Consider the following 144,179-nt stretch of genomic DNA (forward strand, 5'->3'; position numbering starts at 1 on the left):
TCATTAGTTCTTTTGTTATAAAATTGACTTCATTATTTTCTGTAAACCAACAAACTCATGAATTTTGCGAGTAATTTTTTTTAACCTGTTTTTTTTTGTAATTTCAAACTTCAAATATAGATCATTGTATTTTATTTTCAACAAGCAGCTTTATTCCTAAAGATACCTCAACCTATTTGTACATCTTTCTCAGTTTAGGTTAAAAAATTGAGTGGCGCCCCATTGAGAAATTGAAAGCATACAAAATTTTTATACCTCTTAAAGACAACAAAATCTTGCAACAAACCTCGACAACACGCATTAACACAATGAGCTTAGTCAGAGCCCAAAATGTGACCTTTTAGGATACAGTTTATTTTGAAGATACTGAATTTACGAAAAATTCATTGATGTTCTTCAAAATCACTTTAAAAATTCTCAAATTGACTTTGTGAAATGTATCTAATAAGAAACTGATATACGTTCTTTCAAATGAAGTTAAGGAAGTACAGTGGAACCTCTCTATATTGTACACCTTTGGTTTCAAACATTTGTGTACAACTTGGAGAGGTGTACAACTTAGAGGGATAAGAGTGGTGAGAGCCGATGCAATCTTTAAAATTCTTTAAAACATGTTTTTATTTTCAATAGTTATTTATTGAATATTTATTGAATTGCTCATATTTATAAAAATAATTAAAATGTAAACGCTTCAAAAGACAAATTTATAGTTACAAAAAAATTAATCCTCCAACAAATAAATAATTAATTGACAATTTTAAGAAAATCACTAACATTTGATTATATCATATTCTTTCTCATCCTCACAGTCACTGTTCATTTTATAAATATACGGCATCAAGAAGGCTGTATATCAGAAGCAAGTTTTTCAAGTTCTCTGATGAGAGAAAGTGCCTTTTCGAATTTTTCAGAGGCAGGCACTTCTGATATCTTATTGTCACCTATCTGCTCAATCTCACCTTCGCTTCCGCTGTCAGTAATATCATCCTCATGTCTGATGTCATAATATCGTCAATAGACGCATATTGATTTTCATGCATAGCAAAGTTCATCTCAGCTTTCACAACTTCGTCGAGGGAAAATAAATCTTGTCGAACATCAACCGGTAAAGACTGTTCAATGTCATTGAAGTTTTCGTGCAAACCGAGGCGCAGACTTTGCATATATGAAACATTTTACAATCGTTATTGTGCTAACTTGTTCCTAAGCAACGTAAACCCATCGAATTGCATGGAGACTTGTTATTGATTTGACAAAAGCCTGCCGGGTGGACTTGGTTTCTGTGTGAAAAATCATATGCTGTAACATTTTATGAGATGAAGCATTGTCAACAATGAGTATTATCTTGCGGTTAGCATATCATTATTGAACGAGGTAAGCCATTCATCGAAGATCTGAGAAGTCACCTAAGTCTTCTTATTGGATTTCTAATGATCTGGAAGGTTCTTCAAGTTTGTGATACCTTCTTTTTTAAATACCATTGGTTTGTTGTAATTTTCAGTCACAAATTGTTTCAACTTTTCGCCTGTCGAACTGCAGCAAAACAGGATACTCAATCGTTCTTTCAATAACTTGCTTCCTTTGCATGAGTCTTTCTTCTTCACGTAAGACTTCTGCAGAAACTGCCGATATATTAAAGCTTTCTCATCAGCATTGAATCTGTCTTTTGGATGATAGTCTTTCGACAAATCAAGAATTTTGTTTTCCAATCACTTGCTGCAATACCTGCAGCCTCTCCACAAAGAACTCGAAATGTATTATTCAATCTAGCAGCAATTTCTTTTTCTTTGCCTTGTAACATGGGTCCGGTTACAATAAAATCAGCTGCCCGGCATTTCGTGAAAAATTCCAAAACTTTTTGATTTATCTGGTCTTTTTTTTACGATCATCCGAGCAATTATCTTGTCATAACTTTATAACGCTGCTCGATTTCTTCAATATTGGTTATAGTAGCAGTTGCAATTCCAACATTCTCAGAAATTTTCCTGTAAGTCATACCCCGGTTAATAAAGTTGATAATCTGTTTTTTCTTATCGATGGTTAATTCATTCGGAGTCTTTCATTTAATGTACTTGCTCAAATCGCTTTGCACTCATATTGCAGTTGCTGTATAGTTGACGCGGAATAACAGAATAATTGCTAAATTAATCGACTTACCTGTAGGATGATTAATTTCAATTATGTGAGCAATCTCCTCCTAAAAGATTACATAACACATGTAGTTTCCATTTCTCTGCAGGACGACCACAAGTTTAAAGTGATAAAATTCCCCATCGCTGACTCACGCACCATATCCCAGCCTATACTACGCTAGCGGACCGTTATCAGTTCATTTCGGCACTAAATTGTTGCTAAACTGGGTAAGACAATAATAAGAGGGTGGGTATGGGTATGTAATATTTTCGGATGAGATTGTTTACATAATTGTAATGAATCATCCCTCAGGTAAGTCGATTAATTTAGCAATTATATTTCACAATCTCCTCAAGATTACATAATACGTAGATATTTAAAGAAAGCAACAATTTTGTATGCAAATATGTATTCAGGTAAACAAATACTAGGTTGTACCTTACAAAATAACAAGGTACATATATAAGCTGTAGGTAAATAACAATAAGGAAAATAGCATATAACCTTGCTACCAATAAAAATACACAACCATAATAAATACTTTATATTTATACATACTATGATTAAATTTTAAATAAACGTATTATATTATTTATTTGGATTGATGTGAACATTAGACCCTTTAAATACGCCCTTAATGAAAGTAATTTTTGGCATAGTAGGTCGTTTATAAAAACGATTGAAAGTGTCAGATTGTTCTGACCATCCTGCTGCTTATCGGATTACCTCTATATTCGCCCCGCCTCGCAGTGTTGACGAGGTCGTGGCGTGCCTAAAACTATATCCCATAAATAACTCTGTGTCTACTCCACTTTCTTTTAATACGTACTTCAACCATCTACTTAACGTTTGGGCAGTTGCAGGAGTATGCAGTTTCATATGTGTCAGGATTCATTTAGTTTCCTTGTGTGGACGCAGTGTTTTGGTTGTTTCCAAGTAAAAAATAATAGTGCTGGCAATACATAACTCCGGTTTTGATTTAAAAACGGAAATTCTAATACTGGTTGGAGTTTGCCGATTTTGGACGTTTTTATTTTGTCCGAAATCCTAATCTTTACGACATCTTTGGAAACAAATATATCATTAATATTTATTTTTGAAAATGTCTGAATCCTATCGCCTGTTATTACAGCTAATAGCGATATAAGTTTTAAGGATAAGTGAAATAGACTCAGAGATTCCAAGGGATACATTTTTTCCAAGTAGCAAAGAACCGGGAAGGTATCCCACGTGGTATCATACATGGATTTGCTCGGCCTTATGTTAAATAAACCTTTCATGAATCTTTTAATTGAGTGCTGATCTGATTCAGGTATATCAGGTTATACACGTACGGTCTGTGGTTATTGGTAATGGAAAAATACCACCAGTTTTCCAAGTATGTAGAATACTCACGTAACGTCTTCTCTGTTATTGAAGCTAGGATAGCCTCGATCCCTGATTGTGGAAGGTTCCTTGATAGAAAAGATTGACTGATACACACCCTGCCACCAGGAAAAGATCTTTCCATAGAAGGTGATGATCTCTAAAAGGGGAAGAAATTAAGTCTGAGTTAAGGTTGAAAACAATGGGATCCTTGCATAAAATTTTGGTAAAGTACGGATACTAAGGCTGAACAGTCCACTTTGGGACAACCAAAATACCATTTGCACCGTCAGTAATTATTTATCTATTATCTTTATTATCTATTGAATCAGGGTCCTTGTGCCAAAACACATATCATAAACATTTTGCGTTTAGCTGTGTCGCGAAAAGGTCTATGGTGGGTTGACCAAATTTGTTTCGTATCATGTCAAAATATTTTTTATTTAAGGAGTATTCTGTTTCAACTGACAAGGATCTCGATTCATAATCAGCAATCTGGTTATCTTTGGTATTTATATAAGAAGCAAATATGAAGATTTCCTTCTCCTGGCATCATTCCCAGAAAAGTCTGGCTATTTTATTAAGCTTCCTGGATTTAGTGCCCCCCATTTTGTTAATATAGGTTAACGCAGTGGTATTATCCAATCGAATAAGAATATTGCAATGAGAAAGGTTTTTTTCCGAAGGACTTTAACACATTGAAGTCTGCTAAGAGTTCTAGATAGTGTATATTATGGTGACTTTCGCTTTTATTCCAAAAACCGTGAATTTTTTCATAATTACATTTATCTATTGGTCTGACCGCTGTTTGGATATTATTAATCCACCATAAAAAATCGTTATGTAACCATTTCGACAGGACAATCTTGGCATCAAAATTTTGTTTATTAAGAGTTAATGCTTGAATTTTGACCATTTCAAATTGTTTTGTATACAGCCATCCATATCGTAAGGCCGAACATGCTGCGACCAGTTTACCAATGAACGCAGCAAAGTTTCGGATCTTACACGTATGCTTGTTTTTTAAATGCAGACATAGTTTTAATATTTGGAGCCTTTTATCATCAGTCAAGGCCATTGACATGGTCTGGGAGTTGAAGATAAACCCTAAATATGTGCAGTTTTCAACAGGTATTAGACTACTTTTGGTATTGTTTACAATAAAGCCTAAAAATTCCAAAGTTGTTATTATTTTCCGCGTATAAAAAGGACATTCCTCATACGAGCGTCCTATACAAATAATATCGTCTAAAAATGATAATAAAGTAATTCCTTGTTCTCTTAAATGTTTTAATACTGGCTTTAAAATTTTGCTAAATGTGGGAGTTGCTGATGACAATCCAAATGGGAGGCAGTTAAATTGGTAAACTTTAAGTATTTTCGATATTGCTTATTAACAGGAATTAAATAGTATGCATCTTTTAGATCGATTGTTGTGAAAAAACACTTATATATTAATTTAATACGAGTTCTATAGTCATCCATTTTGAAGTGTGATGGTGATAAGAAATTATTAAGTTTTTTCAAGTTTAGGATAAAACGATAAGAACCGTCTCTTTTGGCGTTAAAAAATATGTAGAATAAAAATAGCCTCCTTTTCTTGCTTAGAGATATCGCTCCAATATTTTCTAGATTTTTTTATACTTAATTTTAATTGAATTATTTCAGGGTTTGACCATTTTGGAACTGAAGAATGCTTTTGAATAGGCTTTTTCCGAAAAGGAATTTTGTATGCTGATATACACAGAATCACATTTCTATCAGATGTAATAGTTTCCCATTCGGTAACAAAGTATGCTAAATCTACCTCCTATAAAACTAAGTACCTCTAATGTCGACTGTTGGGTCTTGGTCCGGTAACCCTTGAGGCTGATGTTCCTCCTGTTCTTGGATGTTCCCTGGCAAGGTCTGGACTGGCCATAAAACGTACTCCCCCGGGCCGCTTTTTGACGAGCTGGGTTTTAATGGGGGCGCTTGGAGTTTAAATTAACCGTCTTCGGTTTTGGATCTGGTCTCATTAATTCTGAGCCTGTTTTCTTTACCGACTGAAGTGTTTTAATTCTCTCCCCTAAGTTTGTCCCATATAAAAACCTATCTAATTCAGCCTTTTCAACGGCTTTTTTCATATTTACATTAAGGGAGGACCCAATTAGGTATCTTCGATGGGCGGACATTGAGTGGTGTAGGTCCGACAACATTTTACCGACATCGATTAAGATAGGCAAGGCTGCATTGTCTTTCTCATCTTTTATGATCAGATTAGTCATAGTAATACCTATGTTGTTATTACGTGAAAATCAAACTATTCTTGTCTTGATGATATATTTATAATATATATTTTACATCGTAGCTCATACAATACATTCTACTACATACACGTGCATTTTTCTTTCAACTTAACCTCTTACAATCTTCTTCTTCTTTTTCTTAAGTATAAGGGAAGCATTACATTTAAGTATCACAACACCCTCTCTTAATGCTGACCTTATTCTTAAACATTTATAAACATGTATATATACTGAAAGCAAGAATATTAAATGGTTGGAAATCGGCAAACTATCAGAAATGAAAACTAAATCAATACCCTCTCTTTTCTAAAAGATTATACAAATAAAAATTTTATCCCACATTTACCAACAAAATAATCATCCTAAATCTACATACAAAACTTTGCAATTCCTATCTTAATTAACCAATCCTAATCTTAATTTATTCAAACAAAATTGGTCCTTGTTTTGGGCGTTTGTTAAAATATCTGCCAATTGGTTTTTGCTATTAATATACTCCAATGTCATATGCCTTTTATTAACAACATCACATACAAAATTGTATTTGAGATCTATATGTTTCAATCGCTTGTTGTTCTCAGGATTTTTTATTAATGATGTACAACCCAAGTTATCCTCGTATACCTTGAAACTGTCAGTAACTACATTAAAATCTATTAATAGTCTTTTAAAATATAAGCAATCCCGAACTGCATCACATAAAGCAATTAATTCTGCCTCAGAGCTGGAAAGTGAAACGCAGTTCTGTTTTCTAGTTACCCATGCAACTATATTCCCGAATACTTTAATAACAAACCCTGTGATTGACTTCCTATCCAAAATATCTCCTCCCCAATCTGAATCTACAAAACAAACCAATGGTGTTTGACTACATGTTCGTTCATATTTTAAATAAACACTCACAGTACCCTTTAGGTATCTCAACAATCTCTTCAGTCCAATCCAAGTTTCATTAATATTTTTATCTTGATATCTGCTAAAATAGTTGATTGAGAAACATATATCAGGGCGTGTGCCCAACATTAAGTACATTAGACATCCAATTAAAGGTTTTACAGGTTTAGTATCTAATTGATCATTTTCACATGTGCTAATTTTAAATTTTGCTTCCATTGGAGTTCCGCATGGTTTACAATTGTCAAAATTAAAACGCTTCAGAATTCCCTTCACATATTTTTCTTGACTCAACTTTAAAATGCCCTTTTCCATGTTGTAGTCAATTTCAAGCCCTAAAAAATATTTCAAGTCTCCTTTGTCTTTCATGTCAAATTCTTTCATAAACATATTTTTATATATTTCCAAGGTCTGCAAGTCCGGTCCTGCGAACATAATATCATCTACATATATTAATAGATATAATAAATTGTTACCATCCTCTTTTGTATAAAGGCAATAGTCAACTTCTGATCTTTTGAATCCCAAATTTATTAAATAATTATTGATTTTTTGATTCCAGCACTTGCTTGCCTGCCTTAAACCATAAAGTGCCTTGTTCAACTTGAAAACATTATTCTTCTCGCATTTTACGCCCTCGGGTGGTGTAATATAAATGTCTTCTTTTAACTCACCATTCAGAAATGCTGTTTTAACATCAAATTGCTTAATAAAGTAATGGTTTTGATTAGTAATGGATAATAGGGTTCTAATAGTAAACATCTTAGCAACTGGTGAATATATTTCATCATAAATAAATGTGTTCTTTTGTGCAAACCCACGCACAACTAACCTTGCCTTATATTTGTCTTGCATTTTCTCTTCTAGTGGCTTTTTTGTAAATACCCATTTTGTGTTCAATATTTCTGCATCTACTGGTGCTTTGACCATTTTCCATGTTTCATTCTTATTTATTGAGTCCAGTTCTCTCTGCATTGCCTCTATCCACATTTGTTTGTCATGTCTTTCGTTTATTTCTTCAACACTCTGCGGAGCGTTTTCTATGTACGATATAGCATCAAATGCCATGAACATTTCAAAGTCTGAATACTTCTCTGGCAATTTTATTCTCCTTTTTTCCTTTACATTACTATTATTTCCATCTACATCCAGATCTAGTTCTGCTTCTTCATTTTTCTTCATATTATATTCCTCATCGAAGTCTTCAACATCTTTTCTATTTTCTTCATCATCAATGCAGATACTTATATGTTTGGTTTTAAAATAGAACTCATTTTCATTAAACTCTACATTTCTTTATACAATGATTTTCTCTTTTTCTATGTTCCACAAACGATATCCAGTGTTGGTATATCCCATCATTATACACTTTTCTGCTTTACCATCAAATTTATCTCTAAACTGTTCCGGAATATGGGAGAATGCTGTGCATCCAAATACTCTCATATTTTTAATGTTCGGTTTTATACCGTTCCAAACCTCAGCTGGAGTTTTATTGTTTAAATTACTGTGTGGACTCCGATTTAATACATAGGCTGCTACTCTGACTGCCTCATTCCAAAATCGTTTTGATAAACCAGCTTCTTCTAATAAAGCTCTAGCTTTTTCTACTAGACTTCTATTATATCTTTCACTTTTCCCGTTCTGTTGAGGAGAATATGGCGTAGAATAATCTATCACTGTTCCATTTTCATGACAAAAATCATTAAATTCACCTGAAATATACTCACGACCATTATTGCATCTTAACACTGACAATTTTAAGTCAAACTTAGCCTGTACAGCATTAACAAATTCCTTAAAACATTTAAAAACTTCATGTTTACCTTTAATCATAAAAACTTGAACAAAATTAGAATAGTCATCTATAAATGTTCCAAAATACTTTTCTCCCTCATGACTAATGGGTGTTATTGGACCTACCACATCTGAATGTACTATGCCTAATATCCTAGTTGCTCTGATCCTGGTGTTATAAGTTAACCTCGTCATCTTACCCTATATACAAGATTCACATAAATTGATTTTATTGATTTTCAAATGTTCTAAGCCATTGACCATATTTCCTTTAATTAGTTTTTCCAAATTTCCATTACAGATATGTGCTAATCTCTTGTGCCATAGTTTTAATTCGTTATTTTCTATTTCAGTGTTTAAGCATTCATTAAAATTTACCTCAAAACTAATTTCATATAATTTGTTTCGTTTTCCAATCCCTACTAATTCTTCATTGCTATATAAAAATACTTTACCCCTTTCAAAAACTACTTTGATGTCGCCAAGTTCCAACTGTTTTACGGACATCAAATTTTGTCTAAGATTTGGTACATAAAATACATTTTTAATAGTACATTCAATTCTTTTATCATATACATTACTAAATACTTTAATATTTCCTACGCCTATTGCTTCAATAAAATTATTACTTTTGGCAACCGCTATCTTAATAGGGTTATTCAAAATCATATAATCAGAAAAATAGTCCTTACTGTTCACTAAGTGATTTGTACAACTGCTATCGATATAAAATAAAATGTTTCTGTTACTTACAGATTTGTCTTCTTCAGTATTATTTTGAGTCATGAAACATATACCTGTGTCAGTGTGTTTTTCATGTTCAGCTAAATTACCTGTAGGCTCTTCTGTTTCTCTTATATTGCCATATCCTGTTCTGTTACCTCTAGTACTTCTTGATCCATTTCCATAGTTGTTAAAATTTCCTCTTTGGTTATTAAAGCTTCCTCTATAATGTCCCCTTTTATTGATCGAAAACCCTCTGTATCTACCTTTTCCTCTGTATACATTACTTCCATTATTATTTCTTCCACAATCTCTTTTATAATGCCCTTTTTCTCCGCAGGTGTAACATACTCCTGTGTTTGCCATAAATGCTGCTGGCTTTACATATTCTTTTCCATTTTTGTTCAATTTTGTATCACTACTTGCTTTTCTTCTTTCTATTTCAGCACGTAATTTTGTTTTTACTAAATCTAATGTTAAGTCTTCAGGTGGTATATTTTCTAAAATGGTGATTACTGTTTCCAATGTATGGGGCATTGCCATTAATAGGGTACAAACTAAATCTTCTTCCTTCAAATCTGCTCCTGTAACTTTCAACTGACGCACTGTTTCATCAAATTCCGTTAGAAATATTTCTAGATTACTTGGTTCTTTTAATTTCATACCCATGAGTTTCTTTCTTAATACCATTTGGCCTGGTATATCTTTTTTCTCATATCTCATTTCTAAAGTGGCCCACATCTTATAAGCAGTATTCTGTTCTCGAATCAATTCAATTTGTGCATCGTTCATGCATTGTTCAATATAAGATTTACATCTATTGTCTCGTTTTCTGGCTTCTTCCTTTTGTTGAACATCTATGTAATTATTAGGGTTATATTCTGTAGTTATACAATCTAAAACTTCTTTTTCCATAAATAATGTCTGCATCCTAAATTTCCACGTGTGAAAGTTATTGCTGTTCAGTGGTTCAATATTAAAACTATTCTTGAATGTTCCATTGTCTGACATTTTTTACCCTTCTTTTTCTTTCTTACAAAATTTAGTATTAACTTACGGGATGCCTGGGCCCATAACCTGTTGTTATTACGTGAAAATCAAACTATTCTTGTCTTGATGATATATTTATAATATATATTTTACATCGTAGCTCATACAATACATTCTACTACATACACGTGCATTTTTCTTTCAACTTAACCTCTTACAATCTTCTTCTTCTTTTTCTTAAGTATAAGGGAAGCATTACATTTAAGTATCACAACACTATTGCACTTAAAATGCTTCCTATATGTTCTTGGACTCGTGCCAAAAAGGTGTCCCGTTTACTCACTATTTCTGCCAAGGATTCGGCAATTTCTTCATTTAAAAAGGGAGCCTTAAGTAGTGGACAATTTACGCTAACTGGGTACTTTTCTAGAAGAGTCTTTCGGGAGTCTTTGTCTAGGCCATTAATTAGAATTGCAGACCATCGGTTGACCAATTCTTCTTTAATGGCAGGCCCAGAAACATCAGTCAACGGGGGGTCTTTTCCTAAGAGATTCATCATTTCTTCGCCCATCTGAGCTGCTTGAGGGACAGTCTCCCCTACTGGGTCTTCGCCACTTTTTTTTGTGTTTTATAATATATAATATATACTTATACATATATGTAATAAAACTATTATCGAAAAAGTTTTAAAAACAATATCCAGGAATTATGATGATGTTTTTCATATTACATATATTTTAATATTTATACATAATAATATATAATCATCTATATTCGTGTATGAACATTGTTATTTACTTTTTCGTTTGCGTGTTTGCTGCGCTTATTATTGAAAATATATCATTTTCAGCGCCACGCCCCATTATAACTATAATCGGTCTCAGAAGATGATGATTCTTCAGAATCTTAAAAAAGAAACCAGAAGAAAATAAAAATTTTGCTGTGTTAAAATCATTACGAGTACCTATTTGTAGACAAAATGTTTTGCTACTACCCTCGTATATTCATTTACTAGTTTGAATATCAATAAGCGATATCAGCATCGAATTATTTCTTTTTTCACAGACGGAAATTTCCGCTGTGTATTTATTTATTTATTTTTTAACAAAATATTTTGCTATGGCCACAATACTACAATGTGTTAATTAGAGGGGATAATTGCTACATGTGATAGAGCTTATTTGACTTCCAATCATGTAATTGGCCCATCGATTAGTGGCATTAGTATAGCTAGTACATTGATCTAGCACTTGTATTTCCGATATAATCTCAACCTCCGATAAAAACCTGTAAAATTAGAGACTTACCTGAAGATAAAAGTCGTAAAAGTTTTTTAATTTTCCTTTTAGCATGTTCACGAATTATAATTTTCGGTTTTCGAAAATTATTTTTAAAAATTTATTTTACACAGTAAGTTGAATGAATACAATTAATCTCACAAGCGAACTAACTAATATTCATTGAATGAACTATATATTCAAGAGCGATACATATATTCATTGCTAAGTTGTTTACAATCATTTGTATTTATAATAAAATAATTGCTGATAAAGTGTTTATGATATTTAATACAATTGCGTTTTATATAAATGTCCTTCTAGAATTTTCTCCATGTAATTCCTCCATCCCTAAGAATGAAAAATGACGGAGGTATTTTTCATATCTTGTTGTCTTCCTTCTTCTAATTCGATGTTTTCTTTCTTCTTTTCTTCAAATTTCTGTTTTCTTAGAAATTGATTTTATATTTTCGAATTAACCATAATGTTATAAATTTCATATTTCTAGCAATTTTATTTATTTCATATAATTTGTCAAAATCTTTGTTGATTAAATTTGGAAATTTATAAATTTGATTATTTAAAAATTTGAAATTTAATTTCGGTAATATTATCGATTTTCCTTTTTTAATTTGTATGTTAGTTGAGAAAATTTCACTTTCTATTTGAAACTACAGTTCTTTGGAATTTTTATAATTGATGGATAACTTATTTTAAAATAAGGTCCGAAACACATTTAGAAATCACTTCAGTTTCTGAATTTGGAATTACTAAAAGTTCGTTATTTGTCACTTGTTCCAGTATAGTTTCTTGGAGGTTAATTTCACTAACAACACAATGTTCAGCAGAGCGTTCGTTTAACAATTCAATAGTTCAATTGTCTTTTAACTTAAATGTTTCTTTACAATAATATTTCTCTTCTAATGCCGGACATTCTTCTTTAATGAAATTAACTTCCTCTTGACTTCTGGCCAAGTAAGGTTGAGGAGGGATAAATATTGTTTGATTTTGGATTATAGGACATAAATGGAAAAATTCATAGGTTTTAGGTTTTAGGATTGGAACATGGGTAGCATAAATTATTTTAGATTTGGAAAAGGTTACTTGTGAGCTCAGAAAGAGATAATACGTTAAAATATTATTGAATTTTGGGATTTCTTCTTCTTTATAAATAGTACTTAAATATTTCATCATTTCTAAAATTTCTTGACTAGATATTACTGAACTATGAATCGTATTTAATTTAGAAAATGTTATTGCATTTTCAATATTATCAATCAATGTAATCAAACTTTGACAGTCCAGATTAATCTGTGAAATTGTACTGTGAAATGTTATAAAATTATTATTTTATTTTCTATCGAAATGTGAAATTTCTCTAAATTGTCAGAAAGTTTCTTTTGATTATTCCATAGAGTCGTAATCGATTTATTAAAATGATCAATTAATTTTTTATGTAGTGATATTTGTAAATTTACTTCATGAATTATGTGTTTTTGATTTTGTTGTAAAACATTTATAGCATTATTATATCTTTCTTCATCATCTGAATCTAGAGTTCCAAAAAGCCATTTATCTTTTTTTCCTACTGCATTTATTAATCCTCTTTTTAATCTTAAATGTGGATGAATATTTTCTGATTTTTTATCTAAAGTATTAATCACAATTTCCGTTCTACTTAGTGATTGTTCAGCTAAATTATGATATGAAATAGGATTTGTAGCGTTCGCTTGAGATAAATTATTTTTTATACTATAATAATATTGTTTCAAGTTATTAATTTGTTGATGAATAAATTCTAAATCTATATAATATGTAAAAGTGTGTTTAGTATATATAAGATTACTGGTTCCTAAATTAATGGGTAATAATAAGTTATTTACTTTTGTAATTGTTATGTCTTCTGTCTTAGATGTCTTGTAAAGTAGTAGTAATATTAATACTGTCGTCAGCTTCATTATTCTGTAACAATTTTTCTGTTTTAGTTTTTGGTTTTCTGATTATGTTTTTGTGATAGGTTCCTCTATCTGTTTCTAAAAATATACCAGAGTCTTTTATGATTTCTGCCTTTTTAAATTTAAGTGATTTTTTATCTCGGAATTTTGTTTTTATATAAGTTGTATTTTGCTTTTCATAGGAAGGGGGATCATTTCTATTTTCATTTCTCTTATTAATTATTTTTTCTTTAATATTAGCATTTCTATCTTTAATTTTTTCAAATAATAATTTAGAGGTTTCTTTGTGATTTTGTATATAATTGGATATTATTAGATGATCGTCTAAATCAAACGGATCGAGGTAATTTATATGACCTTTAATAATTTCAAATGGTGTAAATTGTGTTACAAAGTGAATCGAATTATTATATGCCAATATTGAATATTTTATTAATTGATTAGGTGTTAAATCTTTGTTATTTTCTCTTATACATCTGAAATATTCAATTAGACTATTGTGAAAACGTTCTACAGGTGAATTGGAGTTACTGTTTTTTGATGTTGTATAATGTAATTCTGTGCAATTTGTAAAAATCTTGCAAGTTGTTATTCTTGAACTCTGAACCACAATCAGCTGTAATTTTGTAAGGTAAACCGTGATGAGTAACATAATTTAATATATTATCAACAACTGAGGTTCCATTCACACTTTTATAGTTAAATATGACTGATTTGCTATTTTATAAGTGTCTATATGTATGTGTTCGCATGGTTTACTGGCTGTTAGGGTTAAAGTGAATTTAATTACTGGGGGATTTCTATCATATTTCGCCAATCATAATTTTCGCTAATTATTTTTTCGTCCTCTTTCAAATAATTAAAATTATGAATTTCATATTGGTTTGTTTCAAAGGATGGATTTTAAGAGGTTCATTCAAAATTATCTAAATTGTCTTAAACGTTTAATTTGTTTTACATTTTCATTATTTATTTCTCTTTTATTAATGATATTACTTTGATTTTGTATATCCAATATATTTGTATTTAATTCAGGTTTTATAACATAACATTCTTCTTCTAATATATCATTCTCTATTTTTATAACATCATTTATTATATCTTTTTCTTCCATTGTCTCATCATTATTTATTTCATTTATTTTTCTATTTAATTCTATTACATTTTCTTTAATTTCATTATCATTTTCATTCATTTTTAATCTAATCTGTATATTTTAATTCTACGTTTAATTCCACTTTATCAAATAATTCTACTTCTAATTCTCCTTTTGTATCATTATTCATTTCTCCTATCATTATAATATTTTCTTCTGAATTATTTTCTGTTACATTTAATTTATCTTTTTCTTCTTCATCAAATAATTTACTGAGATCTAGTTCTACTTGTTCATTTATTTCTTTACAATGATTTAATTCCGATTCTTTCATTTTTATGAATTTTTGGTGATGAATTATTAGATGTGAAATTTATTTCAATTACGTGTTCACTGGATTCTGGTTCGTTAGTTTCTATGAAATTTTCAAAGTATGCTAAAGGATCATTACGAGTAAAATTTATTTCTTCTGTTTTTGATTCTTTTTTCCGAGGCTCTTTTCGAAAATTTACGGTTTGATCATTATTTTCTTCTAGCTCTAATAAATGTTGGAAATCAATTACTTCTTCTTCTTCGTTATCGTTACAGTTATTATTATATAATTCCTCATATGTAAAATTTGGTTTTTGATTTCTTGATTGGAAATGTCTATAATAATAATTATTATTATTGCGATTAATATTTACATTTCTACTGGGTTTGTCTGAAAAATTTCTCGATGTCGTAGACATCGGTTCTGGTTTTGATAGTCGATTTACAGGTATTTGATTTAGCCGGAAAACATTTTTCCTGGTGCCAAATACTTGTGCATTTGTGCATAATTTTGCCTTCTTTGTGGCATGGAATTTATATTGATAGGTTGACTAGGAAAGTTGTAATTATTATTATTACTATTATATCTTTTATTATTATAAAATTGGTTTTTATTATAATTATTATCATATTGCTGATATTGTTGATAGTAGGGATTATTATTATTATATTGATTATTTCTATTATTTTTCATTGAATTAGTCTTAAAATTAATATTATTATTATTGTACTTAACTCTGGTCTCATAAAATTGGCCATAGAGTTTCTCGAAGTTTTCGAATTCGTCGACATAAGCCATAGTATCTTCTAGCGATACAGGCTTTTTCAAATACATATTATTGCGTATGGTGCCTGAACATCCTGCTATAAAGGTGTTCAAAGCTGTTTTTTCGCAATGGTTTATTTGACATTTTTTGTCAATTTCCCCTAAATTCAAATTATTACTAATTCTTTGGATTGTTTGACTTTTTAGTAATTGTAATCTATTTCCAAATGCTATCAGACTCTCATTTTTAAATGGTCGTGTTCTTGTTAGTTCCTGTAATATGCAATCTAAATCACGTCTGTCTGCAAAGCATTGTATCAAAGCTTCTTTTAGTTGAACCAGCTATTTAGTTCAATCCTATTTCCTACCATCATTTCTGCTTTATCAATTAATTTTTCTTGGATACATTCCAAGACATGATTATTGATATCTTGATCATTATAGACCTAATACGTCTCTATTAAATTTTCACATCTATTTATGAATTTATTTAAAGTATTTATATTTCCGTCGTACGGTTTGATATTTTCTAGTTTTAATTTAAACAATTCCCGATTTAGGGTTTTTGGACTTGAAGTTGCCATTTTTTCAAAATCTGAAAAATATACAAAAATACAAAAATATACAACTAAAAACAGCTAAAATACTACAGAAAATATTCATCTGTCAAACATAAAATGTCCTAAAAAGACTCCTTATAAATTCATTTCAGGTTCGTCATCGTCGGAGATGCAACAGTCGAAATAAAAGATGTTACAACTTGGGAATATAAATATGAATCTTGTATTTGCCAAATTACAGAAATCCAGTTATACTTTTATTCATTATTATAATTTAAATCCACCACGAGTAGATTATAATAAGTTAAGTATACAGTATAATCATCTAAAAAACAATATATCAAACACTACATTTTATTCAACAGAAACAAAAAATATTGCAAATATAATCGAATATACACAAAATAGTGTAGAAGAAAAATTTTATTTTCCATCTTGGATAGACCAAAAAGAGGAATAATTAACGGTCTTGGATCAGTTATAAAAGCCATCACGGGAAATTTAGACCCTACGATGAAGTAAGAATAAATAAAATTTTGAAATATTTAGAACAAAACCAAGAAAACTTACAAAATCAAATGAAAATGCAATATTCTGTGGGCAACCAAATTTATCATAGTTTTAATAAAACAATCCAGGGCATAAAGTGTAATGAAAAGATTCTTAGAACATAGAAGATAATTGAGATAAGAGATATTCTAGATTTTTAAGCAAACGCTGCGAATATTGTTTATTTAAAATTCGTTAACTTTTTGCAAACTTAAAACTCTACATCCGAGTATAATAAAATCTCGCTACCTATTTACGGAACTTCAAAAAGTGCATTTCTTTTATCAAGCCAAATTGCCATTCAAATTAAAAGATAAAAATATATTAGATTTTGAAGCTATCATAGACGTAGTTGGTATGGTTGAAAATAATCAAATACAATATTTAATTTAATATGTTTTATATGTTATCCATCCCTTCAAATCGAATCGGACCTGACGCGTAATATTTATGAAAATCAAACAACTTTTAGAAATAATATATATACAGGGTGATTCATTAAGAATGTCCAATCTCTGAACTGTAGATTCTATACCTCAAAATATGATGATTCTGCTCAACATGCCTTATGCAAATATTGCTAGTTTCCGAGATTTCAAGGTTTAAATTTAAATTTTGATTTTCGCAATAATTTGTTATGTTTTCACAATTTCTCTTCGAAAATTGGCAATTTTACGTTTTTTGGCATGAGGAATCATAATTTGCACTCTAATTTAACATTGCTAATAGATGGCGCTAGTTACACTTGTTTGTGTTAATTAAATCAAAGTAAACTTTTTTGGGCTAAACTTACAACTGAAATAATAAAAAAATATTAAAAAGCGTTAAATTCTACAAAAAAAAGTTACTCTTCTTTGATTCGTGTAACTCAATCGGTTATCAAGTTATTTGCTTCTAAAAAAGTCAATAAATTTTAATTTTTTCATAAAAAAAATGTATAAATATATAGCAATAACAAATTTGTAAACAAAAATAAAAAACTTCAAAGCAAATGCTCAAAATGCCCACCATTTACTTCAATACAATTTATGATCCGCTTTCGTAAAGATCTCTTAATATCAAAATCTCATTCGTGAATTAAGCCGTGGTTTAATTTTTCGTTCTCTTTTCAAGAAGTTTTGTGTCGCTATTAGACAGTTTGTGTAGAGTAGAGTTTAATTTTTCGTTTTTTTTTTAAGTAGGCTTGTGTCACTTTTAGACAGTTTGTGTAGAAGCAGCAATTGGATAATAATAAGAATAAGTAATACATTAGTATACCATTTATTAACAATTTAGTAATTAACAAGTGTAATAGTTATTTATCAAATAATGCCTAGGTATAACGATTTTTCCAATAATGAGATGCGCGATATGATTTGTGTGTTTGATCAGTCAAATTATAGTGGTCCAGCTGCGGCTCGAAGATATTCACAATTATATCCAACTGAAGGCAACCCAATTACAAACTGTACCGAAATCTTTACAACCGCTTAGGTGAAACGGGGTCTTTAGGCTCTAAAACTGAGCACGGTGCTACAAAAAAAAATCACTGCCGATAAAGAAGAGGAAATTTTAATTTTTGTTACGGAGAATACAGATATCAGTACTCGCCGATTAAGTATGCAAACAGGTATAAGCCAATCGTCTATTTTTAGAATACTGAAGAGGGAAAAATTGCATCCATATCATTACACTTCTGTTCAGAATTTATTACCTCAAGATTTACCTAAGCGTCTACAATTTGCCCATTTTTTGCAAGAACAAAATGTTAACCCAGATTTTCTGGATACAATTCTTTTTACTGATGAGGCAACATTTACCAGACGAGGAATATTTAATTATAAAAATAATCATTTGTGGGATTCTGAAAATCCACATGCTATGATGGAAACACATTTTCAGAACGAGTTTAAGGTTAACATTTGGTGTGGAGTAATATGTGGGTATTTAAGAGGTCCTTTTAAACTTGAACTTCAAGAACATTTACACGAATTACTAGAAGATATACCTCTCGCTTTAAGACAAAATATGTGGTTTTTCCACGACAGAGCACCACCACATTATTCTTTACAAGTTTAATCAGAAAAGCTTAAATATTAAACATACTTTTAAAAGTTCGCTGGATTTGCACGCCACTGCTTTTTCATTTCATGCCAAAGTGTTTCTATTGGTGATAAATCTGGACTACTTGAAACCCACTCTAAAAGTGGAATATTGTCTAAGAACCATTTTAAGGCCTTTTTTGACTTATGACATGCTGCTCCGTCTTGTTGAAAAATAAAGGCTTTCCCAGCGGTTAAAGTTACTTCTCTTGTTGGCAACAATGATTCTTCTAAAATATCCAGGTACTGTTCACAATTGACAATTCCGTTTATGAAATGCAGTTTTCCCACTCCTCTTGTAGATATCGAGCCCCACACCATTACAGATGCCGGAAATTTTACTTTCCGCTTCAAACAATCTGGATGAAAAGCTTCATTTTTTTGTCGATCGTCACCCACGCAAACTTCAAAACGAGATTCATCACTCCAATTTATACAGCTCCACTGTTCAAAATTCCAATTTTTATACTCTTTGTTCCATTTAAGTCATTTTTCTTTTGGATTTGAGTCAATAATGGCTTTTCCTTGGCCTATGTAACGAAAATTTAAATTTAGAAAAATATGCATTAAACTAAGGTGTTACAAAATTCACCTTGTATGTCCGAAATCCTAATTTTTGAGCCTCTCTGTAACATGTGGATCTTGAAACCCACCTACCCACTGCATTACTCCAAAATACACTTAGTTGACCATAGTTAGCACGTATGTTTTGTTGAATTATTCTTTTTATGCTCGTTTATCTTTGTCTGACAATTTCGATTTTCTTACGTACCGGCGTTTAGGGACAATCGAACCATTTGCTTTATACAAGCGAACTATATTTCGAACACTGTATTTTGACATGTTTACAGCTTTCGCGATTTCTGAGTTCTTTTTCCCATTTTTGAATAAGTTTATTGTGATTAATCGAATCGAAGGCTAATAACATAAAATAAAATTCAATTAGAGTAGGTGTTGGAAATGTCCTACGTATTCACGAATACACAGGTCTACCCTTTTTTCTCAAGAATCCATTAATCTTCTAAACTATTAGGATTCAGATATGAGGCCATTAAAGTAAAATTGAATTCTGTCTTTCAATTCTTGAGGTTAATTTACTTCTGTAGCATACACTTTTTTTCCAGATACGACCAAATTGTGTAATCCAAGGGATTAAAATCGCATGATATATATATATATATATATATATATATATATATATATATATATATATATATATATATATATATATATATATATATATATATATATATATTATTGATAGGTATAAATTTCTTCAATTTCTTATTTCTCAGACCTTTTGATATATTGATGCATCTAAATGTTCTTGATATTAAGTCTCTTCTGTTTTAAAAGTAGGTTTTTTATAGATTAAAAAAAAAGATAAATTTTGATGTTTGACTTTTCTTTAAGTTGAAACATCAAAATTAGTTTTCTTAATAATGTTTGAAAGATAGAAAATTAAATTAAACAAAATATCAAAATATGATATTGATACGGATAATTTGCGTATTTATATTGATCAATTACTACTTATTATCTTCATCATGACTATCAAAATAAGAATAAAATCAAACTAGAACTTTGCTCTAATAATAATAATAAATTTTTCCTAGTCTTTACATACATCTCAAATATATAGCAGTAGTCAATTAAATTATTTGTAGTTTTATTAGAATTTACAAAATAGAGCTATAAATTTTACTTAAATTATTTAGGTCTTTTTTATCATTTATAGTTTTTTCTTTCTTAGGAATGTGAACAATTTCCAAAAATTCTCTTTTTCGTGTATTAGATTCCGTTTCAAGGATTTTTGAATCTTTATAATTGAATTTATGTTTTTTTGATATTTCATGGTTCGTTAATGCAGTTTTATTCTAATCTATCTTTCAAAAATTATTAAAAAAATTAATTTTGAAACAGAAGAGACCTAAAATCAAGAAGATTTAGAAACAAACATATCAACAGGTCTAAGAAATAAGAAACTATATATAGGATTTTTTATTAATTTTTTATTGGTCAGATTAAGAATGACGTTCAATTTTTATAGGTTTTATAGATAAGTTGTAGTAAATGATGTTCAATATTGATTGCTTAATTTATAGATAATACTAAATTTTAATAGGCTACGTCGTTACGAATATAGCTGAATATTTATTGGTTCGAATATAAATGACAATAAATTTTATAGGTTAGGTTAGGTGAGTTTAGTTGTTTGTTTTTGGCGTTGAACTTTTATAGAATTTTGAATCTTACGAATTTAAAATTTTTACTAGAATTTATACACCTTAAAGCCTCACAAATCTCAATTAACTATTGTAAGTAGAATTTTATTATTTTTATACACATTTCTTGTATTGTACTTGACCATCAATTTCACTTCCAGATGATGAATACATAAGTATTGAAAAGGTGGGAAAATATATTAAAATTAGTCTACTTTGTTGTATAAAATTCAAATTGACGTTATTCTAATTGGAAATTTAAATTATTCGAGATATTAGATCTAACGCTAAACGAGCGAAGATCTCTATTTTTTATGCTCGATGGAGTTCAACCGCATTTTGATAGAAGGTGTCGTAATTGGTTGAGTAACCATTTACCGAATCGATGGATTGGTAGAAGGTGCAGAAGCTACGATTCATTGGCCTCCTAGGCCTATATACATATATATATATATATATATATATATATATATATATATATATATATATATATATATATATACCATTTACCGAATTTACCGTTCGATGCAAAAAAATTGAAAATTCACAATGTCTGACCCATTAAAGTATATGGATTACCTGACATTCCCCTTCGACCAATTGTTTCAAATATTCAAACTCCTCTCACCCCATTATCTAATTATTTGAAAAATATTTTATACCAAAACAAATACTGTATCAAAAACACATGGGATTTTAAAGAAAAAATTAACAAGTAAAAAAATTTCCTAACGAATATGTAGGGGAGAGTAGGGCAAGTTAACGGACGGGGTAAGATGACGAATTCCGTTTATCTCCCAAGAAAAAATATTTTAAATTTTAACCATGGGTGCAGAAGGTCTATAACCCGGCGACCTTTATTATATTTTCAAGCTGAATCTATCAGTATAGTTCGTTGGCGCTTAAGAGCATATTGACAAATTACGCTATTGTGGTTCTAATATTTTCGTAGTTTAAATAAGGTTTAGCAACAAAAAGAAAGGTAAGTTCATTTAGATACATACTTATATCGTATTTATAGGCACTAAGGTGTAAACCTTTCAATAAATAAAACATAATATGTGTTTTGTTTTGTTTCCTAAAATAACTTTTAGGTTATAAAGGGGCAAGTTGGCGCGGGCAAGATGACGAATTCGTCAACTTGCCCCCTAATATGTACATAATATATAATATTGTAATATTTAAAATGTTTTGCTCTTTTCAGATAGTGAGAACCTACATTAGAAAAACTGAGCGGCGCAGTTGGTCAGAAGACAGCCTAATCGCAGCATTACATGCTGTCCAACATGACAATCAATCCGTCAATTCTGCAAGTATCCAATATGGTATTCCAGAAGCAACTTTAAGAAGATTTGTTAAGAAACAAAATAATGTGGAAGATCTTCCAACCTCTGGTGGTCGGTTTAAAAGAACATTTAGTAATGAACAAGAACGCGAATTGGCTAACTATTTAAAGGAATTTAATGTGATGGCATTTGGTCTCACATTAAAAGAATGTCGAAAACTAGCTTACGAATTTGCGGAAGTAAATAATATCAAGCACCAGTTTAACAATGATCTTAAATTAGCCGGTAAAGATTAGCTAATTTCATTTATGAAAAGACACAATTTAAGTCTTAGAAGTCCCGAGTCAACATCTTTACGCCGACTAATGAGCTTCAATAGAGTGGAAGTAACCAGGTTTTTCGACTTACTGAGAGAAGTTAGACTTAAATACAATTTTTCCCCGGACAAAATTTACAACGCTGATGAAAGCGGATTTTCAACGGTTCCAACCAAACAACCAAAAATTTTGTCTCCTACCGGCAGCCGAAGAGTAGCAAAAGTTGCTAGCGCCGAACGTGGTAAAAATATAACATGTTATAATATGTTGCTTAAATGCTCAAGGATCATATCTTCCACCTTGGTTTATCTTCCCAAGAGTGAGAATGGGGCCGGAATTGCTGAACGGTAGTCCTCCTAACAGCAACGGAATTGCCCAACAAAGCGGGTGGATGACAAATGAAACTTTTATTTTATATCTTCACCATTTTATTAAGTATGCAAACCCTTCACCAACAAGTCCAGTTTTACTGTTACTTGACAATCATGCCTCTCATCGATCACTTCAAGCGGTAAATTTGTGCAAGGAGAACGGCATTATAATGGTGAGCTTTCCACCCCACTCAACTCACCGATTCCAACCATTTGATGTGAGTTTTTTTGGCCCTATGAAAACCTATTATAGTCAAGCGTTGTGAGAATTTTATGGTCAACAATCCAGGAAAAGCAATAACAGATAAAGAGGTAGCTAAATTGTTTGGTGTGGCCTATTTAAAAGCAGCCACAGTTGGGACAGCAGTAAACAGTTTTGAAAAGTGTGGAATAGAGCCATTCAACCCTCAAGTCTTTACTGATGTTGATTTTGCAACTTCCAAATTCAGTGAACGCCAAATTCCTGAAAATCATGCCGATGTCTCAAGCGATAATGAGCCCTTATTAACAAAAAAAATTAGACTGAGTATTATAGGATTTGAGGATAGAAGCAGTGAATCACAGAAAGAAAACACATCAACAATGGTAAAAGAAACTATCGTAGAAGAAGCCATAGCTGGTCCATCTGGAGTGCCCAGAGAAAGAAAAAGTGGTATTTTGACACAAAAGATACAAGACAACATAACTTCTGAGCCAGAATGTTCTAATACTAATAAGTCTCTGACTGATATTAGGCCACCTCCAGTCTACCAGCGCCCAATCAACCATAGCCAAAGACGTCGTCAGAAGGCGACAATTTTAACGTCCACTCCCAATAAAGAGGAGCTCGAAGAAAACTACAGACAACAATTGGTCAAAAATATTAAAGGAAAGAAACAAGTTAAGCGTTCGGTTTTTATGGATAGTGCGAAAACATCAAAAACGGTAGAACCATAGTCTGAGATTTTCTGCCCTGGATGTATGGAACAATATAAAGATCCCCCTATTGACGACTGGATAATGTGCAGTAAATGTAAAAAGTGGTGGCATGAGTTATGTAGTCAATTTGATGGGGAAATTGAATTTATTTGTGACTTCTGCAATAATTAGTTGTCTTGCCTCTATATGTTCGTCAGGTTACCCCACTATGGGGCAAGTTTTTTGTTATGTTCTACAATTTTATATGCGCATTTTGATTTAATTTTTGAAATATATGTTTGATTCTTAACACATTAAGGTGTTTAAATTCCCCTAATTAAAATAAATAGTATAATTTTACCAATTATTTATACGTCATTTCCCTTAAGGTCGTCAACTTGCCCCACCCTCCCCTACTTATTTAGTTATAGTCTATATCAGAAAGGTATAATGTAATAAAATGGGGAATTCCGTCCAGTTACGTTTTGCGTTTAACAGGTACCGTTTAACCTTCTATTAGTGCAATTCCAACCCTATTTCAGATTCGGCTTAACCATGCGCCGTAAGGGCAATGGTGCCTTACCCAAAATTTTTAGACCTTTATAAGTATATTTGTTTAGTTTAACGCATCAGTATTTGCTGTTAAGGCGTAAATAGTGGTCACAGTATTATAAGATTAGTAATAAAATGACGACATTTACACCAACTAAAAGATGTTCCAATAATTCACCACTATCAGTAATGATAATATTTTAAATGTACACGATTGCATAAAATAAGATTACCCGAAATTTACTGTACAAGAAATTGTCGACCGATGTTCCCGAATGACTGGAGTTGGAAAGTCCACCGTTTTTAAATTATTGCAGGGGAGAAAGATAGCAGGCCAAGTGGAACCTCCTAAGAAAAGTGCAGACAAACCAGTAAAAGTCCTTGATGAAGACACCAAAAGTGTAATTCAAAGAAAAGTTCACTCTTTTTTTGATTTAAAAAAATAAATATCAGATAAGATTTCAATAGAGCTTGGCCAGGTTGACAGTATTGCGTTGATAACTGAAAAACTTTTATGGACCACTTTGAGAAATATGGATTTTGTCTGGGAAAAGCATAACCGTAAAGCACTTTACTGGAAAGCGATGAAATTGTTTGCTGGTGACGAAAATACTTAAGAAATATAAAGTAGTACAGAACAGAGTAGAAGGAAATCTTTTATCTTGATAAGACGTGTATGAAGGTTATACAGTACCAAAAATGTGGCAAGACAAAAATATAACCAGTGCTCGCCAAGCTTTCATGAAAGGCCTGTCAATGGGTATTAAGGTACCTTCAGGTAAAGGGAAAAGACTAATAATCGTCCATATTGGAAGAGAAGCGGGATTTTTAAAAGAAGATTTGCTAACCTTTCAGTCGTGCCATACGGGAGATTACCACGAGAACATGGATTCGGATGTTTTTGAAGATTATTTTGGTGAAATGATAAAATATCTTCCGGCTGATTCAGTAGTAATGTATAATTCTAATATAATTCTCGACGCATAGAGAAGACTCCAACTTCATCTTGGGATAAACAAGAAATTATTGGCTGGTTAACCACCAAAGGTATTGAATTTGAAGATCATTTGATAAAAAATGAACTATTAGCTATAGCAAATTTACACAAACATCGTTTTATGAACTACGCCGTGGAAGATATAGCAGAAAAACACATTGTAACTGTGCTGCGCACCGTCTTATCATTGCGAACTAAATCCTATAGAACTTATATGGGCGCAAGTGAAAGGATTTGTAGCAAGACACAAAACGACATTCAAAATGAAAGACGTTAAGCTACTGTTTGATAAAGCAATTAAGGCATCAGAGAACTGGCGAAAAGCAGTCCAGCATGTCATTAAAGAGGAGAAAATGTGGGATCTTGACTACTTGATTGAGCGGACCGTCGACCCGTTAATTATAACGTCAAGAGGAGATGACAGTTCCTTAGATGACGAAGAGTATTATGATTTTTTATAATTTAATTTCTGTATAATGTTCAATAACAAATAAGTGTACCTAATGTCTAATTTTTATTCTGTTAAAATAAAATTCTTTCCTTTTTACGAGTATCCCACCGGCACGCCTTGGGCACACTATTTTCAGTGTTTGGGAATGCATAATAAAAGGCTAAACCCATATATTGATCCCAACTCGGGTGGTACTACCTGCACTTGATAAAAAGAAAAAATTTTAAAATGAAATCAATGCCAAACTATGAAAGTGGCTTAAATATTCGTTGGGTCACTCTGTGGTCCTTTTGCATACCTATTGAGATTTTATTACTCTATACCTTTCTGAAATAAACCATAGTAATATTTAGTACAAAAATGAGAATTTCAGTTTTCTTGATTGACTTTGATATTATTTCATGTGCATTTTCAATAATACCTAGATTTTTGTTCCAATATTAAGTTAATAATTTTCAATATTTTTTCTCCTCAGTTTTTAAAAAGTGATTACATATTTTTTTAATTGGCTTACTGTGCCAGAACAAAACTTTAACTGTTGTAAAATTTTGATTTAAATGAATAATAATAAAAATTAATTTATTCTCTATGCTATAAGAGGTTAATGATTGATTGAAAATAAATTAAAATTGTATATTACACTAAAAATAATTAATTTTCCTTGACACTTTATTAGGCTAAGAACTGACAAAAAAATAAATATTCTTAACAGGCTTGCTTAAAAATCTAATTAATCTAATAAATTTGATAAAATGATTAAAGTTCTTCGCTTTCACATTTCTAACTTTGTAATTCCAAACTCCAATTTCTACAAATCACAAAATATACTAAATTATTGAAACCATTTTTTTGTGATTGCTTCTCATTTCTTTTCTTGAAACTTTTAACATCATCTTGGTAGCAAATTAAAGTTTTCAAAGACTCATATATTCTTAAATCTTCTTTGTCCGTACATTATTATACCATATCCGACACTGTAAATCACAAATTTTGTTGCAAAAAACCTTACTATAAGATTTGCCACTTACCCAATTCAGTTTTACCTTAAATGCCCTGATCTCAATTATTTCTATGCTATCCTAAACATCTGCTTTGTTCTGAATTTTCAATTCTTAGTATCATCAGTAACGTTTCTGTGGTAATTTTTGGTATTTGGTTTTTCATTATTAATAATCTTCCACATCTTTCCATCTATAGTATGTTTAACAACCAAAACAAAACAAAATAAAATAAGTTTTTGGTTTGTAACTGATATAAGCTAAATACCTAAAATTAGGTTTTCCACCTAATCATACTTTAAAAACTTATTCTAATGCTTATAATATTTTGTGTGATCACGTACTTGCTCTGTATGTTCCAATTCTTAATAATATGCCTTATACAAAGTAATCTTCTGGATTTTTCTTCTTTACACATAATCTTGGTTCATGGATTTTAGAAGTATCTATCATCAAAATTTGTCCCTTGATTGATCTTCGGTAGTAATGACTTTTTGTTGAATGTACAATTTTTGGCAGATCTTAGTGAACTCCTCCAATTTCTTGATGTGGCATTGATGGGATTTTCCATGAGACAATATCTCTGCAAAGAAATAAAGGAACAAATGTAAAGTACCGATTACTGTTATATTGAAATTACCTGAAATATCTATAATATTGAACCACAGCTTCTCTTCTAATTGATGATACTTTGTTAGCATCTAGAGAGGATACATGAAAAACCCAAAACCATAGACTAATAATTATATCTTCAAATGACAAATGGGTGCCTTCAAAGAATGAGCCATTAGTAATGCGGCTGTAGTGTTTACATTTTCTACAATATACTGTATAATTCCCGTTATATTTTATATTTCACAATAGCACTTGTTGATTCCTGCAATTTTTCTTGGGGCATCTTTTTAGTTGTTTTAGAAAGTGATCTTGTTGGAATGCCAAGATTACATCTTTCTCATCTTGTTGGAAATTAAAAACAAATTGTTTGTTAAATGCTTATTGACGGAACCATTGTTGAGATTTTAAGATGAGCTTATTTCGAGCACAAATATTCAAAAATTCTTTGTAGAATATTCACATGTTTTTCATTTTACTAAAAATCAACTTAAATAAATAAATCTTACATTAGTAGTATGCACATTTATATAGTTAAGTAATTAAGTAATAGCAATTGTGTAATTGTGCATTTTGTTTACAAGTTTTGAAGCAAGTTGTATTTATCAAAAATTTACACAAGAAAATAGACAACACTACCGCTTCATTATTTTTTTACAATAATTAAACGTTCTCGCCACCCCTAGAATAATGTGTCCACTACATATCTTTATAGATCCATGATTTTGCTTTATTAAGATAGGATAAACAATAATACCATACACTACTAAAATGAAAGCTTGAAAAAGTTATTGAAACATAAAATAAATCACATAAATGTTTTAAGCGGCTAAAATAAGCCAAAAATCGCAAACGCAAGAAAAGCCGAAATCTAGAAACAGTCAGAGACAGTTGAAAAAATTAGATTATCTTTAAATTTCTTCACCATCGTTGGCTTTCAAAGTATTCGGGTAAAGTCGAATTTAGCTCGGTAAGATCTCTTTCCGATTGGTCTGGAATGTGTGCTATCTAATGTCGTCTTTCGTGGGAACAATGCTTCGTTGCAAAATCCATGAAATAAATGTTTTTTTTTTCAATGTAACATATAAAATCATCAATTTTATGCAAAATAGTTAATTACGATTGCTATTTTCAACTATTCATTTTGTGTAAGTTTGGTAACTAAAGATAAATGTTTTTTAAAAAATTAAAAGTGACTAAGACCTTTTGATATGTTTATGCTTCTAAATGTTCTTGATTTAAGGTCTCTTCTGTTCTAAAATTAGTTTTTCTTAATAATTTTTGAAAGAAAGATGAAAATTGATGTTTACTACTTTTATTGTAGAGTTAACAAATTTATTTTGTTTTATCTCGATTGAATTGAAGTTTTTATGATATGACTTGAATTTTCTATTGACGTTTTCAATTTTATTTTTTAGTACGGCAGTATGCAATCATCTACATAACGGAAAGAGAATGAAATAATTATATTTAGTTTTCTTAAAAAGCCCCTACATTCTGTTCATCTGTTTAAATTTGGAAGGCTCCGCCAACTATTGGTTCGACTATTTGATTGGCCTGGAATGTTTGCCATTTAGCGAATGCTATTATCATTTTGAAACTTGGACATGAGGGTTTTTTTCTATATAACAACTACCCCTTAATTAAAATTGTTTAATAAACAACAATTTTGAAATTATAATAAAAATTAATAAAACCGAAAAATAAACAATAGCATACAGAGCATTCAGGGGTCTCGATGTCAATTTTGTGTCTTCTTTTTGAAAGGATATTATGGAGTGTAATAAATCAAAGTTGTTGAATTTTTCTGGAGAGCACTTTCCTTGATTTCCATATTTCCACACTTATAACATGACACGATGAGTGTAATTGGAGTATATGTAATCCAGGAAACATTTTTCTCGACAAAAGGCTTGTATATATAAATTTTTGGGGTTTGGGGGTTCAGTTCTTGTTTCGTTGTTTGTAGATAGTTCACGTTGATATAATTAAAGTCTTGCTGTTCTATTTTAGTTACGTTTTGTTTGTTTGGTAAAAAGCCAACAAAACCAGAACATCCTGAGTATAATTAAAATTGAATTTTCATTCACAGTTGATGTTTTTCTGTCTGGAAAACTTATACTAACGTGTTTCAGTTCAGCGATAGACACTAACAAAATCTTTTCTTCGCGTTTTCACACATTATAACCTTGTCCGTTAACTACCATACTTTTACAAGAAATGTCTTATAATGTTTTGTAAATAATATACTGGAATAAAAGATCAAGAATCATCATCTCGCGCTAAAATTTTATGAAAGAATATGGTGAAATCCAGTTCTACGAGGATATATTGAAAAATTCTTAGCCTACCATAGAACCAAACAAAATTTCAATGTCAAAATATTTTATTACTCAACATATTCTGCTCTTAATTGGATACATTTATTACAGAGAACCTGCCACGTCTCTAGACCTTCTTAGGGCTTGGAGAACCAGAGTGTCGCCATTCCATCGATTGTTGCTTTGTTTCTGGATCGTAGAAATGTAGTCAAGTCTCATCCATAGTAACAATTCGGTTTAAGAATTCTACATCGTTTTCAAATCGAACGCGATGCTTCTACCCTTGCACGCTTTTGTTCAACATTCAAACATCTGAGAATCCATTTTGCAAAAATTTTTCTCGTGTCCAAATTGACGTGAACTATATGATGAACGCGTTCGTATGAAATAGTCAGATATCCGTTTTAGCCCAATTCGACGGTCTGATAAAATCATTTTTCGATTTTCACACTTTCGGTGGACATCTTTTTTCTTTTAATTTATTGTGTAACTCTGGTTTACTTTTTTGACGTCAAACTGACACTTCTAATAGGTTATTATTCGTTGCTATGGTAACGGAATATTTTGTTTATGCATGGTCTAAGCTAACTAAATATCAACACATCCTCGTATTATCATAAATTGGTATTGAATACAATTGAAACGAAGTAAAGTACGAATCAACTAAGAAAAGGCCAGACGCGTCATACCTGACAAAGGCCGCAATAATTTCCTTCTCTCTTAGGCCCATTAATATAGAAATGCAAGTGCTAAATAGACTGGCAACGCTGCATGACTGTCGCATGTTCTAAATCAGAATTCGAAGGGAATCGTCGCGTAACCATGGATCTCTTACCATTGCGAGTCCCTCTTCGATGTTGCCAAGCATTTACTTAGGAAGGAAAGTACGGTAATATTATAAATAATTTGCGCTTATGGATGCGCAGAAGCATAACCGACCGAACATCGGACATTCAGCATTTAGTATTGTTCGTTGTTCAGTATTTAGATAGTGTGATTTATTGTGTTCGGTGTTATTTTTAGTTTGTGCCACAGTTTATTCTACAGATAGCACTGTTTTTGAACATTAGGGGCAAAATCGTTTTAAATAATGTCCAAAAAAGTTGGAAAGCAAGGTCTTATTATACGCAGCCAAGGACGAGAAATCATAAGCAATATTATTAATTTCATGAAAAAAGAGGCAGATGAAGGAGTTACTATTCCTTTGAAAAATTACAGGTAAGTAGCAAGATTTAATTCGAGAAGTAAGTTGAAGAAACGCGGAGTTTACACATTTTTATACAGGCACCTACTTATTGAGTGTCATATTTTAAATTAGAATATTAACATATTTTGATATTTCAGGGAAAGAGAACTAGCTGCTACTGGGGTGTCAAAGTCTACTTATCAGAAGATATCAAAAGAAGCTCAAAAAGTTGAGTGGGGAGAGCCAAGTACATCTTTTCAATCGCCGAACAAAATACGTAACACTAAAAAAAGAAAGCTGGATCGTACCTCGCCAGATCAGATAAAATCTATAAGAGAAATTATCTACGATTTTTATGTACTGGAGAAGAGACTTCCTACGTTAAAGTGTAAGAAATTGTTTTTATTAGTATTATAAAGTCATGTACCTACTTAGTTTAAGGTTTACTGTTGTTACTATTCAATTTAAAAGAGCAAACGTGCAATGCTAAATTATGATGAAATTACAGGTGTTTTGCAGAAAATTAATGACCGGCAAATCTTGACAGAAGCAATAAGTATAAGCAGATTGAATCGGCTCCTTAAAAAAATTGGTTTCAGGTAATAATGGCTAACAGAAAATGGATTACCAGCAGACCCCAAACTAACAAAACCAGAACTATACCGCATTTTTGAAGAAAATAAATTTCGCTTCCCCATAAAGTACAAACTAGACGAACTGTTACAACAACATGGGCACCGTGTACTACGTTTACCTCCTTATCATCCAGAATTAAACCCGATCGAAAAAATCTGGGCATTAGTAAAAAATTGGGTAGCTGCGCACAATACAACATTTAAACTGTCCGATACGGAGGCACTCGCTAGGCAAAAATTTGAGGAAGTATCGGAACAAGAGTGGTATAATATTTGCCAACATGTTAAAACATATGAGAATGACCTTATACAAAAAGAGCACATTTTAGACCACACTCTAGATCACTTAATATTTACAGTAAATACGGTTTCATCGGAAGAAAGTGAGGACAAAAACAGCGAGGATACTGATAGTTCATTAGAGGATGAACTAGGATGTTCGTCTCTAGTTTCGGATAGCGAATAATGTTTTTTTTTTTTTTAATTAACGACATAGATAAAATATTACACTCAACATGTGCAAAAACTGCGTTTATTATAAACATACCATGCACACCAAACCCCTATGCAATAAACAGTTGCTATTTCTATAAGATATTGTATATACATATATATATATATATATATATATATATATATATATATATATATAATTAACTAAGTAATATCCTACTGTAATATATGTTTAAATCATTAAAATATATTTTTTTTGTATTTTTTAATCTAATAAATGTTTTATTGCGAACTGCATTAATTTTTATTTATATAAGAACCTACGCCACTGGTATATCAGTCTGAAGCGACGGAGAGGGAATATTTGAAAGTGAGGCAGACGATTACTAATTGATGACGCCTGTGGCATTTTCTTTGTTGATTCGTACTCTATATATTTGTGCTTTGATTAGAGAAACTTTAAGAACGAACCACTGGCATAGCCAGGATTTAGTTTTGGGGGAAGTTTGTTTTGAAGTAGATAAAACAACAAAAATATACTTACATAAAATTTAATACTTATATATCCATTGGAAAAATTACGACATAGGTATTTATAGAGTACTTGACTTTAAATGAAATGGTTAAATTAATTTCGTTACTCAGCGCTAAATATAAAACCATTAAAGAAGAAATCTTCGGCTTTTTTTTAAATATATCCACTACTTCATCTGCATGAATTTTTGTTCCATAGTGAATGTTCATGAGAGCCAAACCATTAGTCTGTTTTCACTTGTAGTTTTTCGAAAATAGTTTTTCAGTCTCCTTAGGTTCGAGAAAGATCTTTCTGTTGATACAGGAATGGTAGCAAAGATTTGTAGTATTTGTGTAAATATTAGGATAAAGGTTTTTATCGGACATATCTAGGCATTCTAAACTAGATTTAGGGGTAGGCGAGATACCTGTCATCACTGTTTTCCATACTTCAAGTTCTGTTTTAACCACTGATATGTTGCTTTCGGGAAGTAGTGACGAGTATATGGAATACTTTAGAATGTTTGGTAAACCTTTCAACCAATTGTTGAATTGTATGATCATGTAATGGAATGAACAAATTAATTTTGTTATACGTGCATACAACGCGTGGTATTCGCAATATACCACCATTTTTTCCAGTAAATCCTTTGCGTCTTCATATAGATGAAGATATTCAACGTCAGTTTTGTTTCTCAGGAGTTGTGACATTAATAACATCATCTACATGTTTGAATGCCGTGATGAGATCGATATCAATTGTTTGTAAAGCAGAGCATACACGGTCAATAAAACTGACAGTAGGTATTGATAAAAGTACTGAAGGTGCCCTTCTTCAGTATTTTCTGTGATTACACGATCATTATTACTGAAAGTATTACTGATGTTCGTTTAATTCACACGGTCATTATTACTGTCAATATTATTCGTCAGTTCCCGCTTTCCATCCTTTAGTAGATAACTTAACATGGATAGAGCCTGTTTGGCAATAGTTATAGCTTCTGCTGTTGTAAAAAAAAGAAAAAAAAGAAGAATATGGGTTAAGGATTGGCTGTTGGAAAGAGACAGGTACACCCATTTAAACCTATTGAATGAAATAGTAGTTAAAAATCCTGCAGATTTCAAAAATTATTTTCGAATGAGTGAAACAACGTTTTTAACTTTATTGGACATGGTTTCACCTCATATTAAAAAGCAAGACACTAATATGAGACAAAGTATCAGTCCAAAAGAGCGACTCGCTGTTACTTTGCGATACCTGGCGACAGGAAGAAATTTTGCTGACCTCAAGTTCTCAGCATTGATTTCCCCAGCAGCAATTAGTTCAATGATAATTGAAACATGTGAAACTCTCATCTATGTGCTTCGAGATTATATCAAGGTAAGTTGAACAAAAAAATTCAATTAGTAAAATATTTTATTAGTATGTATAGGCATTTATACACTTTACAAAATTTTATTTTATTCAGAAAATGTATGATAGTAGTCCTTCAAGTTATTTTTTGATGAAATGCCGTTATCATCGATTGGATCATAATTGTTATTATTGTTTAAAATCATAATTTTTTGGGGGGAAGTGGTGGTGGTAGAAGGGACATGGACTGGACTAGGAAGGGTTCCGTTCAGTATTTGGGAAGGATTTGATGAATGGAGGCAGGAAGATTGCGGCTCGTTGATTTTAACGGAGTTGTGATGCAGATTCCCCATTGTAGCCTCAAATAAAATGTCGTTTATGGCCTTTTCGGCAAGTATTTTTTGGGACGCATCCAAATTTTGCAATTTTGTAGCCCAAACTTTCGCTAAGTTAAGATTGTAATCTCCTTCTTTTTCCTTGGTCAGGTACTCACACGCTAAATTCAGCAAATCTGATTGTTTATTACATTTTTTTTGTTTTTTGGATTTTCTGTTGTAATTTATTGAAGTCGAAGGCTGAGTGATAACATCGTCCTCTGGAATTATGTTTGTAGTTTCTTGAGCCTAAAAAATAAAACAAGAGTTAAAAAATTCCTCGATGTTCATATTTCATGCTTTAAAAATGATTGACATTCTTTGTAACTAATTACAGCAAATTTTTATTACTACTAATAATAACAATCTTATTATTATTTAAAAAATATTTTTTTTTTTACAGCTTCCCTTAACAGAAGAGGAATGGTTATTAACTGCAGCAGAATTCAGCAAGAACTGCCACTTTCCTACTTGTCTCGGAGCTCTTGATGGAAAGCATATCGCCATAAAAAAACCGGCTAATACCTCCTCTCTGTATTATAATTATAAAGGACACTTTAGCATTGTTTTAATGGCATTGGTCAATGCAAATAAGGAATTTATAATGGTGGATGTAGGAGCTAATGGTAGGATCTCCGACGGTGGGGTCCTCTTTTATACAAAATTTTGGGATTTGTTTCTAAAAAAGCAATTGCATATTCCACCTCCCACAAAGTTACCAGGTTCAGAGGATTATTTTCCTTACGTTTTTGTGGCAGATGAGGCCTTTGCTTTGCACTGCAACCTTATGAAACCATACCCTCAAAAAAAATGTACAAAGGAGCAAGATACTTTCAATAAACGACTGTCCACAGCTCGATGTGTAGTCGAAAATGCCTTTGGCATTCTCGCATCAAGATTTGGTGTGTTTCAAAAGCCAATAAATCTTGGTCCTGACAAAGCAACAAAAATTACACTAGCATGCTGCTATCTGCATAATTACTTAAAAAAGGAATCTCTAAACTTTAGTGCACAAAACGAAATTGAAAGCATAGATGTAGGGGCTAGTCTTCGTGAAGAACATAGTAGGAATGCAAGCGACGCAAAATCCACAAGGGATAAATATTGTACATATTTTAATCTTACATAATAATTTGTCATAATACTTTTGCAAATGTTAATTTTTTATTTCAAAAAATTTAATACTGAAATTTATGGTAAAAACCAAACAATCAAAATCATACCTGTTCCTCTTCCTCGTTTTCCACATCAATCGACGAGTGGGTTTCGAATGGCTGCTCGATTTTATCAAGAAATTGAAGAGCATAAAATACCCATGACGACGGAGTGTAAATGTCTTCGGTACCACATCCAGACCTTTAATAACATAATAAATTCATTTCATATTTTCTTTTTTATATAATTATTATAAAAACAACTATACCTAATGCCTAAATAAAATTTTACTAAGAAAATCAAAATGTTGGTATATATTCTCACCTTTTCGAAGATTCAATTTTCTTAAGTTCTTTTCGAAAATTTGATCTTAATGTATTTATTTTTTTCCTGACATCGGAAATTTCCGCGTTAGGTTTTATTTTTTTGTACAAAGGCAATAATTTATTTAAGGCTTCCATCCTTTTATTTTTTTTCATGTAATTTGGATCTGTGGAGCTCCACAATTCGGGCATGGATTCAAAAGTATGAATAAATAATTTAAGATCTTCGTCCATATTATCCTCCATCTGCAAATTATTTAACAAAATGTAAATGAAGTTATGATTAATATTTTCGTTATTAACCCTCCGAGTACCATGGGGTCCTTTTGGGACCCAACACTTTTACGAGAATTTAACTTTCTCTGCTGTATGACCTTTGTAAACTCCGTTTTAAAATATTGTTTCTTCAGAAAATACAAGAAAAAACAAGTTGCACCTTTTATTTATTTTTGGGCATAAGTTAAAAGATGAGTAAACTTGAAGGTAAAATTCATTATTAGCATTCAAAAACATGTGAAAGTACCAAGTTTCAACTTCCTATTCAATAACCCAAGATTTAAAATGGAAAAAAATATTTGGGGTCCAAAAAGGACCCCTGTGGTACTTGACTTTCATGAGGACCGTGGTACCCAGAGGGTTAAATTCACAGTATTTTAAAAATAATCTTGTACTTACTTTGGATGCACGAGTTTTTGCACAATTTAATAACTGAGGAAGATAAATTTATCGTAATTAAACTTAATTTAACTTAATTTAAATAACGTAATTTAACTTAAATTCGTAAGAAAATAAGCAGGCTTCACGTTTTCAGAGAAAATAAACGGCAACTCTACAAAAAGCAAACCAACGTCGAACTCCAAGATTTCATCAATTAGATGGCACGTGTTTTCACAACCTAAACCCGCCTCATTACTGAAGAATGAAGCAAACCCGGCCACACGGTCATTATTACTGTCAGTATCCCCACTACTCGGCGACCAGAACTGAGGAATGAATGGATTGAAGCATCAATCTTCAGTACCCTCTTCAGTACTTCAATACCTCGGATTACACGATCAGTATTACTGACAATATTTTTCGATACTGTCAGTATTATTGACCGTGTATGCTCTGCTTAATTGTTTTGATAACGACAATATATAGCTCATAACTTTTTGAAGAATCACTAAACACATCACAAAATCCAAAAATCGAAGCGTACTTAGTAATTTGACGGCTTGTTGCGATGTTTCCTTATTGTGATTTAGTTCTTCGAAAGCATTCACAATTGCTGAATAAATTTCCTTGAATCTTATAATAGCTTCATGTGGATCCACCGCGTTTCACACATTGAGATCTAGCTTTTTTGATTACCAACGGGTAGTAGCTCTTCAAGCTCTAGAATTTTTTCCTTTAACAGTGCAATGAGCAAAATTTCGAAAGTAGGAACCAACATATTGCACAATCCCAATGCAATTTCGGACATTTGCTAATGAACATGAATCAGCAATCGCAAGGTTGCCCTACAGTATACGTAAAGAGCAAAAGAACATAAGCTTGGGCACCGGCTAGGGCATTTTTCCATTTACTAAAAGGTTCGCTTACCAGGTAGCCAATCTTTTGATGACCGCCTTTACCTTCATCAAGCGAACGTCCCATTACCACGCAAACTTTGCAGTATGCTCCACTTTTATATTCCAAATATGACAACCAGCGAAAACTCTCAATCCTTTTCAATCGAAACCGCAAGTTTCGTTTTGTGAAAATAGGAAACTCATAATAATAAAATTGGACTTTAAAATATTCATCCAAGATTTTTTCTTGATTCGCGTAAAAACCAACATCCAACTTAGCTATTGTTGTAAAAGATAAGGAACAGGCAAGCTGGCCTGTTGCAGACTAGATGTAGATTCGGCAGTTGAAGGTATCGAACAGGGCACCAGTAACATGGCATCGATTTCGATATTGTGATTGAGGGCCCGCTTGCCATCGCAGTCTTCTTATCAGTATGCAAGGTATCTGAAGCTTCGATAGTTAAATCTAAATTTGTTTTTTTATTAGAAACCCCTTGACTACACCACTCTTTCCAGTAGTCCATACCTTTAATTTATCACCCTTCCTTTTTTCCCTCCATTTTTCGACAGTAATAATGATTCACGTATCTACCTTAACAGGGTCATCGAATAACACTGCTTTACAATTACTCACTTACATGGTACAATACTGCCGTAAGCGCGGTCACGCGCCGCTTATATAGCAGCCCAGAAACTTCCACAAAGCACCGCTCTTTCCGACCTAGGTGCGTGGTGAATAATCGAGAAACAATGCAATGTTTCCATCCAACACAAAATAGTTCGGCTACTCGACTAGAGATGGCTTTACTGTGCGCAACGTCCACTAGTTCAGCTGCAACTGCGTCTGCCTCTCGTCAAAAGATGACGCGAGGCGCTACTATATGTATTCAAATGTAATAATTTAACTCTCTGCACTTCTCGTATTTTTTCGGTATAATATTAGGTGATATTTTGTTTATTTTTTTGGGCTAAACTTACAATTAAAATACAGTAAGACCCCGCTTAACGCTGTTTCGGTTTAGCGCTCTTTTATTTCAACCCGGGGATTCCTCGAAATCACTCACAGCATACGGGGATTCACCGAAATATTATGCAGCGATAAGTTTCAAATACATATCCGAAAGAGTTTACTTGTATTTCTTGTTTGGTGCCGTATTGTACACACATATTTTTATTATTGGAAACATTTGTTGACATTATGGTAAATAGGTATTAATTTACATATTTAATACTATATTACAGTGTCAAATATTTTGATCTTTAGTTTTTTACTATGGGTGATAATGAAAAAGAAAAGAAAGCAACCAGAAAAAGCATTTAACTCAAAACTAAAATGGAAATGATTAGAAGAATAAAGAAAAAATTCGGCAACTGCAACTACATCAACCTCTGCAACTAGAATTACCCGTTCTAGAAATAATATTATAGAGGAAATGGAAAAACGACTGTCTATATAGATTAACGACGAAATTGACCGCAATATGCCATTAAGCCAATCTATCATAATGGAAAAAGCTAGAAGAATTTTTAATTACCGTTTCAAAAACTCAAGAGCGATGAAAGGCATATCTAAATCAACTTTAACTGTAATTTAGTCTAATAAAAAATCATGGATAACTGCGAAAATTTTCCAGGATTGGTTCACTGAACATTTCTGCCCGTCTGTTAAACGTTATTGCGAAATTAAAAAACTTGAACAAAAAGCACTTCTGTTAATTGATAATGCTCCAAACCACCCAACAAATTTACTATTCAGACTTAACAACATGCATTCCAGTCGAAGTGGTTTTCTTGTCGCCTAACACAACTGCCTTAATTCAACCAATTTACCAAGGCGTTATATTAAATTTTAAGGCTTATTACTTGCGGCGAACCTTTAAGCAAATGTTTGAAAAAACAGACGGAGAAGAGAACAAGTCCATAAGAGAATTTTGGAAAAACTAGGCCTTTCTTGGAATGGGGTAACAGAAAGATCTTTGAAAGGAGTATGGAAGAATATTTGGCCGGATTTAAGTAAGAGCGATGACGTTGGACACTCTGTCGATGCGGATGAAATAGTGGAAGAGATAGTGAAATTAACGAAACAAACCGGTTTTGAAGGGGTAAATGTGGAAGATGTCGAAGAAATAATTCAAGAAGCAGCGGCTAGTCTTTCTAATGATGAGCTCAAGGAATTAACTGAACAAGAAGAAAAAAAATGTTGACAGCAGTGATTCAGAAGAGCAAAAAGAATTTTCGATGGCGTTTGTAAAAAGGAGTTTGTCTACCATAACTGAAATAATGTATAAGTTAATTGAAAATGATCCTAATTTTGACAGGAGCTCAAAAGTAAGGCGTGGTGTTGATGTTCTATCCGTTTATGAAGAACTTTTAAGAGAACGACGCAAAAGAAAGAGGCAAACATTATTAGATGCTTTTGTCACAAAAAGGCAGAACACTGAAAACGCGGAAGGCTAACTAAATATGACTGACTTGGAATTTTATTTGCTTTTTTTAAAGAATATTCGTTTTGTTATTTATATTTTGTATTTATTTTTGCAAGAAATAATATGGTATTAATTTGGGTTTTAAGAAATAAATGTTTGGTTTTATTTTTATTAAAAAACATACTTTTAAATTTAATACCTAACCAATTTCCTAGCCATCTTCCCCTAACCGCAATATTTACATGTAAAGATAGCCTCGTTTAGCGCTGTTTCGCATTACGCTCTACTTTGATGGAACGTATCCCTCGCGTTAAGCGGGGTCTTACTGTATTAAGAAAATATTAAAAAAAGTTAAATTCTACAAAAAAAGTTACTCTTCTTTGATTCGTGTAACTCAATCGGTTATCGAGTTATTTGCTTCTAAAAAGTTCAAGAAATTTTAATTTTTTTCCGAAAAATTTTTATTATTCCTTAAAAAATATGTAACAATAACAAATTTTTAAACAAAAATAAAAAACTTCAAAGCAAATGCTCAAAATGCCCACCATTTAATTCAATACACTTTATGATCCGCTTTCGTAAAGATCTCTTAATATCAAAATCACATTCGTGAATTAAGCCGTGGTTTAATTTTTCGTTTCCTTTTCAAGTAGGCTTGTGTCGTTATTAGACAGTTTGTGTAGAGTTTAATTTTTCGTTTTTTTAAGTTGGCTTGTGTCACAGTTTGTGTAGAAACAAAAATATAAACTGTACAAACTGTACCGAAATCTTGTGTCACTTTTAGACAGTTTGTGTAGAAGCAGCAATTGGATAATAATAAGAATAAGTAATACATTAGTATACCATTTATTAACAATTTAGTAATTAACAAGTGTAATAGTTATTTATCAAATAATGCCTAGGTATAACGATTTTTCCAATAATGAGATGCGCGATATGATTTGTGTGTTTGATCAGTCAAATTATAGTGGTCCAGCTGCGGCTCGAAGATATTCACAATTATATCCAACTGAAGGCAACCCAATTACAAACTGTACCGAAATCTTTACAACCGCTTAGGTGAAACGGGGTCTTTACGCTCTAAAACTGAGCACGGTGCTACAAAAAAATCACTGCCAATGAAGAAGATGAAATTTTAATTTGTGTTACGGAGAATCCAGATATCAGTACTCGCCGATTAAATCTGCAAACAGGTATAAGCCAATCATCTATTTTTAGAATACTGAAGAGGGAAAAATTGCCCATTTTTTGCAAGATAAACAAAATGTTAACCCAGATTTTCTGGATACAATTCTTTTTACTGATGAGGGAACATTTACCAGACGAGGAATATTATATTATAAAAATAATCATTTGTGGGAGTCTGAAAATCCACATGCTATGAGGAAAATACATTTTCAGCACGAGTTTAAGGTTAACATTTGGTGTGGTGTAATATATGGGTATTTAAGAGGTCCTTTTGAACTGCCAACCAATTTAAATGGACCTCTTTATTTAGATTTTCTTCAAGAACATTTACACGAATCACTAGAGGATATACCTCTCGCTTTAAGACAAAATATGTGGTTTTTCCACGACAGAGCACCACCACATTATACTTTACAAGTTCGTCAATACTAAAACGAACAGTTTCCCATCGATGGATTGGTCTTGGAAGTGAGTTTGCTTGGCCACCAAGAGGCCCTGATTTAAATCCTTTGGATTTTTCAATTTGGTCGCAAATGAAGGCATTAGTTTATAAAGAAAAAAATACTTCTCTTCCACAACTCCGGCGGAAAATAGAAGAATCCGCGGATGTAATTAAAAATAATAGACGAGGATTATTTATTATTAAGAGATCTTTACGAAAACGGATCAATAAGTATTTTGAAGTAAATTTTGAGCATTTGTTTTGAAGTTTTTTATTTTTGTTTAAAAATTTTTTATTGTTACATATTTAAGGAGTAATAAATTTTTTAATATTTTTTTATTATTTCAGTTGTAAGTGTAGCCCAAAAAAGTTTACTTTGATTTAATTAACACAAACAAATGTAACTAGCGCCCTCTATTAGCAATGTTAAATTAGAGTGCAAATTATGATTCCTTATGACAAAAAACGTAAAATTGCCAATTTTCAAAGAGAAATTGTGAAAACATAAAAAATTATTGCGAAAATCAAAATTTAAATTTTGATTCTCGGAAACTAGCAATATTTGCATAAGGTATGTTGAACAGAATCATCATATTTCATCATCATATAAAATTCACTGTCGATATAATTGCCAAAAAATTATATAGTATGTTGTTCCAATTTCACCATCTATATCTTGAGTTACGAGTGGATGAAAGTGCTTTTCGCTAGTATACGAGAATGGCAATAAAAACATTTGATTATAATGATGAAAAAATACGCAGTGTCTGTTATCATTGCACAACGAATTTTCAAAGACCGATTTCTGTTGAAGAAAGGCTTTTGTTAACCTTAGGTAAGTAATGTACATGTAATGTAGGATATTTATTTTTTAGTGTTTTTATTATAATTTACCGATTAACAGTTTAGTTTAACTAAAGAGGGTACATATTCTGAAAATGAGTTGCCAAATAGGCTGAGTCTGCAGATGACGGAGGTGAAGAAACATTCGAATAGGTCGACGAGGCCACTGATGATACAGCAGTTGAGTGGTGCTGACGAAAATGAATATTTTTGGAGTGAGAACTGGTAGACGGAGGTGACATTTCTTGGATTAATATGTCTTGGAATTTGTTTCTTACACGTAGTTGCTGCAGCGGATCCATTTTTTGGAAATATGGCAGGAGGGACCTCAGGAATAGAGAATTTTCGTCTTCCGGTGTTTCAAGTAGAGCAAGTTTTTTTGCCTCTATATTTAATAATTGTTGTTCTACATTGTCTTTCTTTTCACGTGATGCCTTTCTTTTAAAACGAGGTGTTGCCCTGTCTACTGGACTCGCTTTTAGGCAAATTGTCTTTACATTTCGCATATCAAAGTCATCAGTTGGGTCTATAGTCATAGAAATTTGCAAGGCTCTTTGGAACGCACTTCAGAGAATACATATGCCTGTGCCTACCGTTAGAGATTTTGAAAATGTTGCAGCACAGTATTTCAAAAAGTGGAACTTTCCAAACTGTTTAGGCAGTATCGATGGAAGAGCACATAAGAGTTAAATGTCCTTCAAAATCGGGCAGCATGTTTTATAATTACAAGATTTTTTTTCTATAGTACTAATGGCAGTTGTGGATGCAAATTATCGTTTTTAAATGATTGATGTGGGTGCCTATGGAAAAGGTACCGATATCAATATATCCAAACACAAATGACGATTGAAGTACAAATTGATGATGATCTCCATGCCCATTTTTTTTGGCAAAATTCTACAACGAATGAAGCTGCAACTCAAGTATGTATTCCATTAAGAAAGACAAAAATAGTTTGTAAAGTAAAAGCACCACTACCAAAAAAACTGTATCAGTTCGTGTGGTTTCTGACGATCCACCAAGAATAGGATTTTTGGGTTACGAAGATTTACAAAACGATAGAAGTATGAAAAAGTTGGAACTACATTGAGTTTCTTTAAAACTTTATTAAATTTCTTTCAACCAAAAAGCAAAGGTCAACCTGCTTTTTATAAAACTCTGGATACACCTAATAGATTACTATTGTTTTTAATAAAAATGAAGTTGGGCATAACCTTCGATGCAGTTGATCGTCTTTTCAAAGTTTCAAACAGCACTGAATCCAATACTTTCAATGAGGTATTTATGAAAACACCAAAACTTGGATTTTTTGGCCTTCTAGAGAAGCAATAAAGGAAACAATGCCTTCATCATTCAGAAATTAACCAGGGTGCAGAGCTATCATTGACTGCAGAGAGCTTTATTTTGAAACTCCAAAAAGTGTTGAGATGCACGTACAAATGTATTCATCTTATAAATCTAATTATACAATCAAATACCTCATTGCTATTAATCCTTCAGGAATGATCACTTTCATCTCAAAAGGTTATGGTGGTAAATCCACCGATGGATTCATCGTCAATGATTCCAGATTTTTGAAGTAGTAGAACCAGATCAAATTCTGGCAGATAAAGTATTTTCACAAATAAGAACAGCTCTTGTACATAAATTAATATAGTTTTCATTAGTTATTCCAAAGATAGAAAAAAATTTTTCTATCTTTGGAATAACTTCATTAAAAAACTCTTCATCACGTTGAATTTTGAAGTGAACATGTTGCTGCATGGAGTACATGAAAAAATGGTAACTTCTCACACTTACTACGTACATTGAAAGCTGAATTTGAGTGTAGTCTTTGTGTTTCTTTTTTAATGTAATCTCATTATCATCATTAACATCAAATAATCAACAAAACTTTGTTTATTTTGGTAATCAACAATGAATGAATTGACCCACGAAAATAAATATTTTATTTCGAGTAGTTCGAATTTTTCTGCATTAAAGACTAACCCATCAGGACTGCATGCTAGTTGTAAAAAATTACTAGCCCTGTGTTATAAATTTCTTGTTCGCAGCCAATTTGTCGAAAATTTCGCGTCCAGTTTTGATTCGATGAGCTTTTTCACTACAAGTGATCCTGTTCACTCGTCCCTTAATCCAAACAGAAGATACTTGGAAGAAATTCTTACGTTGTAGTGGTAATATGTGATTGAAGAGTTCCCTGTTAGCTCTTTCTTGTTACTTTTTCATTTGTTCTCTCGTTTCTTTTTCATCGATACATTGTTTTTCAGCCTTAATTATATTAATGAGATAGCACGTTTCTTCCACATGAATCTCTGTGATGTTCTGCACATCCTTGAAGGTATAAACTTTCCTGTCTTAAATATTTCCTATATCAGAAGGAAACAATGATTTAATTGTGCAGCCCTTCCGATATTTCTCGTGTTGGCGTTCATGCGGACGATTCCAAATCATTGGAGGGGAAGTTTTTGATAAGGTGCTTTCTTCGTTGGCAAAAATGCAAATTGCAGCAGCATTCTTGCAAAATAGCATTCCTGCATTACAGGTGTATTGTACAGCACAAACGACTTGCCCATTTACATTATCTATCTGAAAAATAATCATAAATTATTGAAAACTCATTTATAACGATTCAAACTAACTAATAAGATACAAAACATACATAAGAATTTATCAAATACTTACTATAAAAACGGGTAAATAAACATTTTCATTCTTTTTGTGCTGTAACACCAGTAGTTTCTCTAAACACGGATCCATCGATTTTACGATCATTGCCAACAACGATTTCACGTACGTTGCTTACATGAAAACTTTTCAGTAATTTGCTACCTTTCGCAATGCTCTTTTTACGAAAATTTCGTGAATCAAGTGCTTGAAATCCTCATTATAAAGTTGTATTATGCTTTTCAATGTAAAACATCCCTCCAAATCAACGGTTCCGTTTTACCCGAGAATTTAATAAAACATCCACGAATAGCGAGCACATCGCCGACTCGAGTGACTTGCCAAGCGTATATACCAAGAAAACTTTAATTCAAAAATTAGAAAATGAATCGAGAGATAATAATTAAAGTAAGCCAATTAAAAGAATATGTAATCACTTTTTAAAAACTGAGGAGAAAAAATATTGAAAATTATTAACTTAATATTGGAACAAAAATCTAGGTATTATTGAAAATGCACATGAAATAATATCAAAGTCAATTAAGAAAACTGAAATCCCCATTTTTGTACAAAATATTACTTGGTTTGTTTCAGAAACGTATAGAGTAATAAAATCTCAATAGGTATGCAAAAGGACCACAGAGTGACCCAACGAATATTTAAGCCACTTTCATAGTTTGGCATTGATTTCATTGTAAATTTTTTTTTATCAAGTGCAGGTAGTACCGCCCAGGTTGAGGTCAATATATGGGTTTAGCCTATTGTTGTAAGAAGGAAAGAATTTTATTTTAACAGATTAGCAAACCTTCTTTTAAAAATCCCTCTTTTCTTCCAATGTGGACGATTATTAGTCTTTTCTCTTTACCTGAAGGCACCTTAATACCTGTTGACAGGCCTTCCATGAAAGCTTGGCGAGCACCAGTTATATTTTTGTCTTGCCACATTTTTGGTACTGTATAACCTTCATTAATCCACGTCTCATCAAGATAAAAGATTTCTTCTGCTCTATTATGTACTGCTTTATACTTCTTAAGTATTTTCGACGCCAGCAAGCAATTTCATAGCTTTCCAGTAAAAGTGCTTTATGATTATGCTTTTCCCAGGCAAAATCCATATTTCTGAAGCGTATTACAACAATGGCGTAGCTTGGTAAGAAGTTACAAAAGTACCAAAGATAAAAACAACAAAACGGGTAGAGGTGCAAGTAGATTTATGTTTTATGAACAAATTGATAATTTAGTAGGAGATAAACCACCCATTAGCTTCCAATATATAATGAAATCATGACAGACAGAATAAATATTGGAAGAGAGAAATAAAAGTGGAGACACAAAAAGTAGAAATATTTGAACAAATACATCAGAAGCTAACTGAAAATAACATCAATTTCCTTTCATTATAATTTTGACACAAAATTTAATATCAGTGTTTAAATAAATTCTCCTATATCTATTCTTTAACAAACCAAATGCATTTTCTGTAACAATTCTAGTAGATGAATGTCTACAGGGTGATTCATTAACAATTGACTATAGTCATGAGAAAATCAAACAACCAAACAAAGATCAAGATTCCTATTGCAACAGAAAAGGTTCTCATAACTTGATTATATAAGCAGTTTGTGATCTTGATAAAAAAATTTTAGATTTATACTGTGGGAAACCAGGAACTCTTCACAAAAGGGTATTAAGAAAATCAGCAATTTATCAGAAAGCGGAGAATCCACAATTTTTACCACTTAGGTGATGCAACTTATCCAAGTTTGTCTCGGCTAATACCTCCTTTATAAGACATTCAGAATAACAAAAGCATTTGAATTATACAGGGTGACTCATTAAGAATGTCCAATCTCTGAACTGAGTATTCTAGACCTCAAAATATGATGATTCTGCTCAACATGTCTTATACGAATATTGCTAGTTTACGGGATACTGGGTGTTCAAAGTTTAAATTTTGGTTTTCGCAATAATTTTTTATGCTTTCACAATTTCTCTTTGAAAATTGGCAATTTTACGTTTTTTGGCATGAGGAATCATAATTTGCACTCTAATTTAACATTGCTAATAGAGGGCGCTAGTTACACTTGTTTGTGTTAATTAAATCAAAGTAAACTTTTTTTAGGCTAAACTTACAACTAAAATAATAAAAAGATATTAAAAAGTGTTATATTCTACAAAAAAATAATAAAATAAATTTTATTATTCCTTAAAAAATATGTAACAATAACAAATTTGTAAACAAAAATGAAACACTTCAAAGCAAATGCTCAAAATGCCCACCATTTACTTCAATACACTTATGATCCGCTTTCGTAAAGATCTCTTAATATCAAATAATCCTTGTTTATTATTTTTAATTACATCCGCGGCTGAGTTAATCTGGGTTAACATTTTGTTTATCTTGCAAAAAATGGGCAAATTGTAGACGCTTAGGTAAATCTTGAGGTAATAAATTCTGAACAGGAGTGTAATGATATGGATGCAATTTTTCCCTCTTCAGTATTCTAAAAATAGATGATTGGCTTATACCTGTTTGCAGACTTAATCGGCAAGTACTGATATCTGTATTCTCCGTAACACAAATTAAAATTTCATCTTCTTCATCGGCAGTGATTTTTTTTTGTAGCACAGTGCTCAGTTTTAGAGCGTAAATACCCCGTTTCACCTAAGCGGCTGTAAAGATTTCGGTACAGTTTGTAATTGGGTTGCCTTCGATTTAGGTATAATTGTGAATATCTTCGAGCCGCAGCTGGACCACTATAATTTGACTGAGCAAACACACAAATCATATCACGAAAAATTCGTTTTGCCTAGGCATTATTTGATAAATAACTATTACACTTGTTAATTACTAAATTGTTAATAAATGGTATACTAATGTATTACTTATTCTAATTATTATGCAATTTTTGCTTCTACACAAATTATCTAAAAGTGACATAAGCCTACTTAAATAAAAACGAAAAATTAACCATTTTCATATTAAGAGATCTTTACGAAAGCGGATCATAAAGTGTATTGAAGTAAATGGTGGGCATTTTGAGCATTTGCTTTGAAGTGTTTCATTTTTGTTTACAAATTTGTTATTGTTACATATTTTTTAAGGAATATTAAAATTTATTTATGAAAAAATTGAAATGTATTGAACTTTTTAGAAGCAAATATCTCGATAACCATTGAGTTACACGAATCAAAGAAGAGTAACTTTTTTTGTAGAATATAACACTTTTTAATATCTTTTTATTATTTTAGTTGTAAGTTTAGCCTAAAAAAGTTTACTTTGATTTAATTAACACAACCAAATGTAACTAGCGCCCTCTATTAGCAATGTTAAATTAGAGTGCAAATTATGATTCCTCATGCCAAAAAACGTAAAATTGCCAATTTTCAAAGAGAAATTGTGAAAGCATAAAAAATTATTGGGAAAACCAAAATTTAAATTTAAACCTTGAAATCTCGGAAACTAGCAATATTTGCATAAGGCATGTTGAGCAGAATCATCATATTTTGAGGTCTAGAATCTACAGTTCAGAGATTGGACATTCTTAATGAATCACCCTGTATAATTGAATTGCTTTTGTTCTTCTGAAAGAGCACCCATGTCTTATAAAGGAGGTATTAGCCGAGACAAACTTGGATAAGTTGCATCACCTAAAGTGGTAAAAAGTGTAGATTCTCCGCTTTCTGCTAAATTGCTGATGTTCTTAATACCCTTTTGTGAAGAGATCCTAGTTTCCCACAGTATAAATCAAAAATTTTTATCAAGATCACAAACTGCTTATATAATCAAGCTATGAGAATCTTTTCTATTGCAATAGGAATCTTGATCTTTGTTGTTGATTTTCTCATGACTATAGTCAATTGCACCTATAACTCCATTAAACTGTTGTTTCTGTTTAAATTTACCAGCAATTGTCTCTTTTTCTTCACTGGGCAATTTTATGTATATATTTTTTATAGATATTGAAAAGACAATCACTCTAAGTAGTGACCTATGTGCTGAGCTTAAGCTGACATTGAACTGTACAGAAATTTGCCTTAAACTCTGTACCACACACACTCTGTACCCAGATACTACATTGTTAGAAGCATAAAAGCAAACTGGTACTATATTCACTTGTTTAGGATATCTGTAAAAGTTTTTTCATTGGTATTAAATGATATTTTGAAATAGTCTCCTGCACAATAATTTAAAATATCTAACGTTCAAATGGAAACACAATTTTTTGTTTTGAAGAACAAGTTTGTTTCACTACAATTTTTAACAACCACCCAAATTAGAAGAATGCTCAAATTTTTCATTCACAAATGTATAAGGTTAATAAGCACATACCAATAAGCTCGCCGATTGTTTATATTGTCATTTGGAAATGGCGTTCATAAGTGTCTGAATAGTATTGCTGGACTGTGTGTTCTATTTTTTTTTCATTTTTGTAAGTGTACGAAGTTCCTCTTCGTCTGAAGGTGAAGAAGTGAACCAGCCAGCCTTGGTATCTAATGTACAATCTACAAATTGTACATTACATTAAATTGGTTAATATTTCTCATTTTCAATAAAGTATAAATAATGAGGTATACCAGTATACTAAGAAGTGCTATATATAGTCATCAACCTATAGTCATTTTAGTATTCTATTAATTGAGTAGCTTTTGTGGTTATGTACATAGATAAAAGATATAGGATGGTTATGTTTTAAAATTTGTCATTTGACATAAAACTCACGGGAAGTTTGCTCCAATTTATTCTTGTGTACCAAGATCATGAGCGTCGAGCTCATAGGTTTCGTGCACAAAGTGCTTGATTAATTGGATAGCAACAATAGAAACGCGCGTCTTGATATTTTGCAAAATATAATGTTCATATAATTCATTCAAATTGTTAGCTGCTCCTTTTTTATCTACCTATTCACATTTTAACCATCAAGGAGAAAAAATCTTTGTAGCATGAAATAATCAAAAATTCAAGATGGTAACATTGCTTACACAGACTGGGTACATTCGGGATGGTCACAAAAACCGAGACAGGGATTCGATCTAATACCAATCGTAGTTGTAAACCAATTAATTTCTTTTAGTATGAAAGGTGGGAACAATTTTAGATATTTAGTTAAATTCTTCTAATAGAAATAGGAGTACATTCATTGCAAGAAGTTTGGCAAAAAGTTTCTTCAAGTGGTTGTTTTAAATAGCTTAGTTCATTTGAAAATATATTTGATATTGTGGCTTCATTTCGAACTAATGATTGATTAAACTTACGAATACGTTTCACAAATAGTTTTTAATGCTGACAAACAAAATTTGATAAAAATTAACTTTAGCGCCAAAACCATAAAGACCAAAAGATGGCGCCTCCCATTGTTAGTGAAAATTGTAAAATGGCGGATCAAAGTTTGGTGAGCTAGTGCATATAAAATTATTGGATAGAAACATGTTTATTAACAGATTTTTGGTGAAAATTTTTTTCATTTAGTTAGCCGGTAGTATAGATTTTTAGTATCGTGGCATTTGTGATCCAAACAAATATAAGATTTCGTGTGGTTTCTACTTATGAATAGACCTTGTCCACATCTTATGTAGCCATATTTATGAAGTTTATATTGAAAATATATCCGATTGCTGCAGTTTCCAATGAGAAGTAAGTACTATCTTAAAATAAAGTCTAATTTTCCAATGTTATAGAATCATTTCTATACTTTCTTGGAAGCTCATTCGTTTTAATCATCCAAGAAGCTAGGGCATAGCGTTGATTTTGTTGATTTCATGTCAGAGGTCAAGATTGATTGGATTTATTTAAGCCGTACACTTCCTTACTTCTGAATATTTGGTACTGAATTCATTAAATTTCGAAATGATTAGTGAATATCTTCAAACCAGCAGTAATATTCAAATTTTCTTACACATATATGAGCTTCACATTTTCAAGGTTACTTAGCTCTTCTTTTAAAAGAAAACATTCATATGGCAATATAATGGTTGTTAAATGTTCTGCACTTTTAACTGATTGATTGAATATACCTTTATTTTATAAGTCGAATAAAAACTTACCCTTTAAACTAACAATCAATATCAAAAATATCACTTCACAATTTTTTTATCATTTCTGTAATTAAATTTCTCACTTTCATTTTTGAGCTTTTAACTTCAATATAAAATGCTTCATATACTTGCAACTTTATTAAGTACCTATGTATGAGTATTAATATCTATTTTCATTTTTTTAAGGACCATTATTAAAATATTTTACAGCCAACTCTGTTTTAAAATGGAACAACTAACTATAAGATGATAGTACATTATAGACACTTATTACATGTTTTATTACATTATTACATTTAGACGTCTATGGCAGACACATTGCATTCTGAACGATACAATTTTGCTATTAGTATAATAGTAATATATACTATTTTTCGTCAGACTTAAACATAATCTAAATTATTCTAACAAAAAATAAGAAATACATGGCATTGTTTATAGCTCAACTATTTATTAATATATTCTTGGAATAAGTGATTTAATACTGCAATAAACTATTCCAACTAATTATAGATGCATTCATTACAAGATTTAATATATCGATCCATCTTTTTGTTGATAAATTCCTTTAATTTTTTACTTCTTAGACCTTTTGTTTTTGTTGATAAATCATATTAATTTTATGTATTTTCTGATTGAAAATTAGCTTTTCTAAAAGGAAAAATTATTAACATTTTAATCTATATCTGAGTTTATCAAAATATCAGAATGATACAAATTTTAAATTGTTTTTTTTATTAAGTTTATACCTATCTGGTTTTTATGGAATTTTATTTATCTTAAGTATTCTCAACTCCTGTTTAATACAGATAAATTTTGGCCAAAACTGTACTCCCCAGAGTGGCAAGAGTCAAGTGTCGACCCTCGAGAACCCAGAGACATTAACATATAACATTCTAATATGTGAACATGTATCACAATTTGTTGTATGTTTCTATTATTTGTCATTTTATTATAATTAAAATTTAAAATGTGAGTAATCAGTATCATTACAGTCTACTTACACGACAATAACTCCTGCATATTTATTGTTATAAAGGTTATCTCATTTTCTTTGATTGTGGATTTTCTCTGGCTTTCTGCATGATAAAAGCAAAGGTGCCGGAGTAAATACATAGTTATGACAAGAATAATATAATGTTGGAAGTTTAAAACTTTAAAAACTTCTTCAATTTTGTTTTTGTCCCTAATATAATGGCTATAAAATATGGCTCTGCTAATACTTTCTTTTCCAAAGAAAATCGTTTATAGAGCAGATTTCTGATAAACACCTGACTAGGTAAATGGACAAAAGAAATTTTGGTGACTATGGCAAAATGTAGTCTTTTTTGGAATGTAACAGTTTTTGTTTCTAGATTTCTTGAAAAAATTTCTTAACATCTGAATATCTTTTTGCCGATAATTACCAGGATTTTCAACTAGATTATATTTCAAAGTATGTTAAATATATTTTCTAAAACTCAATTTAAATCATTTATGATATACTTGCTAACAGCTCATTAATTTGTTTTAGATGGGATGGCTAAGCAACATGAGCTAACCAGTATTAATTATGGATCCAGTGGGGCCATGGTATGCAACTCCCTATAACCGCCTTGCTAGTGTGCAAGCGGGATCAGGAAGTGGAGAATTACATCACCATTTAGCAACAACAACTGCAGGTGCTCCCCCGACGACAACCACTCAACTTCTACCAGGTGGATTTCTCTCCCCACCTCCTGTAGGATATGAATCAGTATTTACTCCTCTTTTCCACCATGCAGCAGCAGGAGCGAAACCTGCAGCACATTATGTGTCTCAGGTCACACAACAAAGAGCACAAGCCTTGGCACAAGCTGCTGCTACTAAACAATCTGGGGATGGAGAGTTCCATCCCCAAACTCAAGCTTTTTTTGAACAAGGTGCTGCAAGTGCCTGGCAGCAGAGTAGCCCTTTTGGGATATTACCCCATGAAAGTGTCGTAGCCACTACAACTAGTAAAACTTACGAAAATTTTAATGCTCACTTTGCAGCTGCGCAAAACCTTAACAACCATTTAAATTCTCAAATTGCCAAAACTGGTGCTAATAGGGCTCAAAGTCCACAAGTATCAACTGCATCAACAAAAAATAATGCATCACAAGGCAATTCAAGTAGTTTCTTTCAAGTCCCATCCAGTATATCTGACAATGCTTCAAGTACTAGTAAAACTTTCTCTTCATCCAACACATCTAATATACAACAATCATGTATTGTATCCTCTCCTCCCACCACGGTCTCTAAGGATTATAGAGTTCCGCATCCTTCTCCTCGTACCACATTTTTAAGTTCTCCAAATACTTCTCGTACTACCATTGAAAAAACTTTTACATCTCCATCTAGTAAACAACAGGCATCACCTGTTCAACCCCAAATTCAAACCAAAGCCCAGACGAAAATATATTCTGAGCTAGGAAATCAACAAGAAAGACAGAGGTTAGTTTTTATATATCTTGATTTAAGGTCTTAAAATTAGTTTTTTTATAATTCTACTCTAATAACAAAATTAGAAAATAATTTGAAATACATAACTATTAAAATAAGTAAAGTAATTCCTATTAAAAATTTGGAGAAAAATGTTTAGAAACAAATGAATCACTTAATAAATGTGGAGAAAAAATATCGAAACAACTATCTATCAAATTGGATCGGAAATTTAACTGACACTGACATACCAGATGAAGTGAATGAAGTTTTATCTTTAGGTCCCAATTGTACACAAAATATTTCAAGGAAAAAAATTACCTGTGACAAATATTTTATATAATATAGTATCGTAATATTGAATGCAACATAAATCATCTAAATAATGAAAATCAAAATGAAATAAGATCTGTACTTGTAATATTATCACTAATTGTAAAAATGAATAGAAAAACTAAAAACACTAGAATCTTATCAAATTTCAAAATGTAACTGAAACTAAAGAGTTTATCAATAAAAACAGAAATCTCAATGTTTTGAGAGCAGGTAAATCTAATAAAATGGTAAATAAAATTATTAAATGATGATACAACACGACCCTACGAATTCTTATTAAAAACAAAATAATGATCTAATTAGATCTTGGGAAGAACTTTTTATTTTGCCGTCAGAGGCAAAAAATTGACAATTCACATTGCCTTACCTAGAATATATGGTGAGCCAAAACTGCACAAATGTAGCATACCTCTTTGACCGATTTTTTCAAGTATTCACACTCCTCTTACCCCGCCAAAACAAATACTCTAACAATAACACATGGAATTTCAAAGAAAAAATTAAAAATATAAAAATTCCTCATTGATTTCGTTAGATTAGTTTCTTTATAGACAAATATTTCTATTACAATTGTGAAAAATATATTGATAAAAAATGGGACAAAATTAAAGATTATATAGAAATACCTCAAAATGAATTTATAAAATCTATAGAACTTATACTTGCAACAACGTACTTTAAATAAGAAAATGAAATATACAAACAAATTGATGGTTGTGCTATGGGAACTTCCATTTCAAGTGATATAGCACAATTAGTACTGCCCTAAGCAAACTTGATGTAAATATACTATTCTTCTTCTGATTTGTAGATGATTGCATTACTACCGTACCAAAGGATCAAATTGAAAACATAAATAAAAAAATTCGATTCTTATCATAAAAAACTGACATAATTGAAATTGAACAAAATAATTAAATCAATTTCAGTGATAATAAGTTTGGCTGATAGATCTATCCAACTATTATATCCTGAATTTAGATGCTTAGCTATTCAAAAAGCGAAATATTGCATTGAAAGAAAATAATTATCCGGAAAAAATGATAAATAACATAATCAAGAAAAGGATAAACAGATACTACAATCAATTAAAAAACAAGAGAGAAGGGTGGAAGACGTCGGTTTGTCTGGCCAATATACAAACGTGGGCAATTTGAGCAGGGGATACACTCCATAGTGTTTATTGGATATTTTATCTTTGACGGATCTGATTACGTAGAGGAGTTTCTGATTTGGTTTCAAGATTGTATTGATGTAATGAAGAAACACCCTCAGTTGATCCTTCAATCCAGTGGAGGAGGCTGAAGGAGTTGAAGATGAAAATTTGTGAATGCTCCTAGAGATTTGAGATAACCATTCTGAATCAATGTTTCGTTTAAAAAAATTGATTTCAGGTGGTCGACTGGAGTCGACAGTCAACGAGATGGATAGTGATACGAGTGTATCAATGAGTTAAGTTTGGCTGGATGATGATGGGATTGAGCTTTGAGGAAACGATTAGTGTGAGTGGGTTTTATGACTCCTCCACATCCATCGTCAACTGTATACAGAAATGTACGCCATTCAGATGGAGTAAGAAGTAATCTAGAGTATCTCTTCCATGGGGCCAAATGACAGAAATATCATCAACATAACGTAGCCAACTACTTGGTTGGAGGGGGGAGAAGGTTAGTGCTTTATTTTCAAAATGGTCCATGAAAATATTGGCATGACAAGAGAGAGGAGGGATCACATGGGGGCATCTTTGAGTTACCGATAGAAATTTCCTTGGAATATGAAGAAGGTGTTGGGCAAACAATGTTTGATGAGCGAAAGGTAATATGGGGCGATGTAGTGACTAGTGCTTAAGATAAAGTTTCATCGATGGGAGTGTTGGTAAATAAGGAGATAATATCAAAGCTGACAAGAATATCTGAGGGGGAAATATCGAAACCTTTAAGTAGGTCGATGAAATGACGAGAGTTTTTGACATAGGATTGGGATTTTTCAGCAAATGGCAGGAGAATTCCAGCAAGATATTTGACCAAGAGTTGGGTGGGACAATTAAATGCACTAACAATGGGACGTCTTTGGCAAGCGCCTGTTTGGCATATTGGGGGATAGGGGTTTCGGAATAGTTGTTAGTTTGTCCATATCAATAGTTTTTGGAGCGAAATAAGTTTGGATAGTTTTCTCTTTCGATATATGCTGGCCTATCTCGTTAGATAAATGATCGAAAGTGTCAATCAATGGGTCTATATGGAAGGAATGGATTTGATGAGAAAATATTGAGAAGTCGGAGATTCCAACGCTGTTCTTACGCGTACAAATCTGAACATATTTCTTTATCCTGACCGCGGAAATTATTATATATATATATATATATATATATATATATATATATATATATATATATATATATTCAGTAAAATCAATTTTTGGAACCATTGGTCATTTATAATGAGCACACTATTTTTTATCCACCAATACTCACAATTACACTGTCTGAGGCGCGTTTTATTGTCTTTAGAGACTGAATATGTTTTGACAACCATGTTTTTATCTTCATTAACTGAACGCGCGTCAGACAGTGTAATTTTGAGTGTTGGTGTAGTGGTAGTAAATAGTGGGATCAGAAAGAACAGCAATTGACAAATTTTTTAAATGATCTACTGAAATATTGATAGAGAAATGTGTAAAATTAGTATATATGTATATACTTAAGTTCGTAGGTTATATAGCTTTTTTATTTTAATAGATCTAGCAATGAAGATAATCAAAGTCAGTCTTCTCCTATAAGTTTTTCCATAATGGACGCCCCAGGCCGTTTGAACTACTCTGGTAGTAATTCATCTGGAAAAAGACCGCCACAATTTCAGCATAATTACAGACATTACCAACAAGGCAGTTCAAATTCTGAAGAATTTCAGAGACCTAAAAGTGGATCTGATTACAATAATTCGAATGGACCTGATTGTAATGTTGTTGTACCGAGAAGACCAAGTCCACTTCAAGCACATTCCCAGGCATCACCTTTAGGTAATTATTGAGTTTTATTTAATTTGTTGTTTGAACCAAGAAACAAACTTTTTTTTCTATTAAAAAATAAAAGAAGGAATTACTTAAGTATAATTTTGAGTAATTTGTTACAAACATATATTGTTGATTCAACTAATTAACATTCATTCAGTTTTTACTACTTACTGTATTGTACTTGAATTTTAGTTTGATACAGATCTAAATTGATGGAAACAAGAAACATCTCATTGTAATTTTTATTCTATAAAACTGTTTTGTTTTTAATGTTTGTAATTTTATATTTAGGTCATGCTCAAAGTCCAGCTTATCCTATGTACAATAGTCCTATGAACTCAATATCGTCTCCTCAGCAAAGTTCTAGCAATCAAGTAGCTCCACCTTCACCATTGGATGTTTCTGTACCAAGGCCAAGTTCTCAGACTAGCTCTGTAGCTTATCCTTCTGTTATAACTAGAGCATTGAACCATGAGAAAAATTTTCCTGATCGATATGAACGCCAGAATCATAACAATCAGCAGAACCAGAACTGTTGGGATGAGAGACAGGTAACTTAAGTTAAAATTAAAATTGGATAATTTAGTTAAATAAAAATTTTGATTGTTAATTATATTTATTAGGATCTTAAAATTTAATTGAAACATAATAATTATTATGTATTTCAAGATATTGAAAGAACTACGTACTTTATCTATGTATTGGTTAAGATAACTTTTAAAACGGATTTAAACTTATTTAATGATAAAAAACACACTGCCACAAATACCATGAATAAACAAGTGGAACTCATTCCAAAAGTAGCAGAGAAAGAAATGGAAGTAGACAATAGACAGCAAAATAAAATAGAAGAAGAAAGAAATTGCGAACAACTTGTAGATCTATGGAATTGATCAAAAAGAGTCACGTTACTATCAAAAACTTATGAATGACAAGTGTAACTATTAATTAAATCTTAAAAACATCATGAATCAAAACTAGCAGCATTTTATTCAAATATCAAACAATCCAGAATACAATTTGCTAATTTCTGAAATACAAGACATCAAAACTCCTCTAATATGTAAATAAAAACCAAAAAGTAAAAAATAGTATATTGTTTAACGAGCAAGAAATGATAGTCGTTTCCAACTCTTATGAAGTTTGTGGGAAATGGCCATTTATACACTATACTTTTTCTACGGCTTTAAAGGATAATATCAAAATAATGTAACAAATAACATGAACTTCAAATTTAAAGTCATTTAAAATTTCCATTTACAATAAAAATATCAATTACTCATTGAATAAAGAAGAGGAGGTATTTTCATCCTTTTTGGAAGGTTGAAACAAATATTTAATTATTATTACTATATTATTAGGATTTTACAAAATCCCAATAATTTTGTAACAAGTTTCACAACTATACAATTATAAGTAAATAGAGCTGTAATTGCTTGAAATTTGACATTCCATAGGAGACCTGATTTATTGTATAATAATTTGTGTAATAGTCGTTGAAAAAAAGAATTACACAAAAACACAACTGAAATTATCAGTCCAGTCAAAAATGGTCAATTAATATAAAGAAACAAAGTTTCACTAACATGGAACACCATCATATACCTCTAGTAACAGGACTCTCCCCTTTAATGCATCATCTGTAGAATTGGATATTGAAGTCACACCTATAAAAGATCATTTTATAAATAATAGAATAATTAGTGAGATTATTTATCATTGCAAAAACTACTGATTGGAGTAAGGTTCCTGAAAAATTATCATTATATTTACCGTAGCCAACCACCCTAAGCCTCTTGAATCTCATGTTTTAATTATTTATTATGCACCCACACTACAGAAAACTGTACCAACTTACTAAATTGCAGGAAAAGGCATTGAATAGTACTCATAGTTTCCTGTTAATTAATTTTTATTAAATCAATTAAAAATATAAATTTTTTATTCTAATGAAAATTCCTATAGTAACCAGAATCAATATTTCTATCAACATCAATTTAAATATTGAATTTTGAATTCTATGAGTTTAAAAATTTTTACAAACTTTAATAATATCAAAAATCACCAGATATCTTAATTATTTTAAAATTAGTTTTTTTTAATAATTTTTGAAAGTCTGATAAAAATTCGATTCGACTTTAGTTTTTATCAAAATATGATTAAAAATAAATTTAAAATAGAAATTGGTTCCAATAAGAAAAAATAATTTTCCTTAGTCCTTACATCTCAAATATGATTAAATTATTTTTAATTAATTTACAAAATAAAGCTATAAATTTTACTTAAATTATTTAGGTCTTTTTTATCATTTATGGCTTTTTTGTTCTTATGACTATGATCTATTTCTAAAAATTCTCTTTTTTGTATATTAGATTAGATATATTCCATGGTTCGTTAATTCAGTTTTATTTTTTTTTTATCATTTGATGACCTTTTAGAATATTTCGAGTATTGAGAGGTCTGCCTTATGTAGACAGCGTCACAGTACAAGGCACTTGATATATATTATTTCTTTTGTTTTTTGGTGGTTTAGTTTTTAATTTAGTGAAATATTTGGATAATGTATTATGTCCTTTATGACTTATACAAATATCATATTTATAATTTGATAGTTGTTAGGAAAGTCCTTGTACATAAGTTAAGGAGAAATGTTTTATGTTTTGATGTTTTGATTCTGTTTTGTTTCTTAATTGATTATAGTAACTGTTCACCCTTTTCTTGATTATATTTATCATTTTTTCCAGATAATTATTTTCTTTCAATGCAGTTTTTGCTTTTTGAATAGTTAAGTATCTAAATTCATGATCTGATAGGTGGATAGATCTATTAGTCAAACTTATTAACACTGATCTTTTTTGTGGCATAGGATGACACAAATAACTTGAGGACCAAATTGGTTTTGTATACCATTCTGTTCTTATGTTATTATTAAATTTATATAATGTGACATCAAGAAAATTAATTTATCAGTTTTTCATATACTTTAACTTTGCCTTCTTCTTTTGCGTCTTCTGTTATATTTGCTATACTATTTTTTATTCTTAAATTTGATATTCTTTCACTTCACTTCATATTCTAGCACATTTCTTATCATCCTTTTGCTGATCATAAAACTGGTACCACTCTTTCCTTGTTTATCTTCCTCGCCATAAAATAGAGTAAAGTTTCTCTTATTTATTTGTCTTTCACTCTTCTATCGTATTTCTTAAAGTGCCAATATGTCTATTTTGTATTCCAACATTTCTTTTGCAATTTCCTTCATTTTCCCATTGCCAGCATTGTCCTGATATTCTATGATGCCTTACCACTATATCCTTCCATTTGTTTTTGTTGTTTTTACCCTAAGGCATTATTCATTTCATTTCTTTATCGACTTTCATCATATCTATGTTCTTTTCTTTAATTACTAGTTTTTTGACTTCTCTTTATTTCCCCCTTCATTTTCTGGGTAAAAATCGCCTGCTGCATGTTTCTTGTCGTCATTTTCTCTCGACTTTTCCTCTATGTAATGCCTCTGCTTCATAAAGTTTGATATTTATAATTAATTTGTTATATTTGAGTGTTGCGTTGTATCTTTGTTCTCAGGCTAATTTCATCTGAGGTAACAACTTTTCTTTCTATTAATTTTTTTCAGAAGTCTTCATTAATCCAACCTATCAGTTTTTTTAGCTTGTTTCACACTTTCTAATTTTTTGTTACATTTTTTAATTTTAACTATAATTGTTCTCTTTTTGTTTGTTTTAAATGCTGCTATTCTGTTGCATTCTACTAAATAAAATTATGATTTGGACTTTTTCCTTTATGATTTGTTGACTTTCATTTTCCGCATCTTCTTTAAATTATTATATTATAGCGCCTCATTTCTCTTTCTACATTTTCCAATCTTTCTTCTTATTCAGTTATTATTTGATTAAGCTTTTGATTTTATTGTTTTAATTAATCTATAATATATGCACTCCAGTCTATTTTTAATTCCATGCGTTTGAGACTTTCTTTTATATGTAAGAACATTCCATTTATTGTTTCCATATCGTATTTTTCTTTTTGATCATTCATTACTTTGCTTAACGCACCTTAACGAGTTCTACGTCTCGTTCAGTTTTGCAGACCCCAACAGTTACGCCGGCTGGCAAAACTCGTCTAGCTACGTATTGTGCTCTAATTTTTCTATTCTAATTGGATTTAGTCTGGGTCTATATTTTGATCACTTTGGGTTTCTATTTTTATTAGTTTCTTTTGTCTTGTCAAACGATATTTGTTTATCGTTTTTTTTTGTTGATATTCATATGTATGTATGGATAATGGGGTATCATATATACTGCGACCCAAAGGATATATTGTGTCCCCCTTTTTTGATGCGATACTTCGAGAGAATTTGGATAGAGGTTTCGTCAACTGTGCACTAAAATCTTATAAGTCTAGCGTCTTTACGTGTTGTTGAGGCGACAGTGCCCCGATAGGACTCCTGTTAGTTTTCATAAATTGTTCTGACTTAGGTTGATACATTCCGTAGATCCATGTTTATCAGCTATTTCATTCCGTTCATTCCCAGTGTGTCCTGAAATTCATTGTAGGGTAATTTTATATTTCTTTCCTAACTCGTTTAACTTTTGTAGGCAATTCCAAACAAGTTTGGATTTTATGATCTTCTGTTTCCGATAGTTTCTCTCTACATTCAACTAGACACATTTTTCAATGGCATAGATTTCTGATTGGAAAATGACGCTTGGTGTATTGCCCAGGCTTTCACAATGTTTGGTACTGGGTCCGTACACTCCTATTTCAGTTCTGTCTGCTGTTTTAGATCCGTCCATAAACCATTTAATGGCATTTCTGTTCATTTCTTGTTTGTTGTTATGATCTCACTTATTGCTCAAAGCTAATCTTTTTCGAAGCCACAACCTGAGGCATGTTCCCGGTTTGGTCATTATTTAAGGACGTTTTTTTTGTGATTGCGTCTCTGATCATTCTAAGTGATATTTAACACGCTTTCCTGTACTATGTGGAGAGGTGGGAGGTTTAGAATCGCTTCCAGTCTTGCTGTTGGGCATGATCTCATGGCCCCGGTTGCACATAAAAGCCAACCTTCAAGAGCTGGTTCTTCGAGGTATTCAGACTTTTACTAGTACCTTAAACCACTGGATTTTTTCTCCGTTTTCACTAATTTGATGGGCTTGAGGTTGAGTTTTTTCATCCTAGTAAAGGGAAGGAAAATATTATATTTTGATAAAGACTTAAAGAAAAGTCAAACGTCAAAATTTATCTTTCTTTTAAAAAATTATCAAAAAAAAGTGTATATATATATATATATATATATATATACGTTTAAAAATTTCAAATTTCAAAATGCTCTAATATATTTAACGGATTCCAGGGCCAAAGAAAGTTTCAAAACAACCAAACAGGGTCACAGTCCAGCAGCAGCTACAGTTCAAATAACAATATTGAATTGAGTAGAAATGAGTCCAGTCAACAGAGAGTGATACTTGGTGGTGGCGAGAGGCAGCAAACATATTTTGATTCAAACAGTGGTCATCAAGTAACCCTACAAGATCTTTCTAGCTGTAGGGGCGATCCTATGAGTATAGTCAAGAATTTACAACAGCAGCAACAGCAGCAGAGCTGTCAGGTACAACAAACTGAGATTAAAACAGAACCTAAGCCTCCTAAAAGAAGGAAGAGCAGTGATAAACCAATTACTGAAATGCATCAGTTACCAAGTAAGTTATTTTATTAGTAAATTACAATAATGTAAGTAACACATTTTTAATTAATTAACACATATTTAATACAGACAAATAATCTTTTCAGTTCCAAAAATAATAAATTTCATCATTATTTTAAATCATGAATATTAAGTATTCTACAGCTAACACTCTCACACAAAACCGTACTTTGAAATCTGTACTTTGAATGGTAAATAATTACATATCTACTTAATTAGTTCCAAAACCTAAATCTCGCGGAACTACCGCGGGTTTTGTTACCGCGTGCTATGAGAATTATTTTGCTTTTGAGTTATTTCAATACTGTGATTCATCCTAAGATATTTGTTGAAATGAAATCATTTGTTTTCATAATGATCACGATTTTATCAAAAAGAATTCGCATTCTTTCTAATAAAAATTATATTGGTAGCTATAGTGTATGTCCACTTAAGGACTCAAAATTTATTATCATTGTTTTATAAATTAACATTAAAGTAATTATTCCGTTTGAGCAATATTTTCATCTATATACTATTACTACAGAAATTAAAATTTTTTTTATGTAAAATTTAGCTACAATGCTGTGGTTTTAGGTCGAATTCCTCCACCAGCACATAGCTCCGGTGCCAATCAACCACAACAGAATGGCGCTTATTTTGACTTTGATAGATGGAATCTTCCCCCACCTACTTCCAAATTCCTCACACCTCAATCATTACATCCACAACATCAAAGTCTTATGGTACCACATCCGCATGGTCCTCATCACCCACCTCCACCTTTACCATATTTTGCTCCATTCCATTTACCGCCCCACCCCACCGATTATCAGTCTTCTGTAGAATTGACCCCCTTAACAAATTACAATGAACAATCACCACAAGCTTCCAGTCAGTATCAACCACAACCTGAGGAACACCCAAAAGTGGTGGTGCCAAACATTGAGGAGGAACTGAATTTTTTGTCCCAAGGTAAGATCTCTAAATGTTTTTCATGAATGGACGTGAAAAAAGTAAGGTTAACTAGGCAATAAAGTCTGTAATGTATTAAATTCTGTATTAAGTGAGAAATGAGAATTATAATCTATTTGGCTCGTTTACTCTTTCGATCTTTTGAATACTTATGTATTCATCACTGGGTACTGAAACTATGTTCAAAGTACAATTTAAAATTCACAATTCTCAACTAACTAATGTAAGTAATTTTAATTGTTGTTATACTTTTATTGATATTTTTAAATTGTATTTGACAATAATTTCAGTTCCTTATGATGAATACCTATGTCGAAAGATGGAAATTACAATAATGTAAGTACACTTTGGCATTGAATTTTGCCACAATCCCACAACGAAAACGTAACAAAGTTAGAATATTTGAAACGTAACTACTAAATATTGATACATCAAAATAATGTATTAACAAAAAATCCGGTTTGAATAACTTTTGTATGAAGAACAAATTTTATAATTATCCAAAAACAAATATAAATATAAATTTCAAAAACAAAATAAATCAATAAATTTGGAAATTGTCTTTTGAAATGGAACTATCCAATTTTTTATTATAATTTTTACATTTTTCCTCGATTCTGGGTTAATTGATGTTATTAATTTCTAAATTTCAATTTTTTCTTTTATGTTCTAAATAGTTTTAAATAGTAATTCGTGTCGACTTCAGTTAGATATCATTTATTATTAACGGGTATTTGTAATTGTTAAAAAAAATTACAGATGTGTTTTCTCAGATTTGCTGGAATGGTATTTTTCCTTTGACTTTTCAAGGGATTTTATGCTTCATATAAATGTTTGTATCAATTTTTGTTTGATGCATTTTTTGCAGGTCATTAGTGAAAATTGAAAACACTTTGGTTGGTATTGTGCAATAGTTCTGTTTTCTATCAACTGGTCATGGGCTATGAAGGAAAAAGTAGTGCTGTGGGAATATATATTTATAATTATAATCTCCATAAAGATATATATTACTTAAAACCCACAGAATAATAGTTTTAAAAATATCCATAATGTATTCCTTACTATTGTAGATTCAACAAGAGTTTCAAACAACCAACATCAACACCAGGCTATTCCAAAACCATCAGTTTCCATTAATTCTGGTACTAATAAATCTGCAGAAAAGTCTGCTGGTACTGGCCCTAGTTTCATGAGTAGCTATTTAAAATTTCTGCAGGGAGAACGGGATACCTCCCCACCTCCTGCAATGCGAGGAGGTAACAGAAAACAAACTTGGCCCAGGACTCCTATGAAAGGTATGGAAGACAAATCTCCAGAAAGCAATGGTGTCCCATCAGGCCACTCTAATTTAAATCCGTCAGTGCCTATAGTTCCTCTCATACCTACACCAGCTGCTAGACTTTCATCTCATGGTGATCCTCAAGATGATCCAAGGTATTTCCCATTACCTAAAGAGAGAAAACGTAACAGTTTCGATAGCTCTGACGATGGATTTAGTTCAGATGATGATTTCTTTGGAAAGAAGAATAAACAAAAACCTCCACCTATTTCAACCACAGAGGTAATTCAAATGATTTTTGGCGCGTTTATATTTGTAAAAATTAAAATTAATCTGATATATTAAAATAGTTTTATGTAAAATGGTGAATTTTACTCAAAATCGAAATTAAAGAATAATGTGAGAAAAATCAATGATAAATTAACACAAAATATCTTGAAAGGTCTGGGACAATTAAATTCACAGAATCAATAATTGCTTATTTTAAATACTTGAATATATTTTTTACACTATTTGTCTAGGTAATCTCAAACAAAAACTTTTAATTTGGATGACATAGATGGAAAAAATATATACATTTGGTATGAAAATTCGGTCATATCGAGCTTGACTAATATTAAAATGAATATTACTTTGAGGTTTTTTTGCATAGCTAAAGATTTATAACCGTAGATCAATATAAACATTTACTAGATTACTACTATTTAGAAAATACAGGGTGGCCAGATAAGAATGAAAAGTGGTGTACCAAAAATATATGCTCTTTAAAATTAAGCTTGACTTCTCTCGTCATATGTTATTTTTCCATTAAATCCGTCTTTGTGATATGCTAAAGCACATATTTGATATTACAGAAAAATGAAAAAATCCTCTAAATAACTGAACGAAAAATGACTTTTCTACAACCTAGTGAAAACTGTATCTCGATATGAAAAATACATAATTTGATAAATAATATATATGTTAAATAAGTTTTCTAATTTACAATACTTTATTCTTATCTGACCACTCTGAAGAAAACTCCTAAAATTGACTATAGAATGGAGCAGGTAAGGTTAAATTTTTCATTTCAGTTTTATTTTATTCTTTGCGATTTTCATGAAACCAAAATAATGATGATGAGATATTTCTCTTGAACAGAACATTTATGGATACAGTGTATATGGTTGTTACCTAATGAATATGTTGAATTTCCAGTTTTAGTGTCTTCACTAAAAATGTAAATTGAATCAATGTACCCAATAGGTTGAAATACAACTTTTTCCGTATTTTTTTTGATTAATTTAATTGTTAATGTGTTTTACAGCAGATTAAAGATAAAGAAAGAGAAAAGGATAAAGAGAAAAAGAAAGATAAAGACAAAATCAAGATGATTAAATCTCCTCCTGATAAATCGAAGAAATCCAAAACAGACAAATTTCCAAAACCGGAAAAAGAAAAAAAGTTCAAGGAAAAAAAAGATAAATCAAAGAAAGAGAAGGATTTAGAAAATGTTCCTAGACGAGAATCGACAAAAAGGGCAGCAAAAAAGAAGAACAGTCTATCAGAGATTGGTAAAGATGATGAACCAGAGGAGCCACTTGAGTTTCAGGATTCAGATTCAGATCCAGCTTGGACACCTGCTGCTAATAATGATGAAGAGGACGGTGCGTTAGTTATTAAAAAAAATAGAAGAGGCAGACCACGTAAGTATGTTCTTTATAGTGGAAAATTTAATCGTATATTCATATCAGTAGATCAATACTACACTGCCGTACAGAGTTTGGAAGTAGTTCAATTTCACGATGTTCTTAAAAAATTTTGAGGATTATCATTCCACATCCGTCACCTCACAAAAATTCTTAGATTGTAATAACTATGTATGATATCCTTTTTTATGTAATTTTGAATAGTTTTATTGAACATTTTTGGTAGTTTAGCAGTTTCGTCTCTATGTGTTTTCCTTTTTTGGCATTCCGCTTTTGCCTGTTTTCTTGCTTCATTATATCTTCTTTTATTGTTATTTTTATTGTTATCTGTATTTTGGTTCATTAGTCTGAGTCTGGCTTGGTTTCTCTTCTCTAGCATCAATCTACAATGTTCGTCAAACCAATCTTTTCCAGTGCTTATTTTTGAATGTCTCAAAAATTTTTGCATCGTTTCTTTCAGTGATGATTTTATTTGTTTCCATTTCTCATTAATGTCCATCATTTCGGGCTGCTCCATTCAGCTTTGCTATTTTTCATTTCTCTATATTTCTTAGTATTTCTTCACTCTTCAATCTGTTCATATTAAACTCAATCATCGCCTTACCTTTTGTTTTTATAGATGTTTGCACCTCCGGCTTCATTTTAGTTATGTTCAGAACATGATTTAAGTCTGCATCTGCTCTCTTAAAAATTTTGACATCTTTTATTGTTTTTTCGTGAAGTCTCTTTGTGCACTTGGTCTATTTGCTTTTTGGTTCTCTCTAATAGTATTTACTTTTTTGCAACTTTTTCTTGTCTGAGCCTTTTGCCAAATCATTTGAATCCTTACTCCATTTCCAAACTTCCCCATTTATAATTAGTTTTGTGTAGCCTATTCTCATCCCTCATACTTCTCTCTTTCCTCTCCCACTCCTTAAATCTTCTCTTGCATTTCTTTCTCTTTTGTAGTGAGATCATCATTATGGGAGACTATCCCATCTTTCATGTGCCGTAATTTGTTTTGGTTTTTCAATATCTTCATTTTGTCTTCAATTGTTACACACATTTCAATTCCAATTTTTTTCACTCCAAATTTCGAATTTATTGTTGGTGAAAAATCAAATTTGATATTGTTATTTTATTCTACTAGTTGGCAGTAAATCGAAAAAAAATTTAAAGAATCTAATATCGGTTGCTGCCCAAGGAGCGGGTATCAGCGATGGCGATGGTTACGGTAGCGATAATTCTCACAAAAAGAAATCTTCACACAAACATAAACAACCTCAACAGCCTCAGCAGAATATTGCACCTACATTGGAGGATAATATTGCAGCATCAATTCAAAGTAGTATTCCATCTGTCATTGACGAAGGACCTTTCAAAGTGAGTAATATATCAATAGATGTTAATTTTTTTAATATATCATAAAGGTACCCTGAAGTTGTTTGGCTTAAACTGTGAAATGTTATAAGTCGGTTTTCAATTCTATTTATATATATATATATATATATATATATATATATATATATATATATATATATATATATATATCTATATATATATATATATATATATATATATATATATATATATTGTTTGTGAGATAGCTGAGACCCTAAAAATATCAAAGAAAAGTGTCTACTTGTCAATAAATATTTGAGTATGTCCAATCGACTGTCAGCCGAGTAGACTGCACATGATGAACCGACTTCAAAGCGTGGCAAAACCCAAAAGTTGGCCGAAAATAGTATTTTGGTATAAGCATGGTATAATATTCATCGATGGAACACTATAAAAGGTGACTTATTACGTAGCGTTATTACGAACTATTTGAATAATACAGAATATCGTACAATTGTGCATATTATGACATCCACCACTCTTGATACTATTAAACAAAAATGATGTAGACTTTTCCAACCACTAAACTGAATATTTGAACTGAGCTATCTTGATGCGATGCGCCAGAGTTGACTCCACTGGATCTTCTTTTACAATTTTTTGTAGCATGGACACTGGGTGGATGATTTCAGACTAGTATTCAGACTTTAAGTTTCCAGGCTATTCCAGGAGCTGGTGGCAACTGTTCTTGTAGCTCTTCCCTCAAAAAAGCTATTCCCAAATTCAGTGAACAGTTTTTTGAAAGCAGATCTTATTGTCTATCAATATGCATCAATAAATTCATTAAAAGTAAGGTCAGGTGTTTTCTGCCTATGTACTTCCTTGTTATAGTCACCTTTAAATGGCCAGCCTTGATCATTACCTTAGGCTCAAAATATTACACTTTAAATACTTAGATAAATTATAGTTGCTTATTGAGTTACAGGGAATCAATATAAGCTTTAAAAAAGATTTGATTGTTACAAAGAAAGAGTAGATTATTAAAATAATAGTGTTAAGGAATCTGTAAAATTTATTCAAATTCTCATTTCTCCAGTGGCGAAGAATTTTTACCCTGTCGTACGGCGTGACACCCAGTTACTCACTAAGAAACCACACTTCAGCTAATTGTTTTAGATTAAATTCAATATTTCAATTCATGGGTTAATATCTCAAAGATTTCTAAGAGCAACAACTAAAGTGGAATCTTTGGTGGTCTCAATAAAAGTCTAATAAATCATTTTTTTGTTCATCCCGAAGTCACTGTGGGTTGCATATGAAACGTTGTGTTTCCTAGGAATCAGTCTACAATTGAAAATATTACTAAAACCGGTCAAAGGGTTCAAGAAGAAATGAGCTGCAAACTTCGTTGAGATTTAGTCATAATATGCAGAACATTAAGTCATGAGAATTAAATATTTGCTTAAAAAAATCATTTAGTATGAAACCAATACCTATGTATGCAATTCTAAGATCCGAAATATTGAATAGTTAATATAAACCCAATTATCATTCCAATAAATATGTATATAAAATATTTATAATGATTAGATATTCCATATGATTAAATTTAGGGGTTTCTTTAATTTATTTTATTCATATAATAAACTAGATTTATTTTTCTTTTATGCAGTCGAATAGACTAAAGGAGAAACAAGATCAGGTAACAATTTATTAAGTATATTTCTCTACTTCTAAGAATTTATATGTTTAATTTTTTTAGGCTGGAGAATTTGTAGTAATTAAGTCTGAACTAAAAGAAGAATGGCCTGCAATCTGGAGGGTCGATGGTAAAACACTACTTCAAAAATATGAACCTTTTGAACAAAACGGCATAACATTATATCGGAATATATCAACGGTAAGAAAAATTGTATCAGATCAACGAAATTTTACAGTAAAATAGGACAACACAAAATGTTTATGTGCAGTATTTGAGTCGGTCAATATTCGTAAATTAATGTTGCATATTGATGAGCATTGTCACACACTGCACAACAGACAGTTGCATTTTTTAGTGAAACTATACTCGCCTGTTTTGACCACGTTTGATATCTGATTATTTTTTAGCCTAAAGAAACATTTACGTGGTAGACGTTTAACAACAGAATTTTAAAGATATTCGACGTCATGTTGAAAATATTTTTGATGTTTCAAAATAGCTTAGCTGTTTATCAAAATTTAATTATATACGAATGTAAATATTAATGAATTCAATTCCTTGAAAGGAAACCAATTAGATGTATATTCTAATTTATCTGAATTTGATATTCAACATATCAAACTAAATTATGCACAGAGGTGTTCCCAGCATTTTATCTAGTATCATCACAATTAATTGCTATATTTCACTTACGAAGTGTTTGCTTGATTCAGATTTTGTAGCTCTTTTATCTACATTTGTGTATGTAAAATGCAGTTCGCATTACGTCATGCTGGAATTAGAATTTTACTGGGATTTGTTATTTGTTTGAGTGATATTTTTTGTGCTTAGCGGCTATTATAGAGTTGACCTGTCTTTATTTTCTTTCCAACTATTGTACTTTCTATTATCAGATCATAATACCGTCGCTACATGCAAAAACATTAATTGAAATACCAAAGAAAGAGGTATTGAATACTTTGGTTTCCAAAAAAAATGGATAGGACCCTGTGGTTGAGAGGATGAAATTAATTTAAAATATGGTAAATGAATGTCGTAAATCACAAAATAACGCACACAATTTTTTCCAATAATTATACTTATTTTATGTTGTTATCGATTCACTTGTAGAATTATTAACAAAAACGATTTCATACTGAATACATTGGTTACACCAACACTCACAATTACACTGTATGACGCACGTTTCGATAACCAAGTTATCGTCTTCAGATACTGAAGGTAAACTAGTTTACCTTTTTGGTTATCGAACCGCGTGTCAGGCAATGTAATTATGAGTGTTGGCGAAGTGGTGGTGTAAAAAGTGTATGTTTGGTTGGAAATATAATCTTTTGTCTATAGGAAGGTTCATTTGTGTTCATTGTAATTGACGTTCTTGTATATGTTTTGCCACTCTGATAATTTCATATTTTTCATACGTTTGATTAAATTAATCATTTAATTTGATGCTTTCCAAATTCTGTGCTATGATTTTATTTGTTACCAGTGAGATAATAAAATGTCACTTTTGAATTTTTTTATTTGAAGAATTGAGGAACCTTTACCATTTAATTTATTCAGTATCCAACTTTATGGTTAGTTTGTCAATCAATTTATATGTATGTCTTTCTTTGGAAATTAATATGATTTGATTGAATTCTATATAACGCTGATTCAATAAATAAACTTTCTTTCAGTATACTTCCTGGACTCCCGAAAGTAAAAAGGAATATATGGCTGTACCGGTGAAATACAGGTCACAGAGTCAGTTAGAAACTATAGTAGAGTTTTTAAAACATGAAATAACAATTGTAGACTTTGATTATCAGGAACAGTGTATGAAACAGTTTGAACTCTATCAAGATAATTTTGAGGTGTATATCCAAACGCTGATATCCCAAGCTCTAGATAGTAATTTTCTCATGGAAATATTCCATGAAAAAGGTAATTTATATTTAGGATTTAGATTAAAATTTGCATAATTGGTTAATAAATTTTAATTCATATTTTGGAAAAAAATTAAGTAAAATTGCCAATTGAACTTCCAAAACATATTTTAAGTCCATAAAAATTTATTAGATGAAACAATCTATGTATTAAAATATATGTAACCAATTTCACACGGTAACTTGAAAGAACATTTGTACATAAATTAATACATTCTAATACCTATTTAATTTCTTCCATTTATTTGTTATTCTTTAACAAAAATTATGTTGGCAAATTACAAAACAAATAAATACAATCAAACTTTCTCAAGAGGACTTAATGAATGATATTCTCTTACATCTATGATTAACAACTAGTTTAATTAGTCAAAAGGGAATATGTCCAGTTTTATTGTTTATTATGATTTCTGGGCAGTGTCATCTGCAAATGTAGCTAAAGCAAAAGGTATTAAAGAATTAAAGTGAATAGAGGTTTTCTCGTATCATGGGACTACTTTCTTCAAGAATAATTTTTTCTGAAACGCTCGCAAAATCAGTTCATTTCTTACCAACTTTATATCCCTTCTCAGTTTCATCTGAATTTATTATTGCATCAATGTAACCACTTGCACAAATTAATTTTAGATCCTGTTTCATATTCATGATAGTTTTTTAAAATCCTCAAAAACCGGACAAAAATAGTAATGGTATACAGACATTGAAATTGCCATTTACATCACCCAACACCTTTTCACCCTTCATTGTTGGGACCATCATGCATTTTCATTCAGATACAGATAATTTCTTATTGTCGAAACAAGACCTATATACATCACGTACAGAATCCACTTAAGTCAGCTCATATCTAAGCTCACGAAATAAGAATGCAATAGCGTTGTTTATGAACTTTATTGGGTTTTCTTCAATGTATAAATAACTGTTTGAGGGTAGTGTATATGTATCCAGACATGAAGGGCTGATATGTGTGAATCTGATATTGCTCAATAGTGGTGTCATTGAAGAGTTCACATGTAAGATGTCCATTATATCAGTAGTTTGAATACAAGAGATTTCAAAAATTGTTTATTTTTGGTTGTGAGTGCCTCTTTGCTCTCATCAGACTAATGGGTGGTCTTTTATAGTTTTTAGTGGAATGTGAATAATTAAATTTTAAGACCATACTTTTCCTATGTTTAAAGTAACAGCAATTTCTTCACATTGAAAATTGACGAGGTTTCCCAATTGATCAATGATTTTTATTTTGACGTTGTTCATCGTTTCAACACTGACTGGGAAATAAAAGATATTTTGCGTGACTACTATTTTATAACCAGGCACCATTGGAAAAAATTGGTGAATGATATGCACAGGTTTTCTGTTAAATTAGAATTCGGTTGCTATGCTGCAATCAATGCCTGTCGTGTTCACTTTAAAAATATTCACCAGTCAGTCTGAAACATATCTCAAGTTTGGTTGAAGAGTATCTTTGAGGAAACTATGCAAGGAACCTAGGGTGGTGTCTGATTGAAATGAGATGAAGTAATTGCTGTGCCCAGACAATTTCGAAGTATTTATATCCTGTGTTATTACAATACATGTATCTTTCTTTATGCTTTTCATTTGACTGTTCAAAACTTAAGCTATACCAATCAATTCATATGCACTTTTCACTTGAAGAAATTGTTCATATAGACGCGGTGCTTGTTCCTGTCCCTAAAGTTGCAAGTAGTGGTAGCAAAAGCGGTAGAAACCCACCATTACATTACGAATTACACAATTTTTTTTGATACCATCTTTTTTCCACCTTAGGCCAATCCTCAGTTTAAGTTCCCATTTCATAATATTGACAAGCATCCCTACGCTACAGTGCCGACAATATTCATTTTCTCTCTCGTTCGAGACACTTCATCTATACTGCGCATGCTTGAAAATGCCGATCTGGAACCTCAGAGGATAGTGAAATCGTTGCCATTCTGTCTTAGTAGGAACAGCTTCCACTTTTAGAAACTGTCTATATAGAAGTATTACGTATATGGTGAATCGGTTGGCAATCAACCAACAATGACTTTCATTGAATAAGTGTTATGATATCTGAACGGTCATGTGACTCATATAATCAACGAACAATACCCTTATATATCGAACTGTTACGTGATACACTTCGTATATGCCTTTTTGATATTGAACCCTTATGTACCACCTAGTATATAACTCTTTCAATGTACCCCGCCTTTTTAACATACCTCTTATTTCAATTTTTCTTGTTGATGTTGAATATCTGTTATCGCAAGATGCGATAATGATCCAATAATTTATTGTTACTAATTGAATTTTTCTGTTGTTAATTTATTCTAATCTTGAATAAAATTCTCATAATATTTAAATACATAATATATCCTATAAGGAATCCATAAACGCGTTATAGTCTCTTCTAACGAAATATTAAACTTACTTAACGCACTAGTGCGTGAGAAAATCACAATTCAACTTATGTATTTCAATAAAAATTTTGCTGGTATTGTATGTAATTCATGTGTAAAGGCATTTTTTATTGTCGCATTCGCTTGCAGCTCATTCACATTCGTCGAAAAAGGCTACTACATTAATAACTATTTTAACACGCTTATATATGTATACTTGTATGCTTGTATGTAACGGTATTCCTTGAAAGTAACAAGATTAATGATGCTACACTATTTATTTCCAAATTCCTCAACTAACGGTTTTAATACTTGGAAATCTATTTATACAGATGACTACTTTCTCTCGAACGTGCAAACCATTGATGACATAACAGATAGTAAGAAACAAAAATTCTTCAATCTCTTGAGGTGGCCCGCGAACGTTCAAGCAGCAATATGCACCTGGCCATGCTTCAATGTTCTTAGAGAAGTTAGCGTTTCAGATGCTGAGACAAAAAATTGTGTAGCGTGCGGTAGAATCGGCGTAACTGCCCGGGTACTCATGTATGGCCAGCCTTATAATTCTACAACATTGGAAGGCTGCCAGCCTGATCCTAATGCCATAAATGAAAAGGTGAGTTTAATGAGATTAATATGAACCATATATATATATATATATATATATATATATATATATATATATATATATATATATATATGGTATATTTATATATATATATATATATATATATATATATATATATATATATATTTATATATATATATATATATATATATATATATATATATATATATATATATATATATATATAAATGTTCTTGATATTTGGTTTCTTCTGTTTTAAAATTAGTTTTATCAAATAATTTTTAGAAGAAAGACAAATATTGACTTTTCGACTAATTTTAAGTCTTTATCAAAATATGATATTGACACTGGCAATTTGCGTATTTATACTAATCACCTACATCATGGACAACAAAATAAGAATAAAATCAAATTATAAATTTGTTCTAATAAGAAAAATAAATTTTTGCTCAGTCCTCAAATATATAGAGGTACTTAATCAATCAAATTATTTGTAGTTTTATTAGAATTTACAAAATAGAGCTATAAATTTTACTTAAATTATTTAGGTATTTTTTATCATTGATAGATTAGATTCCGTCTAAAGAATTTTTGAATCTTCATGATTGAATTTGTTTTTTTGATATTTTATGGTTCGTCAATGCAGTTTTTTTGTTTTATCGTTTTGATGACCTCTTAGTCTATTTTCTAAATACTGAGATGTCTGCCCTATGTAGACAGCGTCACAATTAATACAATGAATATTCAAGAAAAAGGATGAACAGGTACTACAATCATTTAAAAAAACAAAACAGAAACGAAACATCAAAACAAAACATTTTTCCTTGCCGATGTACCAGGACTTTCCCAACAATTATCTAATTATTTAATAAAAATGATATTAGTATATTAGTATATTAGTATAATTCATAAAGGAATATGTTATCCAAATATTTTACTAAATTAAAATCTACTATACTAAAAAACAAAAGAAGTTATATTATTTATCAAGTGCCTGGTATTAATTGTGACGCTGTCTACATAGGGCAGACACCTCAATATTTAGAAAATAGACTAAGAGGTCATCAATATGATAAAACATATAGAACTGTATTAACGAACCATGAAATATCAAAACACCATAAATTCAATTTTAAAGATTCAAAAATTCTTGAAACGGAATCTAAACGAAAAAGAGAATTTTTATAAATGGTTCTTATTCATAAGAACGAAAAAGCTATAAATGATAGAAAAGCCCCTAATAATTTAAGTAAAATTTATAGCTTTATTCTGTACATTCTAATAAAACTACAAATAATTTGACTAAGGAAAAATTAATTTTTCTTATTAGAGCATTTTCTATTTTGATATTCATGATGAAGGTGATCTATTGATCAATATAAATACGCAAATTCTCAGTGTCAATATCATATTTTGATAAAGACTTAAAATTAGTAGAAACGTCAATATTTGTCTTTCTTTTAAAAAATTAAAAAAAATATTTTGATAAAGACTGAAGTAAAGTTGAAACGTCAATTTTTTATTAATCTTCAAAAAATTTTTAAACTTATTTTACACGTTTCAACTTTACTTCAGTCTTTATCAAAATATTTTTTTTTAATTTTTTATTTAAAAGAAAGACAAATATCGACGTTTCTACTAATTTTAAGTCTTTATCAATATATATATATATATATATATATATATATATATATATATATATATATATATATATATATATATATATATTTTAATTCGAAGTGTTATTCCGCTTGGTAGTAATAATGCAGTTTTTGCAACTCTACAAATAAATCGTGAGATTTTATAATACTTGGATGTAATGTTCTAAGTTTACAGAAGGTCAAGGAATTTTCAACTGTTTCTAAAATGTCTTGAAGTTCGTTGAATAACTTTCAAATAAATGATATTTTCCGCATTTGCTTGAAAATCTAAAATATCTCTTATCTCAAATATTTTCGTTTTCAATATTTTTTCATTAAATTTAATGTCCTGAATTGTCTTATTAAAATTATTTGGTGACTAACAGAATATTGCATTCTAATTTGATTATGCAAGTTTTCTTGGTTTTGTTTTAAATGTTTCATAATTGAGTTAATTCTTTCTCCATCTTCAGAGTCCAAGTTTCCTGTAATTGTTTTTACTATTGATCCAAGACCATTAATTAACCCTCTCTTTGGTCTATCTAAGGTAGAATGAATATTAATGTTTCAAATTTTTCTTCTATACTATTCCTAGTGTACTCCATTATATTTATAATATTTTCTGTTTCAGATAGAAAAAATGTATTATTAGACATATTATATTTAACGTAATTATATTGTATACTTAACTTATTATATTCTACGAGTAGTGGACTTAAATTATAAAAATAAACAAAAGTATGACTGGATTTCTGCAGCTTGGCATATCCAAGATTTTGGGAAGTATTCCCAAGTTATGGGTAACATCTTGATGATGAACTTAAAATAAATTTATAGAGAGTCTTTTTAGGACGTTTTATGTTTGAAAGATGAATATTTTTGTGTCTAGTAGTGATTTTAGCTGTTTTTAGTCGGATATTTTTGCTTTTAATTTATTCACTTTATTTTATTTATTTTTGGTTTTACCTTGTGTCAGTTTATTATGTATGTGCACTTGTAGTGTATCTGGTAATTCTTTACGGCTTTTATTTGCTTTAGAGATTACTTTTGATTTGTTTTCCTGTAATTTTTTATTTAAATTCGAGTATAAAATTTTCATTTTATCTTTATGATATATATAATTATTAACTAATTGTTGATCAATTTCTATATCGAAAGGTGCGTTACTGTTTATGTTTCCGGTAATTATTTCGTTTGGTTTTAATTTTGAATTGTAAAGAAGTCTTTGCCAGCTATATTATAAGCTGTTTCTTATTGGGAACGTGGCAATGAAACTACCAAAGTGGACTAACTTTAATATATTTTCCGAGCTTTCTTATACTCATGTATTCATCGTCTGGGTAATAATTAATTAAAATTTTTGGTGGTTTTGAATCGTATTAATTCTTGAAAAAATTTCAAATTCATAGGTGTCAAAATTTTAATATTAAATTGAAAGAGTCTTATTAATATTTGTTATATAGCTTCTTCCATTTTGACTTTCGTGTCTTCTATATTGTCTACTGGTGACCTAATCGGTTCAGAATACTATTCTATATAAAAGCTGACAAAATTTGTGTCTCGAGAAAATATTTTCTGTGATTTTTTGTTTTATGAAATTGTAAGGTTTGGTAAGTTTGATAATATTTATTAGTCAGTAATGAACGTTAGCTACTGTTAAGAAAACTGGTTTTCTTATCTTTTGTCTCTCCCACCTAGGAGAATAATTCAAATTGTTTAATTTTAAAATTATAAACATCAATATAATTGTACTTGTTTATAATTTTTTCTTGTTGGCGGTTAATACTTTCTATCATAAAAAAATGAAACTACATTTATAAAAATCATGAAATATACATTCAATTATAAAAATACAAAAATTTTTTAGAAATACAAATATTTGGAAATGGTTGACACACATAGAAGGGGAAAGCTGTCAATGTTAGAAAAGACCTAAATAATTTGAGTAAAATTTATAGTTTTATTGAGCGCTATTCTGATTTCACTATAACGACTCATTTCGGTTTTCACTGATATAATTTCAAGATCTAGTTCGATAGTAGGTTTGGAATGTATCATGCAGTACTGGTGTGATACATAGTATCTTGTTCTGGAACCCTGATATTTCAAGGTTTGAATTACTGGCTGTACCCTGTAGCTATATTCTGCAAACCCATATTAGCTTTGTAAATCAGCAGTTTATTTTCTAGATTTAGTATCTTTCTCATAAATATATGGTTCTCCAGAGTTAACCTTGATCCAAGTGAATTCCAAGATATTTGATTTTTATGTACAAGAGATTGATTGCTAAACAAGACCTTTGGACACTTTAGGGTGAAAGTTACATGCACAATTCTAATTTGATTCGTTTTGATTTACCATGTTTTGAACCAATTTGTTGATTTATTTAGATGCAATTGAAGATGTTTAGTTGCTGTGTTTGGATTTTGATGGGATATAAGCAAAGATGTGATATATGCAAATGTTGCGATGAATCAAGAATGCTACCTTGTAAACCCATGATTTGATTGGGTATTGTAGATTGTTAGGGGAGTCGTTTCGTTAGGGTTTCTGTGTCCAACATCTCAATGTGTTAGTACTGCTCTTTCAAGGTACTTAAGCCTTTTAATGAAATGGACAAGATATTCGCATAATAGAGGCTGTGCTGTTTCCATGGCTTGCTCACGGAATCTGCAATTGTCGTCATCTGATATGCCTATTGTCTTAAGGTGGTATTTAACGGGGAAGTCACCTGTCAGAAGCGACAATCAGTTTAATGCGGTTTCTTATTATCACAAGAGTTCCTCAGACTTCTTAGCTGGTATGGTTATAATACGCATTGTTAGGCCTGGAGTGTTTCTCCTGTAAGACTCTGCTCAGTTCGTTATTGATGTGGCACCTCTTGAAGCCACAGTAAGGCTCGGTCATATATGGAGTCATTGCTCCTTTTTTAAAAGCTGCTCCTCATTGCCTGACGGCCTGATAGCTACATTAAGATTACTTTACTGTTAGCTAGTGCTTTTAGAGTTTGTTTGCACTCTCACTCTAGTTTGGACATGCACTCAATAGCTTTCAGGACCTTTAAGGCCGTTTGGCTAACTGAAAGAATGTGAATGTGCTTTCTAGAGAGGTTTGTATCCAAATACTCTTAAATACTTTTATTTATTGCTAACAAATCTACCTGAAAATTGATGAGTGATTTTTCGTTTTGCGCTAGTTTTGAACTATTTTTGTACCAAAGAGATACATTTGAAGCTTCGCGGAATATTTTTATTAACCTATGATTGGTGGTCATTAATTACCACTTCAAATGGGATATCTGTGTTCTTCATGATGTGCATTTGGTCTATTAATTTGTCACTGCTTTCTAGCTTTATCAATTCTAGAATTCTTGGGTGCCTGTCAGATTTTCTATCTGGCCCTTCATCATAGATTTGATGATTGATCTCATTCATTAATTGATTCTTTATGTATGGTCTTGTATTATTTTCAATATTTAATTGTTGATTTCCTTGTCTAGTTACTTGTGCATATGTTATATCTGGTTAGGTTGTTATTTGGGAGGTGCTTTCAATGTATCTAATTTTTGGATAAAGTTTTTCCTGTAACTTTTTGTGAATAACACATCCTCTATTGCTGGCTGTTTTCCTTTACAGTTAATCATTTCACATTATCTGGGAGTTCTTTGACAAAAGTTTTTTGTGTGGCCATAAGTGTTCATATTTTGTATAATGCAGAATTATTCTGTTTGTGTGGGGTGCTTCAAATGTTACTTCAACTAATAGCAGTTTGATGTTATGAATTTTTTCATTATTTTTATTTAGTTTCATATTCCCGATACTTGTAACTTCTTTAGTTTCTATTTCAATACTTTGCTTGATCTCATTTAGTTATGTGGAATGATGAATGTCCTACACAAAAGCTTTTCTCTTGTTTCGGTTGGTATGTATGGAATTCCGTGTTTTTATTACGGCTTTTATTATTTTTGTATATCATTACATGATTGCTTTTTATTCTATGTGTCTAATGTAGTTTATGTTTTAGAATATTTTACATCACACACATTTAGTTACATTTTTGTATAAAAGAGACCATTGCTTTCTTGGAAGCATCTTTCTTTTGGTTGTTATCAGTGTATCGAAAAATAATCTATATGGGTTTTTAAAGACAGGTATCTTAGTTCTTCTGTCTACTCTTCTTCAGTTTTCATATCTTCCAAACAGATTTCATTACCTGAAAATAACGACATTAGCTTTATCTGAGTATTGAGGAATTCTCTGGGAGTTTAAATGCTTCATTCATATTCTTGTTTTTGTACTATACTACTTATTCTGTTTTAATTTTATTCTCATAATTTTTCCATCAAATTTATGTGTTTTATTTTGCAATAATTCGCCAAGGACAGCGCTTTCTTCTATTGCGAGATAAGTCCCACTAAGTATTTTGTTACATTTTCTTTATATACTTTTCTGTACGACGCGACGCGATCGGCAATTTGTGCATTTTGCCCGGCGGCGACTCCGAATGATCGAAAATAGTACCATCCAATATTTTAGTTGGATATAACAAGGGAATGAGCCTAAAGTGACTCTTTTTGTCTTGTTAATATTTGGTAGTATTAGTATTATCAAATAAATGCTAAATAACATTTTTTTGTATAATATATATCAAAACATGCACATATCTTGTTGTCGATCGCTCTCGATATGGGATTTTTATAATTAACTCAGTAAGCTAATGTGATGGTTTCGTTTATCTGAAAGAATAATAAATATACACCAACTATAATCACCAAATACGTAAAACTTGACTCTAGATGAGTATTTAGATGCTACTTCACAAGCGTCATTACTACAGTTACAGAAAACCCATTGAATGGACTTTTCGATTTAATCTGCGTATTCTCACCGGTATAAATGAGAAAATCTAAAATATATCCAGCTTTGCAATCGGCTAGCACAAACCATTTAATTCCAAATCTGTGCCTTTTACTGGGAATATATTACTTAAATCCTATCCTAACCTAACCAAACAGAACTTTAAATAGTAATAAACTTTCATTTATGCACAGATTTTTTATATGTTCCTTGAATTTTTTTGTGTTATGAAACATAGGATGTATCTTGAAAAGTGTAGTACCCGACGCATCCAGATATCTCTGTCTTGATAATTTATAATATGCTTGTATACATTTTCAAACTCATAAAATTCAAAATTCAATATTCTATGAGTTTGAAAATTTATACAAGCATTAATACTATCCAAAATCACAATAATCTTAATTAATTATTTTTTACAGACGATGAATACATAAGTATTCGAAAGCTCGGAAAATATATTAAAGTTAGTCCACTTTGGAGTTTCGTTTGCAATAAGAAACAGCTCATAATATAGCTAGCAAAGGCTTCTTTACAATTCACATATATATACATATATTGATATATTAATACATCTTGATTTTAGGTCTCGTCTGATTTAAAATTAGCTTTTGGAAGAAAGATAAAATTTGACGTTTCGACTTTTCTTCAAGTCTTTATCAAAATATGATATTGACACTGACAATTTGCGTATTCATATTAATCAATAGATCACCTACATCATGAACATCAAAATAAGAATAAAATCAAAATAGAAAATGTTCTAATAAGAAAAATTAATTTTTCCTTAGTCCTTACATTTCAAATATGTAGCAATAATTAAATTATTTGTAGTTTCATTGGAATTTACAAAATAGAGCTATAAATTTTACTTAAATTATTTAGGTATTTTTTATCATTTATAGCTTTTTCGTTCTTATGAATGTGAACCATTTCTAAAAATTCTCTTTTTCGGGTATTGGATTCAGTTTCAAGACTTTTCCAATCGTTATATTTGAATTTATGGTTTTTTGATATTTCATGGTTGTTTAATGTAGCTCTGTTTTTTTATGATATTGATGACCTTTTAGTCTTTTCTAAATATTGAGAGGTATGTAGACAGCGTCACAATTAGTACAAAGCACTTGATATATAATATTATTTCTTTTTGTTTTGTTTTAGATTTTAATTCAATGAAATATTTGGATACCTAAAGTATTATGTCATTTATAACTTTTACTCGTTTCTGTTTTGTTTTTTAATTAATTGTAGTATCATTTTTTCTGGATGCTTATTTTCTTTCAATACAGTTTTTGCTTTTTGAATAGCTAAGCATCTAAATTCCGAATCTAATAGTTGGATAGATCTATCAGTCAAACTTTACACTGATTTTTTTTGTGGCATAGGATGACACAAATAACTTGAGGACCAAATTGGTTTGGTATACTATTCTATTCTTATGTTATTATTAAGTTTATCTTATCACTGATCTTTTCTGTTTTAAAACAGAAGAGACCTAAAATTAAGAACATTGAAAAGCATTAATATATCAAAAGGTCTAAGAAATAAGAAATTAAAGAAATTTATACTAACATGGATAAAATAATGCCTACCTACCATAATATTGAACTTACATATGGAACTGGAGCCAAACAGAATCTGAAAAATTACGAAAGGCATTGTGAATTTTCAATTTTTTTGCATCTGTTGGCGAGGTATAGTTTTTCTTCCCAAGGTCGAATTAGATAATTATTTTGTGTTTGATAAGAATTCATAGGATCTTGTTTAATTTTCCTGTAAGTTATCTCATCGTTTAATAATTTCATCATTTTATTATTATAATCTTGTGATTTCATAATAACAGTTTTATTAGATTTATCTGCTTTCAACATTTTGAGATATCTGTTTTGATTGATAAATTCTTTGGTTTTAGTTATATTTTGGGGTTTGATAATGCTCTGGTTTTAGTTATATTTTGGGGTTTGATAATGCTTTGTTGTTGTTTGTTTTTCAATTTATTTTCACAAATAGTGATAATATTACAAGTATCAGATCTTATTTTATTTAGAAATATTTTGTGCAAAATTGGGACCTAAAGATAAAACTTCTTTCACTTCATCTAATATGAGAGTATCAGTTAAATTTTCGATCCATTTTGATTTTATTTCATTTGAATTTTTAGCAGTAGGTTGTTGTTTCAATATTAGATTATAAATTTGCTTAATATTTTACTCTTTTTGCATTTACTAAAAAGTAATTCAGTTGTTTCTCAACATTTTTCTTCAAATTTTTGTAAAATATTAATAGGAATTACTTAACTTATTTTAATTGTTATGTTTTTCAAGTCATTTTCTAATTTTCTTATTAGAGTAGTTGATTAGGTAAAAGATACTTGAATGATTTGGAAAATAAACTTAGATAAAACGTGATTTTGATATTCATGCTTCAGGCGACTATTTGTAAATTCTATTTAGGATAATTTTAAATTTTGAAATTCAACTTATCTTCTTTGCATTTGAGTAGAAAAATTCGGTTTTGTGGATGATATTTTCGTAATTTTTCAGATTCTATTTGGCTTATTTTATCCATGTTGGTATAAATTACTTTATTTTCTTATTTCTTAGACCTTTTGATATACTAATGATTCTAAATGCTTTTGATTTCAGGTGTTAAAACAGAAAAGATGAGTGATAATTAGTTTGGCTGATAGAACTATCAGATCCTTATCATATTTTGATAAAGACTTAAAATTAGTCGAAACGTCAAAATTTGTCTTTGTTTTAAAAAATTATTTAAAATTCTCGATAAATTAATGTAAAGTAATTTGAATATTGCTATACTTTTATACATATTTTTACATTGTATTTTGACCATCATTTCAATTCTCAATGCATAGGTATTCGAAAGCTCGGAACGGAACTAGTTGGCAAAGACTTTGTTCCAATTGATAAATTATGTTGCTTTAGGGCTCCTTTTATTTAACTTTCGTTTAAAAATAGATAAATTCTTGACGTTTCGACCAATTGCGGTCTTATCAAAATATAATTTCCCATTGACAATTTACATAATTGTTCAATCAATATAGATGTTCCATTTTTTTTTTCGTTATGTAGATGACTGCATTAGCGCTGTACCGAAAAATGAAATTGGAAATAAAAAATTCAAACCTTATCATAATAAACAGAATGGTACATAGGGCCAAGTTCGTTATCAAGATATTTAAACTTTAATTCATGTCATCTTATTTCACAAAAGAGATCAGTAATTGTTAGTTTGGCTGATAGAGCTATCCAACGATCAGATCCTGAATTTAGATGTAAACAATAAAAAGATGCTTTAATAGAAAATAATTATCCTGAGAAAATGATAAAAAACATATTCAATAATAACTTTCTTTAATTTCTCATTTCTTAGACCTTTTGATTTGTTTGTTTCTAAATCGCCTTGATTTTAGATCTCTTATTATTTAAAATTATTTTTTTTATTTTTAAAGACAGGTAAAAAGTTGACTATTCGACCTGTTGCGCTCTTTATCAAAATATTTTTAAAATAAATAAAAAACTAATTCTAAATCAGAAGAGATCTAAATTCCAGACTATTTAGGAACATATTCAATAATATATAATCAATTGAGAAAGAAAGATAAACAAATACTATAATCAATTAAGGAACAAAACAGAACCTACACATTAAAATATAGAACACACCTTCTTACTATATGTACAAGGGCTTTCACCATAACTTATTTTTATAAATATAATATATTAGATCAAGTTATAAAGGATATAATACATTATGAAATATTTCACTTAACTAAAATCTAAAACACCCAAAACAAAAGAATATTGTATATCCAGTATCTTGTAATGACTGTGACGCTGTACATAGGACAGATATCTCAATATTTGAAAAATAGAAGAAAATAGTGATCACTGTGCAAAAATAAGTGAAAATGTATTATCAAAACATCATACATTCAATCATAAAGATTAAAATTAATCTTTCTTGTTAAAAAAATTCTATTTTGATTTTATTCTTATTTTGATAATCATGTAGATAATCTAACGATTAATATAAATACGCAAATTGTATGTGTCAAAATTTTGATAAAGACTAAAAGAAGTCGAAACGTCAAATTTTCATTTATCTTCAAAAAATTATAAAAGAATTTAATTTTAAATCACCAAAACCTAGAATCAAGAACATTTAGAAGCATAAACATATTAAAAGATTTAAGAAATAATATGTTTATGTTTCTAAATCGTCTTGATCTTGGGTCTTTTCTGATTTAAAATTAGTTTTTACTTACAATTTTTTAAAGGCATAAAAAACCTTCCAATCATATTCGAAATCGAAAACAATAATTAAATTTTAAGATAATTGAACTGCAATTCATGACATCCTATGCTCCAAAAAAGATCAGTGATAATAAGTTTGGCTGATAGATCTAACATCAGATCCTGATTTAGATGCTTAGCTATTCAAAAAGCAAAAACTGCATTGAAAAAACTTATCCGGAAAAAATTATAAAAAACATATTTGGGGCGTTGTATTTTTCTACGGACAATCTCAGTGATAAATTTTTTTATTTAAAAAAAATTTATTTCTTTTATAAATTTTATTTTAAAATCATTGTCCAATTATCGAAGATTTCAGAAACGTATAATCCATCGAAGTTTTATTTCATGCCTTTTATTTATTTTAATTTTTTTCGGAATAGTAAGAAAAAATGAACACCTCAGTCACAAAAAAAATATATTTATTAGGTATTATATAAAATCAAATTTTCATTTTTTCTTTAACTATGCTCAATTAGAATACAAGAATTTATTATTAACTAACTATATTTATAAGAATTTTTATTACAAATATATAAAAAATGACATTTAATACCACTCTGTCACATTTTTGCTGGTTAAGGTAACAAACTTTGGAATATTTTGCAAATAAATGAAATAAACATAGTGGATATTCTGTTAATACCTTGTATGGTCAATATGTAATAATATGTTGAGTTATTTTAGTTTATATTTTTTCAATAAACTGATCATATGCTACATTGACGTCTAATCACAAGAGGCAGAAAATTGTGACAGAATGTGATAGAGTGGTAGATATTAATAAGCCAGCATTTGAACTTATTTTTTTAACATTTTTAAAGTTTTTGAAACGAAAACAAAACATAATGGTTCTCTTGGTAGAACCATTCTTTGGTACACATAAAATCAGACTAATATTCTCTTTTCCCTTATTCTACTTTTCAAATACTTCTATTGGTTTATCAAATACGTAATAAACACGCCTTCCTCTTTTGACTTCTCTAGTACTAGGAAGTATTTTTATCAAGTTTTCAAACATCACATCTGATACATCTGATTTTACTAATTTAAATATTTTTCTAGTGTCATCAACAGTTTTATCTTCATCCACACAACTTTTTGCAACTCCAAAGTAGGTGTACTCAATTTTGTTTTTACTGGGTACTTTTACTAACATATTTTACTACCATTTTTTATTAATAATGGGTAGATGTTGTCAACAGACAGGTCATCTGAAGTACCCGATTTTATATGCACAGTTTTTTTCTGATTAAAAAGAGGTTGATCATTTTCATCCTCTGAACTAGAAATATAAATAGTCTCATAAAATCTCTTTGTAGGAGTTATAATTATGTTGGTTATATCAGCCAGTGGTTCTTGCAAATCTGAGGTTGGGCTGACTTTCATCTCATGTTCAGGCAATTTGCGATAAGTCTTCAAATTGTAACAATCACAAAATTTGTGGCAAAAACAACTCAATGTTCGGTAACTCAGCACTCTAGGTTGCTGAGCAAGTAGTTGGTGGACGTTCATAGTACCTTTCAGCGGAATAATTTTATTTGGAATTTCCATTAAAATTTGGGCAACATCATCTTTATCAGCAAGAAATAGCTTTACCTTACTGAGGTCTTTAAGTGCTTCATAAAATTGTAAAGCGTTGATAATGTCGTGTCCACTGGCGACGAAATTGTAAGCTAAATTTTTTATAAACCTTCCATACCGTCAACTGCTCCCTTGCCGTGACCGGACTCAAAAAAATTCCAGGTGGAAGGTGAAATCTGTATTGTTTAAAAAATCTTGTTGCAAACAGATAAAAATTATTTTTTTACTTGTACTGTCTTGCTGGTCCATCAGAAAAAAAATGAACTGTCTTAATGTGGGGTAATTCTTTTTGAACCCAATCAAGTACCGGATGTAGGTGGGCCTAAATAGCTGCAGGGCCAGAAGACAGAATACAAAAAGAAGTGATATGTTTTTCCTTTGGAAAAGTCCAGTAATACACTACTGCGGTATGCAAAGTCACTTGATTTCGTGATCCACCGAAAGGCACTGATTGAATTTCTTCGTGGTACTTACTCGTACAGGCGTAGTTTTCACTATAGTCAATATGTAAGCAATTTCGGTTACAGTCAACTCATTTATACATTGGCGATATGATTTATATTGATTTCTAATATTAAATATATGTGATTTAAAAACTTTTAATTCTTCTTCAAATTTACTAATTAAAATTTCAATTGTAACTTGGTCGGTTTTATGTTTTTACTGATTTTAACTTTTTTCGTTCTTCCCAATAATATCCGTTTCTCTAACTCATTGTACCAATTCAACTAGTTTCTCTTAGTCGATCATATTACTATATTTGAGTTTCTTTGCTTCACATTCAGTGCATTTTCCTTTCATCCATGTTAATGAATTTACATCGCATACAATGTGTGAGATTAACAGATTCATGTAATTCGTTTTGATAACTTTGTTTTTATAGAGAGCAACTTTCATAAATGTAATATTTGCGTGCAGCTTACACATGCAGGTTTCGAGGACATCAGTACGAGGTGATACGACATAAAATGGTTTATGTCCTGCAAAATAACTTTAGTGACATTTAACGTCCGGATTTTCTTTTCGTTCTTCCCAATAATATCCGTTTCTCTAACTCATTGTACCAATTCAACTAGTTTCTCTTAGTCGATCATATTACTATATTTGAGTTTCTTTGCTTCACATTCAGTGCATTTTCCTTTCATCCATGTTAATGAATTTACATCGCATACAATGTGTGAGATTAACAGATTCATGTAATTCGTTTTGATAACTTTGTTTTTATAGAGAGCAACTTTCATAAATGTAATATTTGCGTGCAGCTTACACATGCAGGTTTCGAGGACATCAGTACGAGGTGATACGACATAAAATGGTTTATGTCCTGCAAAATAACTTTAGTGACATTTAACGTCCGGATTTTCTTTTCAAAATGATAAGTCTAGAAACAAAATTCGTTTCTGCATCTTTTCTTTTATGAAAACTTACAGTCTCGTTTTTCCCAGCAGTAGCTCGTGATACATCATCCCTGAGATAACATGTATGAATTTTCTCTCTCAATGAAATACTTATTGGTCTTAATGTCTTAATATATAGTTTTTTTATTTTCTTTTTATTCCCAAAGTCTATTGAAACAGTTTAAGTTTTAGTCCCGAACGGTTAATTGTTGTGTCTTCAAGAATTTTTCTCAAGCAGCGTTTTGTTTTATAGTCTTTAATTTTTTTTGTAATGTTCCTTAATGGTATTTGTCAAGATAGTATTTTTTTTTCTTCTTCGGTGTCTTTAATTTATTTTTCATTTTTTTAATAGTTTTGGTTATATTATGTAATAATATCTTTTTTATTTTTTTGACATTGTCTTTTTGTATTTTCGTAATTTCTTCCGTAATTATTTTACATTGTCTTGAAGTTTCACATTTGGCCTATAAATTTTCGATCTGTCTCATCTAACCTTTTTTCTACCCCTTGCTCTAGCAGTGGATGAAATTGGGGTTAGTGAACGAGATCTAGTGCTTGAAGGAACAGGTGTAGAAGCCGGAGCATTCATTAGAACATTCTGCAAAGCTTTCTGTTGTTCTCTACTCTTCTTGTTTCTAATTTGCCATTTTCTTTTCATTTGTCTGTGTTCTCATGGTGTCAAATCTTTGACAAGCTTTTTGCGAGTATGGTATCTTTCTAAGTCTTTTCGTTTCATTTCTGCAATTTTTTCGGTGTCTTGCTTCCTTTTTTCACGACAACGTCGCTGCCTTTCTGCCACAGATAACGCCATTTTTCAATTACTCCGATGATAATACCTTAAATGAATGAAATAATTGATAATGTAATATATAGATCACAAAAAATAATAATTTACTATTGTAAGAATCAATTAATACAAAGTTTCAGACAAAATCACCACTTCGTCACGAGTTATGCCACTTCGTCACAGTTTATTTGTGACAGAAGTTTAAAATAACAGTGTTCGAGGATTTTAACATTCATAAAATTACAAATTGTTCGTAAAAGTGGGCGAATATGACAAATTTACTGGGAAATAATAATATTACATATATAAATAGTAATTAAATAAAATTTAAAAGTAGAAACTTACATCACAGAGCGGTCGCCGAATAAACAAACGCACCTCCGTTTACTTCTTGCAGGCGACTAACTCGACTCGCTCCCGGGTATGCCTCCAAGGCATGACGCCAAGGGGAAGAGAACGCCTACTGTTGCTTAGTATTGAAGATCAAACAGCTAGGAGCGTTTCTTGTTTTGCGAAATGCGTGACGGAAGAAAGTAATAAAAAACATTCAAAGCCGAACCTAACGATAAAATATTTTTTTGTTTAATAGTATGAACCTTTACGTTTATTATATTCTAATTAATTTAATAACAATATTTCAGAAGTTCAATAAATAATTTTATATTAAAGGATTCTATATTTTTTAAGCGACATCATTTCGTAACATTAGGCAGCGCAAAGAGACACATTTTAACACATTTTATTTGTATGTAAAACACCTCTGTCACATATTTCGACTACTATGTCACAATGATTTTGTAAAAAGCAAAAAAAAAATAAAAACGGAATTTTATTATTAATATAATATCTGCATGGTCCAAAAAAATCTTTTGTGAATAAAATTTGAGAAACTGCAATTTTGGACAAATAACAATTTTTTTTTCAAGAGGAGACACGCCATTGTCGGTAGAAAAGTAGAACCCCCCATTTAAGAAAAGCATGAACAAATACTATAATCAATTAAGAACCAAAACAGAAACTGAACAACAGTTATAAAACATTTTTCGTTACCGTATCTACAAGGACTTTCCAACAATTATCGAATTATTTTAATAAATATGATATTAGTACAAGTCATAAAGGACATAATATTATTATCATTATCCTAATATTCCACCAAGTTAAAATCGAAAACACCTGAAACATCTTTATCAAAATATTTTGATAAGTCGAAATATCAATTTTTGTCTGTCAAAAATTATTAAAGAAATTAATTTTAAAATAGGAGAGACCTAAAATCAAGAAGATTTAGAAGCATAAATATACAGGGTGTTTGGAGGGTGAGTAGCCATAGGAAAATGGTCGATAGGTGATGGTGTTGGCTACGTGTTGCTACTACTTAAACAACATTTTGCCTTAAGTTTAATGAGTAATAATTTTTTTTCTATTTTTCTAGAAAATCTCCATTTTTTTGTATAAAAACTTTAATTATTTTTTTAATAACCGCTGAAATGTTAAAAAAATGATGTCATTTGTTAGTGTAGTCTTACCTTAATCAGATTTAATCATAATTTCATCCAAACTATTCAAAAAGAAATAATAGATAATGCATTTGTGATAATGAAACATGAAATCAGGTTAAGCCATACCACAACGGAAATTAGAAAGAGATGTTACGCATCATGTATCAGAAATAATGGACATCAATTTGAACAAGATTTGTAATAAATGATTACAACACCACGCAACACGTAGCCAACACCATCACCTATCGACCATTTTCCTATGGCTACTCACCCTCCAAACACCCTATATATGCTTCTCTCTCTCTCTCTTAGAGATATTAGAACGGATTTTTCAAAAACAACTGGTAATCTTTTTTTAATTATAATTTATTGGAAGAATGATATTAAGAGATGACTAGGAAATATTAAAATTATTCTTATATGTTTTCTGTATCTTATCCATGTTAGTACAGTCTGGTATTCATTTGGGGTTTTCTCAATCATGCCTACTTTGTCTCTTTATTGTTCCATAACTACTTTCAATTAGGTGTTTAGTTGTATGCTTTTTGTAACCAAAATTTTTTCTTTTTATTCTGTTTTATTTCTCACTTTACAAGGTGAAAAAACATTTTTCATTATGAGAATTGTACGATATTGATATTTTTCTTAATTTTTTATATATGGTATTCACCATTAGCTTACATATTGAAAAATGGGTATAAGTCTCTGCTTCTCTTTTTAAAATAATAATAATTTGTTTCAGGACTTTTTAATGTGTAGATTATGTGTAACCCAAGTAGAACTTTTGAATAAAGTGACTCACCAAAAGTATCTAATGTATATAGAATGTGCAAAACGTGTTAGTGAAAAACGGACTAATGATGCAACAAAAGATACAACGTGTATATTAAATGAGTTATTGGCAGATGAAAATTGGCTAAATCAGGTATGTTTGATTTATTTTTATGTTCAACAGACTCTAAAAATATGGGTGCGCTACAACTCGTGGCGATTTTTAATCCGTTGAGATAAGGATGCGCCATCTCGGGACAGAGATATTTCAGGTAAACGAAAAGTCTATAATATAACTCGTTACAGATTCATTAAGAGTATTACCAGTACCTAATCCACGTAAAGTTAGAAAATCCAAAAATTAAAACCTAGAATTTCTAAATCCCTTTAATTGTATTTTAATTTAGGTAGGTACTAATTAATATACACTAGAGAAATGAACTTTTAAAATTGCAATTGGTTAAAATTCTATACCCAATGTTGCTAGTACCCTTTGTCATTTTAAAATAAAAAAATCAATACTCCGTTCTCTATTCTTCAAACAGATAACTTGGTGTAACAATCTAAAAATGGAATTAGTAGTTGATTTTATGCAAAGTCAGCAGGGAATCAATTGTAATTAATGATTTTAAATTTAAAAAATAGAAATTACAAAAATGTAAAGTATTTTCATGTTTTTTGTATGAAAAATTGGATCAGAAATGATGAATATTCATCTACATTCAAAACGACTTAACCAATTGAAATTTAATGTTATCCATAAATTTACAATATTAAACATCATCCACTGAAACTATTCTTATCTAACCTATAAAAATTCAACGTCATTCATAATCTAACCAATCAAAATTTAATGAAAATTCCTATAGTAACCAGAATCAATATTTCAATGAATCAATATTACTATCAACGTCAATTTGAATATTGAATTTTGAATTCTTGAATTCTATGAGTTTAAAAATTTTTAAAAGCTTCAATAATATCGAAAATCACCGGAAATTATTATAAGTAAAATTTTATTATTGTTATACAATAATACATATTTCTTATATTGTATTTGACTATAATTTCAGTCCCAGACAATGAATACATAAGTATTCGAGTCCACTTTGGTATATATATATATATATATATATATATATATATATATATATATATATATATATATATATATATATATATATATATATATATATATATATATATATATATATATATATCACACTATCAATAGTGACTACAAATTCTAGTTGACAATGTCAAACTTTAATAAAAAGTAGAGTTTTTTGTTGTTTGGATTTTTTAAGTAGAATAAATAGCACAGTTAAAAAGATTAAAGAGTTTGAACTGTTGTACAACCCATTTTAGTACAGGCAAATAAGGTGAAAGTAAATAATAAGTAAAATTTGTGCTCTTAAAAGAAAAATTGTTTATCTCATAAACTAACCACTTTAACCTACAAGTATTATACATTTTTGAAATCAGCTCAAAGAGGAGTATCCAAATTTTACATAAAAAATATGAAAAGTAATTTAAAAAAATAAAGGAGATGCTGCTAGGGGTGAGGGGGTGGCTTTTCCAGTAAGTTTAAATAAGCCATAATGCTTGCCCCTTCCAACATAAATTGACGTGTTTTTGGATTTTTTCTAAATACCAGTATTACAAAAGTTATTAAAGGTGGATACTTTTATCTGAAAAGCACTGTATATATATATATATATATATATATATATATATATATATATATATATATATATGCATCTAAATGTTCTTGATTTTAGGTCTCTTCTGTTTTAAAATTAGTTTTTTTTTGATAATTTTAAAAAAAAGATAAATTTTGACGTTTCGACTTTTCTTTAAGCCTTTATCAAAATATGATATTAATACTGACAATTTGCTTATTTATATTGATCTTTAGATCATGAATAATATGCAAGAATTAATACAATTCAAAACTACCAAATATGTTAATTACTTATTGTAAATATGAATATATATATATATATATATATATATATATATATATATATTTCTTTAATTTCTTATTTCTTGGACTTTTGATATATTAATGCATGTGAATTTTTGTTTTTCATAATTAAAATCTTGAGCTGTATAATATCTTCCGCCACTATTTGTCTAATATTTATCACGAGTAGGCACATTGTAACAGAAGTTAAAATTTTATAGCGGATGTTAAAATCACGAGTTGTCGCACGCCTAAAAATGTTTATATAGTAAATGACACAAGTTTTTATATATGAATTCTGCCCTATTGTCCAGTTTTTAAATAAGTATGTTTATTGTATTCTATTGTTTGTATAGTACTGAGATGTTATCCTTACTCTAGAAATCTTCTTTGGATGAATGTTATTATAATACAATTTACTCTTATCACTTCCAATTTTATCATTCAAAATAATTTTCTTCCAAGCAACAAGTATATTTATTTTATAGTTTCATGTTTTTTGGTTAGAACTAGTCACATTGACAAGTATTTCTGGGATTTATTGTTGTTCTGAAGAAAAAAAAACTGAGTCAGCATTTACAATTCCTGAATCGGAATAATCTGAGAAATAAACAAATATTTTATGAAATTTTTCATTTTTCACAAATTATAAAATAAATAAAAATATTTATGTTTATTCTCAATAACAAAATCCCATTTCTTTTCTAAGTTGTTTTTTATGTAGCTAATTTTTGTACTGAGGTATTGATTTTTGATATATTAGTAGTATCAGCATTCATCCTATATCAACCTAACCAACCTTTTTTTAAAATAATAATTGTAAAAATATCAGTTCGACTTAAAAACACAAATAGGGTGGTTCAAAGATTGGGGTTCATCTTAAAATTGGGCAGTATTACCAGAAGAGCTCTGACAACTGTTTGTTTAGTTTGTATAAAACTGAGAGAAATCTGACATTGATATTATTGTCAGTTAAACGCTAATAATAAAATATGTATATTATACATATGGTACAGAGGCAGTTAAATAGATAAAGTTGTTCGTTTTTGATATCTCATGTCACATGTATGAAAATATATTTATTTGTTTCAGTTATTCTTGGAAGTGCGAACGTCTTGGGGAGAAATAGATAGCATAGACTATAGTTTTAGAACAAAAAATTCAGTGCATTCTCAGTGATTCAAGAATTAAAATATTAATTAGACCGTAATTTAAATCAAAACAAAACGTGTATATTTGAGAGTTTTTATGGATAATAATAAATTGTAATTAATTTAGGAATAGTAATCGATATGCATAATATTTGATGAATAAGTACATAATCTGTTTTTTATGGTTACATTTACCATTGTATGCTGTGCATTTTTTATTTCAGTGCTCTAACATTTTTTAAAAGTGATATTGTATTATTTGTTAATTATTATTTTGTAAAGATTCAGCATTGGTTATTTATAAAGAGCACAAACACTCATTTAATAAAAACGAACATTATCATTTATAATTTCTTTTTATGTTGAAACACGCCAACTCTAACACCATTTTATTATGAATTAAAAATGTCCCTCAGAAACATTGATATCGCTTATTTCTAATTTCCTGGAGCTTTAGCAATCGAATTATATTAACTATTTCCTTTTGACGTGGAATGACAAACTGACTGACTGAACATCTTTTATGTCATCTTAAAAACGCTTAAACAACAAAACAAAAAAATACGTGAACGCGATAAACATTTACTATCATACTCTTCTTTTAATAAATGTATTTGTCAAAACCACGATTTAGTGGTCGTTCGGGCTCTTCTGTAATAACATGGATCGAGGAAGCAAGTTGAGACTTTGTGTAAAGGTTCCTAAGACTTATCACTCAAGCATTTAAGATACATTTACTAACCCACTCTTTCTACTATATGAGGCCAAGAAATCAGGAACCGCACTATGTATTTCAAGGATTCGTTGGGCGACTGTTTGCCGCATCAAACAATTTGGGCTATATTTATACATATTTGGTTCTTAAACAGTATCGCTCAGATGAACAGTAATAAAAAAGAGAAAATTTCTGACATTCATTCAAAAGTCTTAGTAGCTTAAATATTTTCTGGCCTTTTTTCCCATTTAAATGATCACATACTAAAAAACCAATGAGGCTTTAAATCATAGAATGGACTTAGGTGCTTTTAATCCAAAGAATCCAATAGATTTTTTTATTTAATTATGAATTGCAACGGCCTTACAAATAAATTGCTTTCTCATTATCTTTTGAAAGTCATCGTTTTATTGTTGGAGCAGGTTAGCATATAGGAACGAGAGAGGTCCGCTTTAGTAGAGGTTTCAAAGAAATTAACTGCATCAATGAAAGTGATGCAGGCAATGTAGCTAGTACAAAAGTTTTTGAAAAATCGAGATATTTAATGATGTGGGTGTTGATTAATATTTTTTTTTTCATTTTTTTAAACATCCCAAATAATTGTAATCTAGGCTGATCGCTCCTGTATATCAATTCATTATTGCCAACTCTTTTTCGTTTCTATTTTGTATCCCACACCCAAGTTTCCACCTCAACGTGTTCTATGACTACTTCCATGTTTCTAGTTTTGCTTTTTACATTTCTTTCTTAGCTTTTCCTTAATTTTTCTCTGAAATTTCACGGTTGTTCTTTCTACTTCCATCCTATCTATGCAATCGTTGTTTCTTGTCAGATGAGTTCTCTTCTTCTGAAACTCTCCAGTTTAGTACTTTTTTTTTGCGATTATGGTGTCGTGACAGTTTGATATCAATATGCGAGACAGCTTCATTTCGTCGAAATGTAGGTGTATTTCCGTCATTAAGGACGGTGAGGTTCAGTTTGGCCATTTTGGTAATGCCGAGAAAAGCAGAACATCCTAAGTATAACTAATAAAATAAAATTTTCATTCACAGTTAATGTTTTAGTTTTTGTGTTCGGGAAACTTATAGTAACATGTACCGGTTCAGCGATCGACACTAAACAAATGTTTTTTTTGCACATTACAACCTTGTCTGTTAACTATCGCACTTTTACAACTTGTAGGAAATGTCTTATATTGTTTTAACAAACGAGGCTCGTACATCGCGTTATCGTGTATAGGATTGGCGTAAATATCGTAACACATCTTTTGATGGGTTGATAGTTGTTGCATCTTTGTAAATCATGTATTGGAATATAGGATAAAGAATTATCGTCTGGTGCTATGTATTTTTGTGAAAATAATATAATATATGAAATACAGTTCTATTATTGAAAATAAAAAACATATTTGTGGTTCGATTAGAGGGACTTTGAAGATGAATACTAAAACTGAATTTGTTTGATATGCTTAGAGATCGATTATTTCCAAATATTGTGAAGTTTCAGAATATTTTACCTTTTCTGAGATTTCTTTAGAGGCAGTGGGCAAAATTTCGGGGTCAATAATAGATTTTCGGTTATTGATTTAAATATGCTATCAATACCATAAATCAATCCCCTCTTTTGTTTTTTCTCGTCAAAAGATATTTTACTATATCTTTCACTGATAGATTTCGCGATGTGTTGTAATAACGACAAATGTGATTTAACTTCGGGTCTAAACGACGTTATCATGGAGTAATTTCAACTAAAGGTATTTTGAATTGTATTTAAGATTAGATTGTTATTTTCAGAAGTTTGTTTAAAAGCTGATGTTTTTTTATGTACCAATAAGGGCCATTCGCCGTTCAAGACCATTATTTTGGTTGGTTGTTGGTGTTCCGATCAGCAGCAAAAATCTGAAAATGAATTAATTTTAGCAACATAGTGTTTCAGTAGATCAAATTTATTTTGGATTTATCATTTGTTTTTAAATACGTTGCGGAATTTTTGTGTATTTCTAATTTTTCAAAAGGACAATTAAAATTATTTTCTAATTTATACTTAATTTATGTTTCTTTTACATAAACTTTCGTCATCTGCACAGGCGAAAAAATTGAGGTCTCCTTAAAATCTTCAAGTTCTTTGAAATTTTACGTTTTCAGATAGTATTCGCAAACTACATCATTGCATGTGCTTTTGCTGAATGTGAGAACAATGCATTTTTTTCTTGTATTTAATGATTTATTTTGAAAATGTCTGGGCTGCGGACTGGCCAGTCAAACCGCCTAATTTCTACCTCATCGAGATACTCCCCGACAATTCTGGCTGTATGCGGTCTCGCATTATCTTTCATAAAAATGCCACGTTCTCCCATAGTCACCATGAAAGGCATGACATGGTCTTCTAGCACCGCTGTTATGTATCTGTGAGAGGTTATGGAGCCATTTTCTATGAAGATCCACTCTTTACGAGCTTGTGCAGTGATTCTTGCCCAAACCATAACTGACCTACCGCCAAATGGAAGACGCTCGTCAATGCAAACTTCAGCATATCTTTCCCCGGGTCTTTTCCACACTCGTTGACGTCCATATGATCCAGTGAGGGAAAAACGAGACTCATCAGAGAACAATACCCAGCTCCAGTCATCATCATTCCAACGAACGTGGTTTCTAGCAAATGTCAATCTTGCAGTCTGATGTTGGCGTTATAACGGGGGGGGGGGACCTGTAGCCATCCTTCTGCATGATAGTCCAGCAGCATGAAGTCTTCTAACGGTTCATTCACTAACGTTGACATTTCTCACTTCTTCCAACTGATTTCGCAATGATACCGCTGTAGCTGTCCTATTCTGCAAACTTGTGGAGATCAAAAAACGGTCACCTCCTTGAGTGGTAACTCTTTTTTGCCAAGACCCTGGTCTTCTAGTGATCAGTTCAGTCTCCAGAAAGCGCTGGTACACCCTTTGCACACTACAAAGATTAGCACCAACAATTCTTGAAGTTTCACGTTGCCCCCGACCATCTTGTAACAGCGTAACAATTCTTGCCTGTTAAATCACTACACTTTGCAATCGATAGGCTTTACACCAAGAATCAACAGTAAAACTAGAAAACAGGCAAGGGAAATGTGAATGTTCAATTAGCGCAAAGGAACATTTTTCATCAAAGTCGTACTCTAATACATCGAATGACAGCTGTCAAGTCTCGGAAAGAATTTGCTTTAACAGCTACTAATCCTTATCAATATTGACGCTAAAATTATTCGGAATTTCTGAAGTGACTTTTGCTCACCAGTGTATTTTACTTTACTACTCTATTAAGGTTTTTTACCCCTGCTACTTCTAGTAATAAGATATACGGTTGTTTAGGTTTAGGTATTTGGTGAGTAATTCTTGTTAATTATACAATTTTTCTGGTGGTCTACTGGACTTATGTCCTAATATAAGTTTGTATGATGTAAATCCGTTGTCTGTTTATAGAATTGTTATAAGTAATAATTGCGAAAGGTAAAATACTAAGGGTTGTTCGTTCGGGTGATCTGTTAAATTTATTCAAATCATTTGTAACAAAGTAACGTGTAATATTTCTAAACATCTGTTACTTTGTGGATGATCAACGCTTGAATATGTGAATTTAATATCAAACATATTACATAGGTCTTTCATTAGCCCGTTATTCACAACCGGCATAGCATTGAATTGAAAGCGGTGTACCAAAGTGTTGAAAGAAAACTAGTAGTGAACTGACAATAGGTTTTGCACTTTTATCATCAAGAGGGTATGCTTTAGAGAACTTTGCTAGTTCCTCTCTCATTATATCTTTGTGGTATCCGCCTAATAGTTTCATTAATTTCGCGGCAAAGGTAGCTTTTGCTGTTATGAAATTTATATAAAATAGTTGGTATTTGATGTTGTTTTGGTTCTTTAGTAACATTTTGACGAATAGTGAATTTCACATCAATTTCTGCTAATAGAAATGGTAACGTTTCTAAAATTGGTAGATTATGGTTATCTTCAACTGCATATCTTTCTGAGGGTTTAAACAAACATCGATTTCTATAAATTGCTGCAAATAAGTGATCACAATAATTACTTGGTTCACATGGTATAGAAATATTGAGTATTTTCTATTTTTGTCGGTTTTACTGCTAAATACGTTAATTGTTGCGTGAAAACTCAGGGCTTTTTTCATATATATCTTCTATTACTTTTTAAAAGTCTTGTAAATTATTTTCTCGCAAAATGTTTTTATTTTGCTTATTTAGTAAATGGCTATTAGAATATTCTATTTTCGAATAATCGATTAATGATTTTGTTTTGAATAGTTCGGTAACTTCCCAATTGACTTCCAGTTTACCTTCAGTTTATTCGGATGACCGTACAATTTCATGAGTGGGATAAATTGAGTAAGGTAAACATATGAAATTTCCTAGTTTTGGAAGAAAAGAATAGAAATATTTAACGTGGTTCATTTTTATCCGAGAATAGGCATCTGCATTTTTATTATTCTTCTAATATAAGGTGCCTCTTTCTATCTTAGAGTATTTTTTTTCGGCTTTGCACAATATCCTAGACGCATAAGCTATAGGTAAATCTTTTTCTCTATTGGGCCCTGCGATAAAACCGCAGTTAAAAGGAAAGTTTGGGTATATTATAATCGGAGTGATAGTTAAAGAATCTTACAACTCTTGAAAATCCTTTTGACATTTGTTATCAAAAATAAATGTAACATCTTTTTGTAGAAGTGTTGTCATTGGCCTAAAAATTGTTGCCAAATTTGGTATAAACCTTCGGTAGTAGCCAGCGAATCCCCGGTAATACAACCAAATACCTACGCTCTACGGATCACTTATTCTCTAGCATTTACAGACGATGACAAAGCTAATGGACTCGTAGAAAGCTTTGAGCGAGTTCAAGTACACCACATGACTGAAAATGACGGGGATGAAAAAATAGAATTCCTATATAATAATATATACATTCAAATTAAAAATGAAACTATAAATATCGATGAGATAGAACTAAGATTGCAACAATTAAAAATACAAAACCTAGGAAAACGCCAGGACCTGACGGAATACAAAATATCTTTTACCCAAAAAAGCAATTGTACTAATGTTTATTATAAATACTTGCATGAAAACATCCTACTTCCCGACTTCATGAAAGGAGTCGATTGTCACTTTGTGTTGATTGAAAATTTTTAAAGTCTATCTTCCTCATTTCAAGTCGAATCTCATCAATTCTTATATATTTGAGTGAGTTTGCAACTAACTTGGTCAGATATCGTCGATTTACAACCATTGATGCCAGTATAGGTCGATTGTCACTTTGTGTTGATTGAAAATTGTCAAAGTCCATGTTCCTAATTTGAAGTCGAATCTCATGAATTCTCATATATTTGAGTGAGTTTGCATCTAACTTGGTCAGATATCGTCGATTTACAACCATTGATGCCAGTTTAGGTCGATTGTCACTTTGTGTTGATTGAAAATTGTCAAAGTCTATCTGCCTCATTTCAAGTCGAATCTCATCAATTCTTATATATTTGAGTGAGTTTGCAACTAACTTTGTCAGATATCGTCGATTTACATCCATTCAAGCCCATTGAGGTCGATTGTCACTTTGTGTTGATTGAAAATTTTTAGAGTCTATCTTCCTCATTTCAAGTCGAATCTCATCAATTCTTACATATTTGAGTGAGTTTGCAACTAACTTTGTCAGATATCGTCGATTTACATCCATTCAAGCCCATTGAGGTCGATTGTCACTTTGTGTTGATTGAAAATTTTTAAAGTCTATCTTCCTCATTTCAAGTCGAATCTGATCAATTCTCATATATTTGAGTGAGGTTGCAACTAACTTTGTCAGATATCGTCGATTTACATCCATTGAAGCCCATTGAGGTCGATTGTCACTTAGTGTTGATAGAAAATTTTCAAAGTCTATCTTCCTCATTTCAAGTTGAATCTCATCACTTCTTATATATTTGAGTGAGTTTGCAACTAACTTTGTCAGATATCGTCGATTTACAACCATTGATGCCAGTATAGGTCGATTGTCACTTTGTGTTGATTGAAAATTGTCAAAGTCCATGTTCCTAATTTGAAGTCGAATCTCATGAATTCTCATATATTTGAGTGAGTTTGCATCTAACTTGGTCAGATATCGTCGATTTACATCCATTCAAGCCCATTGAGGTCGATTGTCACTTTGTGTTGATTGAAAATTTTTAGAGTCTATCTTCCTCATTTCAAGTCGAATCTCATCAATTCTTACATATTTGAGTGAGTTTGCAACTAACTTTGTCAGATATCGTCGATTTACATCCATTCAAGCCCATTGAGGTCGATTGTCACTTTGTGTTGATTGAAAATTTTTAAAGTCTATCTTCCTCATTTCAAGTCGAATCTGATCAATTCTCATATATTTGAGTGAGGTTGCAACTAACTTTGTCAGATATCGTCGATTTACATCCATTGAAGCCCATTGAGGTCGATTGTCACTTAGTGTTGATAGAAAATTTTCAAAGTCTATCTTCCTCATTTCAAGTTGAATCTCATCACTTCTTATATATTTGAGTGAGTTTGCAACTAACTTTGTCAGATATCGTCGATTTACATCCATTGAAGCCCATTGAGGTCGATTGTCACTTTGCGTTGATTGAAAATTTTTAAAGTCTATCTTCCTCATTTCAAGTCGAATCTCATCAATTCTCATATATTTGAGTGAGTTTGCAACTAACTTGGTCACATATCGTCGATTTACATCCATTGAAGCCCACTGAGGTCGATTGTCACTTTGTGTTGATTGAAAATTTTTAGAGTCTATCTTCCTCATTTCAAGTCGAATCTCATCAATTCTTACATATTTGAGTGAGTTTGCAACTAACTTTGTCAGATATCGTCGATTTACATCCATTCAAGCCCATTGAGGTCGATTGTCACTTTGTGTTGATTGAAAATTTTTAAAGTCTATCTTCCTCATTTCAAGTCGAATCTGATCAATTCTCATATATTTGAGTGAGGTTGCAACTAACTTTGTCAGATATCGTCGATTTACATCCATTGAAGCCCATTGAGGTCGATTGTCACTTAGTGTTGATAGAAAATTTTCAAAGTCTATCTTCCTCATTTCAAGTTGAATCTCATCACTTCTTATATATTTGAGTGAGTTTGCAACTAACTTTGTCAGATATCGTCGATTTACAACCATTGATGCCAGTATAGGTCGATTGTCACTTTGTGTTGATTGAAAATTGTCAAAGTCCATGTTCCTAATTTGAAGTCGAATCTCATGAATTCTCATATATTTGAGTGAGTTTGCATCTAACTTGGTCAGATATCGTCGATTTACATCCATTCAAGCCCATTGAGGTCGATTGTCACTTTGTGTTGATTGAAAATTTTTAGAGTCTATCTTCCTCATTTCAAGTCGAATCTCATCAATTCTTACATATTTGAGTGAGTTTGCAACTAACTTTGTCAGATATCGTCGATTTACATCCATTCAAGCCCATTGAGGTCGATTGTCACTTTGTGTTGATTGAAAATTTTTAAAGTCTATCTTCCTCATTTCAAGTCGAATCTGATCAATTCTCATATATTTGAGTGAGGTTGCAACTAACTTTGTCAGATATCGTCGATTTACATCCATTGAAGCCCATTGAGGTCGATTGTCACTTAGTGTTGATAGAAAATTTTCAAAGTCTATCTTCCTCATTTCAAGTTGAATCTCATCACTTCTTATATATTTGAGTGAGTTTGCAACTAACTTTGTCAGATATCGTCGATTTACATCCATTGAAGCCCATTGAGGTCGATTGTCACTTTGCGTTGATTGAAAATTTTTAAAGTCTATCTTCCTCATTTCAAGTCGAATCTCATCAATTCTCATATATTTGAGTGAGTTTGCAACTAACTTGGTCACATATCGTCGATTTACATCCATTGAAGCCCACTGAGGTCGATTGTCACTTTGTGTTGATTGAAAATTTTCAAAGTCTATCTTCCTCATTTCAAGTCGAATCTCATCAATTCTCATATATTTGAGTGAGTTTGCAACTAACTTTGTCAGATTTCGTCGATTTACATCCATTGAAGCCCATTGAGGTCGATTGTCACTTTGTGTTGATTGAAAATTTTTTAAGTCTATCTTCCTCATTTCAAGTCGAATCTCATCAATTCTTATATATTTGAGTGAGTTTGCAACTAACTTGGTCACATATCGTCGATTTACATCCATTGAAGCCCATTGAGGTCGATTGTCACTTTGTGTTGATTGAAAATTTTCAAAGTCTATCTTCTTCATTTCAAGTCGATTCTCATCAATTCTTATATATTTGAGTGAGTTTGCAACTAACTTGGTCACATATCGTCGGTTTACATCCATTGAAGCCCATTGAGGTCGATTGTCACTTTGTGTTGATTGAAAATTTTCAAAGTCTATCTTCCTCATTTCAAGTCGACTCTCATCAATTCTTATATATTTGAGTGAGTTTGCATCTAACTTGGTCAGATATCGTCGATTTACAACCATTGATGCCAGTTTAGGTCGATTGTCACTTTGCGTTGATTGAAAATTGTCAAAGTCTATCTGCCTCATTTCAAGTCGAATCTCATCAATTCTTATATATTTGAGTGAGTTTGCAACTAACTTTGTCAGATATCGTCGATTTACATCCATTCAAGCCCATTGAGGTCGATTGTCACTTTGTGTTGATTGAAAATTTTTAGAGTCTATCTTCCTCATTTCAAGTCGAATCTCATCAATTCTTACATATTTGAGTGAGTTTGCAACTATCTTTGTCAGATATCGTCGATTTACATCCATTCAAGCCCATTGAGGTCGATTGTCACTTTGTGTTGATTGAAAATTTTTAAAGTCTATCTTCCACATTTCAAGTCGAATCTGATCAATTCTCATATATTTGAGTGAGGTTGCAACTAACTTTGTCAGATATCGTCGATTTACATCCATTGAAGCCCATTGAGGTCGATTGTCACTTAGTGTTGATAGAAAATTTTCAAAGTCTATCTTCCTCATTTCAAGTTGAATCTCATCACTTCTTATATATTTGAGTGAGTTTGCAACTAACTTTGTCAGATATCGTCGATTTACATCCATTGAAGCCCATTGAGGTCGATTGTCACTTTGCGTTGATTGAAAATTTTTAAAGTCTATCTTCCTCATTTCAAGTCGAATCTCATCAATTCTCATATATTTGAGTGAGTTTGCAACTAACTTTGTCAGATTTCGTCGATTTACATCCATTGAAGCCCATTGAGGTCGATTGTCATTTTGTGTTGATTGAAAATTTTCAAAGTCTATCTTCCTCATTTCAAGTCGAATCTCATCAATTCTCATATATTTGAGTGAGTTTGCAACTAACTTTGTCAGATATCGTCGATTTACATCCATTGAAGCCCATTGAGGTCGATTGTCACTTTGTGTTGATTGAAAATTTTTTAAGTCTATCTTCCTCATTTCAAGTCGACTCTCATCAATTCTTATATATTTGAGTGAGTTTGCAACTAACTTGGTCAGATATCGTCGATTTACATCCATTGAAGCCCATTGAGGTCGATCGTCACTTTGCGTTGATTGAAAATTTTTAAAGTCTATCTTCCTAATTTCAAGTCGATTCTCATCAATTCTTATATAATTAAGTGAATTTGCAACTAACTTTGTCAGATATCGTCGATTTAAATCCATTGAAGCCCATTGAGGTCAATTGTCACTTTGTGTTGATAGAAAATTTTCAAAGTCTATCTTCCTCATTTCAAGTCGAATCTCATCAATTCTCATATGTTTGAGTGAGTTTGCAACTAACTATCGTCGATTTACATCCATCCATTGAAGCCCATTGAGGTCGATTGTCACTTTATGTTGATTGAAAATTTTCAAAGTCTATCTTCCTCATTTCAAGTCGAATCTCATCAATTCTTATATATTTGAGTGAGTTTGCAACTAACTTGGTCAGATACCGTCGATTTACATCCATTGAAGCCCATTGAGGTCAATTGTCACTTTGTGTTGATAGAAAATTTTCAAAGTCTATCTTCCTCATTTCGAGTCGAATCTCATCAATTCTCATATATTTGAGTGAGTTTGCAACTAACTTGGTCACATATCGTCGATTTACATCCATTGAAGCCCATTGAGGTCGATTGTCACTTTGTGTTGATTGAAAATTTTCAAAGTCTATCTTTCTCATTTCAAGTCGAATCTCATCAATTCTCATATATTTGAGTGAGTTTGCAACTAACTTTGTCAGATATCGTCGATTTACATCCATCCATTGAAGCCCATTGAGGTCGATTGTCACTTTATGTTGATTGAAAATTTTCAAACTCTATCTTCCTCATTTCAAGTCGAATCTCATCAATTCTTATATATTTGAGTGAGTTTGCAACTAACTTGGTCACATATCGTCGATTTACATCCATTGAAGCCCATTGAGGTCGATTGTCACTTTGTGTTGATTGAAAATTTTCAAAGTCTATCTTCCTCATTTCAAGTCGAATCTCATCAATTCTTATATATTTGAGTGAGTTTGCAACTAACTTGGTCACATATCGTCGATTTACATCCATTGAAGCCCATTGAGGTCGATTGTCACTTTGTGTTGATTGAAAATTTTCAAAGTCTATCTTCCTCATTTCAAGTCGAATCTCATCAATTCTCATATATTTGAGTGAGTTTGCAACTAACTTTATCAGATTTCGTCGATTTACATCCATTGAAGCCCATTGAGGTCGATTGTCACTTTGTGTTGATTGAAAATTTTTTAAGTCTATCTTCCTCATTTCAAGTCGAATCTCATCAATTCTCATATATTTGAGTGAGGTTGCAACTAACTTTGTCAGATATCGTCGATTTACATCCATTGAAGCCCATTGAGGTCGATTGTCACTTAGTGTTGATAGAAAATTTTCAAAGTCTATCTTCCTCATTTCAAGTTGAATCTCATCACTTCTTATATATTTGAGTGAGTTTGCAACTAACTTGGTCACATATCGTCGATTTACATCCATTGAAGCCCATTGAGGTCGATTGTCACTTTATGTTGATTGAAAATTTTCAAAGTCTATCTTCCTCATTTCAAGTCGAATCTCATCAATTCTTATATATTTGAGTGAGTTTGCAACTAACTTGGTCAGATACCGTCGATTTACATCCATTGAAGCCCATTGAGGTCAATTGTCACTTTGTGTTGATAGAAAATTTTCAAAGTCTATCTTCCTCATTTCGAGTCGAATCTCATCAATTCTCATATATTTGAGTGAGTTTGCAACTAACTTGGTCACATATCGTCGATTTACATCCATTGAAGCCCATTGAGGTCGATTGTCACTTTGTGTTGATTGAAAATTTTTAAAGTCTATCTTCCTCATTTCAAGTCGAATCTGATCAATTCTCATATATTTGAGTGAGGTTGCAACTAACTTTGTCAGATATCGTCGATTTACATCCATTGAAGCCCATTGAGGTCGATTGTCACTTAGTGTTGATAGAAAATTTTCAAAGTCTATCTTCCTCATTTCAAGTTGAATCTCATCACTTCTTATATATTTGAGTGAGTTTGCAACTAACTTTGTCAGATATCGTCGATTTACATCCATTGAAGCCCATTGAGGTCGATTGTCACTTTGCGTTGATTGAAAATTTTTAAAGTCTATCTTCCTCATTTCAAGTCGAATCTCATCAATTCTCATATATTTGAGTGAGTTTGCAACTAACTTTGTCAGATTTCGTCGATTTACATCCATTGAAGCCCATTGAGGTCGATTGTCATTTTGAGTTGATTGAAAATTTTCAAAGTCTATCTTCCTCATTTCAAGTCGAATCTCATCAATTCTCATATATTTGAGTGAGTTTGCAACTAACTTTGTCAGATATCGTTGATTTACATCCATTGAAGCCCATTGAGGTCGATTGTCACTTTGTGTTGATTGAAAATTTTTTAAGTCTATCTTCCTCATTTCAAGTCGACTCTCATCAATTCTTATATATTTGAGTGAGTTTGCAACTAACTTGGTCAGATATCGTCGATTTACATCCATTGAAGCCCATTGAGGTCGATCGTCACTTTGCGTTGATTGAAAATTTTTAAAGTCTATCTTCCTAATTTCAAGTCGATTCTCATCAATTCTTATATAATTAAGTGAATTTGCAACTAACTTTGTCAGATATCGTCGATTTAAATCCATTGAAGCCCATTGAGGTCAATTGTCACTTTGTGTTGATAGAAAATTTTCAAAGTCTATCTTCCTCATTTCAAGTCGAATCTCATCAATTCTCATATATTTGAGTGAGTTTGCAACTAACTATCGTCGATTTACATCCATCCATTGAAGCCCATTGAGGTCGATTGTCACTTTATGTTGATTGAAAATTTTCAAAGTCTATCTTCCTCATTTCAAGTCGAATCTCATCAATTCTTATATATTTGAGTGAGTTTGCAACTAACTTGGTCAGATACCGTCGATTTACATCCATTGAAGCCCATTGAGGTCAATTGTCACTTTGTGTTGATAGAAAATTTTCAAAGTCTATCTTCCTCATTTCGAGTCGAATCTCATCAATTCTCATATATTTGAGTGAGTTTGCAACTAACTTGGTCACATATCGTCGATTTACATCCATTGAAGCCCATTGAGGTCGATTGTCACTTTGTGTTGATTGAAAATTTTCAAAGTCTATCTTTCTCATTTCAAGTCGAATCTCATCAATTCTCATATATTTGAGTGAGTTTGCAACTAACTTTGTCAGATATCGTCGATTTACATCCATCCATTGAAGCCCATTGAGGTCGATTGTCACTTTATGTTGATTGAAAATTTTCAAACTCTATCTTCCTCATTTCAAGTCGAATCTCATCAATTCTTATATATTTGAGTGAGTTTGCAACTAACTTGGTCACATATCGTCGATTTACATCCATTGAAGCCCATTGAGGTCGATTGTCACTTTGTGTTGATTGAAAATTTTCAAAGTCTATCTTCCTCATTTCAAGTCGAATCTCATCAATTCTTATATATTTGAGTGAGTTTGCAACTAACTTGGTCACATATCGTCGATTTACATCCATTGAAGCCCATTGAGGTCGATTGTCACTTTGTGTTGATTGAAAATTTTCAAAGTCTATCTTCCTCATTTCAAGTCGAATCTCATCAATTCTCATATATTTGAGTGAGTTTGCAACTAACTTTGTCAGATATCGTCGATTTACATCCATTGAAGCCCATTGAGGTCAATTGTCACTTTGTGTTGATTGAAAATTTTTAGAGTCTATCTTCTTCATTTCAAGTCGACTCTCATCAATTCTTATATATTTGAGTGAGTTTGCAACTAACTTTGTCAGATATCGTCGATTTACATCCATTGAAGCCCATTGAGGTCGATTGTCACTTTGCGTTGATTGAAAATTTTTAAAGTCTATCTTCCTCATTTCAAGTCGAATCTCATCAATTCTCATATATTTGAGTGAGTTTGCAACTAACTTTGTCAGATTTCGTCGATTTACATCCATTGAAGCCCATTGAGGTCGATTGTCATTTTGAGTTGATTGAAAATTTTCAAAGTCTATCTTCCTCATTTCAAGTCGAATCTCATCAATTCTCATATATTTGAGTGAGTTTGCAACTAACTTTGTCAGATATCGTTGATTTACATCCATTGAAGCCCATTGAGGTCGATTGTCACTTTGTGTTGATTGAAAATTTTTTAAGTCTATCTTCCTCATTTCAAGTCGACTCTCATCAATTCTTATATATTTGAGTGAGTTTGCAACTAACTTGGTCAGATATCGTCGATTTACATCCATTGAAGCCCATTGAGGTCGATCGTCACTTTGCGTTGATTGAAAATTTTTAAAGTCTATCTTCCTAATTTCAAGTCGATTCTCATCAATTCTTATATAATTAAGTGAATTTGCAACTAACTTTGTCAGATATCGTCGATTTAAATCCATTGAAGCCCATTGAGGTCAATTGTCACTTTGTGTTGATAGAAAATTTTCAAAGTCTATCTTCCTCATTTCAAGTCGAATCTCATCAATTCTCATATATTTGAGTGAGTTTGCAACTAACTATCGTCGATTTACATCCATCCATTGAAGCCCATTGAGGTCGATTGTCACTTTATGTTGATTGAAAATTTTCAAAGTCTATCTTCCTCATTTCAAGTCGAATCTCATCAATTCTTATATATTTGAGTGAGTTTGCAACTAACTTGGTCAGATACCGTCGATTTACATCCATTGAAGCCCATTGAGGTCAATTGTCACTTTGTGTTGATAGAAAATTTTCAAAGTCTATCTTCCTCATTTCGAGTCGAATCTCATCAATTCTCATATATTTGAGTGAGTTTGCAACTAACTTGGTCACATATCGTCGATTTACATCCATTGAAGCCCATTGAGGTCGATTGTCACTTTGTGTTGATTGAAAATTTTCAAAGTCTATCTTTCTCATTTCAAGTCGAATCTCATCAATTCTCATATATTTGAGTGAGTTTGCAACTAACTTTGTCAGATATCGTCGATTTACATCCATCCATTGAAGCCCATTGAGGTCGATTGTCACTTTATGTTGATTGAAAATTTTCAAACTCTATCTTCCTCATTTCAAGTCGAATCTCATCAATTCTTATATATTTGAGTGAGTTTGCAACTAACTTGGTCACATATCGTCGATTTACATCCATTGAAGCCCATTGAGGTCGATTGTCACTTTGTGTTGATTGAAAATTTTCAAAGTCTATCTTCCTCATTTCAAGTCGAATCTCATCAATTCTTATATATTTGAGTGAGTTTGCAACTAACTTGGTCACATATCGTCGATTTACATCCATTGAAGCCCATTGAGGTCGATTGTCACTTTGTGTTGATTGAAAATTCTCAAAGTCTATCTTCCTCATTTCAAGTCGAATCTCATCAATTCTCATATATTTGAGTGAGTTTGCAACTAACTTTGTCAGATATCGTCGATTTACATCCATTGAAGCCCATTGAGGTCAATTGTCACTTTGTGTTGATTGAAAATTTTTAGAGTCTATCTTCTTCATTTCAAGTCGACTCTCATCAATTCTTATATATTTGAGTGAGTTTGCAACTAACTTGGTGAGATATCGTCGATTTACATCCATTGAAGCCCATTGAGGTAGATTGTCACTTTGTGTTGATAGAAAATTTTCAAAGTTCATCTTCCTCATTTCAAGTCGAATCTCATCATCAATTCTTATATATTTGAGTGAGTTTGCAACTAACTTGGTCAGATACCGTCGATTTACATTCATTGAAGTCCATTGAGTTCGATTGTCACTGTGTTGATTGAAAATTTTTAAAGTCTATCTTCCTCATTTCAAGTCGAATCTCATCAATTCTTATATATTTGAGTGAGTTTGCAACTAACTTGGTCAGATATCGTCGATTTACATCCATTGAAGCCCATTGAGGTCGATTGTCACTTTGTGTTGATAGAAACTTTTTTAATTCTATCTTCCTCATTTCAAGTCGAATCTCATCAATTCTTATATATTTGAGTGAGTTTGCAACTAACTTGGTCAGATACCGTCGATTTACATTCATTGAAGCCCATTGAGGTCGATTGTCACTTTGTGTTGATTGAAAATGTTCAAAGTCTATCTTCCTCATTTCAAGTCGAATCTCATCAATTCTCATATATTTGAGTGAGTTTGCAACTAACTTTGTCAGATATCGTCGATTTACATCCATTGAAGCCCATTGAGGTCGATTGTCACTTTGTGTTGATAGAAACTTTTTTAATTCTATCTTCCTCATTTCAAGTCGAATCTCATCAATTCTTATATATTTGAGTGAGTTTGCAACTAACTTGGTCAGATACCGTCGATTTACATCCATTGAAGCCCATTGAGGTCGATTGTCACTTTGTGTTGATAGAAACTTTTTTAATTCTATCTTCCTCATTTCAAGTCGAATCTCATCAATTCTTATATATTTGAGTGAGTTTGCAACTAACTTGGTCAGATATCGTCGATTTACATCCATTGAAGCCCATTGAGGTCGATTGTCACTTTGTGTTGATTGAAAATGTTCAAAGTCTATCTTCCTCATTTCAAGTCGAATCTCATCAATTCTCATATATTTGAATGAGTTTGCAACTAACTTTGTCAGATATCGTCGATTTACATCCATTGAAGCCCATTGAGGTCGATTGTCACTTTGTGTTGATAGAAACTTTTTTAATTCTATCTTCCTCATTTCAAGTCGAATCTCATCAATTCTTATATATTTGAGTGAGTTTGCAACTAACTTGGTCAGATACCGTCGATTTACATCCATTGAAGCCCATTGAGGTCAATTGTCACTTTGTGTTGATAGAAAATTTTCAAAGTCTATCTTTCTCATTTCAAGTCGAATCTCATCAATTCTCATATATTTGAGTGAGTTTGCAACTAACTTTGTCAGATATCGTCGATTTACATCCATCCATTGAAGCCCATTGAGGTCAATTGTCACTTTGTGTTGATTGAAAATTTTTAGAGTCTATCTTCTTCATTTCAAGTCGACTCTCATCAATTCTTATATATTTGAGTGAGTTTGCAACTAACTTGGTGAGATATCGTCGATTTACATCCATTGAAGCCCATTGAGGTAGATTGTCACTTTGTGTTGATAGAAAATTTTCAAAGTTCATCTTCCTCATTTCAAGTCGAATCTCATCATCAATTCTTATATATTTGAGTGAGTTTGCAACTAACTTGGTCAGATACCGTCGATTTACATTCATTGAAGTCCATTGAGGTCGATTGTCACTGTGTTGATTGAAAATTTTTAAAGTCTATCTTCCTCATTTCAAGTCGAATCTCATCAATTCTTATATATTTGAGTGAGTTTGCAACTAACTTGGTCAGATATCGTCGATTTACATCCATTGAAGCCCATTGAGGTCGATTGTCACTTTGTGTTGATAGAAACTTTTTTAATTCTATCTTCCTCATTTCAAGTCGAATCTCATCAATTCTTATATATTTGAGTGAGTTTGCAACTAACTTGGTCAGATACCGTCGATTTACATTCATTGAAGCCCATTGAGGTCGATTGTCACTTTGTGTTGATTGAAAATTTTCAAAGTCTATCTTCCTCATTTCAAGTCGAATCTCATCAATTCTCATATATTTGAGTGAGTTTGCAACTAACTTTGTCAGATATCGTCGATTTACATCCATTGAAGCCCATTGAGGTCAATTGTCAGTTTGTGTTGATTGAAAATTTTTAGAGTCTATCTTCTTCATTTCAAGTCGACTCTCATCAATTCTTATATATTTGAGTGAGTTTGCAACTAACTTGGTCAGATATCGTCGATTTACATCCATTGAAGCCCATTGAGGTCGATTGTCACTTTGTGTTGATTGAAAATGTTCAAAGTCTATCTTCCTCATTTCAAGTCGAATCTCATCAATTCTCATATATTTGAGTGAGTTTGCAACTAACTTTGTCAGATATCGTCGATTTACATCCATTGAAGCCCATTGAGGTCGATTGTCACTTTGTGTTGATAGAAACTTTTTTAATTCTATCTTCCTCATTTCAAGTCGAATCTCATCAATTCTTATATATTTGAGTGAGTTTGCAACTAACTTGGTCAGATACCGTCGATTTACATCCATTGAAGCCCATTGAGGTCGATTGTCACTTTGTGTTGATTGAAAATTTTCAAAGTCTATCTTCCTCATTTCAAGTCGAATCTCATCAATTCTTATATATTTGAGTGAGTTTGCAACTAACTTGGTGAGATATCGTCGATTTACATCCATTGAAGCCTATTGAGGTCGATTGTCACTTTGTGTTGATAGAAAATTTTTAAAGTCTATCTTCTTCATTTCAAGTCGAATCTCATCAATTCTTATATATTTGAGTGAGTTTGCAACTAACTTGGTCAGATATCGTCGATTTACATCCATTGAAGCCCATTGAGGTCGATTGTCACTTTGTGTTGATAGAAACTTTTTTAATTCTATCTTCCTCATTTCAAGTCGAATCTCATCAATTCTTATATATTTGAGTGAGTTTGCAACTAACTTGGTCAGATACCGTCGATTTACATCCATTGAAGCCCATTGAGGTCGATTGTCACTTTGTGTTGATAGAAAATTTTTTAATTCTATCTTCCTCATTTCAAGTCGAATCTCATCAATTCCCTATATATTTGAGTGAGTTTGCAACTAACTTGGTCAGATATCGTCGATTTACATCCATTGAAGCCCATTGAGGTCGATTGTCACTTTGTGTTGATTGAAAATGTTCAAAGTCTATCTTCCTCATTTCAAGTCGAATCTCATCAATTCTCATATATTTGAGTGAGTTTGCAACTAACTTTGTCAGGATATCGTCGATTTACATCCATTGAAGCCCATTGAGGTCGATTGTCACTTTGTGTTGATAGAAACTTTTTTAATTCTATCTTCCTCATTTCAAGTCTAATCTCATCAATTCTTATATATTTGAGTGAGTTTGCAACAAACTTGGTCAGATACCGTCGATTTACATCCATTGAAGCCCATTGAGGTCGATTGTCACTTTGTGTTGATTGAAAATTTTCAAGTCTATCTTCCTCATTTCAAGTCGAATCTCATCAATTCTTATATATTTGAGTGAGTTTGCAACTAACTTGGTCAGATACCGTCGATTTACATCCATTGAAGCCCATTGAGGTCAATTGTCACTTTGTGTTGATAGAAAATTTTCAAAGTCTATCTTCCTCATTTCGAGTCGAATCTCATCAATTCTCATATATTTGAGTGAGTTTGCAACTAACTTGGTCACATATCGTCGATTTCCATTGAAGCCCATTGAGGTCGATTGTCACTTTGTGTTGATTGAAAATTTTCAAAGTCTATCTTTCTCATTTCAAGTCGAATCTCATCAATTCTCATATATTTGAGTGAGTTTGCAACTAACTTTGTCAGATATCGTCGATTTACATCCATCCATTGAAGCCCATTGAGGTCGATTGTCACTTTATGTTGATTGAAAATTTTCAAACTCTATCTTCCTCATTTCAAGTCGAATCTCATCAATTCTTATATATTTGAGTGAGTTTGCAACTAACTTGGTCACATATCGTCGATTTACATCCATCCATTGAAGCCCATTGAGGTCGATTGTCACTTTGTGTTGATTGAAAATTTTCAAAGTCTATCTTCCTCATTTCAAGTCGAATCTCATCAATTCTCATATATTTGAGTGAGTTTGCAACTAACTTTGTCAGATATCGTCGATTTACATCCATTGAAGCTCATTGAGGTCAATTGTCAGTTTGTGTTGATTGAAAATTTTTAAAGTCTATCTTCTTCATTTCAAGTCGACTCTCATCAATTCTTATATATTTGAGTGAGTTTGCAACTAACTTGGTGAGATATCGTCGATTTACATCCATTGAAGCCCATTGAGGTCGATTGTCACTTTGTGTTGATAGAAAATTTTCAAAGTTCATCTTCCTCATTTCAAGTCGAATCTCATCATCAATTCTTATATATTTGAGTGAGTTTGCAACTAACTTGGTCAGATACCGTCGATTTACATTCATTGAAGTCCATTGAGGTCGATTGTCACTGTGTTGATTGAAAATTTTTAAAGTCTATCTTCCTCATTTCAAGTCGAATCTCATCAATTCTTATATATTTGAGTGAGTTTGCAACTAACTTTGTCAGATATCGTCGATTTACATCCATTGAAGCCCATTGAGGTCGATTGTCACTTTGTGTTGATAGAAACTTTTTTAATTCTATCTTCCTCATTTCAAGTCGAATCTCATCAATTCTTATATATTTGAGTGAGTTTGCAACTAACTTGGTCAGATACCGTCGATTTACATCCATTGAAGCCCATTGAGGTCGATTGTCACTTTGTGTTGATTGAAAATTTTCAAAGTCTATCTTCCTCATTTCAAGTCGAATCTCATCAATTCTTATATATTTGAGTGAGTTTGCAACTAACTTGGTGAGATATCGTCGATTTACATCCATTGAAGCCTATTGAGGTCGATTGTCACTTTGTGTTGATAGAAAATTTTTAAAGTCTATCTTCTTCATTTCAAGTCGAATCTCATCAATTCTTATATATTTGAGTGAGTTTGCAACTAACTTGGTCAGATATCGTCGATTTACATCCATTGAAGCCCATTGAGGTCGATTGTCACTTTGTGTTGATAGAAACTTTTTTAATTCTATCTTCCTCATTTCAAGTCGAATCTCATCAATTCTTATATATTTGAGTGAGTTTGCAAGTAACTTGGTCAGATACCGTCGATTTACATTCATTGAAGTCCTTCGAGGTCGATTGTCACTGTGTTGATTGGAAATTTTTAAAGTCTATCTTCCTCATTTCATGTCGAATCTCATCAATTCTTATATATTTGAGTGAGTTTGCAACTAACTTGGTCAGATATCGTCGATTTACATCCATTGAAGCCCATTGAGGTCGATTGTCACTTTGTGTTGATAAAAACTTTTTTAATTCTATCTTCCTCATTTCAAGTCGAATCTCATCAATTCTTATATATTTGAGTGAGTTTGCAACTAACTTGGTCAGATACCGTCGATTTACATCCATTGAAGCCCATTGAGGTCGATTGTCACTTTGTGTTGATTGAAACTTTTTTAATTCTATCTTCCTCATTTCAAGTCGAATCTCATCAATTCTTATATATTTGAGTGAGTTTGCAACTAACTTGGTCAGATACCGTCGATTTACATCCATTGAAGCCCATTGAGGTCGATTGTCACTTTGTGTTGATTGAAAATTTTCAAAGTCTATCTTCCTCATTTCAAGTCGAATCTCATCAATTCTTATATATTTGAGTGAGTTTGAAACTAACTTGGTCACATATCGTCGATTTACATCCATTGAAGCCCATTGAGGTCAATTGTCACTTTGTGTTGATTGAAAATTTTTAAAGTCTATCTTCCTCATTTCAAGTCGACTCTCATCAATTCTTATATATTTGAGTGAGTTTGCAACTAACTTGGTGAGATATCGTCGATTTACATCCATTGAAGCCCATTGAGGTCGATTGTCACTTTGTGTTGATAGAAAATTTTTAAAGTCTATCTTCCTCATTTCAAGTCGAATCTCATCAATTCTTATATATTTGAGTGAGTTTGCAACTAACTTGGTCAGATATCGTCGATTTACATCCATTGAAGCCCATTGAGGTTGATTGTCACTTTGTGTTGATAGAAACTTTTTTAATTCTATCTTCCTCATTTCAAGTCGAATCTCATCAATTCTTATATATTTGAGTGAGTTTGCAAGTAACTTGGTCAGATACCGTCGATTTACATTCATTGAAGTCCTTCGAGGTCGATTGTCACTGTGTTGATTGGAAATTTTTAAAGTCTATCTTCCTCATTTCATGTCGAATCTCATCAATTCTTATATATTTGAGTGAGTTTGCAACTAACTTGGTCAGATATCGTCGATTTACATCCATTGAAGCCCATTGAGGTCGATTGTCACTTTGTGTTGATAAAAACTTTTTTAATTCTATCTTCCTCATTTCAAGTCGAATCTCATCAATTCTTATATATTTGAGTGAGTTTGCAACTAACTTGGTCAGATACCGTCGATTTACATCCATTGAAGCCCATTGAGGTCGATTGTCACTTTGTGTTGATTGAAACTTTTTTAATTCTATCTTCCTCATTTCAAGTCGAATCTCATCAATTCTTATATATTTGAGTGAGTTTGCAACTAACTTGGTCAGATACCGTCGATTTACATCCATTGAAGCCCATTGAGGTCGATTGTCACTTTGTGTTGATTGAAAATTTTCAAAGTCTATCTTCCTCATTTCAAGTCGAATCTCATCAATTCTTATATATTTGAGTGAGTTTGAAACTAACTTGGTCACATATCGTCGATTTACATCCATTGAAGCCCATTGAGGTCAATTGTCACTTTGTGTTGATTGAAAATTTTTAATGTCTATCTTCCTCATTTCAAGTCGACTCTCATCAATTCTTATATATTTGAGTGAGTTTGCAACTAACTTGGTGAGATATCGTCGATTTACATCCATTGAAGCCCATTGAGGTCGATTGTCACTTTGTGTTGATAGAAAATTTTTAAAGTCTATCTTCCTCATTTCAAGTCGAATCTCATCAATTCTTATATATTTGAGTGAGTTTGCAACTAACTTGGTCAGATACCGTCGATTTACATCCATTGAAGCCCATTGAGGTCGATTGTCACTTTGTGTTGATAGAAAATTTTTTAATTCTATCTTCCTCATTTCAAGTCGAATCTCATCAATTCCCTATATATTTGAGTGAGTTTGCAACTAACTTGGTCAGATATCGTCGATTTACATCCATTGAAGCCCATTGAGGTCGATTGTCACTTTGTGTTGATTGAAAATGTTCAAAGTCTATCTTCCTCATTTCAAGTCGAATCTCATCAATTCTCATATATTTGAGTGAGTTTGCAACTAACTTTGTCAGATATCGTCGATTTACATCCATTGAAGCCCATTGAGGTCGATTGTCACTTTGTGTTGATAGAAACTTTTTTAATTCTATCTTCCTCATTTCAAGTCTAATCTCATCAATTCTTATATATTTGAGTGAGTTTGCAACAAACTTGGTCAGATACCGTCGATTTACATCCATTGAAGCCCATTGAGGTCGATTGTCACTTTGTGTTGATTGAAAATTTTCAAAGTCTATCTTCCTCATTTCAAGTCGAATCTCATCAATTCTTATATATTTGAGTGAGTTTGCAACTAACTTGGTCAGATACCGTCGATTTACATCCATTGAAGCCCATTGAGGTCAATTGTCACTTTGTGTTGATAGAAAATTTTCAAAGTCTATCTTCCTCATTTCGAGTCGAATCTCATCAATTCTCATATATTTGAGTGAGTTTGCAACTAACTTGGTCACATATCGTCGATTTACATCCATTGAAGCCCATTGAGGTCGATTGTCACTTTGTGTTGATTGAAAATTTTCAAAGTCTATCTTTCTCATTTCAAGTCGAATCTCATCAATTCTCATATATTTGAGTGAGTTTGCAACTAACTTTGTCAGATATCGTCGATTTACATCCATCCATTGAAGCCCATTGAGGTCGATTGTCACTTTATGTTGATTGAAAATTTTCAAACTCTATCTTCCTCATTTCAAGTCGAATCTCATCAATTCTTATATATTTGAGTGAGTTTGCAACTAACTTGGTCACATATCGTCGATTTACATCCATTGAAGCCCATTGAGGTCGATTGTCACTTTGTGTTGATTGAAAATTTTCAAAGTCTATCTTCCTCATTTCAAGTCGAATCTCATCAATTCTCATATATTTGAGTGAGTTTGCAACTAACTTTGTCAGATATCGTCGATTTACATCCATTGAAGCTCATTGAGGTCAATTGTCAGTTTGTGTTGATTGAAAATTTTTAAAGTCTATCTTCTTCATTTCAAGTCGACTCTCATCAATTCTTATATATTTGAGTGAGTTTGCAACTAACTTGGTGAGATATCGTCGATTTACATCCATTGAAGCCCATTGAGGTCGATTGTCACTTTGTGTTGATAGAAAATTTTCAAAGTTCATCTTCCTCATTTCAAGTCGAATCTCATCATCAATTCTTATATATTTGAGTGAGTTTGCAACTAACTTGGTCAGATACCGTCGATTTACATTCATTGAAGTCCATTGAGGTCGATTGTCACTGTGTTGATTGAAAATTTTTAAAGTCTATCTTCCTCATTTCAAGTCGAATCTCATCAATTCTTATATATTTGAGTGAGTTTGCAACTAACTTTGTCAGATATCGTCGATTTACATCCATTGAAGCCCATTGAGGTCGATTGTCACTTTGTGTTGATAGAAACTTTTTTAATTCTATCTTCCTCATTTCAAGTCGAATCTCATCAATTCTTATATATTTGAGTGAGTTTGCAACTAACTTGGTCAGATACCGTCGATTTACATCCATTGAAGCCCATTGAGGTCGATTGTCACTTTGTGTTGATTGAAAATTTTCAAAGTCTATCTTCCTCATTTCAAGTCGAATCTCATCAATTCTTATATATTTGAGTGAGTTTGCAACTAACTTGGTGAGATATCGTCGATTTACATCCATTGAAGCCTATTGAGGTCGATTGTCACTTTGTGTTGATAGAAAATTTTTAAAGTCTATCTTCTTCATTTCAAGTCGAATCTCATCAATTCTTATATATTTGAGTGAGTTTGCAACTAACTTGGTCAGATATCGTCGATTTACATCCATTGAAGCCCATTGAGGTCGATTGTCACTTTGTGTTGATAGAAACTTTTTTAATTCTATCTTCCTCATTTCAAGTCGAATCTCATCAATTCTTATATATTTGAGTGAGTTTGCAAGTAACTTGGTCAGATACCGTCGATTTACATTCATTGAAGTCCTTCGAGGTCGATTGTCACTGTGTTGATTGGAAATTTTTAAAGTCTATCTTCCTCATTTCATGTCGAATCTCATCAATTCTTATATATTTGAGTGAGTTTGCAACTAACTTGGTCAGATATCGTCGATTTACATCCATTGAAGCCCATTGAGGTCGATTGTCACTTTGTGTTGATAAAAACTTTTTTAATTCTATCTTCCTCATTTCAAGTCGAATCTCATCAATTCTTATATATTTGAGTGAGTTTGCAACTAACTTGGTCAGATACCGTCGATTTACATCCATTGAAGCCCATTGAGGTCGATTGTCACTTTGTGTTGATTGAAACTTTTTTAATTCTATCTTCCTCATTTCAAGTCGAATCTCATCAATTCTTATATATTTGAGTGAGTTTGCAACTAACTTGGTCAGATACCGTCGATTTACATCCATTGAAGCCCATTGAGGTCGATTGTCACTTTGTGTTGATTGAAAATTTTCAAAGTCTATCTTCCTCATTTCAAGTCGAATCTCATCAATTCTTATATATTTGAGTGAGTTTGAAACTAACTTGGTCACATATCGTCGATTTACATCCATTGAAGCCCATTGAGGTCAATTGTCACTTTGTGTTGATTGAAAATTTTTAAAGTCTATCTTCCTCATTTCAAGTCGACTCTCATCAATTCTTATATATTTGAGTGAGTTTGCAACTAACTTGGTGAGATATCGTCGATTTACATCCATTGAAGCCCATTGAGGTCGATTGTCACTTTGTGTTGATAGAAAATTTTTAAAGTCTATCTTCCTCATTTCAAGTCGAATCTCATCAATTCTTATATATTTGAGTGAGTTTGCAACTAACTTGGTCAGATATCGTCGATTTACATCCATTGAAGCCCATTGAGGTTGATTGTCACTTTGTGTTGATAGAAACTTTTTTAATTCTATCTTCCTCATTTCAAGTCGAATCTCATCAATTCTTATATATTTGAGTGAGTTTGCAAGTAACTTGGTCAGATACCGTCGATTTACATTCATTGAAGTCCTTCGAGGTCGATTGTCACTGTGTTGATTGGAAATTTTTAAAGTCTATCTTCCTCATTTCATGTCGAATCTCATCAATTCTTATATATTTGAGTGAGTTTGCAACTAACTTGGTCAGATATCGTCGATTTACATCCATTGAAGCCCATTGAGGTCGATTGTCACTTTGTGTTGATAAAAACTTTTTTAATTCTATCTTCCTCATTTCAAGTCGAATCTCATCAATTCTTATATATTTGAGTGAGTTTGCAACTAACTTGGTCAGATACCGTCGATTTACATCCATTGAAGCCCATTGAGGTCGATTGTCACTTTGTGTTGATTGAAACTTTTTTAATTCTATCTTCCTCATTTCAAGTCGAATCTCATCAATTCTTATATATTTGAGTGAGTTTGCAACTAACTTGGTCAGATACCGTCGATTTACATCCATTGAAGCCCATTGAGGTCGATTGTCACTTTGTGTTGATTGAAAATTTTCAAAGTCTATCTTCCTCATTTCAAGTCGAATCTCATCAATTCTTATATATTTGAGTGAGTTTGAAACTAACTTGGTCACATATCGTCGATTTACATCCATTGAAGCCCATTGAGGTCAATTGTCACTTTGTGTTGATTGAAAATTTTTAAAGTCTATCTTCCTCATTTCAAGTCGACTCTCATCAATTCTTATATATTTGAGTGAGTTTGCAACTAACTTGGTGAGATATCGTCGATTTACATCCATTGAAGCCCATTGAGGTCGATTGTCACTTTGTGTTGATAGAAAATTTTTAAAGTCTATCTTCCTCATTTCAAGTCGAATCTCATCAATTCTTATATATTTGAGTGAGTTTGCAACTAACTTGGTCAGATATCGTCGATTTACATCCATTGAAGCCCATTGAGGTTGATTGTCACTTTGTGTTGATAGAAACTTTTTTAATTCTATCTTCCTCATTTCAAGTCGAATCTCATCAATTCTTATATATTTGAGTGAGTTTGCAACTAACTTGGTCAGATAGCGTCGATTTACATCCATTGAAGCCCATTGAGGTCGATTGTCACTTTGTGTTGATTGAAAATTTTCAAAGTCTATCTTCCTCATTTCAAGTCGAATATCATCAATTCTTATATATTTGAGTGAGTTTGCAAGTAACTTGGTCAGATACCGTCGATTTACATTCATTGAAGTCCATCGAGGTCGATTGTCACTGTGTTGATTGAAAATTTTTAAAGTCTATCTTCCTCATTTCATGTCGAATCTCATCAATTCTTATATATTTGAGTGAGTTTGCAACTAACTTGGTCAGATATCGTCGATTTACATCCATTGAAGCCCATTGAGGTCGATTGTCACTTTGTGTTGATAGAAACTTTTTTAATTCTATCTTCCTCATTTCAAGTCGAATCTCATCAATTCTTATATATTTGAGTGAGTTTGCAACTAACTTGGTGAGATATCGTCGATTTACATCCATTGAAGCCTATTGAGGTCGATTGTCACTTTGTGTTGATAGAAAATTTTTAAAGTCTATCTTCCTCATTTCAAGTCGAATCTCATCAATTCTTATATATTTGAGTGAGTTTGCAACTAACTTGGTCAGATATCGTCGATTTACATCCATTGAAGCCCATTGAGGTCGATTGTCACTTTGTGTTGATAGAAACTTTTTTAATTCTATCTTCCTCATTTCAAGTCGAATCTCATCAATTCTTATATATTTGAGTGAGTTTGCAAGTAACTTGGTCAGATACCGTCGATTTACATTCATTGAAGTCCTTCGAGGTCGATTGTCACTGTGTTGATTGAAAATTTTTAAAGTCTATCTTCCTCATTTCATGTCGAATCTCATCAATTCTTATATATTTGAGTGAGTTTGCAACTAACTTGGTCAGATATCGTCGATTTACATCCATTGAAGCCCATTGAGGTCGATTGTCACTTTGTGTTGATAGAAACTTTTTTAATTCTATCTTCCTCATTTCAAGTCGAATCTCATCAATTCTTATATATTTGAGTGAGTTTGAAACTAACTTGGTCACATATCGTCGATTTACATCCATTGAAGCCCATTGAGGTCGATTGTCACTTTGTGTTGATTGAAAATTTTCAAAGTCTATCTTCCTCATTTCAAGTCGAATCTCATCAATTCTCATATATTTGAGTGAGTTTGCAACTAACTCTGTCAGATATCGTCGATTTACATCCATTGAAGCCCATTGAGGTCAATTGTCACTTTGTGTTGATTGAAAATTTTTGAAGTCTATCTTCCTCACTTCAAGTCGACTCTCATCAATTCTTATATATTTGAGTGAGTTTGCAACTAACTTGGTGAGATATCGTCGATTTACATCCATTGAAGCCCATTGAGGTCGATTGTCACTTTGTGTTGATAGAAAATTTTTAAAGTCCATCTTCCTCATTTCAAGTCGAATCTCATCAATTCTTATATATTTGAGTGAGTTTGCAACTAACTTGGTCAGATATCGTCGATTTACATCCATTGAAGCCCATTGAGGTCGATTGTCACTTTGTGTTGATAGAAACTTTTTAAATTCTATCTTCCTCATTTCAAGTCGAATCTCATCAATTCTTATATATTTGAGTGAGTTTGCAACTAACTTGGTCAGATACCGTCGATTTACATCCATTGAAGCCCATTGAGGTCGATTGTCACTTTGTGTTGATTGAAACTTTTTTAATTCTATCTTCCTCATTTCAAGTCGAATCTCATCAATTCTTATATATTTGAGTGAGTTTGCAACTAACTTGGTCAGATACCGTCGATTTACATCCATTGAAGCCCATTGAGGTCGATTGTCACTTTGTGTTGATTGAAAATTTTCAAAGTCTATCTTCCTCATTTCAAGTCGAATCTCATCAATTCTTATATATTTGAGTGAGTTTGCAACTAACTTGGTCAGATATCGTCGATTTACATCCATTGAAGCCCATTGAGGTCGATTGTCACTTTGTGTTGATAGAAACTTTTTTAATTCTATCTTCCTCATTTCAAGTCGAATCTCATCAATTCTTATATATTTGAGTGAGTTTGCAACTAACTTGGTCAGATACCGTCGATTTACATCCATTGAAGCCCATTGAGGTCGATTGTCACTTTGTGTTGATTGAAAATTTTCAAAGTCTATCTTCCTCATTTCAAGTCGAATCTCATCAATTCTTATATATTTGAGTGAGTTTGCAACTAACTTGGTCAGATATCGTCGATTTACATCCATTGAAGCCCATTGAGGTTGATTGTCACTTTGTGTTGATAGAAACTTTTTTAATTCTATCTTCCTCATTTCAAGTCGAATCTCATCAATTCTTATATATTTGAGTGAGTTTGCAACTAACTTGGTCAGATAGCGTCGATTTACATCCATTGAAGCCCATTGAGGTCGATTGTCACTTTGTGTTGATTGAAAATTTTCAAAGTCTATCTTCCTCATTTCAAGTCGAATATCATCAATCCTTATATATTTGAGTGAGTTTGCAAGTAACTTGGTCAGATACCGTCGATTTACATTCATTGAAGTCCATCGAGGTCGATTGTCTCTGTGTTGATTGAAAATTTTTAAAGTTTATCTTTCTCATTTCATGTCGAATCTCATCAATTCTTATATATTCGAGTGAGTTTGCAACTAACTTGGTCAGATATCGTCGATTTACATCCATTGAAGCCCATTGAGGTCGATTGTCACTTTGTGTTGATAGAAACTTTTTTAATTCTATCTTCCTCATTTCAAGTCGAATCTCATCAATTCTTATATATTTGAGTGAGTTTGCAACTAACTTGGTGAGATATCGTCGATTTACATCCATTGAAGCCTATTGAGGTCGATTGTCACTTAGTGTTGATAGAAAATTTTTAAAGTCTATCTTCTTCATTTCAAGTCGAATCTCATCAATTCTTATATATTTGAGTGAGTTTGCAACTAACTTGGTCAGATATCGTCGATTTACATCCATTGAAGCCCATTGAGGTCGATTGTCACTTTGTGTTGATAGAAACTTTTTTAATTCTATCTTCCTCATTTCAAGTCGAATCTCATCAATTCTTATATATTTGAGTGAGTTTGCAAGTAACTTGGTCAGATACCGTCGATTTACATTCATTGAAGTCCTTCGAGGTCGATTGTCACTGTGTTGATTGAAAATTTTTAAAGTCTATCTTCCTCATTTCATGTCGAATCTCATCAATTCTTATATATTTGAGTGAGTTTGCAACTAACTTGGTCAGATATCGTCGATTTACATCCATTGAAGCCCATTGAGGTCGATTGTCACTTTGTGTTGATAGAAACTTTTTTAATTCTATCTTCCTCATTTCAAGTCGAATCTCATCAATTCTTATATATTTGAGTGAGTTTGCAAGTAACTTGGTCAGATACCGTCGATTTACATTCATTGAAGTCCTTCGAGGTCGATTGTCACTGTGTTGATTGAAAATTTTTAAAGTCTATCTTCCTCATTTCATGTCGAATCTCATCAATTCTTATATATTTGAGTGAGTTTGAAACTAACTTGGTCACATATCGTCGATTTACATCCATTGAAGCCCATTGAGGTCGATTGTCACTTTGTGTTGATTGAAAATTTTCAAAGTCTATCTTCCTCATTTCAAGTCGAATCTCATCAATTCTCATATATTTGAGTGAGTTTGCAACTAACTCTGTCAGATATCGTCGATTTACATCCATTGAAGCCCATTGAGGTCAATTGTCACTTTGTGTTGATTGAAAATTTTTGAAGTCTATCTTCCTCACTTCAAGTCGACTCTCATCAATTCTTATATATTTGAGTGAGTTTGCAACTAACTTGGTGAGATATCGTCGATTTACATCCATTGAAGCCCATTGAGGTCGATTGTCACTTTGTGTTGATAGAAAATTTTTAAAGTCCATCTTCCTCATTTCAAGTCGAATCTCATCAATTCTTATATATTTGAGTGAGTTTGCAACTAACTTGGTCAGATATCGTCGATTTACATCCATTGAAGCCCATTGAGGTCGATTGTCACTTTGTGTTGATAGAAACTTTTTAAATTCTATCTTCCTCATTTCAAGTCGAATCTCATCAATTCTTATATATTTGAGTGAGTTTGCAACTAACTTGGTCAGATACCGTCGATTTACATCCATTGAAGCCCATTGAGGTCGATTGTCACTTTGTGTTGATTGAAACTTTTTTAATTCTATCTTCCTCATTTCAAGTCGAATCTCATCAATTCTTATATATTTGAGTGAGTTTGCAACTAACTTGGTCAGATACCGTCGATTTACATCCATTGAAGCCCATTGAGGTCGATTGTCACTTTGTGTTGATTGAAAATTTTCAAAGTCTATCTTCCTCATTTCAAGTCGAATCTCATCAATTCTTATATATTTGAGTGAGTTTGCAACTAACTTGGTCAGATATCGTCGATTTACATCCATTGAAGCCCATTGAGGTCGATTGTCACTTTGTGTTGATAGAAACTTTTTTAATTCTATCTTCCTCATTTCAAGTCGAATCTCATCAATTCTTATATATTTGAGTGAGTTTGCAACTAACTTGGTCAGATACCGTCGATTTACATCCATTGAAGCCCATTGAGGTCGATTGTCACTTTGTGTTGATTGAAAATTTTCAAAGTCTATCTTCCTCATTTCAAGTCGAATCTCATCAATTCTTATATATTTGAGTGAGTTTGCAACTAACTTGGTCAGATATCGTCGATTTACATCCATTGAAGCCCATTGAGGTTGATTGTCACTTTGTGTTGATAGAAACTTTTTTAATTCTATCTTCCTCATTTCAAGTCGAATCTCATCAATTCTTATATATTTGAGTGAGTTTGCAACTAACTTGGTCAGATAGCGTCGATTTACATCCATTGAAGCCCATTGAGGTCGATTGTCACTTTGTGTTGATTGAAAATTTTCAAAGTCTATCTTCCTCATTTCAAGTCGAATATCATCAATCCTTATATATTTGAGTGAGTTTGCAAGTAACTTGGTCAGATACCGTCGATTTACATTCATTGAAGTCCATCGAGGTCGATTGTCTCTGTGTTGATTGAAAATTTTTAAAGTTTATCTTTCTCATTTCATGTCGAATCTCATCAATTCTTATATATTCGAGTGAGTTTGCAACTAACTTGGTCAGATATCGTCGATTTACATCCATTGAAGCCCATTGAGGTCGATTGTCACTTTGTGTTGATAGAAACTTTTTTAATTCTATCTTCCTCATTTCAAGTCGAATCTCATCAATTCTTATATATTTGAGTGAGTTTGCAACTAACTTGGTGAGATATCGTCGATTTACATCCATTGAAGCCTATTGAGGTCGATTGTCACTTAGTGTTGATAGAAAATTTTTAAAGTCTATCTTCTTCATTTCAAGTCGAATCTCATCAATTCTTATATATTTGAGTGAGTTTGCAACTAACTTGGTCAGATATCGTCGATTTACATCCATTGAAGCCCATTGAGGTCGATTGTCACTTTGTGTTGATAGAAACTTTTTTAATTCTATCTTCCTCATTTCAAGTCGAATCTCATCAATTCTTATATATTTGAGTGAGTTTGCAAGTAACTTGGTCAGATACCGTCGATTTACATTCATTGAAGTCCTTCGAGGTCGATTGTCACTGTGTTGATTGAAAATTTTTAAAGTCTATCTTCCTCATTTCATGTCGAATCTCATCAATTCTTATATATTTGAGTGAGTTTGCAACTAACTTGGTCAGATATCGTCGATTTACATCCATTGAAGCCCATTGAGGTCGATTGTCACTTTGTGTTGATAGAAACTTTTTTAATTCTATCTTCCTCATTTCAAGTCGAATCTCATCAATTCTTATATATTTGAGTGAGTTTGCAACTAACTTGGTCAGATACCGTCGATTTACATCCATTGAAGCCCATTGAGGTCGATTGTCACTTTGTGTTGATTGAAAATTTTCACAGTCTATCTTCCTCATTTCAAGTCGAATCTCATCAATTCTTATATATTTGAGTGAGTTTGAAACTAACTTGGTCACATATCGTCGATTTACATCCATTGAAGCCCATTGAGGTCGATTGTCACTTTGTGTTGATTGAAAATTTTCAAAGTCTATCTTCCTCATTTCAAGTCGAATCTCATCAATTCTCATATATTTGAGTGAGTTTGCAACTAACTCTGTCAGATATCGTCGATTTACATCCATTGAAGCCCATTGAGGTCAATTGTCACTTTGTGTTGATTGAAAATTTTTAAAGTCTATCTTCCTCATTTCAAGTCGACTCTCATCAATTCTTATATATTTGAGTGAGTTTGCAACTAACTTGGTGAGATATCGTCGATTTACATCCATTGAAGCCCATTGAGGTCGATTGTCACTTTGTGTTGATAGAAAATTTTTAAAGTCTATCTTCCTCATTTCAAGTCGAATCTCATCAATTCTTATATATTTGAGTGAGTTTGCAACTAACTTGGTCAGATATCGTCGATTTACATCCATTGAAGCCCATTGAGGTTGATTGTCACTTTGTGTTGATAGAAACTTTTTTAATTCTATCTTCCTCATTTCAAGTCGAATCTCATCAATTCTTATATATTTGAGTGAGTTTGCAACTAACTTGGTCAGATAGCGTCGATTTACATCCATTGAAGCCCATTGAGGTCGATTGTCACTTTGTGTTGATTGAAAATTTTCAAAGTCTATCTTCCTCATTTCAAGTCGAATATCATCAATTCTTATATATTTGAGTGAGTTTGCAAGTAACTTGGTCAGATACCGTCGATTTACATTCATTGAAGTCCATCGAGGTCGATTGTCACTGTGTTGATTGAAAATTTTTAAAGTCTATCTTCCTCATTTCATGTCGAATCTCATCAATTCTTATATATTTGAGTGAGTTTGCAACTAACTTGGTCAGATATCGTTGATTTACATCCATTGAAGCCCATTGAGGTCGATTGTCACTTTGTGTTGATTGAAAATTTTCAAATTCTATCTTCCTCATTTCAAGTCGAATCTCATCAATTCTTATATATTTGAGTGAGTTTGCAACTAACTTGGTCAGATATCGTCGATTTACATCCATTGAAGCCCATTGAGGTCGATTGTCACTTTGTGTTGATAGAAACTTTTTTAATTCTATCTTCCTCATTTCAAGTCGAATCTCATCAATTCTTATATATTTGAGTGAGTTTGCAACTAACTTGGTCAGATATCGTCGATTTACATCCATTGAAGCCCATTGAGGTCGATTGTCACTTTGTGTTGATAGAAACTTTTTTAATTCTATCTTCCTCATTTCAAGTCGAATCTCATCAATTCTTATATATTTGAGTGAGTTTGCAACTAACTTGGTCAGATACCGTCGATTTACATCCATTGAAGCCCATTGAGGTCGATTGTCACTTTGTGTTGATTGAAAATTTTCAAATTCTATCTTCCTCATTTCAAGTCGAATCTCATCAATTCTTATATATTTGAGTGAGTTTGCAACTAACTTGGTCAGATAGCGTCGATTTACATCCATTGAAGCCCATTGAGGTCGATTGTCACTTTGTGTTGATTGAAAATTTTCAAAGTCTATCTTCCTCATTTCAAGTCGAATATCATCAATTCTTATATATTTGAGTGAGTTTGCAAGTAACTTGGTCAGATACCGTCGATTTACATTCATTGAAGTCCATCGAGGTCGATTGTCACTGTGTTGATTGAAAATTTTTAAAGTCTATCTTCCTCATTTCATGTCGAATCTCATCAATTCTTATATATTTGAGTGAGTTTGCAACTAACTTGGTCAGATATCGTCGATTTACATCCATTGAAGCCCATTGAGGTCGATTGTCACTTTGTGTTGATAGAAACTTTTTTAATTCTATCTTCCTCATTTCAAGTCGAATCTCATCAATTCTTATATATTTGAGTGAGTTTGCAACTAACTTGGTGAGATATCGTCGATTTACATCCATTGAAGCCTATTGAGGTCGATTGTCACTTTGTGTTGATAGAAAATTTTTAAAGTCTATCTTCCTCATTTCAAGTCGAATCTCATCAATTCTTATATATTTGAGTGAGTTTGCAACTAACTTGGTCAGATATCGTCGATTTACATCCATTGAAGCCCATTGAGGTCGATTGTCACTTTGTGTTGATAGAAACTTTTTTAATTCTATCTTCCTCATTTCAAGTCGAATCTCATCAATTCTTATATATTTGAGTGAGTTTGCAACTAACTTGGTCAGATATCGTCGATTTACATCCATTGAAGCCCATTGAGGTCGGTTGTCACTTTGTGTTGATAGAAACTTTTTTAATTCTATCTTCCTCATTTCAAGTCGAATCTCATCAATTCTTATATATTTGAGTGAGTTTGCAACTAACTTGGTCAGATACCGTCGATTTACATCCATTGAAGCCCATTGAGGTCGATTGTCACTTTGTGTTGATAGAAACTTTTTTAATTCTATCTTCCTCATTTCAAGTCGAATCTCATCAATTCTTATATATTTGAGTGAGTTTGCAACTAACTTGGTCAGATACCGTCGATTTACATCCATTGAAGCCCATTGAGGTCGATTGTCACTTTGTGTTGATTGAAAATTTTCAAATTCTATCTTCCTCATTTCAAGTCGAATCTCATCAATTCTTATATATTTGAGTGAGTTTGAAATTAACTTGGTCAGATATCGTCGATTTACATCCATTGAAGCCCATTGAGGTCGATTGTCACTTTGTGTTCATAGAAACTTTTTTAATTCTATCTTCCTCATTTCAAGTCGAATCTCATCAATTCTTATATATTTGAGTGAGTTTGCAACTAACTTGGTCAGATACCGTCGATTTACATCCATTGAAGCCCATTGAGGTCGATTGTCACTTTGTGTTGATTGAAAATTTTCAAAGTCTATCTTCCTCATTTCAAGTCGAATCTCATCAATTCTCATATATTTGAGTGAGTTTGCAACTAACTCTGTCAGATATCGTCGATTTACATCCATTGAAGCCCATTGAGGTCAATTGTCACTTTGTGTTGATTGAAAATTTTTAAAGTCTGTCTATCTCATTTCAAGTCGAATCTCATCAATTCTTATATAATTAAGTGAGTTTGCAACTAACTTTGTCAGATATCGTCGATTTACATCCATTGAAGCCCATTGAGGTCAATTGTCACTTTGTGTTGATAGAAAATTTTCAAAGTCTATCTTCCTCATTTCAAGTCGAATCTCATCAATTCTCATATATTTGAGTGAGTTTGCAACTAACTTTGTCAGATATCGTCGATTTACATCCATCCATTGAAGCCCATTGAGGTCGATTGTCACTTTATGTTGAATGAAAATTTTCAAAGTCTATCTTCCTCATTTCAAGTCGAATCTCATCAATTCTTATATATTTGAGTGAAATTGAAACTAACTTGGTCACATATCGTCGATTTACATCCATTGAAGCCCATTGAGGTCGATTGTCACTTTGTGTTGATTGAAAATTTTCAAAGTCTATCTTCCTCATTTCAAGTCGAATCTCATCAATTCTCATATATTTTAGTGAGTTTGCAACTAACTCTGTCAGATATCGTCGATTTACATCCATTGAAGCCCATTGAGGTCAATTGTCACTTTGTGTTGATTGAAAATTTTTAAAGTCTGTCTATCTCATTTCAAGTCGAATCTCATCAATTCTTATATAATTAAGTGAGTTTGCAACTAACTTGGTCACATATCGTCGATTTACATCTATTGAAGCCCATTGAGGTCAATTGTCACTTTGTGTTGATAGAAAATTTTCAAAGTCTATCTTCCTCATTTCAAGTCGAATCTCATCAATTCTCATATATTTGAGTGAGTTTGCAACTAACTTTGTCAGATATCGTCGATTTTCATCCATCCATTGAAGCCCATTGAGATCGATTGTCACTTTATGTTGATTGAAAATTTTCAAACTCTATCTTCCTCATTTCAAGTCGAATCTCATCAATTCTTATATATTTGAGTGAGTTTGCAACTAACTTGGTCACATATCGTCTATTTACATCCATTGAAGCCCATTGAGGTCGATTGTCACTTTGTGTTGATTGAAAATTTTCAAAGTCTATCTTCCTCATTTCAAGTCGAATCTCATCAATTCTCATATATTTGAGTGAGTTTGCAACTAACTCTGTCAGATATCGTCGATTTACATCCATTGAAGCCCATTGAGGTCAATTGTCACTTTGTGTTGATTGAAAATTTTTGAAGTCTGTCTATCTCATTTCAAGTCGAATCTCATCAATTCTTATATAATTAAGTGAGTTTGCAACTAACTTTGTCAGATATCGTCGATTTACATCCATTGAAGCCCATTGAGGTCAATTGTCACTTTGTGTTGATAGAAAATTTTCAAAGTCTATCTTCCTCATTTCAAGTCGAATCTCATCAATTCTCATATATTTGAGTGAGTTTGCAACTAACTTTGTCAGATATCGTCGATTTACATCCATCCATTGAAGCCCATTGAGGTCGATTGTCACTTTATGTTGAATGAAAATTTTCAAAGTCTATCTTCCTCATTTCAAGTCGAATCTCATCAATTCTTATATATTTGAGTGAGTTTGCAACTAACTTGGTCACATATCGTCGATTTACATCTATTGAAGCCCATCGAGGTCAATTGTCACTTTGTGTTGATTGAAAATTTTCAAAGTCTATCTTCCTCATTTCAAGTCGAATCTCATCAATTCTTATATATTTGAGTGAGTTTGAAACTAACTTGGTCACATATCGTCGATTTACATCCATTGAAGCCCATTGAGGTCGATTGTCACTTTGTGTTGATTGAAAATTTTCAAAGTCTATCTTCCTCATTTCATGTCGAATCTCATCAATTCTTATATATTTGAGTGAGTTTGCAACTAACTTGGTGAGATATCGTCGATTTACATCCATTGAAGCCCATTGAGGTCGATTGTCACTTTGTGTTGATAGAAAATTTTTAAAGTCTATCTTCCTCATTTCAAGTCGAATCTCATCAATTCTTATATATTTGAGTGAGTTTGCAACTAACTTGGTCAGATATCGTCGATTTACATCCATTGAAGCCCATTGAGGTCGATTGTCACTTTGTGTTGATAGAAACTTTTTTAATTCTATCTTCCTCATTTCAAGTCGAATCTCATCAATTCTTATATATTTGAGTGAGTTTGCAACTAACTTGGTCAGATATCGTCGATTTACATCCATTGAAGCCCATTGAGGTCGATTGTCACTTTGTGTTGATAGAAACTTTTTTAATTCTATCTTCCTCATTTCAAGTCGAATCTCATCAATTCTTATATATTTGAGTGAGTTTGCAACTAACTTGGTCAGATACCGTCGATTTACATCCATTGAAGCCCATTGAGGTCGATTGTCACTTTGTGTTGATTGAAAATTTTCAAAGTCTATCTTCCTCATTTCAAGTCGAATCTCATCAATTCTTATATATTTGAGTGAGTTTTAAATTAACTTGGTCACATATCGTCGATTTACATCCATTGAAGCCCATTGAGGTCAATTGTCACTTTGTGTTGATTGAAAATTTTCAAAGTCTATCTTCCTCATTTCAAGTCGAATCTCATCAATTCTCATATATTTGAGTGAGTTTGCAACTAACTCTGTCAGATATCGTCGATTTACATCCATTGAAGCCCATTGAGGTCAATTGTCACTTTGTGTTGATTGAAAATTTTTGAAGTCTGTCTATCTCATTTCAAGTCGAATCTCATCAATTCTTATATAATTAAGTGAGTTTGCAACTAACTTTGTCAGATATCGTCGATTTACATCCATCCATTGAAGCCCATTGAGGTCGATTGTCACTTTATGTTGAATGAAAATTTTCAAAGTCTATCTTCCTCATTTCAAGTCGAATCTCATCAATTCTTATATATTTGAGTGAGTTTGAAACTAACTTGGTCACATATCGTCGATTTACATCCATTGAAGCCCATTGAGGTCGATTGTCACTTTGTGTTGATTGAAAATTTTCAAAGTCTATCTTCCTCATTTCAAGTCGAATCTCATCAATTCTTATATATTTGAGTGAGTTTGCAACTAACTTTGTCAGATATCGTCGATTTACATCCATCCATTGAAGCCCATTGAGGTCGATTGTCACTTTATGTTGAATGAAAATTTTCAAAGTCTATCTCCCTCATTTCAAGTCGAATCTCATCAATTCTTATATATTTGAGTGAGTTTGCAACTAACTTGGTCACATATCGTCGATTTACATCTATTGAAGCCCATTGAGGTCAATTGTCACTTTGTGTTGATTGAAAATTTTCAAAGTCTATCTTCCTCATTTCAAGTCGAATCTCATCAATTCTTATATATTTGAGTGAAATTGAAACTAACTTGGTCACATATCGTCGATTTACATCCATTGAAGCCCATTGAGGTCGATTGTCACTTTGTGTTGATTGAAAATTTTCAAAGTCTATCTTCCTCATTTCAAGTCGAATCTCATCAATTCTTATATATTTGAGTGAGTTTGCAACTAACTTGGTCACATATCGTCGATTTACATCTATTGAAGCCCATTGAGGTCAATTGTCACTTTGTGTTGATTGAAAATTTTCAAAGTCTATCTTCCTCATTTCAAGTCGAATCTCATCAATTCTTATATATTTGAGTGAAATTGAAACTAACTTGGTCACATATCGTCGATTCACATCCATTGAAGCCCATTGAGGTCGATTGTCACTTTGTGTTGTTTGAAAATTTTCAAAGTCTATCTTCCTCATTTCAAGTCGAATCTCATCAATTCTCATATATTTGAGTGAGTTTGCAACTAACTCTGTCAGATATCGTCGATTTACATCCATTGAAGCCCATTGAGGTCAATTGTCACTTTGTGTTGATTGAAAATTTTTAAAGTCTATCTTCCTCATTTCAAGTCGAATCTCATCAATTCTTATATAATTAAGTGAGTTTGCAACTAACTTGGTGAGATATCGTCGATTTACATCCATTGAAGCCCATTGAGGTCGATTGTCACTTTGTGTTGATAGAAAATTTTTAAAGTCTATCTTCCTCATTTCAAGTCGAATCTCATCAATTCTTATATATTTGATTGAGTTTGCAACTAACTTGGTCAGATATCGTCGATTTACATCCATTGAAGGCCATTGAGGTTGATTGTCACTTTGTGTTGATAGAAACTTTTTTAATTCTATCTTCCTCATTTCAAGTCGAATCTCATCAATTCTTATATATTTGAGTGAGTTTGCAACTAACTTGGTCAGATAGCGTCGATTTACATCCATTGAAGCCCATTGAGGTCGATTGTCACTTTGTGTTGATTGAAAATTTTCAAAGTCTATCTTCCTCATTTCAAGTCGAATATCATCAATTCTTATATATTTGAGTGAGTTTGCAAGTAACTTGGTCAGATACCGTCGATTTACATTCATTGAAGTCCATCGAGGTCGATTGTCACTGTGTTGATTGAAAATTTTTAAAGTCTATCTTCCTCATTTCATGTCGAATCTCATCAATTCTTATATATTTGAGTGAGTTTGCAACTAACTTGGTCAGATATCGTCGATTTACATCCATTGAAGCCCATTGAGGTCGATTGTCACTTTGTGTTGATAGAAACTTTTTTAATTCTATCTTCCTCATTTCAAGTCGAATCTCATCAATTCTTATATATTTGAGTGAGTTTGCAACTAACTTGGTGAGATATCGTCGATTTACATCCATTGAAGCCTATTGAGGTCGATTGTCACTTTGTGTTGATAGAAAATTTTTAAAGTCTATCTTCCTCATTTCAAGTCGAATCTCATCAATTCTTATATATTTGAGTGAGTTTGCAACTAACTTGGTCAGATATCGTCGATTTACATCCATTGAAGCCCATTGAGGTCGATTGTCACTTTGTGTTGATAGAAACTTTTTTAATTCTATCTTCCTCATTTCAAGTCGAATCTCATCAATTCTTATATATTTGAGTGAGTTTGCAACTAACTTGGTCAGATATCGTCGATTTACATCCATTGAAGCCCATTGAGGTCGATTGTCACTTTGTGTTGATAGAAACTTTTTTAATTCTATCTTCCTCATTTCAAGTCGAATCTCATCAATTCTTATATATTTGAGTGAGTTTGCAACTAACTTGGTCAGATACCGTCGATTTACATCCATTGAAGCCCATTGAGGTCGATTGTCACTTTGTGTTGATTGAAAATTTTCAAATTCTATCTTCCTCATTTCAAGTCGAATCTCATCAATTCTTATATATTTGAGTGAGTTTGAAATTAACTTGGTCAGATATCGTCGATTTACATCCATTGAAGCCCATTGAGGTCGATTGTCACTTTGTGTTGATAGAAACTTTTTTAATTCTATCTTCCTCATTTCAAGTCGAATCTCATCAATTCTTATATATTTGAGTGAGTTTGCAACTAACTTGGTCAGATACCGTCGATTTACATCCATTGAAGCCCATTGAGGTCGATTGTCACTTTGTGTTGATTGAAAATTTTCAAAGTCTATCTTCCTCATTTCAAGTCGAATCTCATCAATTCTCATATATTTGAGTGAGTTTGCAACTAACTCTGTCAGATATCGTCGATTTACATCCATTGAAGCCCATTGAGGTCAATTGTCACTTTGTGTTGATTGAAAATTTTTAAAGTCTGTCTATCTCATTTCAAGTCGAATCTCATCAATTCTTATATAATTAAGTGAGTTTGCAACTAACTTTGTCAGATATCGTCGATTTACATCCATTGAAGCCCATTGAGGTCAATTGTCACTTTGTGTTGATAGAAAATTTTCAAAGTCTATCTTCCTCATTTCAAGTCGAATCTCATCAATTCTCATATATTTGAGTGAGTTTGCAACTAACTTTGTCAGATATCGTCGATTTACATCCATCCATTGAAGCCCATTGAGGTCGATTGTCACTTTATGTTGAATGAAAATTTTCAAAGTCTATCTTCCTCATTTCAAGTCGAATCTCATCAATTCTTATATATTTGAGTGAAATTGAAACTAACTTGGTCACATATCGTCGATTTACATCCATTGAAGCCCATTGAGGTCGATTGTCACTTTGTGTTGATTGAAAATTTTCAAAGTCTATCTTCCTCATTTCAAGTCGAATCTCATCAATTCTCATATATTTTAGTGAGTTTGCAACTAACTCTGTCAGATATCGTCGATTTACATCCATTGAAGCCCATTGAGGTCAATTGGCACTTTGTGTTGATTGAAAATTTTTAAAGTCTGTCTATCTCATTTCAAGTCGAATCTCATCAATTCTTATATAATTAAGTGAGTTTGCAACTAACTTTGTCAGATATCGTCGATTTACATCCATTGAAGCCCATTGAGGTCAATTGTCACTTTGTGTTGATAGAAAATTTTCAAAGTCTATCTTCCTCATTTCAAGTCGAATCTCATCAATTCTCATATATTTGAGTGAGTTTGCAACTAACTTTGTCAGATATCAACGATTTACATCCATTGAAGCCCATTGAGGTCAATTGTCACTTTGTGTTGATAGAAAATTTTCAAAGTCTATCTTCCTCATTTCAAGTCGAATCTCATCAATTCTTATATATTTGAGTGAGTTTGCAACTAACTTTGTCAGATATCGTCGATTTACATCCATCCATTGAAGCCCATTGAGGTCGATTGTCACTTTGTGTGGATTAAAAATTTTCAAAGTCTATCTTCCTCATTTCAAGTCGAATCTTATCAATTCTCATATATTTGAGTGAGTTTGCAACTAACTTTGTCAGATATCGTCGATTTACATCCATTGAAGCCCATTAAGGTCGATTGTCACTTTGTGTTGATAGAAAATTTTCAAACTCTATCTTCCTCATTTCAAGTCGAATCTCATCAATTCTTATATATTTGAGTGAGTTTGCAACTAACTTTGTCAGATATCGTCGATTTACATCCATTGAAGCCCATTGAGGTCGATTGTCACTTTGCGTTGATTGAGAATTTTTAAAGTCTATCTATCTCATTTCAAGTCGAATCTCATCAATTCTTATATAATTAAGTGAGTTTGCAACTAACTTTGTCAGATATCGTCGATTTACATCCATTGAAGCCCATTGAGGTCAATTGTCACTTTGTGTTGATAGAAAATTTTCAAAGTCTATCTTCCTCATTTCAAGTCGAATCTCATCAATTCTCATATATTTGAGTGAGTTTGCAACTAACTTTGTCAAATATCGTCGATTTACATCCATCCATTGAAGCCCATTGAGGTCGATTGTCACTTTATGTTGAATGAAAATTTTCAAAGTCTATCTTCCTCATTTCAAGTCGAATCTCATCAATTCTTATATATTTGAGTGAGTTTGCAACTTACTTGGTCACATATCGTCGATTTACATCTATTGAAGCCCATTGAGGTCGATTGTCACTTTGTGTTGATTGAAAATTTTCAAAGTCTATCTTCCTCATTTCAAGTCGAATCTCATCAATTCTCATATATTTGAGTGAGTTTGCAACTAACTTTGTCAGATATCGTCGATTTTCATCCATCCATTGAAGCCCATTGAGATCGATTGTCACTTTATGTTGATTGAAAATTTTCAAACTCTATCTTCCTCATTTCAAGTCAAATCTCATCAATTCTTATATATTTGAGTGAGTTTGCAACTAACTTGGTCACATATCGTCTATTTACATCCATTGAAGCCCATTGAGGTCAATTGTCACTTTGTGTTGATTGAAAATTTTCAAAGTCTATCTTCCTCATTTCAAGACGAATCTCATCAATTCTTATATATTTGAGTGAGTTTGCAACTAACTTGGTGAGATACCGTCGATTTACATCCATTGAAGCCCATTGAGGTCGATTGTCACTTTGTGTAGATTGAAAATTTTCAAAGTCTATCTTTCTCATTTCAAGTCGAATCTCATCAATTCTTATATATTTCAGTGAGTTTGCAACTAACTTGGTCAGATACCGTCGATTTACATTCAAAGAAGTCCATTGAGGTCGATTGTCACTGTGTTGATTGAAAATTTTTAAAGTCTATCTTCCTCATTTCAAGTCGAATCTCATCAATTCTTATATATTTGAGTGAGTTTGCAACTTACTTGGTCACATATCGTCGATTTACATCTATTGAAGCCCATTGAGGTCGATTGTCACTTTGTGTTGATTGAAAATTTTCAAAGTCTATCTTCCTCATTTCAAGTCGAATCTCATCAATTCTCATATATTTGAGTGAGTTTGCAACTAACTTTGTCAGATATCGTCGATTTTCATCCATCCATTGAAGCCCATTGAGATCGATTGTCACTTTATGTTGATTGAAAATTTTCAAACTCTATCTTCCTCATTTCAAGTCGAATCTCATCAATTCTTATATATTTGAGTGAGTTTGCAACTAACTTGGTCACATATCGTCTATTTACATCCATTGAAGCCCATTGAGGTCAATTGTCACTTTGTGTTGATTGAAAATTTTCAAAGTCTATCTTCCTCATTTCAAGACGAATCTCATCAATTCTTATATATTTGAGTGAGTTTGCAACTAACTTGGTGAGATACCGTCGATTTACATCCATAGAAGCCCATTGAGGTCGATTGTCACTTTGTGTAGATTGAAAATTTTCAAAGTCTATCTTTCTCATTTCAAGTCGAATCTCATCAATTCTTATATATTTCAGTGAGTTTGCAACTAACTTGGTCAGATACCGTCGATTTACATTCAAAGAAGTCCATTGAGGTCGATTGTCACTGTGTTGATTGAAAATTTTTAAAGTCTATCTTCCTCATTTCAAGTCGAATCTCATCAATTCTTATATATTTGAGTGAGTTTGCAACTAACTTGGTCAGATATCGTTGATTTACATCCATTGAAGCCCATTGAGGTCGATTGTCACTTTGTGTTGATAGAAACTTTTTTAATTCTATCTTCCTCATTTTAAGTCGAATCTCATCAATTCTTATATATTTGAATGAGTTTGCAACTAACTTGGTCAGATACCGTCGATTTACATCCATTGAAGCCCATTGAGGTCGATTGTCACTTTGTGTTGATTGAAAATTTTCAAAGTCTATCTTCCTCATTTCAAGTCGAATCTCATCAATTCTCATATATTTGAGTGAGTTTGCAACTAACTTTGTCAGATATCGTCGATTTACATCCATTGAAGCCCATTGAGGTCGATTGTCACTTTGCGTTGATTGAAAATTTTTAAAGTCTATCTATCTCATTTTAAGTCGAATCTCATCAATTCTTATATATTTGAGTGAGTTTGCAACTAACTTGGTCAGATATCGTTGATTTACATCCATTGAAGCCCATTGAGGTCGATTGTCACTTTGTGTTGATAGAAACTTTTTTAATTCTATCTTCCTCATTTCAAGTCGAATCTCATCAATTCTTATATATTTGAGTGAGTTTGCAACTAACTTGGTCACATATCGTCGATTTACATCTATTGAAGCCCATCGAGGTCAATTGTCACTTTGTGTTGATTGAAAATTTTCAAAGTCTATCTTCCTCATTTCAAGTCGAATCTCATCAATTCTTATATATTTGAGTGAGTTTGAAACTAACTTGGTTACATATCGTCGATTTACATCCATTGAAGCCCATTGAGGTCGATTGTCACTTTGTGTTGATTGAAAATTTTCAAAGTCTATCTTCCTCATTTCATGTCGAATCTCATCAATTCTTATATATTTGAGTGAGTTTGCAACTAACTTGGTGAGATATCGTCGATTTACATCCATTGAAGCCCATTGAGGTCGATTGTCACTTTGTGTTGATAGAAAATTTTTAAAGTCTATCTTCCTCATTTCAAGTCGAATCTCATCAATTCTTATATATTTGAGAGAGTTTGCAACTAACTTGGTCAGATATCGTCGATTTACATCCATTGAAGCCCATTGAGGTCGATTGTCACTTTGTGTTGATAGAAACTTTTTTAATTCTATCTTCCTCATTTCAAGTCGAATCTCATCAATTCTTATATATTTGAGTGAGTTTGCAACTAACTTGGTCAGATATCGTCGATTTACATCCATTGAAGCCCATTGAGGTCGATTGTCACTTTGTGTTGATAGAAACTTTTTTAATTCTATCTTCCTCATTTCAAGTCGAATCTCATCAATTCTTATATATTTGAGTGAGTTTGCAACTAACTTGGTCAGATATCGTCGATTTACATCCATTGAAGCCCATTGAGGTCGATTGTCACTTTGTGTTGATAGAAACTTTTTTAATTCTATCTTCCTCATTTCAAGTCGAATCTCATCAATTCTTATATATTTGAGTGAGTTTGCAACTAACTTGGTGAGATATCGTCGATTTACATCCATTAAAGCCTATTGAGGTCGATTGTCACTTTGTGTTGATTGAAAATTTTCAAAGTCTATTTTCCTCATTTCAAGTCGAATCTCATCAATTCTTATATATTTGAGTGAGTTTTAAATTAACTTGGTCACATATCGTCGATTTACATCCATTGAAGCCCATTGAGGTCAATTGTCACTTTGTGTTGATTGAAAATTTTCAAAGTCTATCTTCCTCGTTTCAAGTCGAATCTCATCAATTCTCATATATTTGAGTGAGTTTGCAACTAACTCTGTCAGATATCGTCGATTTACATCCATTGAAGCCCATTGAGGTCAATTGTCACTTTGTGTTGATTGAAAATTTTTGAAGTCTGTCTATCTCATTTCAAGTCGAATCTCATCAATTCTTATATAATTAAGTGAGTTTGCAACTAACTTTGTCAGATATCGTCGATTTACATCCATTGAAGCCCATTGAGGTCAATTGTCACTTTGTGTTGATAGAAAATTTTCAAAGTCTATCTTCCTCATTTCAAGTCGAATCTCATCAATTCTCATATATTTGAGTGAGTTTGCAACTAACTTTGTCAGATATCGTCGATTTACATCCATCCATTGAAGCCCATTGAGGTCGATTGTCACTTTATGTTGAATGAAAATTTTCAAAGTCTATCTTCCTCATTTCAAGTCGAATCTCATCAATTCTTATATATTTGAGTGAGTTTGCAACTAACTTGGTCAGATATCGTCGATTTACATCCATTGAAGCCCATTGAGGTCGATTGTCACTTTGTGTTGATAGAAACTTTTTTAATTCTATCTTCCTCATTTCAAGTCGAATCTCATCAATTCTTATATATTTGAGTGAGTTTGCAACTAACTTGGTGAGATATCGTCGATTTACATCCATTGAAGCCTATTGAGGTCGATTGTCACTTTGTGTTGATAGAAAATTTTTAAAGTCTATCTTCCTCATTTCAAGTCGAATCTCATCAATTCTTATATATTTGAGTGAGTTTGCAACTAACTTGGTCAGATATCGTCGATTTACATCCATTGAAGCCCATTGAGGTCGATTGTCACTTTGTGTTGATAGAAACTTTTTTAATTCTATCTTCCTCATTTCAAGTCGAATCTCATCAATTCTTATATATTTGAGTGAGTTTGCAACTAACTTGGTCAGATATCGTCGATTTACATCCATTGAAGCCCATTGAGGTCGATTGTCACTTTGTGTTGATAGAAACTTTTTTAATTCTATCTTCCTCATTTCAAGTCGAATCTCATCAATTCTTATATATTTGAGTGAGTTTGCAACTAACTTGGTCAGATACCGTCGATTTACATCCATTGAAGCCCATTGAGGTCGATTGTCACTTTGTGTTGATTGAAAATTTTCAAAGTCTATCTTCCTCATTTCAAGTCGAATCTCATCAATTCTTATATATTTGAGTGAGTTTCAAATTAACTTGGTCACATATCGTCGATTTACATCCATTGAAGCCCATTGAGGTCGATTGTCACTTTGTGTTGATAGAAACTTTTTTAATTCTATCTTCCTCATTTCAAGTCGAATCTCATCAATTCTTATATATTTGAGTGAGTTTGCAACTAACTTGGTCAGATATCGTCGATTTACATCCATTGAAGCCCATTGAGGTCGATTGTCACTTTGTGTTGATAGAAACTTTTTTAATTCTATCTTCCTCATTTCAAGTCGAATCTCATCAATTCTTATATATTTGAGTGAGTTTGCAACTAACTTGGTCAGATACCGTCGATTTACATCCATTGAAGCCCATTGAGGTCGATTGTCACTTTGTGTTGATTGAAAATTTTCAAAGTCTATCTTCCTCATTTCAAGTCGAATCTCATCAATTCTCATATATTTGAGTGAGTTTGCAACTAACTTTGTCAGATATCGTCGATTTACATCCATCCATTGAAGCCCATTGAGGTCGATTGTCACTTTATGTTGAATGAAAATTTTCAAAGTCTATCTTCCTCATTTCAAGTCGAATCTCATCAATTCTTATATATTTGAGTGAGTTTGCAACTAACTTGGTCACATATCGTCGATTTACATCTATTGAAGCCCATTGAGGTCAATTGTCACTTTGTGTTGATTGAAAATTTTCAAAGTCTATCTTCCTCATTTCAAGTCGAATCTCATCAATTCTTATATATTTGAGTGAGTTTGAAACTAACTTGGTCACATATCGTCGATTTACATCCATTGAAGCCCATTGAGGTCGATTGTCACTTTGTGTTGATTGAAAATTTTCAAAGTCTATCTTCCTCATTTCAAGTCGAATCTCATCAATTCTCATATATTTGAGTGAGTTTGCAAATAACTCTGTCAGATATCGTCGATTTACATCCATTGAAGCCCATTGAGGTCAATTGTCACTTTGTGTTGATTGAAAATTTTTAAAGTCTGTCTATCTCATTTCAAGTCGAATCTCATCAATTCTTATATAATTAAGTGAGTTTGCAACTAACTTTGTCAGATATCGTCGATTTACATCCATTGAAGCCCATTGAGGTCAATTGTCACTTTGTGTTGATAGAAAATTTTCAAAGTCTATCTTCCTCATTTCAAGTCGAATCTCATCAATTCTCATATATTTGAGTGAGTTTGCAACTAACTTTGTCAGATATCGTCGATTTACATCCATCCATTGAAGCCCATTGAGGTCGATTGTCACTTTATGTTGAATGAAAATTTCCAAAGTCTATCTTCCTCATTTCAAGTCGAATCTCATCAATTCTTATATATTTGAGTGAGTGTGCAACTAACTTGGTCACATATCGTCGATTTACATCTATTGAAGCCCATTGAGGTCAATTGTCACTTTGTGTTGATAGAAAATTTTCAAAGTCTATCTTCCTCATTTCAAGTCGAATCTCATCAATTCTCATATATTTGAGTGAGTTTGCAACTAACTTTGTCAGATATCGTCGATTTTCATCCATCCATTGAAGCCCATTGAGATCGATTGTCACTTTATGTTGATTGAAAATTTTCAAACTCTATCTTCCTCATTTCAAGTCGAATCTCATCAATTCTTATATATTTGAGTGAGTTTGCAACTAACTTGGTCACATATCGTCTATTTACATCCATTGAAGCCCATTGAGGTCGATTGTCACTTTGTGTTGATTGAAAATTTTCAAAGTCTATCTTCCTCATTTCAAGTCGAATCTCATCAATTCTCATATATTTGAGTGAGTTTGCAACTAACTTGGTCAGATATCGTCGATTTACATCCATTGAAGCCCATTGAGGTCGATTGTCACTTTGTGTTGATTGAAAATTTTTGAAGTCTATCTTCCTCATTTCAAGTCGACTCTCATCAATTCTTATATATATCAGTGAGTTTGCAACTAACTTGGTCAGATACCGTCGATTTACATTCAAAGAAGTCCATTGAGGTCGATTGTCACTG

General features: G+C 31.8%; 1 protein-coding gene and 1 long non-coding RNA gene across 3 annotated transcripts; one reads left to right on the top strand and one right to left on the bottom strand.

Moving 5' to 3' along the window:
* Positions 1–26,501: 26,501 nt before the first annotated feature.
* On the bottom strand, positions 26,502–49,614 carry LOC130448911 (uncharacterized). The gene is made up of 6 exons (XR_008910400.1): positions 49,503–49,614; positions 49,258–49,430; positions 27,521–27,970; positions 27,225–27,463; positions 26,911–27,073; positions 26,502–26,856 (listed from the first exon to the last, which is right to left on the bottom strand). It is a non-coding gene; the product is annotated as an uncharacterized LOC130448911 (long non-coding RNA).
* Positions 49,615–50,281: 667 nt separating this feature from the next.
* LOC130448647 (myb-like protein AA) lies at positions 50,282–94,654 on the top strand. 2 transcript variants are annotated; one of them, XM_056786099.1, is made up of 14 exons: positions 50,282–50,559; positions 52,474–53,414; positions 56,476–56,756; positions 57,042–57,301; positions 62,125–62,470; positions 63,052–63,429; positions 64,500–64,990; positions 66,015–66,393; positions 67,526–67,758; positions 69,479–69,616; positions 71,095–71,341; positions 74,078–74,361; positions 91,162–91,344; positions 94,249–94,654. In XM_056786099.1, the coding sequence occupies exons 2-14, from the start codon at positions 52,513–52,515 to the stop codon at positions 94,333–94,335; spliced, it is 4,209 nt and encodes a 1,402-aa protein (XP_056642077.1). In that variant the 5' UTR covers positions 50,282–50,559; positions 52,474–52,512; the 3' UTR covers positions 94,336–94,654. The 2 variants fall into 2 exon arrangements, with proteins under 2 accessions (XP_056642077.1, XP_056642078.1); XM_056786100.1 differs by having other exon boundaries at positions 66,018–66,393.
* Positions 94,655–144,179: the final 49,525 nt, after the last annotated feature.

The sequence above is a fragment of the Diorhabda sublineata genome, chromosome 9, assembly GCF_026230105.1.
Source record: "Diorhabda sublineata isolate icDioSubl1.1 chromosome 9, icDioSubl1.1, whole genome shotgun sequence".
In the NCBI taxonomy this organism is placed as follows: domain Eukaryota; kingdom Metazoa; phylum Arthropoda; class Insecta; order Coleoptera; family Chrysomelidae; genus Diorhabda; species Diorhabda sublineata.

What these genes read in the sequence shown, in the direction of transcription:
- LOC130448647 (XM_056786099.1), top strand. Translation starts at nt 52,513, where the DNA reads ATGGATCCAGTGGGGCCATGGTATGCAACTCCCTATAACCGCCTTGCT. An exon ending in AATCAACAAGAAAGACAGAG is followed by an intron (nt 53,415 to 56,475) that starts GTTAGTTTTTAT and finishes TTATTTTAATAG; the next exon opens with ATCTAGCAATGAAGATAATC. An exon ending in TTGACGAAGGACCTTTCAAA is followed by an intron (nt 67,759 to 69,478) that starts GTGAGTAATATA and finishes TAATTTTTTTAG; the next exon opens with GCTGGAGAATTTGTAGTAAT.